The 121,896-nt window shown below is 39.0% G+C and overlaps 1 protein-coding gene and 2 pseudogenes across 7 annotated transcripts; 1 reads left to right on the top strand and 2 right to left on the bottom strand.

The window, feature by feature from the left end:
- Positions 1–1,315: 1,315 nt before the first annotated feature.
- On the bottom strand, positions 1,316–82,043 carry Slc4a7 (solute carrier family 4 member 7). 7 transcript variants are annotated; one of them, XM_051206804.1, is made up of 26 exons: positions 81,780–81,958; positions 59,430–59,511; positions 55,457–55,603; positions 50,723–50,861; positions 49,836–49,996; positions 47,508–47,696; positions 41,270–41,385; positions 40,003–40,062; positions 39,224–39,381; positions 37,074–37,161; positions 35,037–35,183; positions 32,127–32,233; positions 29,964–30,138; positions 26,903–27,036; positions 25,528–25,773; positions 22,371–22,476; positions 20,813–20,974; positions 20,215–20,328; positions 18,807–18,968; positions 18,418–18,669; positions 16,341–16,409; positions 15,045–15,218; positions 11,457–11,588; positions 8,534–8,631; positions 6,547–6,654; positions 1,316–5,220 (listed from the first exon to the last, which is right to left on the bottom strand). In XM_051206804.1, the coding sequence occupies exons 1-26, from the start codon at positions 81,825–81,827 to the stop codon at positions 5,139–5,141; spliced, it is 3,456 nt and encodes a 1,151-aa protein (XP_051062761.1). In that variant the 5' UTR covers positions 81,828–81,958; the 3' UTR covers positions 1,316–5,138. The 7 variants fall into 7 exon arrangements, with proteins under 7 accessions (XP_051062761.1, XP_051062767.1, XP_051062763.1 ...); XM_051206810.1 differs by lacking the exon at positions 59,430–59,511 and having other exon boundaries at positions 81,780–82,043; XM_051206806.1 differs by lacking the exon at positions 6,547–6,654.
- A 29,248-nt stretch (positions 82,044–111,291) lies between these two features.
- LOC127238331 (uncharacterized) lies at positions 111,292–111,395 on the top strand (annotated as a pseudogene).
- Positions 111,396–113,377: 1,982 nt separating this feature from the next.
- Positions 113,378–113,481, bottom strand: LOC127238332 (uncharacterized; annotated as a pseudogene).
- Positions 113,482–121,896: the final 8,415 nt, after the last annotated feature.

Genomic DNA, 121,896 nt, shown 5'->3' with positions numbered 1-121,896 from the left:
CAGGCAACAAGCACTTCAGGACTGACATCAATGCAACCCAATAAAACATTGTAAACTTACATTATGAAAAGAAGATTGTGTGGGTTTTGGTGAAGTGGGGGACGTATAGTCCCCAAGTACGTACTTAGTAGATAATAGTGTTCCAATATCAAATGGTTATGGCCTATTAAAGGCTCTCTCTCTCTCTCTCTCTCTCTCTCTCTCTCTCTCTCTCTCTCTCTCTCTCTCACACACACACACACACACACACACACACACACACGAGAGGGTAAGGAATGAGTCTGATCCTGAAGTCCATGCAGACCTTTAGATGGGTTTTGAAAGAAAAGCAAAAGCATAAAACATTTAGCAAACACAGAAAACACCTCTATGGCAAGCACAGGTATAGCAGGCCCATCACAAGGAAAACAGCTCAAATTCAAACAAAGCAGGCAACAAGCCACACCATAATAAACAGCCCTGAGTGAGGAATCCCTTCCTGGTATACATGGGTTAACAGTCTGCAAGGTTAAGTGTAAATTATCTGTCAACCGTAACACAATTCCAAAGCTGTAAACATTTGGCTCAACTAATTTACAATGATACACAAGAAGGCTCTCTATGGGAAACAGGAGCAAAGTGTTACATGCAAAGGGAAAACAATTCAAATCAAAATAAAATCACCCAAGAGAAAGAGGCCTTGAGCCACAGAGGTCAGTGTTTATAAGATAATAACAGAACACACAGTACAAGTGTCCATGTTGAAAACAGAAGGGAAATCTGGATCAGCTTTAGAAAGGAACTTTGCCTAACGATATAAAAATGCCATTATAAAATTATTGTATTTTTCTTTCTCATCTTGTCTTCCCTTCCTCCTTGTCCCAGTTTAAGGAGAAAGACTTGTAGCTCTCACATTCCCATCCCCTATCCCCTCTCTCCTAACGCCCCCCTCCCCCAATTACCCAGGAGATCCTAAATATTTTCCTTTCCTAGGGCCCTCCATGCATCCCTCTTATGGTCCTCTTTTTTACCTAGCTTCTCTGGGGTTGTGGATTACAGCTGGGTGCATGAACTGGCTTTGTGAAGCCCACTCCCTATGGAGGGATACCTTGCTCAAACTGGGTGCAGGGGGAAGGGGCTTGGTCCTGCTTCAACTTGACATAGAATACTTTGTTGACTCCTCAAGGGAGATCTTAGCCCCTCTGAGGACTAGATGTCTAGTGATGGGGGGAGGTGAAGAGGATAAAGGGGAGGGAGGGGGAACTGGTGCTAGTATGTAAAATGAAAATAAGAGAGACTTGTATCTCTCCCAGTAACAGTAAAAACAACAGCCAACAACCTGCTATGTAGATTTTTATTGCTCTTTCAACTTTCAATAACATCTACAAAAAATAGTTTTTTCTAATAATTAGGAAACAACTGTAAAAGGCAGGAAGGTTCACATTATAGACTCAGGTAGAGACTTGTATTTCATGTAAATGAAAACTAACAAGTCTACAATTTGTTTAATTGACTTTGGGTTTTATTATAAAAGAAAATACCATTGCAATTATAAACACCATAAAAATTGTAACTGTATTGGGAAATCACACCAAGGTATCAAATATTATATAAATGGACAATAAATCTTAACTTTAATTTAAGCCTAACATAGTAAACGCTGGAAGACACCTTACCCCTACAAAGCCAAAAATTTTGAGTAAGCAAAGGATCAAAAGAAAAGCTACACAGAAGCCATCAATGTGCAAAAATATGATTAAAAACCACAGAACTGGGGCTTAAACTCTAAGTACAGGTTAAAATCTTAAAATAACCTTTTCATGATTTTATTTGACAACTTATTTCCCAGAAAGTTAAAAGAGAGCTTATAATTAAAATGATCAGATTTTGTGATTGGAACACTATTTGAAAATCATAGTTTGTCTTTAAATGTACTTTCTAAAAATAAATAATTGTTGGACTAAACACAGTTCACATGTTTGCACTACAAATGAAATCAATGATGAAAACTACATGAATAAATCAGACATTAAACAAAGCGGAATTACAATGTCGTATTGGTGGCTCAGGTATGGTATCCAGAGACAGCCTTTCATGTGAATGCAGATTCTGAGTTGCTGAGCCGGCACACTCATGAAACCTGAACAGGAAGCCTTGGTGTCACACTGCACTGTCAGAGACCATTCTTACTGCAGAACTGTGAACCTGCCTTTGTGAAAGGGAAGCCAGAACACTTATACTCAAGCCACAACTTTCAGTGTATGGAAGAAACAAACACGTTGGGGAATGGAGAAACAAGAGTTAGTGATTCTCAGCAGTAAACAAATCATAAATACATGCATTAGCACACACAACATTTCATCCTACATGTCTTATAGAAAGCTTGGCAAATCTGAACATCGGTACATACGCCACAAGTTTAAAAAAAGTTGAGAATCAAGAGTGTTTTCATATATGCACACAAACTCACACAATGTTTAAAGACCTTGAACTTCACTTTTGCATATCTATTATTAAAAAATATATATATATATATAATCACCCCTTTAGGATCATGAAGCTAGTTGACTGTTTTCTCAAAAGCTCCTACTTTAGATTGAAACAGCAATAAAAAGGAAGTGAATTTCAGATAGTTAACACCAGGGTTTATTATAGTCTCTGTAAACACACATCTATAAATAAATAAAACATGGTGGAGGGAAGAGTACCCTGAGGTGGCTCCGCAGCCATGGTGCTCAGCAGCACTAAACTCTACTATGAAAATCAAGGCATCTAAGAAAGTGCAGGGCTTTTCTCTGAATTTATTTTGTAAATGGATATGTACAAGTTTAATTATTTTGCACCTTGAGGTAAATCAGTACATAGCAATTACTACTGCTCATATACACCTATTTAAGGCAGCATTTAAGAATCAATATATATAGTAAATTATCTCTCTTGCTGTCTTGCAATGAGTGTTATTCATTATTGTTATTTTCAAAAATAGCACAAGAAACGTAACCATCTGAAAGAAGCAGTTAATTCCCTCTGCTCTTCAAAGGAGTAGTCGAATCAGATCATGTTGTAAGTCAAGTAGTCAAAAGAAAGGAGAGCCATTAATAACCAAAACCACAGTGAAACATCTTGGATGCAAAAGATTTTGTATGTTTTTTTTTCCCCTTCCTGGCACTGGATAATACATACATACATACATATACATGTATATGTATACATGTAAAATTAAATAAACCACAGGAAGATTATTATACCAGGTAGTTTCAGTTTAAATTTTAAAACCACTTCCTTTGATGTCTATAGACACAAGGAAATGAACTGAGGAAATTGTCTTGTTTGTGCATATCAGGGGGTTCTAATTAGCAGCAAATGGAGATTCTGGAAATCCATACGCTGCAGAGTGAAGAGGAATCAGTACAGTGGAGGTCACCAATGACCAAAAGCACCATGGCAACACTCCCCATCACAGGTTAAGGGAGTCCACGAACTCAGATAGGACCAGATGATGCCAACTACTATTTTACCTAGAATACAACATGTGATCTCAGATGACGGAATTACACTAATTAGTACATAGTTTAGAATGAACTAAACACTACTTGCTAGAAATATCCGCTGTGGGCAATTCTATCCATTTCTTCATACTTTTGTACTTTAGTTTGAAATGACTATGGAACATTAGAATTTCCTTAAAACATTCATCCTAATTTTCATGCCCCCATCACCTTCAGTGTTCCTGGGTCTTCTCACTGTCTCTCTGTATTATTTACCCTCCTGTTCTATCAGTTTCATGGCTCCAATCATTTTGTTTCACAGGCTAAAATAGTATTTATTTATTCTGTGGGGAGCTAAGAGTATATAAAAGATGACACTTTGCTACATGTTTACAAGACAGGTCAGAAATACTGGAACCCCAATGCCATCATAGAACAGAACAATGCCATGGATCTGAACTGCCCAGAAAACATCCAACTTGCTTTTAAAATGTAAATATGGCAGTGCTTTATATCTAAGATGTAAGTTTGTCACTGACTTCAGGTAATAAACAGAATGCAAGTGAGCACCAAATATCTACAACAGGAACAACTGACTCTGTATTTGTTACTGTCTCAAATATTTATAGAATATTTAAGTATCACATCAATTAAAATAAATAAAATATTTTAAAAGGAAATTATGGATACTAACCTATTAAATATATTGCATACAATAGAAAGAATAACAACAGCAAATGAAAGGTAATTCTCATAAAGGGTCACTGATTACAAGCCCATTTAAAAAGATGCTGACTCTTTATTTTACTACTTACAACAGAAAGACAGAACCTGACGCCACTAGACCCTTTTAAGTAAAAGAGAGCAAAGACAAAGAACAGTGGGACTCTGCGATTCTAGAAAATTATGAATATTGGAAAAGCCTTGCTACAATATTTAACTATTACAAATGGGAAATTTATAGCTTTCTAAAACTCAAAATGTTATGAATGCTGTGGGTATTAAATTAGAAGTCACATATTTGTTTTTTTTTCCCTTGTCCATCAGAATGGAAGCCCAGATAAGTTTTAAAACTTAAAATTAACTCCTAAGACATAACCTAGAAAGTCTCCAGTAATTTATAATAATCTCTATGTTTATCACCCGTGAAGTATGACAGAAAGTTACATGAAGGAAGCTCAAAGAGAACAAGGGTAGACTCGTTATTCTATCTATCGAACACTATCCAAAGTGAAATAATAATCTTTCAAAATTCAGGTCAAAATTATAAATATATAGTCTAAGTAATGCATTACTTAAGGTTGATATGATTGCCACTGACAAAGAGATTTAAGAAAATCAGATTGAATACAGTTTTCCATATCCTTCTATTGCATAACAGAAAGGCTTTAACCCCAAAAATAAATATCTGAAGAGTAAAAACCATGTCCCTCACGTCTAAGAGACCATTCCATTAATACAGTTTCCATGGTGCTCACTGCAAACATCAGATGCTGCTCCAAAGAGCCCCACTGTCACGCATAAACGCTGACACGCAGTACTGTTATATACAATGGCATGGCACATGTACATTATATATATCATATACGTGTGTGTGTATATATATATATATACACACACACACGTACATACAGACAGGCATATATCTCTATATATCCTTTTGGTTTGACTTTACAATGAAGTCTCGGCATCCATGTATTTTTTTGATGGTTCATCTTCGAAATTTATTGTCACACTCACAGGCTTTTCAGGGCTGTTTAAAACAAACAATGAGAAAGAAAATTATTTTTAAAAGAATCAATCCTACATTCTCAAATGATCAACAAGAAATATCTACAATATACCTACGAGCTGCTTGCCAGCAGCAACCTACAACTTACTATTACAACCTGGCTATTTTTACTTCTTCTGCAATCTCATATATGAATATAATGTATTTTGATTACATTCACTCCTCTCACTCTTTGAACCCTTTCTGGTTCCCAACATGTCACTTTTTTTTTTTTTTTTTTTTAGCATAAGTAAAGCCAGGATGTTGTCTTTAATATGATTTTGAATAGATGACCAACCCACACTACAAGTTTAGTATAAAAGATATGCACTAATATTACTACATGGCCTTAATTTCTACCATAACACTATTAACAATCTATCAAAAGTGCTGGCAGAATGTGACTAAGAGCCGAGGATGAAATTCAAAGAATTATAAAATCCTAGAGGCTAAAGACAGAAACTGAAGGAAGGAACAGTGAAGCCTAGACTTAGAACTCAAGAAACGAAGATCAAATACATGATGAAGAGTTGGGCATGGGACACACACTTTTAATCACAGCATTTGGGAGGCAGAGGCAGGTAGATAACTGTTAGTTCCAGGATAGCCAGGGCTACACAGGGAGATCCTGTGTCAAATAACCAAAATGAAAATGAAAAGAAAGGAATAAGTAAATACTTATCACAAGGTATAACTTAGCCAAAAGAAAGCAAGCACAATTTTATTTATTTATTTGTTTATCTGCTCGCCTACCTACCTACACCAAAAGAAAAGCACAATTTATTAATTTAGGCCAGGATCTTGCCATGTAACCCAGGCTGGCCCAAAGCTTACATCAAGCCTCAAAATTGGGTCCCTTTTCCTGCCTTTACCTCCTGAGGACTGGCATTACAGGTGTGAGCCACAATACCTAGCAGCATTAATTCTTAGTAATTATCATTATATATATTTTTTCTTTTCATTTGAATGTAATTATACTCAATTGAACCTTTAATTATGAATATATTCAATTTGTGAATATGATTATATTCACAAAAATATATATGCAGTTTTGTAGAATTTATTTTTATTATAAAATGGTAAAATTCCTTTTCTGAAATATGCAATTGTAAATTTAAAAATAATAAAACACAATCACAAGGAAAACCAATTACAACACGCATCAGAACATAATTCAAGTAGAAGAGCAGATAGAAACTGGGAGAGGATTGGTTTCATCCAGCAAGGAGAGTATATTTAGATACATTAGGTAAATTAAAATGAGTGAAAACTGTCAACAGTTACAAAGGCATAAACAGTTATAGCTACCTCGTGTTAGGTCTGGTTACTTTGGCATTCTCAGTGTTCATGGAAAGTGCCTTCCACTGGGCAGTTTTGGCCATCTCATCTGATATGTTAACAACTGAAGGGTCAGTACTGAAGAACAAATACACTTTGTGGTTAGTATCCAATGCTTGCAAAAGCATTAATGTTGTCATTTTTATTAGCATCATGTAATTTCTCGTTTTCATCAATTTAAAATTGAGAAAACATTTGGCATGCACTTAAACTAAAATCTAAAAAAGTATTATGAACTCAGAAATCTGCTATCAAGTCTTCCCAGAGAAAAGTTCCTTTATAATCAAAACTAAGCAGGACTGATTATGTTAGCAAAACCCACTTCAGTTTGTAGTTAGATAGCTCTTCACCAGTATTCCAGCCATGACACCTTCTGATCACCTAGGCTATATCACTGAGATATCATAAAAGCCAATTATTGTATCCAAAACCCTAGAGTTAGAGATTTAAAACTTTTCCAACCTGTACTCTCATAAAGTAAAACTACAGTATATAACAATAGCAACAAAGCCCTTTTTCTTTTGCAAATTTTTTTTTTGCTAAACAAACAAACAAAACAAAACCAACTGAAAATGAAGCTCTGAATGTAGTGAAGAAGCACAAAAATGATTCCACCAATTTTAGCTGGATTTTCTCATAGTTTTAGTGTCAAAGTGTTATTTCATCAGATGTATCAAAATCAAAGAGTAATACTATCTATTTACTATAAAAGACAAATGTAATATTTCTACATTTCTATAAAATACTGCAAAATACTCCAGACCCCCAATCCAATAATGACTATATCCACAAATAATGTAGGCTCAATGCTATGGGTCACAAGTAGCATGAACATTTCATAGATAAAACTATAATACATTCATTAGCCCCCCCTCCTTCCTTTTTAAACCAAAACAATTCATGCAAACATGAAGGTCACACTGGATTACATGAGTAAGGTGGGCAATGCAAGCATCTAGTCACAACTTCGGAGAGGCAGGGACTGAAGCAGTAGACCACAGTAAGCCCAAAGGCATTTGGCAACTCAGTAAGATCCTATCTCACACTAAACAATAAAAAGTGGGTTGGTGTGCTGGTTAGTTTACCCAACTTGACAAAACTAGAGTCATTTGTGGAGGACACCTCAATTGAGACAACATCACCATAAAATCATCTGTAGGCAAGTCTGTAAGGCATTTTCTTAATTGGTGACTGATGGGGAAGGACCCATCCCTGGGTGCTCTAAGAAATCAGCACACTGAATAAGTTAGGAAGATACCAAGCTCTGTAACAGTGGCTGCCTTCAGTTTCCTGCCCAGACTGCCTTGAACAGTGATATGGAAAAGTAAGCAAAATAAACCATTCCCCCTCCACGTTGTTTTGTAATCATGTCTGATCATAGCAAAGTCACTCTGAGTAAAAAAGGTGGGGAAGTAGCTCAGTGGGGGATGGCTTGCCAAGTATGCAGAGTCCTAGGTTCAATACCAGAAACTACAAAAAGAACAACTTAAATCGCATTCATATAATAGTGTAATAACTATAAGTGACTAATACTAATTGCTTAAAAAAGTTTCACCTCTGTTTACACTTTAAATCATGTTTAAGTTAAGAGTGCAGCTCGGCATGGTGGCACACACCTTTACTCCCAGCACACTGGAGGTAGAGGCAGACAGATCTCTGTGACTGGAGGCCAAACTGGTCTACACAATGAGTTCCAGATCAACCAGGGATAGATAGTGAAATCCTGCTCAAACAACCAAATGCACACCATTAAGATGCAGACTAGTATGACAAAGTCAATGCAAAGTCAATGCAAAGACTTTCACCACCTAAGCCAAATGTCCAAGCCTTCCAACCTGCCATGGTGTTTATCCTAAGAAAACATTTACTCACCATTATTTCAAAGAAATATTAATGCTTTATCTGTAGTCTTGACACATGTAAGAAATGCACTGTACAAAATAAAGCTTTATCTTACCTGTACTTTAGGGTTTTAACTGGAATTTGTAAGAGGCTTCCTCTTTCAAATGGAAGGTGCACAGTATCCCCATCATCCTGAAGCATCCGCTCAGCTTCCTTTAGAATACAGACAAGAAAAGAATACTTTCTCCAGATTATTCCCAGGAGGGTCAGTTACCAAGAATAACTTAAAGACTTGAAAAGCCAAACCTGACAGCACTATTTAAACAAAGTATCTGCCCTAACTGAAAACTTCTTTTGGCAATATGAACACATAACAGCATGAAATTAAAAAACTACTAGTAGAAATTTATTTACCAAGGTATCTCTATTTCTGAAAATGAGTAATTAATGCTGTCTAAAATCAGTACAACCTAAGTCTGAGTACTAGTTATATATAGCAAAGGAGAGCAAATTGATATCTCATGTCTTGTCACAGGGCACAGTAAATGTTCACCTAAATAGGCTTAGTTTCTCAGCCTCCACAACACCAACAGAGCATACATCTTTGTTCTAGAGGAAGATCTGTGGACATAGGACATTTCTCAACTCCAAATGTAACTTGTGCTAGTAGCAGCCCCTCCAGGTGATAAAAAGGTCTCTGACATTGAAAATGTCCATTGGAAAGGACATCACCTTGCACTGAAAACCGTCTGAACAACAACAAAATGGATAAAAGTTATGACCCATTAATAGTGGAGGCACACACAAAGAAACATAAGAAAGAGTATTCAAGCTCACCTCATCTCCCTATTATCAAAAATCCCACCATTTACAACTGACAATGCACACACTTAAAATTGTTACATTAATTTCCCAGGATTTCTTTGCACCTCAATGGGGAGAACTTGCATAAGCAAATTACTGACAGTTTTAGAAAGAAGCCTGAAAACTGAGTAATATTCATTTTGCCGTCTGTGTTCTCTTCCCCCTGCTTCTGTTCTATCAGGATAGCTGGATTTATCAGCTATTCTTATCCAGAAGGTGATTCTGAAAATGGAGACTATATGCTTGGAACAGTAACATGGAATCCTGACGATTCTACAGAATCACAAAACAGATCACTTACTTCCAAGAGTTTTTCAATAGGAGAAAATAGATTCCTGGGCTTTTAAAATGCATTTTCACCTTTGGTCTTTAAATTTATATGGTTCTGGATCAACTGATACAAAAAGTAAACAATCTGCCTTGCTTATTTTGTGTGTTGCAGATAAATAATATCTTTCATGAAGAAAAAAAATCACCAAAAGCTTAGATGTATATGCAAGCAATATTAAGGAAAACAAAACTTTTTTATTTTAAAATTAGAACCTCGTTCAAATAATTACAATGACTACCCTAGTTATAATTCTAGTTGAGAAATACACCTTTCCTATCTATTTAAGTAAGACTATGACTTTTAAAAATGAATAGCCAGGTAGGGTGGTGCACAAATGCTTCCCAAGTACTTACAATAGAGAGGGCGGTATCAGAACAGGCACAAGTTGTAGGCTAGACTCAGCTATAGAGTGAGGCCTACCTCAAAAACAAAACTGAAGCTCTAATGCCTTATTTTCAAACAAAATTCTGAACAGGAATTGTGCCAGCTAGTTCTTAAGAGTCATCAGAGAGGAGGGGGCCTCCATTGAGAAAATACCTCTATAAAAACCCAGCTGTAGGCAAGTCTGTAGGGCATTTTCTTAATTAGTGATTGATGGAGGAGGACCCAGCCCACTGTGGGTGGTACCATTCATGGGCTGGTGGTCCTGGGTTCTATAAGGACCAGGGTGAATAAGCCATGGGAAACAAGGCAATTAAGCAGCACTCCTCCATGGCCTCTTCATCAGCTCCTACCCTTGCTTTTGATAATGAACTGTGAATGAAATAAACCCTTTCCTCATTAAGCTGCTTTTGGTCATGGTGTTTCATCACATTCACAGTAACTAAGGCAAAGTATTGAAGAAAGTACTACAACCAACAAGACCATATTCAGTTCCTACTTCCTATTCAGTAAAAGCACAAATGTAGTTAAAAACAGAACATCAAACCCATAAAAAAGTTCTTTGAATACTCTTCATCTATTACTTGCTTGCTTGCTTCCTTACTTTATTGATTGACTGATTGATTGTTTTTCAGGGTTTCTTCTGTAGCTTTTGAAACCTGTCCTGGAACTCGCTCTGTAGACGAGACTGGCTTCTGTGCCTGGATTAAAGGTGTGCACCACCACTGCTAAGCCATGAACTGCTTTTATACAGCTGTACTCTCTCACTGAATCTGGAGCTACGCTTCCTGTCTAGGCCACAGAGGGTGGTGATCACAGGTATAAACAGCTACACTCAGTTTTTTAAATGTATGCGAAGGGCTGTGAACTCAGGTCCTCATGTCTGTGAAGCAAATGCTTTTACTTAATGAACCATTTCTCAGGTCCCTAATAGAGTCTTAAACACATTTAAACTTCATTAGTGTATAGGTCAGACCACTAAAATATTGTTGTTGTGCTATACACTAACACACCCAGTGTATTTAAAGTTAAATCAGACATATTATTATTGTGTCATGTTTTACTACTGTTATAAACTTTAATTCTTATATATATATTTAGTTCATAGAATATGCATTCTTCTTTTCTTTTTTGTTTGTTTGCTTGTTTTTTTTTTTTTTTTTGAGTCAGGGTTTCTCTGTGTAACAGGTCTGGGACTTACTTTGTAGACCATACTGGAATGGAACTCTCAAAGGTCCACTTGCCTCTGCTTCTGAGTGCCAGGAATAAAGGTTTGTACTATTATCACCCAGCCAGAATATGCAATTTTTAAAGTTTTCTTGTGTCAGAGTTAAACAAGGGTGAGATGAGGAAATGGCAAGCAGTACTTGTGCTTCACAATGTTGCTTGAGGATTAAAGTACAGCAATGGTAACAGTATCTGAAATGGTGGAAATCAGTAAGCAAAGGAATGTCTTTTTTACCTCTTTCTCTTTTTTCTTTTTGTCATCTTCTTTCTTTTTCTTACTTTCCGGCATGAGATCATCAAGCCAACTGAGTTCTCTCTTTGTGAAACACAGATCCATAAGCTTACGCACAAAGACTAATGCAAGAACCTGAAGAAGATGGGAGAAACATAATACATCATAATACATACACTGAAAGAAGGAAGCAAATGTTTACTAAAGCTTATACATAATAGGAAATGCGTTCATTTTATTTAAGAATAAGTTTAACACTTACGGGAATGAAACACATTTATTTGTACCTTCCGATTGTATACTCAAAACAAAAACAATACATAAGAATACAATTAAAAAAACCATTCTGCCCCTCAATAAAGATTTTACATTATGTAAGTGTCTATCATGAAAACAGCTCTGCAACTCTTAGATAATGCATTAGAATAGCTGATCCCAGGTCTGAGCTTCAGTTTTTCAATGAACTGAGAGGAAAGGGTGTATGTGAACGTGTTATCCTATGACAGCTGACATGAACGTGCATGTTCGCAGAGGCTGACTGGTCTTCCATTACTGTTGCTTGCTTTTTTTTTTTTTTTCTTCTTTTACTTGATTTCCCCTCATTTTAAAAGTAACTTTTAACTTTTTAGTGTACTATTTAATTCCATCTACTTTGTGTCTCACATATATTTTCTCCTGGTTCACAACTCTACAACTTTATTTAAAATGCCTCCTATCATATAAAAACACCTCACATGTCTACATAAATGTATCCTTCTTTTACCAATAAGTTTTCCCATCTTCATTAAAAGGTCTCTCTAGGCCAGATGTTGGTGTTGCACGCCTTTAATCCCAGCACTCGGATGGCAGAGGCAGGCAGATCACTGTGAGTTCAGGGTCAGCCTGGTCTACATAGCAAATTCAAGCAATACAGAGAAACCCTGTCTCCAAAAACAAAATTTAAAAAAAAAAAAAAAAAGTCTCTCTAACCACTGGGATGGAAATATATGCCTAACTTTTCCACTACAACTTCATTTTACCTCTTAAATTTTGAGTTCACTTAGGATTTCTTCTTTATATAGTAGTTAATTCTTTCAACTCCATATATTAAGCTTTCTGAGGAATGAAATGACCACCTTTAATGAAATGAGCTGTCCATAATATTTCAGTTGCAATACAGTTATATAGAAAGACAATCTCTGGCCCCATTTAGTCTATTCCTCTAGTTTCCTTATCCATTGCTAGGCTAGTTCCCTATTGTAAGGACCTCACAGTAGTTTTCAAACTTGGCTGTCCAGGCAGCATAATGTAACCACAGAAAAGTTAAGTAGTCAGCAAAACTCCATTCCTAATTATACTTAACTGACTTCTCATTTTCTGTAACTTGCACGTCTTGATTTTTAACAAAAATATAATTTACATATAGTATAGCAGGAAACATGCACATAACAATTATACATATGTAACCCACAATCATAAGATACACAACCTTTTTGTGAACCACTTTTTAATGATTTATCAGGTTTACAATGATACCACCTCCATCCTGAAACACACATCTCCCAACACTTTGACTGCTGCCTTATAAAATAGTTGTGCCATGTGCAAACAAAGGCACAGGAAGAACATGCTGGGACAGAATTTAGATTATAACTATGCAGCTGGAGGGAAAGAAACAAGACAAGCAGCTGGGAAGAGGGACTGCCTGCAGATATCAGAAGACATTCCTGTGGCCACAATCTGATTTCACACTTTTAGTCTCCAGAATTGTAATAATTCTTGTAGTTTAAATCACACATATTGTAAAACTTTACAAAAGAGCTCCAAAGAACTGCAAGTACTATTACAAAATATCCTTTTTATTTCAGTTTACCCTTAAACATTATCTTGAGTTTGACCACTACTGTACAATTTTCATTTTCCATGATTAACATTACTTTTGAGCTAGATACTACCTAATACTTCTGATATATTCTTATCCAGATACTCTAATTCCTTTTGATGCTAAAGTATCATTATCTGCTTAATTATGAAATATGACGCTAAGAAATAATGCTAAGCATACATACTAGCATTTTAAGCTGATTATACTTAATCATAAGAAAACATCATAGGTCTTTCACAATTTCATTCAGTTTTGGTGCTGAGATTTGACCAGTGTTTCCTGAGAAAAACTTGCAGCTTTTTCCTGGCTTTGGAATCACCACCAGTGTCTTGATCTTTAAATGTTCTTTAACCTGAGCCTGACATTTTCAGCAACTTAACCCTTTTGCTTGGGCTACTTGTGAAAAGTCACACGAGGATGGCAATTCGTAGGTCCTACAACAAACCTGGGCCACCAGATACTTCTGTAGAGCTCATGAACTAAGAGATACTGAGAATGAAGGTTTGCTGGCTTTTTCCTTTTTTTTTTTCAGTGCTAAGAATCAAACTGAGAAGCTTCTGTAAGGCAAAGGACACAGTCAACAAGACAAAATGGAAGCTCACAGAATGGGAAAAGATATTCACCAACCCCACACCTGACAGAGGGCTGATTTCCACAATATACAAAGAATTGAAGAAGGTAGTTATCTAAACACTTGGCAATCTGATTAAAAAGTGGGATACAGAACTAAATATAGAATTCTCGATGGAGGAATCTAAAATGGCTGACAGACACTTAAGAAATTGCTCAACATCCTTAGCCATCAGAGAAATACAAATCAAAACAACTCTGAGATACCATCTTACTCTTGTCAGAGTGGCTAAAATCAGAAACACCAATGACAGCTTATGCTGGAGAGAATGTGAAGAAAGGGGAACACTCCTCCATTGCTGGTGGGAGTGCAAACTTGTATAGCCATTTTGGAAATCAGTATGTCGGTTCCTCAGGAAAATGGGAATCAGTCTACCTCAAGATTCAGTAATTCTACTTATAGGCATATACCCAACAGATGCACACTCATACAACAAGGAAATCTGTTCAACTATGTTTATAGCAGCATTATTTGTAATAGCAAGAAACTGGAAGCAACCTAGATGCCCCTCAACTGAAGAATGGATGGAGAAAATGTGGTACATTTACCCAATGGAGCATTGCTTAGCAGAAAACAAAACAAAACAAAATGGAATCTTGAAATTCTCAGGCAAATGGATGGAACTAAAAGAAACCATCCTGAGTGAGGTAACCCAGTCACAAAAAGACAAACATGGTGTGTACTCACTCATATGGATTTTAGACACAGAGCAAAGTTCTCAACTTCTTGATCTGTCAACGTCTAGAAAAGACTCACTGCAGCATCCCATGCCAAAGCCAAGATCTTTTGTGGTTGCTTCACTTTATACACCTGCCTATCACATTTGTTCTATGACTGTTCTGCAGTTACACGGAATTGTAAAACAGCCCTATAGCCTAAAGAATCAAATATTAAAAATAAACAACTTCAGAATAAGAGAATATCCCAGAATGCAAAGTACTAGTTTGTAACTAGAAACTATCTACATTTTAAAATACTTAAGGTAGTTTTAAAGGAGGTATTTTCTTCCCCTCCAGGTCAATTATAAGTTTTTTTACTGTTACCATGAAAATAACAATTACTTATGAAGAGTAACAAAATAAATCTGAAACTTTACCATCATGGGGAAAACTACTGCAGCAGCAGAGGCTTTGATTACCCACAGCAGGATGAGGCAGGTCAGCTGAACGACAGTGAACACATGCACCTTCCACAGAGGGACATAGCGGAGGTAGATCAGGTCTGGCTGGTGCTTGGCAGGCATTCCAAATAGTTTGATACGGTCAAAAAACTACAAATGTAATGTAGGAACAAAATAGAACTTATCAACAAAAACCATTTTTTGCTATTTAAGAAATTATAACTTTTAGGATTTTGTGTTAAATGAAATTATAAGTTCTTTGGTATGTTCTGATAACACAGAAGAATGTTTCAGGAAAGAGTATCTAAATCCAAAGAGAAAGGAGGGGCGATCATTATTGGTAATCCTACCACTTGGGAGACTAAGGCAGGGGACTACTGTTCAAGCCAGCCTAGGAGGCTAGCCCTGTCTCAAAAACACACAAAATATTTTACTTCGCATGGTCATATTCCAAACACTAAATCTCTTTGAACTGCTTCCAACATGCACAACTAAATACTATCAGTCTTCTGAGATTTCTCCAAGCTTAACAACACTAAGGCTAGGAGGTAAATCACCAATTCATTCATTGGATATTTATAAACTTAATTTCCTCAGTCATAAACTAGAAGTAAAATCAACCTATCAACCTACCCACCTCACAAGACTGCTTGCTGTATTTAAAAAAAAAAAAAAAGCTGGTTTCAGGAAGAGCTGACATCTCCATTAGTTACATCAGTGACTGTGGACTCATAGTTTTTGTGAGAAGAGGTGGCCCCTATGGGGCTCCCTGTGCTAATCTACACATTTTCTACCCAGGTCTGTCTGTATAATACTGAGTACATTTTAGCAGACTGTCTGCACAGAGCACAGCAAGCACAGGCTCTGGTTTCCTTAGCACAGAAGCCCCACTGTATCAGAGTACAGGTTAGAAGGCTGGAGAAGGCTCCTTCTCCCTCCATCAGTCAGCATTTTAAGACTTAAGAGAAAACAACTGATGCACTAGGCATCATTATGACAAACACCTTTGTACATTTGTACACCCTTTCTTTCTCAATGCTCAAAGTGGTCTCCATTAGAGATAAAGGTCTTTCCATTCTGAATCTCCTCTCACTATACAAATCTTTCCTGAGCAGGGATGTGACTTTCATTGGGTTTAGGTCAGAGTAGGTGAATTAAACATACAGTGAGCAATAATCACTCAGCAAATGTGGATTTGATGTAAGCAGACAAAAAAATAGGCACAAGTACAACTTCTGCAACTTTTAAATAGTCCCATTATTAAATACTTGCCTGAATTCCTTTCAGTGACGAAACTCCCATATAAAGGAAAACACCATACAGAACTGGCATTGGGATAAACTGTAGATAAAAATCACCAAAATTAGAACTCGTTGTACTGAAATAATTAAGTATACAGAGACACCGATGTATGGTAACAGAATTCAAAATTCTATTGTGGTAAGGATTGAACCAACATTCTACAGGAAGAAAGGAAACAGGTATACTGTTTGTACATTTGAATGTCAGTTGATCTACATACACATTGTTCATAGAGAGTGCACTCAGGTATGAGGAGCAAAGCTCCAGCTTAGTTTAAAACCTCGTTAACTTTTTTTTAAACAAAACAGCCTTTCGGTGCTTCAGCTTCAGCCATCAGCTTGATGTGTAATTAAATTTATTTAAATACATAGAACATTCAACAAAGCAGCTGAAGAACCACCAGTCACTAAGTGTCAAGTTACTGTTGGGAGCACCAATGCAGCAGAATAGCATTTACTAATGAAGCCCTTGAAATTTTGAAGGACAGAGATGACAAACCCCATCCTAGCAGACCTTTTATCAGAAATCCTGGCTTTGTGTGTAAAATTAAAATATACCTTAAATAGCTATTATCAGTTTTAAAGTGACAGCCATAATACTAATAACTACGATGAGCTGGCATAAAGAACACTATCTGTGCGGAGGTACACTTATTTATGTATATGTGGATGTCCCATTAGGCAAAAAGAGCTGGCCAACAAGCTCAGAGGCTGTCTTCACTTACAGGGTGATAGGATGACAGGCTTTTTAACCATGGCTGCTGGGGATCTGAACTCAGGGTTTACCAACTGAGCCATGCCCAAGAACACATTTCTATGACAGATTATTATTTCTAAAACAAAGTGAAATTCAAGACTAGCACTGCTTTACATTTCTGTAATTCTCACAGTGGTTGCTTAATAGGAGATAGGGCATCTTCAGTTTGCAATAAGCTACAATATCCTTTTCTGAATGAAATACATGAAAAAAAAAAAAAAAAAAAAACCCCTGCCTTTTGCAGTATGTAGCCTTTCCAAAGAAGGCCCTAGCAGAATCCTGACAGGATGCCAGGGACTCCCAAAAAGGTCTTGGAGTAAACTTTGAACATCTCTGTTCTAGGAAAAAAGAGTCAATATAAACATAAGTATAGAAATATAATTAAACCTATATTCAAAATTCTTTCCTTCCCTTCCTTTCCCTGTGTGTGCATGTACATGTGCCCGCAAACACACATGTAGAGGTCAAGACCATATGGGTTCTGGGGATGAAACTCCATTTTCAAACCTGGCATTAGCACGTGACCTTCCTAACTGATCCCATCTTGCCACCCCTTTAACTGTGACGCAGGGACTCAAAATGAGCCCACCCTGGCCTGGAGGCTCACTATGTAGTCCATGCTATCCTCTAACTTAAAACAATTCTATATTAGCCCAACTCCCACCACACCCCTGCCCAAATGCTAGGACTACAAACATGAACCACCATAACCAAATACTACCAGAGTAAGTTAAACAACAAAGCTAAGGTCAGCGAGTGACTCAGTAAGTCAAAGCACTTGCTATGCAAGTCAGACAACCTAAGTGTGGTTTGGTACCCATCATAGAAGGAGAGAAACTGACAAAAGTTGTTCTCTGACCTTTACCATCCCACAACTACACATGTGTATTTGTATGTGTGTACATACACACATTTTTTTTTTTTTTTTTAATTTAAATCACAGTTGAAAAGAACTGTCTCTGAGGAGTTGCTTTTGAAAAGTGAAAAAAAAAACAATGTTGAGATTATGTTTCATTTTAGGGTTATCTGCATGTTTGAGTTGAATTTTTCTATTTATGTGTGGTATTTAACTTATTAGAAATTTACAAAGTATAATAAGACTTAAGGGGTAATTTTCAAAGAGTTGCAATGGGCCTTAACCCCTCAGAAGACCGCATAAAATGCGTCTCTTATCTCCAAGCCTGTTTAAAATACACTCAGCACTATATTCTATACACATTTCATAGTTTTATTTCTATGCAACTAACTACAAATGTTAAGGAAGATTGTAGAATGTTACAAGGGATCTTACCTTTAGAACTGAAGTCATAAACACAGAGAGGCCCATCAGGATAAAAATCATCAGCCCTGTAACCCGCTGTTCACGAATCCCCAGAAACTTGGGCTGTTCCCCTGGAGCAGAACATTCAGACTCTACTTTTAAACTGTTCACATGACTTATAGACAATACTGTCGCAGCCACAAACCATGGCAGGCCCATGATAGAGCAGACTCCCAACATGACACCAACCATGAGCAAGTCAAGGTGATAGCCAGCTCCTTTCTAAAGAAGGAAATGAACACTGGTAAGTCTAGATTGTTCCTTTATATTAAAATTCCAAATTAATTATAAAGTAACTAATGTTCAAACATTCTTGTTATTAAAGACCCCAAGCCCTTAAAGAAATCCATGAGAATTACCTTGAGTTTGTGTTCTTTTCTGTTGATGATTACAGCTGTAATCTGTTGATCCATAAAGATGAGAATGGTACACAGGAGAGCTGGAACAGCTGCAATTAGTAATGTCCACCAAGGGTTATCTCCCAGAGGGCTTATGATCCAGCCCCTACTTGGATCAGTAGGCTATTAAAGTTTAAAAATAAAGAAAAACATTTCATTCCTCTACTATACTAAATTTCCATAGTACATAGTGGATGTATTCCATGAAATGCCAAGGTACAGAAGAGAAGCTAAATTAGAACAGGTGGCAAATTATTTGCAGACAGTCACAGAAACTTCATCCTCTGTCTAGAAGCATGCCCTTGTCGTGGGACCTGCCCATTCTCCTTCTGGAGCAGTACCTATCTATCCCCTCTTCTTCAACTCAAGACCACCTTGTAACTTATACACAAAGTAAGACCAAAGTGACATGACAGTCTGAACTTAAAGAAACCCTGAAGTTTCCTTGACTCCCTGAAGCCCTGAGATGACTATGTTGCTGAATAAGTTTTCTGGAGAGGAATACACAAAACAGAAGGAGGAAGAAGGAAGACCAACACTCCAACTGTTTCAGCCCCCTAAGCTGAGTCTCCAGGTCAGTAAATGAAGCAGCAAGACTGTTCCCACCAAGTCACTAGAAGACTTGACAAGTGAAAAGCATGAGACCTACTGAGCAGATCACACCTGACCTGGGCAAACTCAACTGCCAAAGAATTATAAACAGAGGGTTACTGTTTAGAGACTAGTAGTTTGGGGTTAGGGTTTTTTGTTTGTTTGAATCTGTTTACTATGGAGAGACAAGGCATTGCTAAGTAGCCTACATTGGAACTATGTAGTCTAGGCCAGCCTCAAACTCACAAGCCTCCTGCTTCAACATCCTCAGTTTGGGGTTATGGGTATGCACCACAGTGCCCATTTTAGAGTCTGTGTTTTGGTGAAGTTTGGCATACACACACAGGCCAAGTAAACTAGAATGACATTTTAACATGAACCTACATACACCATATATGATGAAATATACTCTCTTATATCAATTCCCAAAGTACCTTGGGTCAGATTCTTGTAACTAGTGGTCATAGCAAGGTTGGTACTGAGTCAGAATTGGCACAAAGCAACCACCGACAATAATATGGCACCTTACCAAATTCAAACACATTTCAGTGATGAACATGAAACTGATTTTTAGAGCAAACACTGAAAACATGAATTAGAAATTTAGTACTTTGGAGGGTAAGAGGTACTAAAATTTAAATTTATACTTGTCAATGCAAAAATTGAGGCCTGCAGTTCATGAGAGCTCTTGCCTAATAAGTACAAGGTCCTCCATTCAAGTCCTCACCTCACTAAGTGATGTTCCAAAAAACCATTAGCCACTTGTTTTAATACTTACCTCAAACTTTTCAGGAACATGAAGTTTAGGAGATGGAATTCCTACAAGGTAGTCAATTGCAACCATTATTACTATTGTGAGAAATACAGCAAAGTCACTGATTGTTGATCGTACCTACAGTAGAGAGATTATATTAACACAAACACAGAATTACTTCTTGTACTTTCTAAGTAATTCATGTCTTTCTCATAAAATATGTCCCCAAAAATGGATGAAACTTTTAGCAATAGTAATACATATGTCTACATTCACTTAATCCCCAAAACATAAGAAAATGTCACAACTAACCTCTACTTTCTCACAGTACTATCTTCCTCCTGTGTGCTCAGATATGCAATATATGCATAGTTTGGTTTTGGAGGCAGGGTTTCTCTGTGTTAACAGTCCTGACTGTCCTAGAACTCATTCTATAGACCAGGCTGGCCTTGAACTCACAGAAGTCATCTGTGTCTACCCGTGTCTACCTCTGATATATTTTGCTGAAAAGAATTTCTTTTATAGCATAAAACATTAACTTTAAATTAAAAAAAAAAAAGTTGCTTTGAAATAAACCAAAAGAAATGAAAACAAAAATATTAACAAAATTCAACTCAGTTACCTTGGTAGGAAAGTAACGCTTGGTCTTAAACTGCTTGAGAAATGAAGACAGAAAGAACGTCGTGAAAAACAGAACAACACACCAGAAGAGCACATCGGGAACATAAGGCCCATGAGGACCGCAGGCTGATCCCACAAACATACCGTGGAAGGCCTTACACTCCTGGATGGGAAGGAGATGGAGATTGTCAAGTATCCAAGAGAGTATTCATGACATGGTTCAATTCAAGATGTCAATTTTATGCTCTATGCTCTACCCAGAAAGCTACTGATAAGCTAACCACACCACATCATCAATTATAAATTATGACGTTCTTATCAAAATCATCATAGAGTATTTCACCAAGGGTCTCCTTCCTTTCAACTGAGTGCTAACTGTGAAATGTTTCCTCTGAGTCCCAATAGGCCACAACTGCACAATCCTACAGATGGTTGAAATAAAAGTAGCAGACAGAAAAGCACTTGTGCAGTCTTGATAGATGCTGAATGGAGCATGGGCGGAACACTGCCTTAAAAGACAACTGGAGCTGTGCATGGTGGCATACATCTTTAACCCTTATCTCTCTCAAAGGGAAGCTGAAGGTCGGGGAACTCAAGGCCAGCCTCTGGTATCTATAATTAAATGGCAAACTGGGATGAGACTTTACCACTCACCCCCCCCCCAAAACCCCAAAAAGCATGAAAAATTAAAGACAACCAATTTAGCTCTAACTGGATACCTGGGATTAAATCATCATCTTTTGTGAGCAGCAAAGTGGTCATTAAGAGTCTAGTGAAAACAACACATTCTGGTCTGGTGCTGTGGCTCAGCAGGGAAGCACTAGCCTAAAATGTGTGAGGCCCTGGGTCAAGGGCAATGATGCTGTGGGTCCATACCTCCACAGGGTACATATCATACCTGCATATCAGATGTTTACATTATTACTCTTAACAGAAGCAAAACTACAATTATGAAGTGATGGGAGATGTCATGCTGTAAATATGTTTCTCATAATGGTTAATGAATAAAGCACTGTTGGCCAATAGACCAGCTGCGGGCGGAAAAACCTTACTCCTTACAATGAAGAAGCAATGGAATAATTTTGTGATTGGGGTCACCACAACATGAGGAACTGTGTTACAGTGTCGAACTCAGAGGTTAAGAGCACATTTACTGCTCTTACAGAAGAACTGAGTTCAGTTTCTAGTACCTATGTTGGGTACCCACAACTGCCTGAAACTCCAGCTCCAAGGGATCTGACATCTCCTTATGGCCTTGTGGGTATCTGCACTCATGCATACACCCACACAGATGCACATAAATTAAAAATAACAAAACAACATATTCTGAAAACAATCTATATATTCATTCTCAAGAAGAAAAGTTAAGAATGATTACAAAATACTAAAAGAAGCTGAACATGGGAGCTCACATCTTGAGTCCTAGCACAGGGGGGGCTGAGATAGGATGACTGATACAAATCCTAGGCTGTAGTGTGAAACTACCTTTACAATAAAACAAGAGATAAAAGCCAGGTTCCCAGGGGTCTAAAATAGTCCTCAATCCCTATTATACTTACAGATACAGTGAGGTTTCCCCAGACAATACTGTGTGCTGTCACATTCTTTCTCTCCCACAGTTCTATGGTTTCATTGCTAGGGTTAGATGGCTCAGCACATATACATCTGAGAAATCAGAGCAAGATAAATTGTTAAGAATCCTACATTTGATATTTTTTAAAATCAATTGCACAAATTTGTAGCTTTTAATATCTCAGCATTTCTTCCATGTAGCAAGTATGGAGAGTAGGAAGTAAACAGGAAGCAGAAGCAGAGTATCCCAAGTCTGAAGCCATGGTGGTGTTTTACAAGGTGTTCCTTATCTAAAAACAAAACAAAACAAACAAACAAAAAACAATGTGTTTGTGTTGGGTGGAGGGAACAGCTATAGGAGCAGTAGAGATGGGAAGGAAAAAAAGGTGAAAAAAGAGGGGGAGGGGAGAAAGTGAAAATGTATCACAACCAACCAAATGGAGTAATGTTTGGGTGACATTATAACTAATGTAACTATCCATGATTCATCTACTTAATACCACTAGTTGGATATGTTTGGGAAGGGTGTTTACAGTAAGACTGTTTCCCACTAAATCTTATCCCCTTGGCCTCCACAGAACTTATCTGCTGTCTCTGGAAGCCCCAGCAAAACCCACAGCATTCACTCTATTATTCATGCTCAATTGTTATGATCTTAAGACTCACTCTAGCATGGATGGTAGCACAGACTACAATTCCAACATCCTGCAGTCAGAGGTAGGTTATCAATGCTAATTAGGCATCCTGAACAAAAGGAAAGGAACCTTTCCCCGCTTGTGTGCTAGGACTAGAACCCAGAGCCTTGTTGTCATAGGCTACCAATAACTACATTCTCAGGTGTAAGACTCACTCTTAAACAAATAAAATAGTTTTTATCAGGATGAGATATGAGATGCTTAAGATTAGAGAGTTAAATCCATATCTAGAACTATTTCAACTACCCACTTGTAAATGTCAAAACATTATACATTTAAAAGCAAAAAAAAAAAAAAAAAAAAAAAAAAGCTACACAGGATATTGGGCATCAAGGTCTATAGCCATACCACCATGAATGTGTCCCAGAAAGTAGCTTTAAAAGTTCTGGCTTTAGAGTCAAGGATAGAAGAAAGGGGTTGTGGAATCTTCCTCTACAACTAAAGAAAGCAGTGGAGTCATGCATGTCAGAGTGTCCCTGAATAGGGGCCTAGAGACCAGTGTGTGAAGCTGTGAAGGAGGTGTCTGCATTGTCTTGGAGAACCCAAAATGTTAAAAATGCTAAAGCTGTGAAATATCTGCCAAGGAGAGCTGCTAACAGGTAGTGGAACCAGTCCAAGAGAGAGGTGTACATTGAAATCAACAAAACTGAATGGAATTGGAAATTTGAATTTAAGATTTTGATAGACTATGAGGACTGTTGAAGTTGGACTAAATGCATTTTGCATTATGATACTGCTACAAGCTTATGGGAACCAGAGAGTGAAATGTGGGGGTTTGAATATAATTGTACCCTGTTAGTTCTGAGGGAGTAGTACTGTTAGGAGGTATGGCGTTATTGGAGTAGGTCTTGTTGGAGGAAATATGTCACTGTGGAAGTGGGCCTTGAGGTTTCCTATGCTCAAGCTACACCCAGTAATATAGTTCACTTCCTATTGCCTGTGGATCAAGATGTAAACTCTCAGCTCCCTTTCCAGCACCATGTCTATCTACATGCTTGCCTTGCTTCTTGCCATGATGATAATGTACTAAATCTCACAAAATGTAAGATAGCCAATTAAATGTTTTCCTTTATAAGAGTTACTGTGGTCGTGATGCCTCTTCACAGTAATAGAAACAAACCTTAAACCACCTACCATGCACAAATCCCGGAGTTCTACCTCCAGTGCCATAAAAAAGTACTAGTGAAATACCTTTCTTGACAATAGTATAGCATCTGTAAGAATGACAGAGACATTCTAAACATTAAAAATGCAATTATATAGAATGTGAGGAATACATCAATACAAAAATATATTCTATATACTTCTATATACCTGAATGGTTAAAGAATACAGGAATATATGTAGAACATAGATTGCCAATTGTGATGGCTAATCATGATTGTCAACTTGACTCTATCTGGAATCAACTAAAATACAAGGTGCTAGGCATTCCAGTGAGGGGTTCTCTTGATCAGATTATTTCAGGCAAGAATAACCATACTAAATATGGGTAGTACCTTCTGGTAGTAGTGGAGATAAAAGGACAAGAAAAAAAAAAAAAAAAAAACTTTGCTATCTACCTGCTTGCCCTCTCTTCACTGGCATACTGGCATCTGTCCTGTCTCTGAGGTGGTCCTTCACTGATATCGGAACCAACTACGTAGCCCAGGTGGACATTTAACTTGTGGCACTTTCTCCTGCTTCAGCCTCCTGAGTAATGGAATTAAAATTGTAAAATAAGTGTGGTATAATATTATTTTAAGGTATGTGATTTTGTTCATGCTGCATTTGTTTAACTCTGTGAGGCTGTGATTTTTTTTTTTTTTTTTTCCTATCTAAAAACACCTGATGGTCCTAATAAAGAGCTGAGTGGCCAACAGAGAGTCAGGAACAAGTATAGGAGGGGTTGGCAGGCAGAGAGGATAAACAGAAGGAGAAATAAGGAAGGAGGAGGAAAAACTAGAGAACAAGGAGAGAAGGACAGACAGGAGGGGCCAGCCCCCCCCCCCCCAGCCAGCTATGGAGTAAGGAGGAAAGTAAGACTACAGAAGAAGCTAGGCTGTGGTGGCGAATGCCTTTAACCCCAGCACTTGGGAGGCAGAGGCAGGCAGATCTCTGTGAGTTCAAGGCCAGCCTGGTCTATAGAGTGAGTTCCAGGGCAGGCTCCAAAGCTACAGAGAAACCCTGTCTCAAAAAAACAAACAAACAACAAACAAACAAACAAAAACCAAAAAACAAGATTGCAGAAGTAAGAAAAATAAAAGCCCAAAGGGAACAGATAGAAGGGTTAATTTAAGATAAGAAAAGCTGGCTAGAAATAAGCCAATCTAAGGCCAGGCATTCATAATTATAAGACCCCATGTGTGATTTATTTTGGAGCTGGGTGGAAGACTCCCTAAAAGAGTCAAAAAAGCCAAAAGAGTAAAATACATCACACAACTCATAAGGAAGAAATAGAAGCACTTACGTGTAACTGGTCAGTTGATCCAAGTTGTTGTGCATATTAAATGCATATATTTCTCCTAAATGAAAGAGTTTCTCCAAAGCTTCATAGATGAATATGATACAAATGAGAGCCGCAAAAGCTTCTTCTGTAAACCGAGTAATGTAACACACAAGGCTGCTTGCATCTGTTGCAACCAATACAATGCACAAAAAAGAAGTCCACAGACCAATACTGGTTCTTAATGATAGATAGGAAAGATGATAATCTCTGTTTAGAAATATAGGGGGACATGATCACCATGGGTATATAGAACAGCATTTGTACCTAAAGTTTTCATAACAAGCAGTAAGAAAACAAGCAACACAGGACTTTTTTTTTTTTTAAAAAAAATAACAATTACCAAATGGCTAAAATAATGATTAGATTAAGCTCTTTGTTTTTCTGCTTCAACTGGAGACTTGGTTATTATATTAAAGATTTACAATGAAAATATGCCTGGCAGTAAAGGCATAAAGCCATTACACTGTACATTAGCAATCAGCTATATCAAACAAATTATAGGTTAAACACAACTATGCCTGACTTTCACTGGAGATGAAGAATCCATGTGTGTCAGAGTAAGGTAAAAACACCCATCACCCCATTATCTTGCCACCACTATTCCTCCTTTACCCACCACTATCTTTACAAAAAAAGTAGTTTCTCATTTTTAATTTCAAGTAAGAGATGCTTTAAGTTGTTTCATTCCCTACTAGTCAGTGGAGTATGCCATATTAAAATTAGAACCAGTTTAGTCCGCAAGCAGAGAATCAGAGCAAGAGAATTACAACAATCAAATACTCAAATGACAACACTGTTTCAGGTTAAAATACTCAACTGCGTAACATTTGTCATATAGGGAATGGCATTACTGATATTGAATTCAAAGTCTACTAGCTACAGTATGCCCATGCAGAGAAAAGCCTTGCCATAGTTACTAATGCTTCACTCTGATAGCTTTGAGCTCTTATTTCTTTACACAAGACTGCCTAGAAAAGTCAGCCTGGGCTTTCAAGATCTACTTTCAAGACTCTATCCTGTATAACATTTTCCCCAACAAACAGTTCAGACAAAGATTTTACTGGTTTTATTTTGCCAGCACTAATTATTTTCATTACTCCTCAAATAATTTGCTTTTCAATACTCAAATCCATCAAATGAGCATTGATAAACAATCTTATTTTTCCTCATTTCTACATTACTGAGGAGTAGTAGGAGCTTTGGTAGGACAACCATATAAAGCACCCAAAAGATACTGAAAAATACATATACTGTTAACACAGCTAAGTGTAGTTCATAAACCGTACAATATAACATATAATCGACAGGTATAGAAAACAGAATAATTGTTACTTACCTACAGAATTTAAATAAAATCTTTTCAAACACTAGGACTGGACCTGTGCTCCCCAGTATTGTTAGAGGTTGCCCAGCAAACAATGAATAGGCAATCCCAGTTAATGATGCTCCAAAAAGAGACTCTATTGCACTCTGTTCAAGGGAAAATGAATAGAGGCAACGGGTCAAAAAATGATCTCTAACCTACTACAGCACCTGGAAAACATAGACACTAGCCAAGTAGTTACAAATGTATCAAGTACATCAAGAAAACTCTTTTTTTGCATATTTAATTAAACTTTTGGCAATCACCCTTAATTCAACATTCAACATCGTAAGACACAAGGTGCAAAGGGAAACACACAGGGCTTCCATTTCATCTGTGGTGTTTTACTTCTAAGCCTAGATGAGCAGAAAAGCATGTGTGCTATTTTTACTATCTTATATGACTGAATTAGGTATTTTTCATTCTAAAAATAAAAAGCACAATAAATACTCAATATGGTGATTAAAAAAGAATCTTCAAATAGGTAAACTCAGTTTTCTAAACAAAAGGAACTTTCCATCTATTTTTTGAAAATTAATCTAAAATGACAGTCTTAATTTACTTTAAAATGATATAGGTAACATAAACAAGGTAGTAGGGGGGCACTCTGTAAAAAGTTCACAGAAACAATAAATGAGTATTCTATCATTAAAGTTTAGCAGAATAAGAACAATGGGAAAACAAAAGCCTCAAGGGAGTTCTTAGTAAGAGGCAGTAAGTTGTATTTCACTATCAGCATTATAGCCTCGCTAATGAGGTTAGATGCCACTAAACAAAGGGTAGGGTAAGATCAGAAAGAAAGGAAAAGAATTTACCATTGTTAAGCATCAAGGCCAACTGGGGTGTGCTATCCAGAAAGGAGAAAGCCCAGGATTGGTAAAGGAAGACAAGAAGTTGTAAGAAACAAAGCCCCTGAAACAAGAGACAGCACAACAGCAGGCAAGGGCAGGGCTGCCCTGGAAGCCTGGCCAGTACCTGGGATGCAAGCCTGGGAAACTTGGCTGACTAAGAGCTCTCATTTTTAAAAGGGGGTGATGATAATTAGGAGAACCCCACTGGTATTTATGAAGGCACCCACTAACCCTGTCCGTCACTTAGGGCATACCACACAAAGGCAACATTTCTCACCATCAACTCTAATGGCATCTTCCAAAAACAGAATCGTAAAGTAACAGCATAAAATATAACTGAACTAATTAATGGCAGGCAACATGAAAAAGCAAGCACCCACATCAATAATGCATATTAGTCACAAAGAATAAATTTGTTTTCTCTCTGAAAAATAGGGCTTCACCACAAAACACTGGTATGCTATCACCAGCTCCTTAATTATACTAAACTATGTATACATTTTAAGACTGAATTTAGGATGAGCTTGAGTTAAAGGTGAAAACTCCTAAGTGAAATTCGGGGGTGGGGCACAAAAACTGAAAAGAGAGACATCACAAAACTCAAATGGGGCAAGTGAACACACACTGGAGACCTCTCCCCAAGTTGTGGTTTAAAAATGTGGACACTGCCACCAGGAACTTTGCCTTTTAAAACTCTTACATCTACAACCATGAGCCGCCCCCCCCCCCCAAACTACCTTTCCCAACTGCAGAAGGCTTTATTTACATCACACTCTTCATTCTAAGACTGACTGTCTTAACTTGCTGGGGCCACTTTACTCCTTCCATTCTATGAATCAGCCGAGTTTCCACCTTTCCTAACCTCCCTATAACTAAATGGCAATTTCACCCTCACTGGCATATGAATGTTCTCCTGCTGCTCTATAGCTTCTCAAAGTAAGCTCCTAAGAAGTCCATTTCTAGAGAGCCAATGGGAACACAAACCTCTATAAAATGCTTGTTTCCTCTATTTTTGTCCCTTCAATTCCCCAACAGTCTAGGGAACACAAGCTATCATTTATTTCCTATTTAGCCCTCTGGTTAGGCTTCCTCTGCTACATTTGTCTCTTTCTACTCCAGTGCCAAACACGCTATCTCAGGTACATGCTGTCAAAGGGCAGAAGCAGACAGGCAGTGACAGTCCATAAGCCAAGCAGCAGTATTTCCAAGAGGTAATAGCTAAATCACATTTCCACAGTGCCCAGCAGAGTTTCATGTACTATTTTTGACAGCATAGCAACTGAAAACATGTATAAACGATGACTAAAGTAAAAGGTAAAAAGGGATCTAAGTAGTAAATAACAAATTAAGAATTAGAAATTTTCAGGTGTTCAGAAAAAGATGTGACTTTATAACTGAAATGTCACCAACTAGATTTAGCTATTGTTTTAACTTTTTATCTATAAAATAGAAAATTTCTTTCAAGAGTAAATATTATTAAAGCAAACTTCAGAAATCAAGAATTATAAATCATGTCACTTAAATGTCATTAAAATATATTTATACTCCCATAAAATGCCATTCAGGATTTTATGAAGCACCAGTTCCTAGCACATTATTAAATTCACATGGGAAAAGGGAGTAATCACCCAATTACAAATAAAAGCTTTGGTGACTTTCCATAGATTAAATAGCAAAATGAAAATAAACATAACTTCAAAATTCTACCCTCTCTACAACAACGTTTGCTGTTTCAAATGGTCTCAGCTCAGTCACCAGCTGGGGCTGAGGCTTTAAATATAGCCATAACCCTAACCCTATGGTAACTAACAGGACAGGGATCCCCATGGGTAAATTTCCCACCCTGACCCACCCAGAGCAGTTCATCTCCCCACAACCCACCCATTCCCCCAGAAGACAATGGAAGTCTTACTCAATTTATAACCATTTCATCAAGCAAGGAAGGATAAACTGTTTCTTTGTTTGTTTGTTTGTTTGTTTTTACCTCAACTGTGCATCTTCTCCTGTTCAATGGCTTCCCTCATGTTTTCCACAGCAATTACCTTTGGGGGAAGTCTGCTTTGGGACAGGTTAATGCTGTGGGGAGACTCTTTAAATACAAGCACGAATAGCGAGACAAATGCATACAGACACTTGCCTCAGAGAAGCTGGGAGCCTGGCCACTACCAATCTTTTGTACTCACTATTCTGCCTTCTGTAGCTTCTCCAAGCAGCCCTCCAAAAGTGATTACAGGAGACATACAGGCACAGTATAGGAAAAGAATCGAGGCCAGGCACTGCAGACTTAATGCATCCTTGAAGTCACTCAAGAAAAAAGGTGCTTTCCTTTTGATGTCAAGTATCAAACCACCAAAAAGCCTAAATAGGTGAGATGAAACTCGTCAAGCTGTAGACTAGAGGATTCTAACTAGTTCAAACTAAATCTATGGGCTAAATAAAACTGTAGGTGCTTACTATTTTGCCAATAAAAATTTAAATCATGGTATAACTTATAGAAGATAAACTCATTGACTCTAATGAAATGTCAGAGGAAAGATAGATCTCATTAAGTTAACGGAAACACAGTATTATATTATGGATTATACGCTTAAAGGGTGCAGGCAAATGACTTTATAGGAGTAATTGTAACTTTGAAGGCATATATACAAGTAAACATACATAAACAAAACCTAATCAGCTATTCACTTAAAAATGCAACTGCAAGTCGATTATCTATAATGCAGGCAATGAACAGAAATACAGAGAAGATATTTATATCTTACACAGTCCTTAGAGAATGTAGTATGCTAAGCTTTAATACAGAAGTCAACTAACAACTATTTTTAAAGATTCGTAACTCTTTGATTTATTTATATGAGTATTTCTGTCCAGAAAAAACCCTTAAAAGCTATTTCAGTGTGTGTATATATATACATATATATATATACACACACATACATACATATATATTATAGTAATGAAACTAAAAGGGTTTTTAGTGAGAATAAAATTCTATATTTACATTAAAACATCAAAATGATACCATTGCAATTTTTAAAAGTTAGGCTTTTAGATGTATTTAATTTGAAAATATTCCAATAAAATATAAGCACACCATGCTTCTAGTTAGCAGAATCGTACGTGTTATACAGAAAGTGCCAAATAAATAAGGCTGAACTGAAAATCTTATGACTCAGGAAATGGGTGATTATGTATATACCATATGCAAGAAAATAGATAAATATTAAATATAAGCTTTTAGATGTCTGAATGCTTTAAGCTTCACCATTCTAATGTTAAATACTAAAATATATCCTAAAGCTATGTTGACAAGTAGGAGTGATTCTATAATCTGCCACAAAAGTAATCAGCCTTTGATTACAAAGATACCAATGACAATGTAGGAAATGAATCTCCATCATCAACTGAACAACTGATTTTTAATTAGGTGGCAAAGGAGGTTCTCTGGTGCTTGAGATGGATGGGCATCTACCTAGGTACTTATATGTCTAACTCTAAAGTACAAAGAAATGGTTATAGCCAATAGGAGACCAGCACTATTGGCAGAGAAATAAAACCTTATTCCGTTACATTCACAAAGACTCCTACATTTCACTAGTCACTGGTTGTCAATTTAAGTTTCTCTGGAGTCTGTGTACATATATTACTTGCTGGTTCTCAACAGTGTGTCTTGTCTGTACACGATATGCTAGTTTCATTAGCAAAGACCTGACTCCAGGTCATACAGTCCACATGACTACCAGTTCCCCATGCAATACCACCAGCTAGACTTCCCTACAGTACGGAAATGCTGACACACTCATCTATTACAAAGGACTTTAAACATTGTATTACATTTTACCAGGTAGCATTTCTATCCTTTACTCTAAAATTAGCTTTCTAATTTCTCTAAGAAAGTTTCCAGATGCCAATAGGCTTGTCCATCTTATTTTACATTATTTCAAAAGATAATGTTCACGTAAGTTTTAAATCCATGCACAATGTATAAAAATCATCCACTGTAACTCCTCTTTCAACTTATAATTCTTTAAGAAGGAAAAGAATCTTTTTTCTGTCAGAACCTTCTGTAAAAGTCACCTAAAACCCATATACTATAACTTCAATTTGAGTATATGTCCCATTATTTTCATTTTAAATTTAAGATTGGTATATGTCATTAAACTATCTTTAAAGCACATGAAAATTAATGTTAGATATCATATAGAAAATACATTTTTATAAAACTACAGAAGAAATAATGTACAAGATTCAGTTCCAAATATTTGAGGAGTTAAAAGAGAAGACTGTTTGTTGGTGCCTTTCCATCAAATCAGTACCTAATACCCCAAAGTAATGTCTGTACCCACCGTCCAGTCCTCTGAAGCTCAGGCCCAGCATGATGAGCAGCCTCATTAGGAGGCTCAGTAGATACTGGAGCAGATCCATTGGGAAACACAGGAATCTTCCTCTTTTCCTGAACACCACAAAAATATACTTTCAGAATTCAATTTTCAGAAAATTGACAAGGTATCTGAGATATTTAGAGGGAGTATTACAGCTCATAAGTACTTTACACAAGCATGCTAGGGAAAATTGCTTTCTTGTATAAACTTTTAAAACAGTAACATTTCAAAAAAGATATAATTTAGAATTTATCATCAATTTCTGTTTAAAATTTAAATTTACAATTAGCTTTCTGCACCTTCTAACATCAGTGTACTATAAGATATACTCATATATACCATTTCAAATTTCTGTTCTGCAATAACTATTGTTTCAGTTAAAGTTTCCACTGCTGCAGTAAAACACCATGACTAAAAATAAGTTGGGGAAGAAAGGTACAGCTCATGTCCTGATCATAATCCTTCATGAAGGGAAGTCAGAACCAGGAACCTAGGGGCAGGAACAGGAGCAGAGACAATAAAGGAACACTTGCATATCTCTCTCTCTCTCTCTCTCTCTCTCTCTCTCTCTCTCTCTCTCTCTCTCTCTCTCTCTCTCCCCCCCCCCTCTCATTTGGTTTTTTGAGACAGGGTTTCTCTGTGTACAGCCTGCTCCAAGACCATCAGCCAAGGAGTGGCACCAACCACAATGAGCTAGGCCCTCACACATCAAGTATCAAACAAGAACATGCCCTACAGACTAGCCTATGGAAGCACTTTTTCACGTAAGATTCCCTCTTTTCTGCAAAACTCAAGCTTGTGGTAAGCTGATACCAGTAAGCCCAGCTAGGAAAATATTCTCCCAAAGTAGCATATTTTTCACCAAAATAGTTATAAAAATACTCACAGTTAACTACCAAAGAACCAACTTTACATTAATTTTAAAGATAATACTTTCCCCACACACCTGTACTTCCAGCTCTCAAGAGGCTGAGGCAGAAAGCCCGAGTTCAAGATCAATCAGGATATGTAAAGACCCTATACCTCAAGAAATGGGGGGGGGGGGGAGCAACATTTTTTCTGAACTAACAATCCTTAGAAAAATAGCACAAGAATTCCTTCAGTATCCTTTTATATCTTATTAAAAAAAAATAAATAAATAAAATCACTTCTAAGATACAGTATCATCTCCCCCATGTAAATGAGAACTGACTAAAGAAATACCTATGTGTAGACAAGCACATAATGAGAAGAGGGAAGGAATAGAATCAGCAGGGAGCCAAAGACAGACACACTAGACGTGTGTGGTTCTAAGTACTCCCCTGGAGTCTAAATCTCCCATGGACCCAATACCCACACTTTATTAGAACACAGTAGCTAGACTTAGATAAAAAGTAAGATCACCACTCAAAAATGTCAAAGCTAAAACCAATGTGAAAGGGGAAGCCCAAGAAAATAAGAACAAAAGAATATGCTACATTATGTAAGCAAGTGGCTCTTGCTTACAATTCTAGTATTTGAGGCAGAGACATATACGGCAGGAGGATCACTACAAGTTTAAGTTAGTCTTATCTATATAGAAAGTTCCAGGCTACTCAAAGCTATACAGTAAAACATTGACCCAAAACAAAAAGCAAAAAAAAAAAAAAAAAAAAAAAAAAAAAAAAAGAGGAAACATTTAATATTTATTTTCTTTAAACAAAAAATTTAAAAGATGGGGCTAGAGAAATGGCTTAGCAATTGAGAGCACTGGCTGCTTTTCAGAGGATCTATGTTCATTCAGTTCCCAGCAATAACATAGTGACTCACAATTATGCATAACTCCACTTTTGGGTTACTTCAACCTGGGCATCAGTCATTCATGTGGTACACATTCATATGCAAGCAAAACACTCATATATATGTATGTGTATGTATGTATACATATATGTTTATGTATATAATATAAAAAAGGAAAACTTTAGGAAGAAAATAATTAAATATGTTAGGCAAAAAAGGACAAAATAAATCAGGATACTGGAAGTAATATAAATCAGCTAAATTAAAGTAGAAAAAATATTTAAAAAATAAATCTAAAATGTTATGAACTACTCTTCAAAAATAAGAAATTATTTACCTATTAACCAAACCCAAGATATGTCAGGATATAACTCTAAAAACCAAGGAAAGTTTAATAGATAAATTTTCCACGAAATTTTAAAATCTGGGCAAAATGGATAATATACTAGGCAAACTTAATCAGAACTGACCTGAGAAAGAAGAAAAGCTCACATAAGCCAATTTTCATAAAAGAACGAAGCAACTTGTTGAAGTCCACACTGGGCAAGAGATGTAGCTAAAAAATGTATATCAGAAATTTCCCAAACTTGCAAAAATAAATCATTCCATATTATTTAAAGCTAATCACCCCAAATTCATTTAGTGTGTGTGTGCATGTGCGAAACAAATGTATTAACAATTAGCACATGAAGATAGATTTTTTTTTTTAAAAAAATGTGTGTGTACATATTCATCCACACTAATCAACTTAAAATTTTGGAAATAATCAAAGAGCAGGCAGAGTATTAACATTCATGTGTCCAGGTAAAGATAATTATCAGACTGACCACACAAAGCCAACAGGAGACAAACATCTGTTTGGGATAAGAGTGAACAAGAGACATAGTAACACAGGGACATCCTTTCTGATCTACCTGTGATTTCTACTGCTTTTATGTCCAGTGCTAGGGTTCAAATTTGGGGCTTCAGGCACACTGACAAAGTGTACCCACCAAGTCACATCCAGTATAAATAGTTATGACTTTTGAATCATAAAAATATATAACTTACATTTTTTTTTTTAACTACAAGTTTTTAACTTAGAAAACAACCCCAGAAACACGTCTAGATTCTCACCTGAGAAGGAACACTTTTTGGTGGCTCTATGCGTATGGAAGGGTCCCACTCTCCTGGAGGGAGGACAGTCACTTGATCTAAAAATTCATCAATTCCAGATAAGAGGTCATTTCGGTCCTTTGCTTTATAAGCTACATCATGAAAAATCTAAGGAAAAGAAGATACTGGGCATAAGGATTTTACAGTGGAAAGGAAGATCTACCTGTATTAAAATGCAGTTTAGACTCAGAAATACTGGGCCAGAGCAAGGGCACCATGTTTTAACAGCAAGCGTGCAAACAGAGGATACCCTTTCAGTTCCCAGAAAGCACTGCTGGCTGGTTCAAAACTGTAACTTCAGTTCTGAGGGATATGACATAATCTTGTGGACACCATGGGACCTACACCCACATATGCATGTACCTGCCTCCCATGTGCATATGTGCATACAATGTAATATAAATAACAGTTACTAAAAGTAGCAGGCATTCACCTCACTAGCAAGAGTTAGCCCACCATAGTATTAACAGATCAACAAGAAACAACCAAAGAAAATGATACATTGATACAAAGATAAATAGTAATTTGTTACAAAGATAAAAATCAATTCACTACAAATTAATTCAATATACTAATGTCAGGTCATTCTATTTCTGTCATTAAAGTGTTATTTATCCTGAAAGAATAATTTTAGGCAAAGAAGCTATTTTGCTTAATATTTATTGGTTACCTATGATTTGCTAGACACAATGCTGTGTGGGGAAAAAAAAAAAAAAAACTTTCCAGAAAGAATAGAGATAAGTAATTGCACAGAATGACAAACTTCCAAGAGGGACAAATGTTCAAACAAGGAAAAAAATTAAGCAAAGTGCAGAGTAGAAAGCTGACAAGAGAAAGACAGGTAGCCAAGCAAAAATGTTGCTGAGAAGACTGATAACCCAGGAATGTAAGGCAGAAGGAGGAGAATTGGTGTGAGTTTGAGCGTAATCCAGATTACACATCAAGATTTTGTCCAAGAAAAGCTAACAAACCAAGCAAATAAAAAACAAAACAGAGTTGATATCTGAAAGAAAATGATGGCACAAGTAGGGTAGGTGGTAAAACAGTACTTAGGAAGATGGAATCATAGTTGTAAAGTACAGGTGTAAACAGCAAAAGTCATTGGAGAAACAGAAAGGAAGCTCCTAGGCCAAAACAAAGTGGAGGGTAGACAGTATTAGGATGCAAGCATGGAGGTGTGTGCAAGGTCCGCTGATAATACCAGGTAAGGGTTGGGATCTGAACTTAAAGCAAATGTGGTACTTCATGCCTCTATCCTAGCACTTGAGAGACTAAGCTAAGAGGACTGCCAAGAGCCAGGCTAACCTGAGCTACACAGCCAGTTTGAAGTATGCGTGGGTTATATAGAAACCACAATTCAAAAAAAAAGCTTTAAGTAATGATATATTTTGGATCAGGAGATTTTAGACCTACATGTACATGTTATTATTGTCAATATAGGTAGGAAACTCCAAAGATAAGAAACCCAGTAAATCAACACAGTAAAGGTCAGAGAAATGGCAGTGATTATAGAAATGTATGAGTAGCTGACACAGATCAGTTTCAGATTTACAGGGTTTCTGATGCCCTACATAGATGTGTTAGAATGTCCAGCAGGCACTGCTAGAAATCTCTCAGAGAAACATAAGTCCTGATCACTAAAGAGTTCACAGCCACACATAACATCATAAAACCAAGAGAGAGAAGTAATGAGAAAGAGCAGAATTTCCGAGGAAACCCAAAGAAGCAACATCCTGAAACCTAGGACCAAATAAATACATTTCAATGTAGTCAACGAGGTCAAATTAAAAGGATAGCAGCAAAATAGATGAAAAACTACCCACTATTCCTAAGAAATAGTTATTAAAACCCTCAACAAAAGCAGGTGTTGTAAGAGCAAATATGAAATAAAATAGCACAGACATCAAAGATAATTTTATAAGCTTTACTATGAGAGAAAGAAGGACTATAATTGCATTCACTGTCTAGCTCAAAGGGATTTGACTGTATTTTAATTACCTCATCAGTCATGAGAGTGGCTATGGATCTGCCAATTTCATGGTACTGTGGGGCCTTCCCTGCTGGGCCCAGTAACAGAAACAAAAACCTAAGAAAAGATTAAAATATTCAGATTTTAAAAGAAACAACATATATACACAAATCCTGGAAACTTTTAAAAATGATTCTATTATAAACACAGAAACAACACTCAAACCTTTGCTATCACCCACAAGAATCAAGAAAATAATGGCAATTCTATTCAAAACAGATCTTAAACGAGTGTGGTAGGCAAGCCCACTATTCCAACACTTGAAAGGCAGAGGCAAAGAGGATCTGAGTTCAAAGTCATCCTCTCAGCTCAAGCTACAGAAGATCTTATCTTCATAAACCAAATGAAAGCAAACAGAATTCAGATCATGAAACTATAAAAGGCACTCACAATTAACTCTACCAACTTACCCTTTTCCCAGCGTTAGTGCAAAACAGTGACTAAGGAAATGTTTTTCATTCAAATTTCCATCTTATACATTCTTCTGGATTAAACAACTAACTCTGGTCTAAATTACCAAAAACAGCAAAGTTGCAACAATCTTATTAGGGACTCCCTATGTCACCCAGGCTGACTTCAAACTCCTCGCTCAGTCTTCCCAGTGTTGGGTTATAGATTTGCAGCAAGACAGTTTCCACACAGGTTTCTTTTTTGAGGGTCATGTATCTCAGGCTGATCTGGAACTTACTGTAAGCTACAGGTAAACTTGAACTTTGGATCCTCCTGCCTCCACTGCACCCTCTGCCCCACCACACCTGGTAGTGCTGGGAGCTGACCAGGGCTTTGTGCATGCTAAGCAATCTCTCTGCCAACTGAGCCACATCCCTCATCCTACACTGATTTCTTGAAAATAAGGACTGTTGAATCAAATATTTCAGGATATACACACAAAAAATATGCAGTCCGAAACTACCTTGGATCAAAGTGTTAACACTATAAATATGGCATTTAGTCAAGTAACTTTTCTGAGAGAGGAAAAAGGATTTGCAACTTCAGTATCAGACCTGTTAATATTTCAGTGTTAAATAAAAGGTACTTAGTTGTATCCTGTTAACAGAGCATAGGTTAATATTTTAACAATCTTTGTAGGTTAGCATACAAAATAATGGGTTTCATCAATACCTCCTCAACCTTATGTAAAATATTAATATTCTTATCCAAACACTTATCCTCCGGCTTTATGAAAATTTATATAAGTAATCAAATACTTTTCCTCACTTATCAACACTGTATCACTAGTGAAAATGAAGTGTGTGTGTGTATATATATATATATATATATATATATATATATATGTACATCTCCATCAAATTCCTCTTAATTCTTATCTTAATTACCGCATCAGTCATGAGAATACATTATCAACCACACCTCTTCATGGTACTGTGGAGCCTCGCTGCTGAAAACTTCCCCTAGAATGGTGCACATGCCACATGCCTGAAGCTCAGCACTCAGGAGGCTGAGGCAGAAGAATTGCCAAAGATAGGAAGTCAACCTTTGCCTCACAAGATACTTTATCTAAAACAAAACAACAACAACAACAACAACAACAAACCCTTCAAACAAAAATACAGTTACTGTCAAACAAGTCACATTTGTAGTTAAGCTTCTGATAGTAATGACCAGGCCAGAACAAAGAATTCTGAATGCATACATAAAAAATGGGCATGTCCAAAATGACAAACTGGGGCTTAGAGTATAGCTCAGGATAGAATGAGAACTGAACATGAGCAAGCCCCCTTCTGAGTCCCCACCACAGAAAATGAATCTCAATGACTGGCTTTGTGAAACAAAAACTCATAAAATACCAAACTTCTTATAAAGACACAAATGAACAGCTGTTTTCACACAATATTATTACAGTGGGAGAAGGTGACTCATAGCTATGATGTAATCATTTGGGAGTGTGAAGGAGGTACCAGCCTGGGCTACATAGTAAGTTCCAGGTCAGCTGCAGAATGAAAGGAGGGGAAAGCTGTAGAGAAGGAAATTTACACTCTAATACTCAAAAACATTTTGGCACAATGATGGAGTGTCAGGAATTGGTAACTGAACAGTGCCTCTATTACATAAAGCAAGTATTCTTTCAGTGGATCCACGAAGGAGAACTGCTTTTTACCTGGTGGGCACAGGGACCTCTGTTAACCCTGACAGGAGAACTGCAGGGGCCAGTCTCACAAATGCAATGATGGGTCTCTCCAAAAAGTCCACTTCTCCTACCAAAACATTGGAAGCCTCAGCTCCTGTGGGAATTTTCCTCATGAAATTCATGTCAACCTATTGATAAATAAGTAATTTAGAAGTATGATTACTTAGAGATGAATGAAAGAATGACTTTAAAACTACCAAATGCCAAAATTCCCACAGACAGAAAAGAATGGAGTACACAAATACAAAAAGTACAGGCAAAATTCATCATCTATGTTTTAACTACTAAAATCTTTATTACTTTAGAGCTCTATATTATCAAACATAAATCTGAAAGATTTTCAATGAATAGACTATTCATTAAAAACTGGTGAGGACATACAGTACACAAACTAACAATGGCTCATGAAATTATACACAGCGCCACAACATATTCATTGCATGATTTTCCACAATTAAGTCTTATTGCTTCATGTCTTCATAAATTCTCCTTAAAAAAAAAAAAAAAAAACTACCATTTCCTAGTATTTTCCTTAAGTGGAAAAAAACGTTATTTTCAATGAAAATCTATAGCCTTGAATAGTTCAGACAACGTATAAGGGAAACAAACTCAGCCGCCTGTGTATAATTACAAAACAGTAACAAACATGACACCAGAGTAGGTGAAGCTCTCATTTATACACAGGTTCACACAAGTTTCTAAACGACCACTAACAAGACTATCTATTAAAAGATAAAACCAGCACTTACAGAGGGCCTCTTGAGTCCCACTCCCAGTGTGCCACAACTACAGTGCCAGGAGGCAGACTCCTGCCCAACAAGAGACAGGGAGGGTGCACAAGAACAGGCCAAGTAAAAAAGTTGAACTACCAGAGGAGCAAAGATAACTGAAACTACCATGCCCAGACAAGCCACAATGCAAATGATAGTAATGTACTTATTCGGCAACAAAGAGTAAATTCCAATTTAGCTAGGAAGACTTTCTGATGATCTGAAACAGAGCACTAATGAAAAGATAAGTTAGAAATGACAACTGTAACAGCCTTGAATTTTTTGTTTTGTTTTTAAAGACAAGACTTTGCTATTTGGTTGAGGGCAGTCTAGAGCTCACTGCGTAAACCAGGCTAGCCACAAACTTGAGATACTGTTGCCCTGGCCTCTGGTTAACTAGGATTACAGGCATATGCCATCATGCCCAAGTGAACACTTCTTCCAAATAGTTAAAATCCCTAATGGCTAGTCTTTCTATAATAGGAGAGTACAAACCTCCACAAAACTACAAATCACTTATTTTTTTTTTTTTCCCAGTGAAGTGTGCATGATTTGTGGACACACTGTGAAATAGAATAAAAAGTTTTAAAAAAATGTATCCTGTTTGATACTTAAAACAAAGCCTTAGAAATAAGATGTAGAAATGTTAATGTCCGGTGCATTAATAGTAAAGTGACAGGCAGCAAACTAAGGTACCTCTACACCATTAGGAAGTACTTTCAAAACTCAGCTGTCACTCGAGCTTGGTGCTGAAAAACAAGGGGTCTTTTATGTTGTTGTTATTTTCATCTTTATTTCAATGGATTACTCATTAAACAAAGTAAATTCATAGAAGTTTGTTGTCTTTGGTGTTTATACCATGACTCTCTCTGCCCATGTTTCCCAGCAGCCTTCCAGCAGGTCCTAATTCCATTAGTCAGTAACTCTGGGATGCAGTAAAACCCAGGAGAAGGCTCTGCCACTGCTGCAATGCCACTCCCACAAACACCTGTCCAACATCTGTCCAAAGAGAGCCAAGTTTCAGGGTACAAAGCAGTGTTTTCTTCTCAACTACTGAGAACTCAGCACAAAGTTATGAACTGGGAGCCTATCTGAGTTTCTGTCCTCAACACCTCACAGGCATCCTATGCAATGGTGTAATCACCAGTCTACTAAACAATTACTGTAGGCAATGGTAACAAAGCAACACATTACTAGTTACTTTCTCTATGAGAAATCTACTGAAAAGTTACACTTAATGAATTACCTTGCTAAAGTCAACAGTACTATTTTCTCGGCTTCCTCCACTTCCGTTACCTTTCATTTCACCACTTTTACTATTGTCCAAGTTCCCAGGAGCAGACTGTGGAGAAGCCAAAATCCCTGTATTTAAGAAAATACAGAACCCAAATTAGTAAGGAAAAAAATCCACTGTGTAGCCTGACTTATATCCTTAAAGCGATGGCTTATTATGAAAGCAAATGTGAGGTTAAAAAGTGCCAGATGTTAGCTTCATACCAGCAACATGAATTAGAACACATGAACAGGATGAAGTTGTGTATCTTAATATTTAAAGCATTATAGAATCTACACGGTAGCCATTTAAAAAGAAGTGAATCAGTGTGAAACTACACAAGATTTGAACTAAGACCAGTCTTATCACTACAAATACTTCTAGGTAACACACTTTGTATCTCTAGCTCTTGTGAATTGTATGGAACTTAGTAAGGTTTAACTTTTAGAACACTCAAATCAATACCAATATGAATTCTTGGTATATTATTATATAATATAATATAATAAGTATAATTCAGAAAACTTACAAGCTACTTTTCATCTCCCTTAATTATGTTTCCTTAAGAATTTTGATTTTTCTTCAAGAATATTAATGTCTAATTTCTACTGTCATTCTTCCTAAGAAACCTAAGGCCATAAATAAGCTTTCCTAGAACAAAGATTAAAAGTACATAATCAAAGAGATTTGGGCTAAATAATACTCATCACTTGTAGCCAAGTGATTGAACAATTCACTCAACCTCCATGGTTCTGACAAGTATATAAATTAGCATATGACTATCGTGGTTGTTGTTTGCAATATAAATGATGCATATTTATGTTAGTATATTCACTTCAGATGACATTCAACAGCAGCATTTCACAGTAAGACAGCTTAAAAGCATTGCCTAGACTAATCTACCTTAACCACTAAAAGTTCTATAAAAAGCTCACATCTCAAAAACTTTAAATCCAAGTTTTATCCTACAGATTTCTACCATTAAATATATCTCATTTTCTCTTAGAAGATAAAAAAAACTTCTAGTCCAAGAATATAAACTAATTAATGTTAAAAACACTGAATGTTTTAAGAGTAAGAGCCTATGATATAATGTACTGTTTTACAGAAATCCAGTTAGTATTTGTATCAGTCATTTGTTAATAATCATTTCTGCAATAATAAGCATATCAGATTATTTAATACATCCAAGCAAGTTTATTCTTCTAGAATAGAGCAATTAACTAATGAACACAAAATTAAGGCATTGGGCACGCTTCAACTCTGCATTTAGTCCTCTATGATATTAACTACTCTGGTCAACAAACTGGGGTATGGATATAAGAAAAAAACATTCATATAAAAAGTACTGCACTTGATTCAGCCATATAATTCTCAAATTAAACAATTCTGAAATAAAAATTATTCCCTAAAATAAATACTTTTTAAAATGTTGATTTAATATGGAAAAGTTAGGATTCCTCATCTTTAGCCTTTGTCCTTACTCTTTCTAGTCTAGTAGCTTTTACTTGCCCAAGGAGGCTAGGAGGAATTATGCTTACCAATGGCTTCAACACAATCACATATAAGAAAATCAATAAAAACATAAACCTTGGTGACAACTCTGAGTACTAGACACCACTAACTGTTCAAACATATTCTATGGATAATCAAAAGAAGAACATAAGGCAGTTTCTAGAATGATTCAGCCACTGGATTTGAGCGCTAAAAACAAAGAGGTTTATAGAGGTGGGAGGGCAAAGTCAGTAGAAATGAAAAGAAATAAAGTAAAAATCAATGTTGGCAAAGGTAGAAATTAGTTGGCTATGCTGGCCATCTTTGACCTGCCCCTTTTTCAAAGGGCCAGTACATGTCAAGAACATCTCACCTGCCAAGCACATTGCTGTTAACACCATCACTTGGAAGGTAGAGACAGAGGTTTCAAGCTCACTGCTACCTTCAAACCTTGTTCTTAGAAAAGAAACGAAAGCCATCTATCATGATTCTCTCTGAGTACTCTTTCCAAGCCTCAGCTAAGTTAAAACCATCTCCTGGCACCTGATACTAATTCTGCTGACTGAGAATCAAGTCAATCAGCAGAAAATGAAGCTCCCTACCACTGCACAACTATGTCAAGTTCAAGAGGTCCTCCTCTACTTATCATCAGCTTCCAGAGAGTTCTGCTAGAAATGGCTACATATTCTTAATGCAAATGACGTTTATGAAGGAAGTGATGACAACTGGTCCTATGACTTTTCAGAAATCCAACCATTTTAATTTCATCTATTCAGAAAAAATAGATACCTTTTCATAAAATTTCATGGTATTAAAAAATGTGTACCTTAATTCTCAACTAACAAAACCTTTTTTACTGCCTTAGAAGTTCTCTCTCTCAATTTTATATTTTAGAGAGAGAGAAGAGTGTGTGTGTGTGTGTGTGTGTGTGTGTGTGCGCGCGCGCGCGCGTGTGTTGTGTGCGAATGTACATGAGTGGTCTGAATAGGACAGCAGAGGGCATCAGATGCCCTGGAGTTGAAGTTACAGACAGCTAAGATCCACCAGACAAGGGTGCTAGAAATCAGTCAGGTCCTCTGCAAGACCAGTATGCAGTCTTACCCAGAGTGACCTCTGCAGCCCCATAAGCCAGTTTTGTAATCCATTTACAAAACTATATCCTCAGCCTGAGTGCAGAGCCTGCAGTTCTGACCCTCACCCTGTGTACAGAGCCTGCTGTTCTGATCCTCATCCAGAATCTAGAGCCTGCAATTATTCTGATCCTTATCCCGATTACATAGCCTGCAATTCTGAAAATCATTGGGGAAACTTGGACTAACACATAGTCATAAATAAAAGACAACTAAAGTCTGTTCCTAGTTCCTCTTGAAATAGTTGACTCCAAGCAATTATTAGAGAATTTCAGTTCTGTCAGAGAGAGAATGGGAAAAACAACGTGGCATGCTATCACATTAGGAAGGCTGAACTGCAGAGTACTCTTTGAAGAAAAGCATCAGATATATGAAGGGCACCTCATCCCACTACCATCATGTGTTCCTCACAAGCAAACTACACAAGAAAACTCATCCTTCAAAGAGTCACATCAAAAATATGTTTGCTAAGTCACCCACATATCATGATCTCTAAAAATATGTATACTTAGGACTTGACTTATATATAGCCTTCTTCATACTATTTTTATAACCTAAGTCTTAATAACTTTATTCTTTCCTGTGATACACTGTAAAGAACAAAAACATGCAGAAGTCAGATCATAAGCATTATCTACATATGCTGCTCAAGCTATGTGCTGACAGGCATTCTCGGTGCACGTGACCCTGAGGCAGAAAGCACCACGTGTGTAGGAATCTGCACAGTTGCCTGGAGTGGAGTCAGCATTTTCCTCAGTCTTCTGCTCTTGGCCTTTGAGTGCTTCTATGTCTTCCTCGGGCGGATGAATTACTACTCTGGGAATATCATCCCTGTTGGGTGACACCAGTAGTTCTGGGGCCTGAGGCTGACTCTGGTGGGAACTTCTGGAGGCCAGGCGACTTAAGCCAGGGCTGGAAGGAGGACTGCTCTGGGGAGTGGGCACTGGGGTGGTACACCTCGAGCCTGCAGGGGTTCCAGCTCTCGAAGAAGGAAGAAGATGACTGAGAAGAAGAGATAAAGGCGATTCTCCTCTCAAGGAAAGGTTTGAGGCAGACAGACCTGTTCGCAAAGAGTGGCGGGAGGCTGACAGGCCTTCGCCTGAGATAAAACAAGTAAGTAAAAATGATGTTCATTGCATTAAGTAAACAGAAAACACAAAACTCAACTCAAACCACAAATCACAAGCTTCAAATTCCTCAGTGAGGGTTAGCAAGTCAGTCAGATTCTTAGTTGTTAGAATGTCACTAAAAAGTTATTGAACTGAAATCAGTTCTGTGACTGAATGTGTATTTAAAAAGCATTTTTTCCTAAAAAGGAACATCTATAGATACTTATCTCTCACAAGATTCCATATTAGCATTATCTAATAATTAACTGACACTGAAATTAAATGTTTTTCAGGGGCTGTTTGGTGCTCTTAAGTAAAGTTTACAAGTATAAGACAAATTATAAGGATTATTTTTCAAGAGAATTATAGCCAGGTGTAGTGAATCGCTTAGATCAAGACTAGCCTGGTCTACAAACCAAGTTTCAAGCCAGTCAGTATTACACATATTACACAGTAAGGCCCTGTCTGGAGAGAGAAAAAAAACAAACAAACAAAAAAAAAAACAAAAAAACAAAAAACAAACACAAAGAAAAGAAAAATGAATGAGATAAACAAAGAGAATTATGAGAATTATAACATCATCAAGTTTTAAATCAATATTCCAAAGCAGTCTTACTTCCCATAATACTGTCAATCAACTGTATTCAATCACTGCATTAGGCAGTTAAAAACAAAACATTTTAGCATTTTATCAAGAGCAATAGGAAAGTAAGTCTAGAATATTTCAAAAGCACTAATACTTAAAATATATGGTACTGGTAAGTGTGGCTTAAAAGAGAAACCTGTAGCTTTTTAAAACAAAATGGTAGTTGTATAAGAAATGTAACTAACAATCTCTTATGGCCTAAGAAATGAAAGCTACATGATCAGGAGATCCAAATTTAATAAAAATATAGAATGTGATAAACCCACTATTTGTATGGCAACTAAAATAAATTAATAGAAACAACTATTAATACATAAACAGCTATCACTTAGCTTTTAGAGCTACATGCAGAAAAGTTTATTAATTGCAATAAAATTAATATGATAAAATTGCATTCAAAAGAAAAAAGCCATTGTCTTACATGAAAAAAAAATTAAACTACAAAGAGAATAAAGAGAAAATACTGACTGCATATGAGGAGCAAAAGTTTAATAGAGCCCTTGAGGTATATAAATTTACCACAATGGAGAATTTACAATAAATGAAAAATAAAAGCAGGAACATCTACAACTTGCTTCTAAGTTAAACTTAGGTGCCTTAAATGCACCACATCATAATTTTAAACAGATTAAAAGACTCCTTAATGATCAAATAAAATATCTTAGACTGAGCTACAAATAGTTGCTGCTGTCAACTTCTGCTATGTCAAGGCCTTGCACATAAAGCTGATGATTTAGACGACCACTTAAGAGCCATTCAGGGACAAAAAAAGAGCAGAAAGCTGCTGTGTCCCATAGTCCATCTGTCACAACTTGCAATCCTCCTAAGCTTCCTGTAATGACAGTTAGAGGCAGTAAGGACCCTCATCAGCCTCTGCATCTGGCTTTTCCAGGTTCTGCTACCACAGCTCTGCTTTAAGTCAAGTGAGAGCCACATAATAAGGAAAGGCAAATGTTCAATGTGCTTTAGTCCTAAGAAACTGACAGCTAACTGGCTATTTAAGGTTGAGGAGGAAGAAAGATGGTGAATAAGACCTGCTGCTCTTCCAGAGAAACTGGGTTTGCTTTTGGCACCCCATGGTGACTCACAACCATCTCTAACTCCAGTTTCAAGGGATCAAATGCCCTCTTCTGACCTCTTCAGGCACCAGGCACTCAAGTGGTGCACATGCATATATGTAGGCAAAACATATGCATACATAATATAAAAGTAAAATTTTAAAAACAAAAATACTGTTTCCCCCTAGCCCTATATAATATGCCACCATCCTCTGAAAGGAAGAGTAGAACTGGGTCTGGGTACCTGGGTTTGAGCCCTTTTCAATGGATTACAAGATACCAACTTGTCTGCCATTCGTGTAAGATAGACCTATCATGAAACCTTCCACAAAGTATATAAATATCCAAAACCAGCTCCCAAAACACTTGTTTATGATGAGTACTTCTAGCATATTTAAGAGGAAAAAAAATCTCAAAAAATCTGATATAGTCATAAGCTCAAACTCAGTATTCAGAACTAAAAACATTAAAATTAAAGATCATAATTTATACCTTTTAAATAATTTACACAATAAACCTCAAATCAAAACAAAAAAGCAGATGTGCTAGCGACCTTAGTTATAGATTGCTTAAGGTTATACAATGTTTTTCAGGTCAGCCTGTGTTAGACAGAGACTATCTCAAAGAAACAAAAACAAACAAACAAAAACCTTGAATAATACAAAAATGATAACTGGAAATACTACACCTTTCTTGAAGCATATATTAATTATAACATACCGAAATGCCATTAAAGAAATGCTAGCAAAAACTGGACACCACAACTTATCTCACCATTCCTTTCAAGCAAGTGAGGGTCAGAATGTTTCTTGCCTATATCTGCAAAAGATCGAACCAGGGGAATCCGACTGGTGAATCTTTTCTCATTTTGATGATGATGTCTCTTCAGGAGAGCTTCTCTGACATTCTCCCGTATAGAGTCATCTAACTGGCCAGAGGCTATCATGTTGTCTAACACCATATCTATTCAATGGAAAAAAAAAAAAGTTATTTTTACTATATAAAATTATTTAAGCATACACATAAAGACAAATATGAACATTATCCATCCAACAAGAAATATAGTTAGCAAGACCTTACTTTACTAAGTAGTATTTTTTAAAGAGGCTTCTTTCCCATTCAGACAGTAAATTCTAGTTAACAAATGAAAGTGTAGTTTGTTCTATTTAGCTAAATATTCAATGGCATGGGCTTCCAATGACTTCCTCTAATTCTTTGTGCTATGCTAGGAGCAGAGCAGTGAAGAAGCGGCAGCTCTTACTCTAATGAGGTACAGAATAATAAAGTTGAGAAAAATCCCAGATTAAGTAAATTCTGTTGAGAAATAAAAGGACTGATACCAGTGCCTGTAGAAATTAGAAGAGGACATCAGCTCTCTGGAACTGGAGTCTCAGACAGTTGTGAACTGCCAGGTGAGTACTAGAAATTAAGCCTAAGTCCTTTGCAAGAACAACAAATGCCTTTAACTCTGAGCCACCTCTCCAGCCCCTGAACAGATTTTTAAACAGTGACACTAAGGGTCTGGTGGGGTGGCTCTCTTTGTTGTTGCTTTTTTTTTTTTTTTTTTTTTTTTTTCCTGTTAGGGATAGAACCCTTGTATATGCTAAACAAATGTTCTACCACTGAATTAATTCCTCTACCCTGTTAGAGATCATTTTAAGTCAAATCTTCAAAACTATGATAAAATTACCCTAAAAGAAAAATGGAAAAGCCAACCTAATGCTAGCATAATCACAATTCATCACTCAAGTGAATGATTGATTATACTCTCTCAAAGCATCACATTTTATGTTCTGGAGGATGGCAGCACACCCATAACCATTAGACAGCACCAGGTAGACTCAGCGGGCCGTAACAAAATAAAGACAAGGAGGAAGTCAGAGGTGTGTTAGGGGGACTGAGAAGCCAGGAGTGGGCAGATATAGTGGTAGAAATTATCAATATACACTATAGGTATAAAACTGTCTAAGAATAAATAACAATATTCTTCTCAAAAAATAAAAGTTCTATTTTGTGACAACTACAAAATGAAAGGGGGACTCATTTGTCCATACACAATATTCCAAATTCTGTCTCAGTTATTCAGTCATTCATACAAGAATGGGACTTGGCAATTTAAAGACTTGGAGCACATAGTCAAATCTAACAATTAGGTAAACTCAAATTATTTATAGCCCAAGAATTATAGTTAAGTTTATGGCTTTCTTACCAAATCAAAATACTCAATGGGCTGTTTTCTGTGGGAGCAACCTTCAGAGATTACACAGTATTGTGTTTACTTAAAACAGACATGATTTTGCTGTTGAACATCTGTAGACCAAACCTGTCAAATAATCACAGCTTTTTCTGCACTTTTCCCCTCTCCCTCTGCATAACCCTTCAAGTCCGTCCTCTTTTGTTTCCACTGCTATATCTAACATTTGCCTCACTAACTTACACAACTCCAAGGAAATAGCTGGACTTCTTGTTTCAATCATCATCTCAGTTCAGTCACCCTGCATTTTATGACCAGGATAATAATCCGAAAGTACATGTCAGGATCACGCATTCCCAACTTAATCACCAAAACTGCCATAGTGCTCACCATACAAAATCAGTGCTTCAGCCCAGAGACTCAAGAGGGACCATAATCTATCCCTTTTTTGAGCAAGGGGAGACATGAGTCTAGGGCCTCGTACATCCTAGGTGAGACTGTGCACACAGAGCGATACTCTCAGCCCTCTATCTTTATTCAAAAAAATGTGCACCTACTTGCGGAGCTAGCTGACTTTCCCAAGTCCCACTGGAACTTTCTTCTTGCTCACACTCCTCCTCTTATATACCTGCTTCTTATGCCCAAGTGTCCTAATTTGAGAGGTGGATATTTAATATTCTCACTGGACTTTCACCTTGAAAGACTTTCCTCTGAACCCCCCAGAAGGCAGACCACATATGTGCTGATGGCAGTGATCATACTTCTAATTTAATCTGTTAGTCTCTACACAAACCTACATTGCCCCTGAAAAAAGAAATTCCATATATAGTTGTTAAATGAGTATCTTAAAATCACACCTTATTTTCTGTTTAATTATCTTAAACATAAGAGTCAGTTTACTATATAACCTGCTATTTCATCAAGAGTGCTTGCTCTCATATCCAGCATGACTGTTCCATTTAGGATACAACTCCTCAATTCAAAGAGACTGTGCAAGGAGAGAGTTGCCACATAGGGTTTACTCCATCGGTCACCACCGTCCTCAACATCCTCTTCAAATTTCAGCCACCTAAAGGAATAACATAAAAAAACTAAAAAACAATGAACACTCATTTGTTTATTTTAATGCCATAAATATAAACTTGATCTAAACAAACAAACAAACAAAAAAAAAAAAACCCAGAAATCATAACTGAAACAAAAGACTGCCTCATATACATTTTCAAAATTAGGCCAATGGTATATATATTGTCTGTAGTCATCAAAACCTGACACCTACATTATATGGTAAGCTTGTAGTTTAACAATATACAAATAGGACATCATAGTTTGTTCCATTGTGTGATAAATGAAATTTACATTTAAAGTAGTAAGACTACAAAATAATGAAATTTACATTTAAAGTAGTAAGACTACAAAATGAAAACTGCACCATTTCACAATGTAAGATTTTAGCTTCAAATATGTTCAAAGACATCTGAATACCAACCATACAAACCATTTTATAACATTAAATGAGCACATTCAAGGAATAAAAGAACATGTCTACGCCTTAACAAGTAAATCCTCTAATCTAAAACACCAGAAAGGTGGCTCATTCTCACAATCCCAGCACTAAGTACAGAGAAAGAGGAGAACTACTGAAAGCCTGTGGCCAGCCTGGGCTACACTCTAAATTCCAGACAGCCAGGGTTATAAACCAAGACCCTACCTCAATAAATAAGTACACAAAGAAACAAATCACCAACTGTATCTTGAAATTTCAACTCATAAAACTGAGAGTCAACAGTGTTACCTGGCAGTCTCCTTCCATTCATACTCTTCTCCATCTCTGTAGCAGAGCTCATCCATCTCTGTGAAGAGGTCGTGGGGAATATGCTCCTCATCATCATCTTCAGTCCCGAGGATGAACTGTACCCTCTGTGACGGTGTGTCTTAACAAAACAGCACATACTTTTAAGGGTAAGCTTTGAAACTGAAACACTTCTGTCATATAAAATAGATTGTGGTGTTGTGTGGTGGTTCCCAAGTACAATTCTAGGCCTCAGAAGATTGAGGCAAGAAGATCATTCCAAATTCTAGGCCAGCCTAGTCTACACAGTAAGTTCCAGTCAAGACAGGATTGTACAAATCTTACTTCCAAAATCCAAACTACACACAGTATATATTCAAGTCATATAGTACAGATGTAAGTATTAGATGAAATAGTTAAGAGAGCTAAGTTCATGAACTAAGAGAAGAGGAAGCCTTTACATTTTAGAAAAGGATGTGAAACTTAAGCTGTCAATATGCAGCCAGCTTTCCTGCTGATCTAGAGAAATACAACTGTCCACTGGGGTTTTGGCCAGAGGCACTGCAGGATACACACTAACAGAAGAGGCACTACCTCTTAAATGGTAGAAAACCACCCTGCTAGACATGAGAAGTGAGTTCACACTAAAACTAACACTTATGTAAACAATCCTCCAGGACCCTATGGATGCAACAAACAAAATCCTTGAGGAAGACAGTTAAAAAGAGAGATGTGAAAAGAAATGGCCGACTTAAGGAAATGACACAGATGAAAAAATGAAGAAAACAGAAAACACAGGAAATTAAATGATATGGAGAACAAAGGAGGAAGGTCCAATAGGAACCCTCCAGGAAAATGAGAAACAGGAGAGTTGATATAAAAAAACATGTGAAAATTCCCACAGGTGTTATGCTGAATGAATGCTAGAGGCCAAAGCAGTATTTCTGGGGTCAGTGGCTCCTGCATTCAGGACTTGCATGGTTTTTAATGGATTATTACTTAAGAACTGTTTTTAATGCTACTATAAGCAGTATTTTTAATTTCCACTTTAAGTATTCATTGCTACTAGTGAGAAAAGATTATTTTCTACTGTGACCAATTCACTTAGTTTCATAATTTTGCAGACTGTTTAAATTTACTACCTCATGGCCCTACATCTGCAGAGAGACTTTTCTTCCTCCACTGTAATGCATGTGTGCCATGTACACTCGACCCCCTTCCTCCTCCTCCCTTCCCCACTGGTTAGGTGTTCCAGGACAATGATGTATAAAGGTGATAAGACATGTGGCCAAAAACAGCTTTGAATGTGACCCCATAAACAAAAATTGTAAATTTACTTAAAACATTGAGATTCTTTTTAAGCACAATCAAGTAGTTCTAAGCATGAGGTGTATAGATAACATGGACACATGGGCTGGGGAAAGTTTAGCCACAAAACTGCTTGCACAGCAAGCATGAGGCCCTCAGATGAAACACCCAAGAGCCACATAAAAAGTCAGGCACAGCCATCATACCTGTAACCCCAGCACTGGAAAAGAGACAGAGCAATCCTGAGAGCTGACAGAATCTGCCTTGGAGCAATAAAGCAGAGAGAGAGAGAGAGAGAGATGAAGACACAAAGTCACAGAGATCCACATTTCTCTGTTGTCTCAGGGCTGGTAATAAAAGGTATGCAATACCATACCCAGCAATTTAATTTTTTAGCGTGTGTGTGTGTGTGTGTGTGTGTGTGTGTGTGTGCGTGTGTATGTGCGCGCGCACCTATCCACCCACATTTATATGGGCTATATGTGTGCATATAGTGCCTACAGAGACCAGAAAAAGGTGTGAATCCCTTGTAGCTGGATTTACAGGTAGTACAGGCAATTGTGAGCTGCCTCAGGTGAGTGGTGAGAACTAAATGCATGTCCTCTAAAAGAGCAGCAAGCTCTCTTCATTGAGCCATCTCTCCATTTTTGGTTTTTGTTCCTTTCCTTAAGCTTAATGTCCTTTACCTTTTCCCTTAGTCTCTTAAGTGAATGTGGTATGACTGACTCCCACTCCTTCTTTCTAACATACAAGATCAGATGGCCTAAGTCTCAAGCACTACATTAGTTGCACCTACCTGACACGTTTTGTGCAGTTTGGATCACACAGTTCTGTACTATATGAAACCTGTATTATTAGTCATACCTTGTGCTGTGCAAGACTCTACCTCTGTTGACTGTACTGTTCTCACTCTCAACAAGACTGAAACACTTCACTGCTTTTGGATTCTTCTTTAACCCAGATTCCTGAGTTGGCCAGGCTCCGGCTTGTATTACCACACCTGAAAACAGTTCCTGAGCAGTCAGTTCAGGCAAGCACTAGACTTAATCCTTCTTGCCTCTTCTCACAATTCAGAGCCTGTGCTACATGATATCCAGAGACCAAACTATCATTTGGCAAGTTCTGGCCAACTGGAGAACAGTTTCAAAATGCAGATATAAGGGGAGTGAAAGGTAATGCAACTTGCTCAGACCCTAAACCTTCACACAAACACCTTAATTAACATACATATACACACACATACATATATATGCTTCAACAGAGGTTGCCTACAAGAATGGATAATGCATACCTTATCTGCATCCAAGTTATAAGCCAGGAAGCCTCAGGAGTACCCAAACAACACAGGCTACAACTACTCTTGGCTACCCACCATAACTACAGCATAATATTTCATCACTGAAGACACCACAATCTTTGGTTGTGGGACATAGAGAAATCAGTCTTGAACTGACCAGAAATCTCTTTCTGCTGGCTCGCTTACCCATATTGGACGTTGAATGCTGTAATACGGATCTACCAGGAAAGATAGACTCACTAGGCAACAGTGGCATGATTAATATTGGGTTGTATAGGGGGTGAGTGAATGTGTGTTACTGACATTAGGGTGACCACATCAAGGACCCTAATGTCTCAGCCCCATGAGAATGGCAAAGCCTTCGGTGGATCTGAGTGCAAATGTTAACAGTATGCATTGTAGCTTTCTGCCATCTCCAGAAGTTCACCTTCAAAGCCCGTTCCCCTACAAGAGACTGCTCCTGCCCTGCTTAGCCAAATGTGCCTTCTTGTTCAGCTGTATGCAATAACCTTGCTTCCTTATTCAGCTCTAAACAACAATCCTGTCTCCCTGCCCACCTGTGTATAATAAGCACACTGGGCTTACTGGATGCTGCAGCTTCTCCATCAGAGTGCCAAGTCCACCTGACTTCAGCTTTTTTGTGTTCATGCATTTGTCTTGATCTTCATTCCCTTACCGCCCCAATCAGATATCTTTTCTAAAGCCAGCATTCATTTGCCCTTTCTATTTTCATACAACAGATTCCATTTTATAGAATTTATTTTATAGAATAATTTTACTTATCTTCTGAGTGAATGTGTACAAATGGTAGATATGGCATGAAGGTACAAACATGAAGTTGTCAAGAGGACAACTTGCAAGTGTCTGTAGCAGTACTTTCTGGTGGGGACTGCCCAAGTCATTAAAAAAAAAGAGAGATTTAATAATTATGAAAACTTGGCCTTAGCTTAGCCTTGTTCTCAATTAGCATCTATAAATTAAATTAACCCGTTTATATTAACCTACATTCTTCTGCCACATGGCATTACCTCATCTCTGTACTGCCCATCCTGCTTCCTCTGAATCTGGCTGGCAATTCAGCCTTTCTTCTTGCCAGAGTACTCTCTCTGGTGGAGGCCCCACCCACACCTCCTGCCTAGTTATTGGCCATTCAGCTTTTAATTACACCAATAGCAGCAATACATTTTCACACAGTGTACAAATGTTCCACAACAGGTGTCAGTTCTCTCCTTCTGTCATGTGGGTTCTGGCAATCAAACTCAAGTCATCAGACTTGGTGGCAACCATCTTTACCCACCTGAGCTAATCTTGCCAACCTGTCATTTAATCATTGCTAGCTACAAGACCTCTGTCCAGTATATAACCATTTAGTTTGATATTATTAAATCACTATTTTCTCTTAGTTAAAGCTCAAGAAATTCCAATCAATTAGCCTCTCTGAGTCAAAGCTTAGACAACTTTCCTATGAAATGAAAATAACAATATCTATCTTTTAAAACTATTGAAAGAGTTGGGAATGTAGCTCAGTGACAGAATCCTTGCCTAGCATGTGTCAAGCATTAGTGGGTTCAATTTCTAGAAACAACAGAAAAAGGAGGGGGGGAGCTGAGATTAAAGAGAACATATCAAGGGCTGGGTGATGCCACACAATATTCAGCATGCCATCAGTATTGGCTTCATGATCATATACACAGCAGGTTTCCATCCATACTTCTTCATACTTTTAGTATAGCACACAAGAACCTAAAGTTCAAGACAGATGTAGCTGGGACACAGCTGTAATCCCAGACCCCAGGAGGACTGACACAAGCTCAAGACAGCCTGACATGTAGTGAGCTTGAGGCCAGCCTAGGCTTAAGACACAACCCTATAGCTCATGCAGCCCTCTCAGAAAGCACTAGACACCAGCAATATCTCACATATTATCTAAGCCTTCCTTGGGATACACTGAATCTCAAGACCACCAAACTCTATTTTATCTGAGGCCAGCTGGGCTGCTCAGAGATGCATTATTGGCCTCTTCCCAATGTGCCCCAATTACTACAGACATATAGTTAAGAAAAGAATGAAGGGAAAAACATATTTCTTAGAAAAAAAGCTTAAGCCATCAGTGAAGAGTAATTTTTTCCTACCATAAGAAGGAGACTCCCGTCCATCTTCTTTATCTGAGTCTTTGTCTTTTCTTCTCCGGTGGTGATGCTTGTGTCCTCGATGCTTGTGACGCCGACGACTCTCTTTACTAAATGGTACATGAACACCAACATATACAGCTCGGTGGCCTGTTAAAAATTTGGAAAGTATGTTACTAGTTTTACCAAAGTTAACTATGACATTCAAGAAAGCACATTACACTTTAGAAACAAAGAATAATATGTAAACTCATGACATCAACAATGGCGGTATTCAATGATTTAAAGTGCTACATGTTATAGCAGAGCTTTGCACTACTAACTGATAATTAATCTAGCCACATAGATTACTGCTGTATCAGTTTGTCATCTCAGGTCAACCAAGAAAAGCTACATTTTAAATTTGTTATACTTATAATCCCAGGAACTCAGAAAGTTAAGGTGGTAAGATTTAGATTTCATGGTAAACCTGGGCTTTAAAGAGATAAGCAGGAAAACAAAACAAACCATATACTTACAAAAAATATAAACAAGAAAACTTACGTATTTACATACATCCATACACATACACACACACACACACACACACACACATCTATTCTACATACATTCATGGCCAATCCAAGTTAGTAGACAATCTTAATATATATCTTAAGGGTTGTTAAGTAACTAATATATAATAATATACTAACATTTAAATAAATGTTTATTCACTATTTTTTCATTGTTTCTAAGATTTTTTTAAAATTAGAGTCAGAACAAGATTCAAACAAATAATTTTAAAACATCAATTAGGGTTGGAAAGATGATTCAGTGATCAGGAGCACTTTTTTCTCTTCCAGGGTTTCTAGGTTTATTCCCAGTACCTACGTGGCAGCTCAAAACCAGCTGTAACTCCAATTCTAGAGGATTCAAAACCTCTTCTCATTTCTGTAGGCACAGTATACATATGATACATATACATACATAAAGGCAAAACACATAAAGAGCTAAATACATCTTTAAAACATATATACAGAATATCAGATAAGACTTTATAAGACTATTACTATGTGTTTTTAGAATAAGTAAAGCTACTACTGGGAAAATAATCTTTGTATTCTAATTCCCCAAAGCAACACAAAAGAAAATTTCTACTCTTCCATTAAATTAAATGAACTAGTTACACAGAGCTAACAACACTGTGTCCTCTACTAAGGCAACAACTGATTTCTTCAAATAATTTAAACAGTTCACTACTGAAGTTGTATTGTTAAATACAAAGAGATGTAACTACAAATTTAAAAAAAAGGCAATTATGTGGGGGGGGGGAACTCTTGGCAAATAATATGCTAAAACATTAGGCTCTTTTCACAAAAATTTCCTAAGACAGTCAGGAAATAAATACTTCAAGATACTCTTTATCCTTAGATGAGATTTCCTGTCCGCATTTTAGCTTTTGAGACAGGGTCTTGATAAACTAGCACTAAACCCAGAATCCTCCTGCCTCTGCCTACAAATGGGGATGACAGTAATCTACCACTCTGCCTGGCCTCTTAGATGAAATTTAAAAGTGCACTTGGTCCTTATCAACTACATTTTGATCCTAAGCATGTCTATTCTCTACTTGCAAATCTGCTGACTCTGTAAAATTTGTTTTAATTTCCAAACCAATACTGTTGTCATGTGTCAGCTGTCAAAATACTTGTGTCAATCAAGTAAATGTAGCTGGGCCTAGTGGCACAGCCCATCATTCTAGCACTTGGGAGGCTGAAGCTGGCTGTAAGTTTAAGGCCAGCCTCGTGTATTAACCATTTTTCTCATGTTACCTTTTCGGAGCTGAGATCAAATACATGACCAGAAACTTTACAAAAGGATAATTGATTTCAGCTTAGTTTGAGGGGATATGTAAGTCCATCAGATCCAGTAAGGCATGACAGCAGACACATCAGGCTCTTACTCAGATCTTGACCGATCAGCAAGCAAAGACAGAATTCAAAAACTCTGCCAGCATTCTCCGTTTTCCTTGCCACCCTGCTATCTTTCTTTAATTTTCCCTTTCTTTCAGTCGGGATCCCAAGCCATGGGACAGTATCACTCACATTAGAGGTAGGTTTTCCCTCTTCACTTAGAACTCTCTAGAAATACCCTCGCAAACATGCAGACATGACAATGAAGACTAACCATCAGACCTGGGCTATACAGAGGGTTCCTGGGCAGAATGAGCTGTACAGCAAGACTTTGTCTTTAAAAAGACAGACACATTAAGTGACTGGGCAACTTTTAAAGTAAAAGTGACCAGACTTATGAAAACACACCAAACTTACCTGTGAAAATATCTCCTAGTACCTAAGTACTCTACCTAGCATATTAAGAACTTCATATATCTCTACAGAAATTAAAACTCAATTATTAGAAAAACTATACTGGAAAGTACAGATTTAAAACTGAATTATTCATGGTTTCTTCAGGGATGACAGGTATGTTTTGGAACTAAAACGTTGATAGTTACATGGCAATAGCATGTAAACACTGAACTGAATACGTTTGAATTGTTTACTGTACTGTGAATTTTATCTTACTAAAGTAAAAACTCTAAGTGAACTCACTGACTGTACAATTGTATTTTAGTAAAACTGTAACTAAAGAGTCAACTCCCATCACTGTGTCCTAAGACTACAATCCCATGGGTCCAACTAGCACCAACATACCAAGATAAAAATAAATTCTAGGAGTTCACAGCATAAAGTCTGGAAAAAGTAACAATATATTAAAACTCAAAGATCTGAAGACGGTCTTACTGTTTCTTCTGCTTTTGTCTTTAGTATCCTGTTATAATACATTACATATGGTATTTTTAATAGGCTTTTACGTCATTTTTAGTCAGGCATGTTAGCTCACGCAGACATAAGTCTAGCACTCTGGAGGCAGAGGCAGAAAACTGAGGATAAAATGCAGATGACTCTATCTCTTAACAACAACAGATTAAGAGCCTGATATAGGAATGGCAAATTTTAACATAAAGTCCCTAAAGTGTCTATGAAAATGTTGCCATGAACACCAGTTTAGCCAAATGTTCCACAGTAACTCACCAATAACACATGGTATCATACCCACAGACAATTTGCACAGAGATGGGTACTCACTGCAAACTAAGGACCACAGTAGAAAGTACAAACCTACTCAGTTCTCCTCTACTTCACTGTCAAGAAAACTAGATTAGAATGAGAAACCCACATAGATTATAGAGACTAGGGAGACATAACTAAAGGTGCTACAGATTTTATACTCTGTCAACTGGGTCCTTGGAACAGAAAAGGCCATTAGTAGAAAAAACCAGTGGATTCCAAATATAAACTGTAGCTTAGGAAACTATAAGTAAACCATTTTCTAGTTATTCATTGTTAACTTCTGTATTTTTACAAATGGTATGATTTCATGATTTCACAATTAATATTCTTAACACAGAAATGTTCTGTACTATGTACACTGACATTCTATAACTCCAAAACTATTTCTAAAACAAAAGGGGGGGAACTAACAAGATTTCTTCCCATTTAGGGAGGACAAAGAGCTTATTTGTTCCACAATTCTAAGTGGTGGATACTGTAGCACTAATGACAACTAGTGACACTGTGGGACTTGAAATTTTGTACTCTAGCCAGTCTATCAAAAGTGTGGGAAAGGAATTTATTTTGTAATCATTACCTATCATTTTCCCAAGTTACAGCAGCTATCAATGAAGTGGGAAAGACTTCCTCAAATCTATCTATGCCAACAATCCAACAAATAAATAATCAGGAGACAGTTTGACCACAGATAAGAATATCTTCTACATTTTATTTATTGCAATACACTAGATATTCAGTAGTCTTATAAACAAACACTAACCAAACAACCATTTCCAGAAACAGTAAGTAAAACATAAAAAAACACTCAAAGGCATCAGCTGGTCATTTCCCTGCTAAGCATAAGAAATTATTTTAAATGAACTTACTTTCTAGTTCTTCTTTTTCAAACTTGGTGTTCACGGTTGAGCTAGTTTTGCCAAGATCTACAACGGCTTCTTCATCAGGACCCTAGAAACAAGGCATTCTCCTTTACTATCAACCAATGCACATGAAGACCTCTTTTATATTATTTCAGAGAACCAAAAAAGCAGATACCTTCTCACAAAGTAAAGGTTTGAGAGTGACTGCATCTTTTCAAAAGTGTTTGTAGGAACTTTGTACATCCCCAATTATAATTCTCATGGTAAGAATGAAATCAGCAAAGTGCTGTAAACCATTTAAAAAAAAAAAAAAAAAAAAAAAAAAAAAAAAAAACTAATTTATCCTTAAAATACACCCTGGACCAAAGAAAAGTCTTAAGTGTCAAGGTGGCATGCTTGTTTTGACATTTGCTCCAAAATATAAAGGAAAACAACTATTGCCATGTATTACAGATAAACACAAATCAGTCAAGAATAAGTGGTAACAGGGCTGGAGAGATGGCTCAGACGTTAAGAACACTGGCTCCTCTTCCAAAGGTCCTGAGTTCAATTCCCAACAACCACATGGTGGCTCACAACCATCAGTAATGAGATCTGGTGCCCTCCACTGGCGAGCAGGCATACATGCAAGAAGAACACTGTATACATAATAAATAAGTAAATAAATAAATCTTAAAAAAAAAAAAAAGTGGTGAGCTCAATGTAAGAAATGTAGTGAAATACAGTATAAGTTAGAATGTTTAATTTCCCTACAAAGGAAAAGCCAAAGTTGCAATATCTAAGAAAATCAAGTCTAAGTTTCACACTGCTTCTGTCCCCAGCTCTACAAAAATATATTCTGTAAGCATTTTTATTACAAAATAGTTTGTACCATTTTAAAAGAAGCTTGTAGTTTATGCTTCCTTTCTCAAGTCTTAGTAACTTCAAAAGAACACTGTAATCACCATCATCTAATGTATTTTCTTTTTATAACTCTGTCAACACATGCAAACTGGCAGCATACCCCCATCTCTCAAAGCCTAGTTCTGGGTTTCAGCAAAATCATATGCAGCTCTCTGAACCCTACATATGCTGTTGTGCTGGGAAAGGTTTGAACATCCAGTGCTGGTCTACAGTGTAAGGCTTTTTCATATACTCACAATAAATTAACAAGCTGTTTTTTAGATTTTCCTAAAGTCTCACTATTTAAACTCAGGAACAAGTTTGGTCTGCTTGAATTTTCAAATAAATTTCTTGCTAGTCCAACTCACTATCTAATCCACAAAATTTAGCACTGGGCATAGCATTCCAAGGAAATACAGATTTTCTGCTATCCAGACTTAACTTTCTAAAGCTAAACACCAAAAGAAAAACTCAACTCTGAATGGTGTTGTTCTAGTTAATTCAAGGAAGGTAAATGACTTGCTAGGGCTCTACACTTCAACAGGAACCAGTTTGTCAGATTAGTATAAGTTCTCCAGACTTCCTTAGTAATAGGACCAAAGTGAGAAACAGAACCAGGCCCTAAAACAGCTCAAGAGTGAGAAACTACAAAACACACTAGAACATCTCTTGTCACTAAATGAAACTTCCAGTTCCAGGAAAGGGTAAAATCTAACTGAGTTTTTGGCCAAATGGGACCCAAAGACACCCTCATACAACCCAGCCCATTGCCAAGGTTTTTGGTTGCTCCCCACAAACTTATGCTAAGGCCCATTGTTGAAGACAGCCCTTGCACATTTATTGAATACGGAGAAGTTGAGCTGGTGCTGAACTAAAGAGTCTTCATCCCTACTACTAGTGTTCACGATACTGGAAGGTACTCTGCTTACTACCAGAGGAGAATGGAAAGCACCAAGTCAGCTACAAACCCTTCCACTGACAGGGTGAACTGCCTGCATGATAGATAGGTGTAATTGTGGCACAAAGCTCGAAGGAGTGACCAACTAGTATTTGATAGGGCTTAAGATCCTACATAAGATGGAATCCATTTGTGACACGGCTTGGGTAGCCAAGAACCTGGCAGGACAAAGATCAGGGGGAATCCAAATACTACTGTTCTGCTAAAGGAATGTAGCCAATAAAATGGCTTCTAATGATATTCCACTATACTCAAAGATCAGTGCCTTGTTCAGCCACCGTTGTTCTTGCAGCAGATGGGAACAAATACAGAGACCCACAGCCAGACTGTGTGCAGAGTGAGAGACATCAGAACACTCAGTCCTAAAAGGGAAGTCTCCATCAAATCCCTCCTCTCAGGGTTCAGGGAGCACTGCAGAAATGAGGCAGAAATTGTTTAAGAGCTAGAAGGGATGGAGGACACCAAGGAAACAAAGCCTTCTAAACACAGCAGGATTGAGCACTAAGACAAAGATCTTCCAAAAATGCCACTGAGTTAGTTTTGTGTTAGTCATCAACTGTGGGCAGGGGTCTGTCCTTAACAGCGGATTGTATAGCCAGTAAGACTCCACTGGAGAAAACTTATGCTCCCTTGTGAGCAGTTATCAAGTGCAGACACTGGGCTAGGTATAGGGCTTGTGCCAACTCCCCCTCTCAGTGCTGGGACTCCGTCAGGCTTAGACCCATGAAGGCCCTGTGCATGCTGTCAGGCTTTGTGAGTTCATATATGCACCAATCCTGCCACTGACAAGCTCTCTACTAAACCAACAGGCCAAGGTTGTGTCCTAAGAGGCAGCATACTGTCCACACTAAAGGGATTAACTGCTCCCATCCAAGCTTTCATTTAGCCTGTACAACTGCCAGGATAAGAAACAATACAACTAACTCTTGGCTTCAAACAAACAACACAGCTCTACTTACACATTCACATGTACTAATCAGCTTGCATTAAAAATACCCTTAGCCCAGTATCTACCATTTACATTTATACAACACTTAACTTTACTACTACACTGAGTTAAAATATACATACTCTACCATTTTAAATATTTGTCAAAAAAAAATATTTCTACCTGTGCAAAACACAGACTCCTCAGATGATGAGGGTGGACACCCCTTACTGATCTACTCAGCCTATTCCTGGGAGACTACACTCTACAATTCCCATCCATTCTTAATGTAGTAGGTTCTTTGTCTTAGACAAGGCCTCACTGTGTAACCTGGATTGGCCTAGAACTCTCTATACAGACTAGGCTGATCTTGACTTCTCAAAGACCTGCCTGCCTCTGCCTCCTTTACCACACCAGGCCTAGAATTTCTACTTACAAAGAAAAAAGAAAACAAACAAAAACAGACCACTTATATTTCTTAAACTAAGAAATACAACAAACAGTTTGGGGGAAAGGACACATAGGCTGGGAATGTAGCTCGGAGAATGTAGCTCTGTAGGGGGATGCTTACCTACATGCACAGGCTCTGGGTTTGACAGACATGGGGGGTGGGGAAGTGTAAAACTTAAAAACTGGAAGTAGGTTTTGAGGTAGCAAAGACCTCTAATACCAACTAATACTTGGGAGGCAGAAACAGGAGACTCTTGGAAGGACTTTAGTGTACAAACTGAGTTCAAGACTACCACAGGCTACAAAACAAACCTGAAAGTAGATCTAAATACATAGAGAAGATCAAGGGTATATTATTTAGTGAAAGAGCAATTTACAGTTATAAATAAAATCATGTACATATTAAAATCAATTAAACTAGTTTTGTTGCCAAATGTTTGTTTCCATGTGTGTTTATTTCTATTTAGTAATAAGAGAAGGGAGATGTTTGATGTAATCTGCACCAAACTATTAACTGCTAAGAAAAATGTGTCTGAAGGAAAACTAAGTTCAAATATCATCTATTGCTATTAAAGTTCTCAAATGTAACTAGTGTAACAAAATAAAATTAACTTTCTTAATAAGTTTTTGATAGTTCTGAGGACTGAACATAGGATCTTATATACGTTAGGCAAATGCTCCAGTCCTAGAGTTTGGGGGAGGGGGGAGGGACTTAACCCAAACTAGCCTTGAACTAATGACAATCCTCAAATTCCCAAGTGCTAGAATTAAAGGTATGAACCACCAAAACTGGCTTAAATTAAAACCTTTTAAATATAAAAATAGTACAGACATAGGGATAGGTATGTGGCTCAGGTAGCAGTGTGATTAGCTAGCATGAACACAGTACTGGGTTCAGTTCCTAGTACTGTACACACTGCATTGTACACACAGCATTTGGAAGGTAGAGGCAGAAGAATCAGAAGTTCAAGGGCCATCTAAAACTGCACAGGGAGTTCAAGGCCAGCCTGAGCTATATGGGACCCTGTCTTAAAACAAACAAACAAAAACAGCACTAACTGACCAAAGGAGGACAGCAAACAATTGTATTTCTCTTTCCTAGTTTTTCATATGTGAAACATTAGTAGTAAAGACAGCATCTGCTGTAACTGCCAGGGTTGTGTAGGCTGTATCAACTGGCCATCTGGCTGTATGGGAGAAAATACAGCGAAAGTACACAAGGCACATGTGGCCAAAGACTGAAACCCCCAGAACAAAGGCACTAGGTATTTGAAGGGAGTAAAACATTCTCCTAAATGCATGGCTTTTAGATGTGATGCAGAGGAAATTAAAACTCCATGCAAAATGTATGTTGTTTTTAAACGTTGACATGAAAATCCATGTACATATTAAATGTTTGCAATATGCAACTACTCACTGAAGACACACTAATGAGCAGAGCCCAGCAGTCTTAGTAGCATTTCATCTCTTGTATAACATTTTTGAATACTAATATTTCAATATCAATTATTTTAATTTTCACATAGAAAATACCCTTTCAACATTTTTACCTCTAAGAATATAGTACTGAACTAAAGACAACAGTAACTAAGAATAACACCAACATATTACTTGCAACATCCCCTAAATAAATAAAGCCATGTCACAAGAAAAATCAAAATCACAAAATAAAAAAGCATCCAAATTATTCAAGTCAGACTTAATCTCATCTTAATCATAAGTCAGCTCTGATGTCAATTTTTTGAATTCATAAATATCACTGTAGTAAATATATAATATTAATTATCCATAAGGCACATGGATATCTTATTCCAGAAAGAGATTAAATGCTCTGTACAAGAAGTAACAGGTATCCAAGGTCATGTATTACAACAGTGCTTGTAATAGGAAAAGGCTGAAAACAACTTAAGATTCCTTGATAAAGAAATGTCCCAATAAAGTATGTTACACAACATAGAAATAGGGTGTAATGATGTCTTCAGGAGTAGAAGGAATTAAACCTGAATACTGATATAATTTGGGTTCCTTTTTCTTCTCCCATGTTTTGCTTGTTTGTTTTGAGACAAGACCTCAATCTATACCCCATGCTGAACTGGAATTCATATGCAGCCCAGGAAATCTTTCTGCCTTAGCCTCCTGGGTGCTGGGAAGCAGGTACAAGCCACAACACCTGACTTATTCGTCTATATACCTGACTTTTCTTATGCCATGACATTATGCTGGAATAAAATTAAAATTAGAATTTTAACTAAAGACAATCCAAATATGAACAAAAAGTCTCTAAGAAAAATAAAAGAAATAGAAATTATGAGGACAAGTAAACTAGAGTAAGCATGAAACAAACACTGGCAAGGAAAAACCCTCAGCAACAATGAGAGTTTAAGTATGGGACATGGGATTACTGTCACAAGCCAGTTCAAAAAACTCATGGGATTCTGTCTGAAATTTTAAACTCTAAATATTTCACTATTTTTACAAGGAGATATATTGGCTCCAAGATTTAACCAATACAGACTTGCCAAGACACAGGAATACATTAGGAGTCAAGTATATACAAATTAACATAGATAAAATGTTTTAAATATTAAAAAAAAAATCTACTGATGTTAGCCTAGCATAATGGCTCATGTCTAATTCAACAGCCAAGACCAACCATTATCATAAATTCTACCCTGGGTTATACAGTATATTCCAAGACAGTCTGGGATACAGAGAGACTTACAGTAGTACACACCTGTAAGTCCATCATTCAGAAGGCAGAGAAAAGAACTGTCACAAAATTTGAGGTCAGGCTTAATGAGATCTTGTATCACACAACACACACACACACACACACACACACACACACAAAACAACAAAAACCTATATAGCTACCTCTTTATTTTTGAAAACCAGAGTAGGATGTAAGGAAGTCTACAAAGATTGAATGAATAGTTTTCAAGGTCCACACACCAGGTGTGGTGGCTCTAAACTGCAATCCCTAAAACTGGGAGGCTGAGATAACTGGACTGCTGGAGTCCCAACCCAGATTTGGCTATAGTATGAGGTCATGTCTCAAAAACATAGCAGGGAGGGGAGGAAGGGGAGGAAGGGAGGAAGGGGAGGGGGAGAATAATCCTCATTTCCTTAAGGATTTAGAACTAAAATTCACTCACTTAGCAAATACCCAGGGCATGATTTAATTTAAGTATTACACCAAAAACAGGGGCAAGTGTCAGTGAGTGAAAACTAATAACTCAATTCTCCAGTTTCTTGGTTTAGTTAACATGACTCTCCAGGAAAGAAAATCTGGATGCAAAGGAATTATCTTTTGAAACCCTGACGATGAGACCATAATGTCATCTACATGGAATATGCTTTATTTTTCCAATTCTATTTTCTTTTTCTGTTGTTACTGTTTTTTAATGAGGACTTCATGTGTGTTATAAATAATCATCAAATCTTATTTTAAGATGGTAAATGAAGTGTGTTCATATATGTTTGGCACAAAGATGTATAAGAATAAAGGATATATATATTATTACTATTGACTAATAATCACATGATGAGAAGAATGAGTCATCTTCATTGTTTTTGAAAGAAACCTCTGAATACAAATAAGTGCATTTATGGTAGATTTTGAAACCTTATTTGATATAAGCTAAAATAGTATATTCTGTAAACTTTAATTCAATTTTCATTCTTTCTTTTCATCTAAAAGATGAAAGAAATTCACAAAGTTTAAGTAGTTTGTTCAATCATACTGCAGTAAAAAAAACTACACTGAAAAGCCAAGGCTCCCAAATGACATTTATGTGAATTCTTAATTCACTAAACTACAGATTAAGGTCACTTGTCATACATACAGCATTTTCTACTTAGTAACAGATGCATGTAATCACTTACCTTGCAGGCAGAAGAATAAATTACAAAAGGCAGTAACAACATTAAGTTTGTTCTTCACGAGTTCCCAGCATCAAACAATATCTGGACCCTGGGAAGTCCTTTCGTTAATGTGCCAAATGTTCAATATGTCTCAGGGTTTAAGTCACTATTTATAAAAATTTTAAAAAACTTAAAGATTCCTTGCATGGAGCGGGTAGAGATATAGCTCAGGGGTTAAGATAACTGGCTGTTCTTCCAGAGGACCTGGATTCAATTCCCAGAACCCATATGACAGTTCAAAACTGTGTATAACTTAAGTTCCAGGCAATCACACAGATATACATGCAGGCATAATACCAAAGAACATAATTTTTTTTTTTTAAATCCCTTCTGGGGACTAGAGAGGCAGTTTATCAGTTAAGAGTATTTGCTGTTCTTCCAGAGGACCATATGAAGGGGCTAACAACCATTTCGAAACTCTAGCTCCAGGAAATTTGATGTAGGTACCTGCACTCACATGCACACAACCTTATGTAGACACATACCTACAATAAATAATAATAAATCTTTTAAAAGATCCCTTCTAAACATGACACTTTAAAATGTAGTAGGTCAGTTTATATTTTTAAGAACCCAGAATTAGCACAAAGTCAAAATTCAATTTACAGATAAGAACACTAGCAAAAAAAAAAAAAAAAAATTCAAATAAATCTTTTTACTAAAATTGCATGCTACAACTAGTCTTAGTCATTTACCTTGCCTGAAAATGCAGCATTTGCAACATACACCTTTCCTGGTCAAATTATCAAAATATGGGACATATTACAAGGCACAGTATTAAGAATCACATGTCAAATTCTTTAAAATGTACCATAAACCTTGTATAAGAGCTTTTGACAAAGTTTGCAAAATCCAGTATTAAAAGAGACAGAAGAGAGCCCCATTAGAAATGTACTTTCTATCATAACCCAAAAGACCTCTCATAGATTCTAATTGTTGAACATGTAATTTTAGTTACCAAACATTTTTATCTTTCAAACATGTTTAATATGATGTTGTAGTGCACTATGCCGAACTTAAACCCTACTCCTTACATGATGTGATTTCTTTCCAACTATCTTACCCACATAAATGTTTTTAATTATTTTTTTTCATTTTTGAGATTATAGTAAAATTACATCATCCCCCTTCCCTTTCCTCTCTCCAAGCTTCCCGTGTGCCCTTCCTTGAAAAGAACTTTGTAGAGTGGGAAGATGCTGCCAAGGTTCCTAATTTTACACAGGCATTACTCTTCAGCAGACAAGTTCACAGCCAAGGACAGAGGGGATGACAATATTCTAAGCCAGTATTGACTGAGTCCCACATTTCTCCAAGATAAGGCTTAGAAAGATTAAAGTTTATCTGTAAATAAAACACAAATCTAACTAATACCTAACATGCAATACCTACATGTAATTTCCTCGCCAGCCGAAATCTTTCCATAATACTGACAGGATAGGCCGTGTTTTTGACAGTGCAATAAATCCCCAGAAGAGTCCAGGGACAGTGAGGGCACATCTGATTTAGGTCACTGTGCTTTATACAGATGAACTCCCCTAAGTTGCTTTTATGGCACAGCCAATCACTGTCTTGTATGTTACCTAATCTTCCAAGCTGATAACTACAACTTAGAAAGGGTCAGGGCACTAACCAGATCTGGACTGCAACAAACACATTTAAAAATACTAAAAGAAACCAGGTGTTTCTGCAATCCCTGCACTTGGGAGAGAGTGGCAAGAAGATCAAGAATTCAAGGCCAGCGTCCACTACAGAGTGAGTTCATGGTACCTGAGGAGGGTACCATGAAACTTTATCTTTAAAACAAAGTGTAGGGAAAAGAAAGGGAAGGAAGCAAGAAAAGGAAAGATGAACTGAAAAAATGAAGCAACCAATTTAAAGGAAGTCTCTCTACAACATTAGAACAAAGAGCATATTTTAAGTATCCTGTGTGTGTGTATATTTAAGTATATATGTGTACCTTACTGTACTTGTGTATGTATTCTTGTCTTTTTGTTTGGGTGTATATATCTGTAAGCTGTGACCAGTAAGCTAGTCACTTAATTTCAGCAAAACTCAAATGCTTTTATTCAGAGAACTTGTTTTTGTGGACAACTAAATTTATGCCAAATTACCTTCCACTATATTACTAATAGAACTGAAAGTCATTTTATAATCTCTAACAACTTGAAGACAAAAGTAAGCAGCACAGCCCAAGCATCTGGACCTTCCATACTCTTGTTACTGGAGACTTAAAGGGGCTTTTGTAACTAAGAGTTACATCTACTTTTACCACCGTACAATTAAAACTCAAAAAACTAAAGGGTTTATTTAAAAAACAATAAAAAAATATATATATACATGGCCACTTATACAACACCTTAATGAAAATATAAAAAACAATCCAAACTTCAGTTAGGATAACTGGTTTTGATTGAAACTAGTTCTCCATCTCCAGGATGGCCTCAAACTTGTAATCCTCCTGCCCCAGTCTCTTAAACGCTGGGAATGATTATGGTATGCCATGACAAAGAGCAAATACTTTTCATTTAACAGTGGAAACTCTCCTTTATTACTAATTCAACTCAAGACATTTCTGAAAAGTTAATTGTATTGTAAAGTCTGAAACAATTTCATATGAATATTCTATATACAGTTATCAAAACCCACTGTGTATGTATGTATTACTGTCTTGTTTTTTGTTTTGGCATATATGTTTGTAAGCAGTGGGGAAACAAAGTCCCTCATGAAAAGGGGTTTGCCATCTTGTTTGGACTGGATGGACAGTGACCACCAAAGATCCGCCCATCTCTGGACACTAGCACAGGAGTCACAGGTACACACCAGCTTTGTTCTTATGTGGGTGCTGGAGACCCAAACTCAAGTCTTCATGTTTGCACAGAATATATATTACCCACTGAACAGTCTCCAACAAATTTTCAGTTTTTGAGAGAAGGTATTTTATAGAATGTTAAAAGCAGAGAAATCTTCCTTAACTTCCCAATTCCTCCTGTCTGGTTTTTGTAATTTCAATAGTTATCACATTGAATATTAGTGTCTTTCTAAATGTCATGTTTCGTGTCATGGTAAGAAAATAAAAACTCAGGTTTGTCAATAAAGCCATCAACATGTGTGGTTAACACCAAGTATTGAGAAATACCAGTGTCAGGCTGGTAGACCCAAGTTTAAAATCCCTTTTGCCTGAAAGCCCAGATTATTATTACTGGTTAAAAAACAATACAAAACAAAAAAATACTGTCAATTGTCTTACTGAAAGTAACAAATTCTGTTCATTGATACTTGAGGAAACATCAATCATACGCCACACTGTCCGCTATTCAAGTGAAAATAAGTATTGCATGAGGAAACAATAAAAGAGGTAATCCTCATGCATAAAGGCCGGATGTTCAGTTCTCAGCCTCAAGTAAACAAATTCACTCATTGAACCATACATCCATCTACTTAAGAAACCATGTCCTACCAGAAACTATTCATTCTTTGCTGAACTACTCAAACATTCTTCTTTCACAAGAGTTCTTAAGAATACATGTACTTGGTCACTAGTTAAATCAAGGACTAGCCAATGTCAAAGCTACAGTGTTTCAACACATCACCTATCCTCAAAGTTAAACTACATGTAACTATCTATTCTACACAATGATATTTACTCATACATCTCTTGGGAGAATTTTAAGAAAACAAATTATTCAACCACAAAAATTCTCAATTATTTTCCAATACTTTAAATATACTAGTAATTCAGTAACAGCTAATAATATTAAAAGTATTACCATGAAAAGCAAAAATCATAACATGTTAGTAGGTCAACATAAATATAATAAACATGGATTTTGGTCTTAATTTGATTTCTACAGATAAATTAGAAGGAAATGGTTAGAGAAAAAAAAAATCCATGTAAACCACATGAAGACTTGCTTCATTTACAACACACTTAAATGAGCACAAGGCCAGACCACATCCTTCACACTGTTTCCTTCCCATGGCTTAATTTAGGTAATCATTTCAATTTCCACCACTACCAAAATTCAGGCCTCACCATAAGACCATCACCTAACGGCTTTGATTAGAAATAGGAAATTTTCTTCTTATGTTGTATAAAGACAAATCCCCAAGGCCATTTTTAAAGTTGTATCAAATGCCCATAGCATTTCAAGAATTTTGTGTGTAACTATATTTTGACATATATACAAGTGAGTATACCACCTTACACCATATCTGGTTCTGTTTTTCTTAAAAGTAATAATTCGGGGGACTGACTAACATTCAGGAGGCCTTGGGTTCAAACTTCAGCACTTCAAAAAACAACAATATTATTAAGTCATAATTAAATGTCAAAGACAAGAATAATATAAATTCAACTTGCATTTGCATTGAGAAATGTCAATTTTGTTATAGTGTTTATAGTATGTCTAATTGTTGTTTTCTCAAAATTGAAAAGAAAACTTGTGAAGTAAACAAAACCTACAGGTCTCATCAAGCAGTTTAAAGTAACAAGAATCACCAGGCCCATCCTCAAGGTTAATCCAGATTGCTGGGTTAGCTAAACTGCATACAAGTTAAAGAGGGAGCTTCTGAGGTATAAATTTTGTCCTTTCTCAGCGATTCAGCTGCTGTGAGTGATCAGCCCTGAAAGTAACCCCAATAAATTCACTGGTTCATTAAGCTAGACTTGGTAGAATAAATAATGTCTTTGGTCTGTCATCTATGTCCACTATGAAGTGGACAGTTGTTCATATCACCCTAAGAAAAATCATACAGCAATATTTAATCATAAAGATGCAGTTATTATATTGGACTACACTTAGCTAGACAATTTTCCATAAGAAATTAAAAGCTAACCTGGTAAAGACAAACTCCAACTCATTTAAATATAATTTTAAAAACTTAAAACTACAGGATATAGATGGCTCAGGAGTTAAGAGCACTTCTCTGCCTTTACCTCACTAAATAAGACACTCTCATTAGGGTGCTTGGTAGAAACATGACTATTGTCCAATACTTTTTTATTATTTCAGCCAAGTGCCAAATCCAATGGATTCAGCTGCCTAAGGAAGGACCTTTAGGCAACCTGCTTCTCCTCTTATTTTTTCTGATCCACATAGCTCAAGCCTCTCTCCTCACTGGCCTGGAAAATGTGGTAACCTCATTGGATTCCAGCTTCCACATATTTCTCTCTAGAACTGTCTGTGCAAACAGTATTGACTGTTTCCCTATTTAACATTCACAGCTCTCAGAAAGAACCCAAGCCAAAATGTTTACCTTATTTCCCTTCTCCAACACTGCCTGTGGTCTACTTTGCTACTAATGTATATGCATATTCTGCCTACATGTTATGTCTGTGCACCACATGCAAGCCTGGATTCCATGTAAGCCAGAAGAGGCATCAGATCCTTGAGAACAGAGTTATAGGGGGCTGACTACTGCCATGGATATGCTTAGAGGAGCAGTGAGTGCCTGAGCCCCCTCTTTTCAGACCCTGTTGTGTGCTTTTCCTTACTGTTCAATACCTCAACCACTCTCAACTTATTTTATAGACTTAAACATCTTAAACTTGAACAACCAACAACTGGGTCTTGGAATATTGTATGTCTGCTCCTTGATAAATGTTGTTAGATATTGAGTGAAAGGGGGAATAAAGTTGTTGAATAAAATGAATTCTATTCATTACTTCTTAGAAATAGGCACCTGATTTACAGTTCCTTCTGTTTTCCTAAATGAGTAACCTACCTATAATCACATCTCCCAAAGATTTTATAAAATTCCTCTTTTATTATACTATTCTCCCATTTTATTCTTTATGTATTCTTTTGAGACAGAGACTAACTATGTAGCCCAGACTGGCCTTAAACTGATAATCTTCCTGGCTCAACCTGTTTCCTTTCCTATTCTTTAATTTTGTTTACTCTCATAAAATCTGCCATTGTGAACACATATAAGGAGGGGCAAAAAATCCAGACCCAAATCCCTTGTCCAATGACCTCCAAGTTGGTTTCTTGTTTTGCTTTGTTTTAACTTCATTTCCTCTTAAGTATTAATTTGCTAATATTAAGGCCCCACACATGCTAGAAAAGACTAGTCCTGAGCTATAGTCCTGACTCCTTTTTACTTTTTGTTATGAGAAGGGGTTATCACTAAGTTGCCCAGAGTAGCCTTGAACTCACTCTGGATTCCAGATGGGGATTCAACTTGTGATGTTTAGCCTCCCAATAGGTGGGATTACAGGTCTGTGCTACCAGACCCAGCCAGTGCCTCAGCCTCCCAATATTTGGGATTATGTCACCAGACTCAGCCAGCAGGCACTTATTTTTATCTACAAAAAAAATATGTATTGTTAGAGAATATGGAAAACACAAGAAATATGTTTGGGATCTCTGCACTTTGGAGAATAGTAAATAATATACCTAACCAAGTATTTGCTGAAATTAATAAATGCACTTGAAAGTTTAGTTTATATTCTGTTCAGTGTGAAGACTGTTGCATTATGAAGTAATTTTCATTTGAATATGAATTGTTGAAATAAATATCCAAAAGAAACTTCAAAGAGTAGCTTTGGATGCACACAAAAAACACTTGCTATAATTGGTAAAGACCAGCCAGTTGACCTGCATAGCAATTTGGTGATGCTTTACTCTGAATTCTTATATTATTACTATTTCATAATTGGTATTTCTTATCCCAGTAAGAGTACAGAAATTCTGTGAGACTATGAAGCAGGCTTCTCTTGTTTCTGTATTCAAACCTTGTTTAAACTTCCCAGATTTCTGAAAACACAGAGTTCTTTGTGGGATCCAAGAAATGATGACCAAACCTTACAGGACAACTGGGAAAGGGTCTCAGGGAAGAGCTACCTCTAACTTTCTCTTGTCTGACATGTAGTTCTTTCTCTGGTTCATCTGAAACCACTGTCTGCACTGGCTCTAGTTTCCTGTTTTCTCAGCAGAGTCTCTACTCTGGATCCTTCTGCATACGGTTAACACTATAGATTTTAATTAAACAGAGAAGTCAAAAAACTGCATTGTCAAAGAATGCAGACAACCAGCAGGGCAATCATGCCTGTGATCCAACACTTTAAGTTGCAGCATGCAGGAGGATACAAGGGTGTGTTGGCTGCCGGGAGCCATCTGCTGGTGGGAAGACTGAAACTGTGAATGTGTTGCCTGGATAGTGCTGCCTCTGAATTTTGTCTTATTTTGTAAAAGTTTTTAAGAATTTGAAATCATGGTCATTTTTAAAATTCCCTATTTCTGAATAAAACTGCTAGACAAAATAAAAAGTTGAATGAGCACTAAATGTATTCTGAAAGAATCCCAAATTCTTAGCAAAAGGGAGACCAAGTCTCTCAAGTGCAAAAATAACCCCAAGGAAAACTACACTGCAGGTAGGACAGGTGCAAAAATACCTGAGGCAGGTAGCCCTCCTGACAACTGGGAGTAGATAGGAGCACTCATTTTTCCTACAAGGCCCCACTGATGAGTACAATATGAGGCTAGGAGGCAACTGCAGTCACAAAGAGTGTTCACAAACCCCCAATCACAAAAGTAAAAGCAGAGGAACAGCAAAGCTTCCTACTGTATAGTAACCATAAAGATAGAATAGAAATAGCATAGTTTCAGCACTTCCAGAACGTTAACAGCCATCATCTAATCTAAGTTTGTAAATCCTTCTTGTCATTAGTTATTTTATAATCATGTATATGAAAAGCCTATGCTTTCCATAAGACAAAAACCACACAAGGAGTAGCAAACAAGTAAAATACATAGTTTCCAAAAATTTATAAACATCTAAAACTGGTGAAAATTAATTTCTATTTTCCTTGTGTTGAATACGTATAACCTACTTAAAGCCTTACCTCTCAAGTGGCCATACTGTGATCCCAACATTAAGAAGGCAGAAAGAATTCCTGGATAGTCTGGGCACTTGCTATTATCCCAACACTCAGGGAGGTTATGTACAAGTTCAAGGCCAGCCTGGGTTACAAAACAAGTCACTATCTCAAAACAACAAAGAAGAACCTTTAGTGGCTTTGTTATTTTATCTAAAGAGTTGTATAATCTCTGAACAATTAAGGCTTACATTCAAATACAAACATAAAAATACTGTAATGCAAAGAAAAATAACTTCAAGAGATGGAAAAAATTATCTTCTTTTTCCTAAATGTTAAGTTTTGAAACTTAGTTAAATGAAAACCATTTCCATAGGCTGAGTTCTAATTCCCTTTTTAGGAAGTAATAGAGGCTACAAGACATGATCTGTGTAAAACATAAGGGACACATGATTCAGATCCCTGGGCAGTTCAAGGTAAAAGGTGCTCTCTGTAGCAAGAACACAATGTGACCAATGTCCCCCACAATTGTGTCATTGTAACTTCAGCAAACCTGGATTAATTATTTGTTGAGTTTATTTCTCAGGATGTTGGAGATCTAAATGAAGGCCCTTAAGCACTTGGTGTTTTTTTCACTGAGCTATATACATCCCTAGCCCTTGGACTTAAAAATATTATGAATATTTTATTTATAATTTAAATAACAAAATATTTAATAACTTAAACATTATGAACAACATTTAAAAACATTTATGAATTTCAAAAAAAAAGTTAAGTATTTCACAAGAGGAAAATCTAGATTTAAGGAAGTGTATACACTAGGTCAGCATGGTAGTATACCTGTAATTACAGCACTCAGAAGTCAGAAAAGACCATCTCAAAAGAGAAAGGAAGAGTGTTTTAGTTATACATCACTGTCCTAGCTTGCTTTCTCTTGTGATAAAGACCATGACCAAAAACACAGCCTAGGGAAAACAGAGTTTATTTTAGCTTACAGTCATCAAGAGAAACACAGGCAGCAGTCAAGAGCTGAAGCAGAGGCCATGAAGGAAGCCACCTGGCTCGCTTTCCATGATTTGTTCAACTTTTTATACAACCCAGGACCACCTGCCTAGGACTGGCACTGCCTAGAGTCAGCTGAACCCTACCACAGAAATCATTAGTGAAGAAAATGCCTCACAAGTCTACAGTTCAAAGAACCACCCGCATTCTTCAGCAACTGTAAGAAGGCATATGGTGGATATCCCAGAATTTACCTGTGCCACACAAGGAGGTGGCTTCATACAGGTTTACATAGCTGGTGTAACAGGATCTGTTATTTTAAAAGTCTACATCATACATGGTGCTCATGTTTTCTAAGAACCACTGAATGTGGCTGCATTCTCTCAAAGTTTAATATACTTATTTCCTACAGGAGATCTCAAGAGCTTTTAATATACTGTTACATATTATGAATTTCTAAAAAGCATGTGTGACATTTCTCAAACTTATTTGGCTTCAAATAGTTTTTGACAGAATCTCAAATAGACCTCACAACCTGAAAAATAAATTGCAAGTGAATGTTATGGAGTGAATGCAAAAATTTCTAACAACTATCTAAGCAAACTATAAGCCTATGAACTTTTAAAGACATGTACTCAAACTGAGTTAATGTTTAGGACATATTTTTTAGAGGTCTTCTAGATGTCAATGTAAGCTATTTCTATCTTTCCCAGAAAAAAAAAATAGAAACAAGTTTTGTGGGGGTCATTCATGAACCCCCTGATGTCATACCAGTCACCCCTATTTTAAACACCATTAATCATACAGGTTTTTTTTCTCATATTTTACATTCTCACAAAGTAAAAATTTGATCTTTACAATTTATTTCATAGAATATAAAAAAAAATCTTGTTTTTGGTTTTTTTTGTTTGTTTGTTTTGTTTTTTAATGGGCTTTACTACCTTTGATAACCTTGGATTCTTGAATTAAAGCAAACCCTCAGCCTCCCAGGTAGCTGCTAGCTAAGTGCAATACAAGCTTGAATAAGAGCCCAACTTCTAGGAGTTTTTAGAAGGCAATAAATTTCACATTTGATAGAAGTCACTGCTAGGAAACAGTTCTACTTCCAATCTAAATGGGGAAATGTGAACACCAAGGAGAAAAGAAATGCAGTTTTAATGTACAGACTCTGGAGGCAGGGGTAGGATCAATGGAAGTTCAAGGCCAGCCTGTTCCCTGGATGGGCGATTGCATAGCAAGATCCTGGGGGGTAGGGAGTGTTCAAGCATGAAGGCTGGTGAGGGTTGCAGAAACCCAGTCCCACTGGGCTCCATTCCTGATTTACCGCATCTGCCTAAAAGTGTTCACAGGAATTTATACCCTCTGGTCTACTGACACTTGTCTTCCCCCTCACTTCTCTGTTCTCCTCTCTGCCTAAACTCCAGCCAACCAAACCAATACTTAAAACTGCTAGTTTTGAAAGATATTTTCCAAATCAAAATAACATCTTCATGGCAAAGTGTAAAATTATTCCATTAAAAAAATATATATCTCTATTGGGCACGGTGGCACGTGCCTTTAATCAGGAGGCAGAGGACCCCTGTGAATTGAAGGACAGCCTGGTCCATTCAGGCCAAACAGGGTTACAGAGTAAGGCCCTTTAAATACTATGCTTCCTAGAAAAAAAGCATCTGCAGTTCTACCAGAAAGACCCAAGAGAAAGAGGCTCTACAAGATTTGATTCACTTTCTTGTTGAATACAATGTTTTTTAAAGCAAAAGAGATTTTTCATACCTTTAGTATTTTCCCAAAATTAAGAATACCAATAAGTTAATGTACTGACACACACTTGTAACCTCAGCACTTCTGAAAGCAGAGGCAGGAAGGGGGCAAAATTCAAAGGCCAGCCTGAGCTAAAGAGTGAGTACCAAGCAATCCTGGGCTACATAGCAAGACTCGCCTCAAAGGGAATTTTTTTAAAATAAATATTATTAGGTAGGGAAAATCATATTTATAATAATATACACAGCACAAGCACACCAAGTTATTAATTATGTAATAGAAGGCTGAAAAGAAAAAATTTCTAGCACCCTCTCCTTTACTCATTCTTTCTCTACTCATTCTTTCTCTAGAAACCATTTGGCACTCCTTCCTAATCAAATATGCAGCTTATGAATGTGACTCTACTTTCAAAGATACATCCTTAAGTTCTTCATCAGCAGTGATACACAATCAACAGCTTCTCAAACTGGGCAATCTAGTAGAAAAAGAGTAATCTTGGAATCCCGAGGCAGAGGAAGATCTCCAGAGATATGAACAGAATGGGAAACAAATGGCATTAGTCCACATGACACTGCACAAGAAAGAACAGAGCATTTAAAATATTAATGCATTTTGTCAAAATGGGCTGTAACTCTTCACTTCTATACTGTGAGGGTTAAAAAAGGTACTTCATTAAATGCATTAAGATTCGAACAGAATCAGCTCCAGATAAAATGCAAATCTATATCATAACCACAAAATTTCCTAATGTGATCTTGCTATAGCAGTCATAGATCAACCTAGCACTTCTCTAGTCATCCAGCTCTCAGCACTGCTAAACCCTGTAACACAATGCCAATCACAGATCCCCTTGGTGGTTTAACATCATCAAAAACACAACAACGCTGACCTTTTCCAAATCCTTAAATCTCAACAAAATATGTGATACTGTCTGGTAAATAAAGAAGGTACATATTTTACTGTTAATAAAAATTATAGTAATTTTCTTATTGATACATGCTACTTCAGAACTCAAAATTAATGAATGCACAAAAAAGTGGTAATTGCAGAAGGGTAGACTGCAGGAGGGTAAAATATTATTACCCCAGCTGTATGGAGGCTGAGGCAAAGTAAGATGAGTTGGGACTTCCACACCAGAAACTGACCTCCAAGTGTTCTTGATCTTTTGTTCTTGTTCTTATTCTCTCTGTCTCTGTCTGTCTCTCATACACACGCTTGTGTGTAGCAAAAAGAATGTTTTAAGTATGTAGATTTATAACTAATCCATAGTATTAACCCTTATAAACAACCTATAAGCTCCATTACATCAACAGACCTTTATGTAGCTGCAAATCCTATCTACTTTAAGATCTTATTTGTGGTAAGACAGAGTAAGAAAGTAGAGAGAAAGAGGAAGAAAAACAACCCATTACAGGATGTTGACAAGTAGCTACCAAAGTTTAAATATATATTGGCTGACACACCACACGCCACTAAAATGTTATACTAGGTTCCTCCAATGCCAGGGTACTTTGGCTTTCAATTTAAACCTACTCAACTAGTAAGAGTTTAGTATAAGACCATGCTAATTTTCATATCCTCTACTCAATCAAAAGAAAACCTCTCTTAAAGCAGCCATTGCCTGGTCTCAGTATCAAGACACAATGATCTTCCAATTCAAGTCTAGTTTCACTTGGACAGATGTATACTGCCTCTCCCTTTATGGTTACAAACCCATGAACTATAGCCTCAAATTACCAAAAATAAACCAAAAAGGTTAATAGAGTTCTAGTAATATGCCTGGGATGTCATACACCTAAAATTGTTGATCGCAACCCAGTTCCCCAAAATGAGGCTATTTACACTCACAAATGCTAGGTTATTAGAGTCTATTCCATTTGGCCTAATATCTATGTTTCAAGAAATATTTCTAACAGAATCATTAAATGTTTTAAGTGGTGTTCACAAATAGAATGTAAAAGCTACCTCTGTGTTCTCCCAACATGCCAAAATAAACTCACTGAAGGCAGGACCCCATCTACCTTGTATGTCTATTTTCCCAGTACCTAGTATCCATGAGACACTTAATATCTATGAAATGAAGCTGGGTGAGGCGAAATAAACCCATAATCCCAGCATCTGCGGCTGAGACAGGAGGTTGCTGCACTTTGAGGGCAGTCCTGGCTATATGGTGAATTCAATAACAGCCTCAAATACACACAAAAAAACTCCACATTTAAAAAAAAAAAAAAAAAAAAAGCCAGGTGGGTATGGTGCACTCCTTTGATTCCAGAACTAGGGAGGCAGAGGCAGGTCTACAAAGTGAGTTCCAGAACAGACAGGGCTATTATGCAGAGCTGTAACAGCTGTGTCAAACAAACAAACAAAACAAGAAACCTAAAAATGAGAGAAATCCTAGGAGTAACATTTTCATGGGACATTCTTAAAGTGCTCATAAGAAAGCTTATTTACTAAAACTAGAGAAACAGTACCATTTGCTACAGCCTACACTAGAAAAGAAAACATGACTAACAAATAATTACTTACCCTACACTAAAAAGTGAGACTTTGATAAATTCTAAGTGATAACTACAATTGTGACATTTGCATTAAATCGAAACAAAAGTTGCAGAGCCAGACATGGTGGCACAAGCCTAGTAGTTCTGAGCCTTCTGCCACTGAGTTCAAATCCTCAAGACAAGAGATAAGAGATAAGAGTTTTCCTCCCAATGCTATTATCAGTGAAAATCACAATTCTAGAAGAAACCTTACAATACTAGTTTATGAAAGGAATGGATCCCATTTTCAGAGTAATACAAATGGCCACCAACTTCACAGCCACTCAGTTGTTTGCATGATTATAAACTTAAGGTGGTACATAAACATCAACTGTATTATACTCTTTTGCCTAGTCAAACAAGTCTGTTGTGAGCTAAAAGTTATAACTGAGAGTTGGGCATGGTGGCTCATGCCTGTGGCTGAGACAGAAGCACTGTAGCAAATTTGAGGCCTGAGGGAAGGACAACGTGAGACCCTGTCTCAAATAAAAAAAAGTTGTAACTGGCAAACATCAGAATATTTCACTTTTATGACTTTCACTTATCAAAGTGAGCATAGGCAGCTCTAACTTTGTCAGTGTCCCAGTTTTCAAAAATCAGAGCGCCCACCACTCTGCTTCTTTTGCACTGGAAGCTTGCTGAATTTTATTCCTATTATTAATTTCTGTAAGTTTACTATTCCCATTTTATTCTCCCAAACACTTAGGGAGTATGATTTTCCTAAATACTCTCCTTTCCTGCCACTAATACCAGAACCGAGAGTTCTGGTATTGCCATCTGTTCTGTCCTTCATTGCAGACACACCCACACTCCTTGGAATTAAGCTTCTATTAGGAAAAAGTTGGCTCTACTCTGGACACTACAGAATAGATTTTAGTTAATTACTGCACAGAATGAATGGAAGGAGGGAGGAAAAGAGGGAGGGAAGGAGGGAGGGAAGGAGGGAGGGTGGCAGGCAGGTAGGCAGGCAATGGCCTTTAGATGGTGTTTGAGAACACATCACAGTAGCCCAGCTTAAAGAAAACTGATAGTTTACTGTTCCACCGAAAAATGTGCAAATAAGGGTAAGAAAAAGCAACAGTGTATTTGACAGACACTCACGGAGAACGGGCTGTCTACAGTTCATTCAAAGACCATAAAAAGAATCCTTAAGTTTCTTTCCAGTTCGCCATCACTGTGGCCCATCATACCCATCCATAACCACCGCGGAGGGAACTCACCGTCTTCAGATTCAAGTTCCTCTTTATATTTAAAGAACTTATATGTGAATATGGTTAAGTAATGAAGGACCACGGCTCGTGGCCTCCACAATTATCTTTAAATCAGCATAGGAAGGGGACCGTAGTAGGAAAAAATTCTGCTTAAAAAAAAAAAAAAAAAAAAAAAAGGTGAAGTTGTTTTCCTTGCTGTGAAAAGACTGGAAAAAATGTATCCGTGCAACCTTCCCTCCCCTTTCGCCGGTCAAAGTAAAAACTGCAAGTAGGAAAATTAATACCACCCCATCCTTTGAGTCATAGCCTATGAAAGAACAGTCTCCACTGTGGGGCACATAAGCACCCCTGTTTCTTGAGAAAGAGCCACTTGTCCCCCGCCTACAAGAAAACCCCACGTTTGCAAGCCCACCCCTACCCAAGTTGCTTGCTAGTGTCACTGGGAAAGCGGGGTCTGCTGGGCTGGTGACGCGGTCCTTTCTCTTTCTATGGAGCCCGGAGGAAGACACGCGTGTCACACGGTCCTTCCCCTGGGCCTGAGACCCAACACTCCAAGAGCGCTGGCACCGACGGGCCGGCCAGAGGTTGCCGGGCGGCGGGCGTCAGAAAGAAGAGCAGCCTGGACTGAAGGACCGCGGCGTCCACGCGGCGGGAGCACACGGCGACCGCGCCGCGAGGCTGAGAGCGGGGCGCCGCGGCCGGCGGACACGCGCGTCCTCGGCAGAGGCGTGCGCGTGGGACGGCTGCAGGCCGGCCGCCGGCTGCCGCCCCCCGCGACCCCCGCCACACAAAGGCGAGGGCGGCGCGCGGCCGCCGACAGAGGCCGCCGGCAGCCCCGCCGTGCGCCGCCTTTGTCTGCGGGCCTCGGCCTCCCCGCTCCTTACCCGCGTGAGTAGCGGTCTCATCTGCTCGCCGGCCCCGTCTGCCTCCATGGCCCGCCCGGGGACACGGTGAGGCCGCGGCCGAGACGGGCACGCGGCGGCCGACCCTGTGCAGAGCGCTGGCCGCCGAGAGCGGCGCCGGCGCCGGGAACGGGCTATGGGCGCGGGGCGTCCAAAGGCAGAGAGGCAACGGCGTGCCGCGAGGACTGAGGGAGCCAGAGGACGCGGCGCGGAGGAGGCAGCCGCGCCGGCCGGGGGCGGGGCGGGGGCGGGGCTGAAGGCCGGGGCGGGGCGCTTCCCGACACGCCCCCAGGGGCACGCCCCCTGCCCGTTTGGCACTCTGGCCGGCGGCGTCTACCGACCGCCTCCAGTGGCTAAACTGCTCGGAGATGGGGCGGAGGGAGAAGTGGACAGACATTCGTGTGAGCCAATCAGACTCTCGGAAGGTTCTGTTCGCCCCCGCCCCCACGGTCAGTTTCCCAGAGGCCCCGCCCCTCTTTGTAAAGGCTTAATTGAGCGAGGCTGGGAGTGGAACTCAGTTTTTCAGATCGGAAGTTCTACAGACTTTTGAAGTGGAGTGCAGTCGCCACCCCTGCGGGCTCCTCACCACGTGTTTTACAAGCAGAAGGGAAACAGGACGACGCCCGATTCATTTTCCTCTGAAAGTTTCGCCCCTAGACGTAACTTTATCATGGCCCCTGTAAAATAAAAGAGGGGATATATTTGGCCACTTGCCTCAGGTACTCCTTGCACTGGCCTAGTACCACAGCCCTTCCCCTATGGGGTCCATCCTATAGGACAGCTGACAAGTGTCCAGATGATGAAGGTCTCCACCACGAAGGGTCGTTGAAGGATTAAGTACATTTGTCCGTCTGTAAAGATGCTTGGCATGTGGTGTGCTTCTTATCATTATTGTTAACAAGGTTGTCAGGATATTAATAAAGACAATAAAAGGTTGAGTTGAGAAATGCTGAATCCAGCTATGGAAGGAACTATTTGTCAGCAGGTCAGTAGGTCCTGCCCATCCTTAATAGGATATTAGTAAAGCCCATTGTCAACAATAAATAGCAAAGTGTACTGGATGGCTGTTCCTGCTTGACTCCTAGACCCCCTTTTCTAAATTTCCCAGAGGTGCGGGTAGGCAAGCACATGATGATGACTAATGTGTCCAAGAGCAGATGTGCTTCCATTAATAACTACCATTTGAAGAGACCTACAATTACAGACGGTGACATTTTGCAAATATGTTTCATCTCTAAATCTCACATTATTTCAAAGTATGTTTGCTGTGTTTTGACTGTGTCCCTTAAAAAAGCTGTACTGGAAACTTAATCCCCAATGCAATGGTGTTGAGAGATGGGGTATTTAGGACATAAGGTTTCAGAACTTCATGAGCAGATGTTTATAGCCCATGGGTCTGAAGCTGCAAATGCAGCTTTTGCTCTCTCATAAACACCGTTAGCCCTTCTGCTTTCAGATTCGGGTTGAGGAGGAAGTCTCTCTCACCAAATGCAGTCCTCCTGCCTTAAACTCCACCACTCCAGAACTGTGAGAAATATTGCTTTTCTTTATAGATGACTCAGATTGCCTTATTCTGTATAACCACAGCAAACAGAACAGGTTAGTTGTGAGTCCCCATTTTACAGATGAGTGAGGGAAGATTTGTAGATATAACTAGGGATTCTAGTAAGTAGAAGAGCTCTTTTGTACTAATGCCTCACTAAGTACAATTCAGAGGTGTTTCAATAAATGAATAAAGAGAAATCAAAACAAAGAAAAGGAATAATTGATTAACTGATTGATTAATGACTTTTTGTTTATTTGTTTTATGTATTGAGAGTTTAAACTAGGGTCTCACTCCTTCCAGACAAGTATTCTACCCTGTGCAACAGCCAGCAGCCTCTGAATGCACTTTATATTGAAGAAAGGTAGATAGCTTGCTGGAGAAAGCACATGCCCAGCAAACATGAGAACCAAGTTGAGATCTCTACAACTTGCATGATATTCTCGCAACTGCTGTAGTGACCTGTCATTTCAGTACTTGGGAGTCAGGGACCAGTGATTTCCCAAACAAGCTAGCTAGCTAGACTAGCCCATTGTATGATCTAGGTCCAAGTGGCAAACCAAGCCTCAACAAATAAAAGTGGAGTCATTAAGGAAAACACCAACTCATCCACTTGTAACCATATATGCACATGTATCTCCACATACAAGTCCCCACAAACATACAAACATGCAAATACACATCAAAAATAAGCATTTATTCTCAACTCACATATAGCAAAATATATAACATCAAATTTGGATGGGACAAGCCAATAGAAAGAAAAGAACCCAAAAAAAAGTACAAGAACCATATACCCACTCCTTCATGCTCGAAGGAATCTCATAATGCTGTTTCAGTCCCATGAGTCCATATGAACTTTGAGCATTTAGAGGGCCTTGTTTTCTTGGTGTCCTACTTGATATCTGGTTCTTACACTCTTTCCCAGCTCTGACAGGAAGGATTTGACGGAGACATCCCATTTATGGCTGAGTGTTCCAAGGTTTATCATTCTCTGCATTATGTCTGGCTGTAGGTCTCTGTTCCCATCTGCTGCAGGAGGAAATTTCTATGGTGATTGAGAAGGGCATTGATCTGTGGGTATATCAGAATGTCACTAGGAGTCTTTTTATCACTACTGCCTCTCTTCCTCCTCCTCCACCTCCACCTCCTCCACTTCCTTCTCCTCCCCATCCACTTTCTCCTCCTTTCCCTTTCCTCCTCCTTCTTCTTCAGTAGTATTTGGTTTTACTATAGGTTCCTGGGCAGTTTAGTCTCTAGTTTTCTTAGTCACTCAAGCAGTGTCAAATATGTGTTCCATCTTGTAGAGTATGCCCAAATCAATTATTGATTGGTTACTCACACAAGCTTCGTGCCACCATTGTGCTAGCATATCTTGTAGGCAGGATACCATTGTAGATCAAAGGGATTGTGGCTGGCTTGGTGTTTAAGTTTCTCTTGTGGTAGTATGCAGAGTACCTTCCTGTACAAAAGACTCTGTAGCACGAGCTCAACTTCATGTTCAATCAGCTGTGTTGGTATTATCTTCAGTAATGGAGTCTGGCTGTCGTTTGTGGACAGCAACCTATTGCCTTAGCAACAGCCTGTGTTTAGAGATTCCGATGGGAGCTCTTTGGTCAACAACTCAGTTAGCTGTTCCCCAATCCTGGTACTGGAACCATCTTTGGTGACAAGAAATAGCCAGCTGGGACTCTGTCTCCCCTGTTATGGCAATTTCATGGTTGAGCAAATGTCTTTGTGGTAGGATGAAGTATCCTCTGGGTACATGCTCAAGAGTGTTATAGCTGGGTCCTGAGGTAGCTCCATTCCCATCTTCTCGAGGAGGTGCTACACTTCCATAGTGACTGTACACATTTGTCCTCCCACCAGCAATGGACGACTGTTCCTCTTACTCCATATCCTTGCCAGCATGAGCTGTCACTTCTTTTGTTGATCTTAGCCATTCTGAAAGGCAAAAGATAAAAATCTCAAAGTAGTAATTTGCATTTCTCTAATAGCAAAAAATGTTGAACATTTAAGAGTTTCTGCCATTTGAGTTTCCTCTATTGAGAATTCTCTGTTTAGATATTTACCCCATTTTTTTAAACCAGGTTGTTTTTTTCTTGATATTCAGGGTTTTTTTGGGGGTTTTTTTGTTTTGTTTTGTTTTGTTTTGTTTTTTTTATGGTTTTGTTTTGTTTTGTTTTAGTTCTTTATATATCTTGGATATTAGTCCTCAATTGGATGTAAAAATCTTTTCCCATTCTGTAGATTGCCACTTTGTCCAAATGACAGTGTCATTATCCATGCAGGAGATTTTCAGTTTCATGAGATCCCACTTATGAATTGTTGATCTTAGTGCCTGTGCTAAAGGTGTTCTGTTCAGAAAGTCTTCTCCTGTGCCAATGAGTTCAAGGTTGTCCCCTTCTTTCTCTTCTATCAGGCTCAGTGTATCTGGTTTTTGTTGAGGTCTTTGATCCATTTGGAGTTGAGTTTTTTTCATGGAGAAAACTATAGGTCTATTTTCATTCTTCTACACGAAGACATACAGTTTGAGCAATACCATTTGCTGAGATGCTGTATTTCTTCCAGTATATATTCCTGGCCTCATCAAAAATCAGGTGAACATATGTGTGTGGATTTATATCTGGGTCTTCCAATGTGTGTATTTTTGTGACAGTATCGTGTTGGTTTTGTTTCTGTAGCTTTGTAGTACAACTTGAAATTAGGGATGGAGATACCTCCAGTAGATCTTTTAATACTGAAAATTGTTTTAACTATCTTGGAGTTTTTGGGTTTCCATATGAAGCTGAAAATTGTTCTTTTAAGACCTATCAAGAATTGTGTTGGGATATTGATGGTGATTTCACTGAATTATTTTTTTTACTGCTTTTGGTAGAATGGCCATTTTACTAAGTTAATTCAACTGATTTATGATCATGGGATATCTTTCTATCTTCTAATATCAACAACTTGAAGATTTTATTATACAGTCCTTCACCTGGTTGGAGTAGTAAGTTGTAGTAGCAAGTATTTTATATAAGTTGACACTATTGTGAAAATTGTTGTTTCCCTGATTTCTTAGTCTGTCATTTGAATATAGCAGAGCTACTGACTTTTGTGACTTACTTTTGAACCTAGCTACTTTGCTAGGTTTATCAGCTGCAGGAATTTTTAGCATCATTTATGTTTATAGTCATATCGTCTGCAAATATACTTTCTACTCCTTCCCTTTTGACTTGTATCCCACTGATCTCTTTCAGTTGTCTTATGTTCTAGCCAAGATTTCAAGTACTATATATAAATAATAGGTATGGAGAGTGTGGACATCCTTGTCTCGTTCCTAATTTTAGTGGAATTGCTTTTCATTTCTCTCCATTTTAATCATTTTAATTGATATTGGCTATGGGATTGCTATAAGGTATGTCCTTTGTATCCCTAATCTCTCCAGGACTTTTATCATGGAAGATTATTGGGTTTTGTCAAAAGCATTAACTTTTCTTTGAAATTCTGGTAGAATTATTCTGCACTAAGACCTGTGCCTGGGCTATTTGGAGGTAGTTGGAAGGCTCCCCTCACCCCCCAACTACCCCACTGGTTTGGCTTTTGAGACAAGGTTTCTCTGTGTTGTCCTAGCTGTCCTGGAACTTGCTTTGTAGACCAGACTGGCCTTGAACTCACAGGGATCCACCTGCCTCTGCCTCCTAAGTGTTGTGATTAAAGGGGTGTACCACCATGCCCAGCATTGTTTGGGAGACATTTTTTTTTATAGTTGATTTTTTTTTTTTTTAATTTTACTCCCTGTCACAGTTTCCCCTCCCTCCTCTCTTCCTGTACTCTTCCCATTTCCCTGTGTCCTCCCTATCCACTCTTCCTCTGTTTCTGTTCAGAAAGGGGCAAGCCTTCCATGGATGTCAACAAAGCATTGCATAGCAAGGTGAGGTAGGACTAAATTCCTCCCTTTGTATTGAGACTGGGTGAGACTTCCAACCCTATATTTAGAATAGGTTCCCAAAAGCCAACCCAAGTGTTAGGGACAGGTCCTGATCCTACTGCTAGGAGTCCCACAAATAGACCAAGCTATACAACTGTCACACATATGTAGAGGGCCTAGGTCAGTCCCATGCAGGCTCCTTAGCTGTCAGTCCAGAGTCTTTGAGCTCCTATGAGTTAAGATTCATTGTTTAGGTGGGGTCCCTTGTGATAATCTTGACCTCTGCCCCTCTTGGTTTGGACAATCCTTCCTCCTTCTCTGCAAGAGGACTCCTAGAGCTTGGCCCAATGCTTGGCTGTGGATCTCTGCAACTGTTTCCATCAGTTACTGGGTGAATGCTCTCTGATGACAACTAGGGTAGTCACCAATCTGATTACAGGAGAAGGCCAGTTCAGGCTACCTGTCTGCTATTGCTAGAAGTCTTAACTGGGGTCATCCTTGTGGATTCCTGGGAGTTTCCCTAGTACCAGATTTGTCCCTAACTTCAAGATATCTCTTTCATTATTCTCCCCCTTTGTCCTACCTCCAAAATACCCAACCCAATCCCTCATGTACCCATCTCCACTCCCACCCACCCCCCAAGTTTACCCAGGAGATCTCTTCTATTTTTCCTGCCCAGAGAAATCCATGGGTCCCTCTTTAGGGCCTCTCTAGGGCTGTAGATTGTAGCATGGTTATGATTGAGAGGCTTTTAATGACTGCTTCTATTTCACTAGGGGGTTATAAGCCTTTTTAAAATGCTTATCTGATCGTGATTTAGCTTAGTATGTGGTATGTATCTAGAAAATTATGCATTTCCTTTAGATTTTTCAATTGGTTTTTACAGTATGTCCTTATGATTATCTGGATTCCCTCTGTACCCATTGACTCTCAATGAACCAACTTTTTGTTTTATTGATGCTTTGGGATTTTTGTTGTCATCGTTGTTTGTTTCTATTTTATTGGATTTAGTCCTGAATTTGATTATTTCTTGCTTTCTACTCCTTTGGGGTATGCTTTCTTCTTTTTGTTCTAGAGTTTTTAGGTGTACTGTTAAGCTGCTAGTGCTGAGAAGCCTGAGAGATGAAAGTTTGGGAACTAATAGAGATGCAAGATGCTCTGTATGATGACAAGCCATCCTGCTGGAGACCTAACTAAAGAAGCCACTCTGGTTATGCACCAGAGAGTCAGGCTGCAGGGTCAGCATTACACTATAGAGGTGAGTCCAGCTGCAGAAGGACAGAATTGGACCTAGACAAACAGTCAGGAGGGCAGCAAGTCCTATGAGAAAAACTACTAGGCCGAATCAATCAACAGGGAGAACCAAGCCAAGATGAAACCTCCAGTAAAGCCAGCAGTTCTATGTCTGTTGGTCCTTAATCTATGCTGGATGGTCTGATGACAGATTGGGGGTGGGCTTCACCATTGCTGTAGTAGGTACTCAACTCTTTAGAGGATTCGGGTGAAGGAATTGTACCCTTTCCTTGGTCTGGTGGGCCCAGTAAATTCTCAGTCCTGTTTCTTTGATCATATTTTAATACACCTGTGTGCCCCTACAGTCCCAATTCACCTCAATAAATATGCAGGTGATACCGTTTCTGCTCCTAGCAATAAGTTGTTTATTAGTCTGTACCAGATAAATACTGGCATTGGTGTGATGCCAGATAGCTGGTGCTGCTCACACATTCACCTAAATGTGGGATCATCCTCATTCTGAAAATGGAGCCCAAAGCTACGTATTAATAGAGTGTCCGAGAGCTAGGCACAGTCTGGAAAAACAGTTTTGACCAAAATAAAGTAACTTAGGGCAGAGCACAGCCTGATCCCAACAGTAGATGAGTAGCAGCAAGATCAGTGATAAAGCTTGCCAAATTTGGGTGGGACAGTTCAGAGCTGATTCTCTCTGGGCTCATAATTGAGACTTTAAGTGACTTACCTCCCTTAACAACTTTTTGGAAGCTCTTTTAGAAATAAATGTAGTATCCGCCTTATGGACTTGCAGCAATGGTTGGTTAAGTACAACCATTAACTGCAGTGGCTACAGTAAGAACAGGTAATGCACCTGTCCTTATTAGATTAGAAGTCACATGGTGGGAGCAGGGCACATAAAAAAAGGAACCTTGTGAAGAAGTAACTTGGGCTTTTCCTTCCCTGTGCTGTTTTGTTAACCAATCCTTGAAGGGATGCTGAGTTCCCCTCCCTTTTGCATGACATTACAAACTCCAAAGAGAAGCCCCACCTAAGCAATTAAAATGTTAAGTGTGAAATAATCCTTCAGAGGCACAGAGCCTAGAACCTCTGGTGACCTTTGTAATGCCCTTCCGTAGTAATCTAATTCCGTACAAGCAAATATGTTTGTTTTCAGGAAAAGAGCCTAGTGTGCTGCCTATAGTTCCAACTCTCAGGACAGAGGCATGAGAATAGCCACGAGTTCAAGGCAGCTTGACCAGGGCAATAAGTGAATTAGAAAAAAAAAAAAAGGGGGGGGACAGAGAATGTAATAGCATAACCCATGACCTAGCATGCATAGGATCGCAACAGAATACACTAAATACATATTTAAAACACTAATGGGATGAACTACAGGAGGTGGAGTATGTTGGAGAAACACGTTTACAAATTGATGTTAATAAAGAAACATGGACTCTGCACCGGTGCCACAAGAAAGCTAAAAGTAATCTGGAGTCTCCGCCTTTGTTTTGTTGCAGGGTATCGAACAGAGAAGACCACTTGGAGGTTTAAACCAATAGGAAGTCTTTGTAGCCTGCCAGCAACTACACTGAGTGTCTGGGATCCCAGTATAGCCCAAGCCTTTCTCAGGTTGAGCTTTTAGGTACAAAAACCATATCCTGGGTTGATACACTTTCATTAACAAGAACAGTTGGCCAGAAGCTGAACTGCAGAAGTCAAAAACAAAGGTTATTTATTTGGAGACTCTCCTAGAACTATGGATTCTGACGGATTAGGGTTTTGTTTTTCGCTCTCGCAGGTGGTGGCCTCTACAAGCTGTTCTACAGCATGAGTAGTGCTTGCATCTGGAGTCAGTGTGCTAAGGTCTAGGGGTGTGTTACAGTTCAGCCTGTGTCTTTTACTTCAGTCAGACTCCTGCTTGACTCTGCCACTTAACCTATTTCTAACCCTTTGCTGCAAACAACAGAAAGATAAAAGTTATTGTCCTACACCTGTGATCATCTTGAACTCAAAAAACAAAAATCTCATTGGACAGACCAACTCCCCCAATACACACACACACATGTGATCTGCACCCTGTGTCAAATGTAGGAACCTGATTGGTCACCTAAGACAATGATAGTGATTAACAAACTCCTAACTGTCCTACCAACTCACTCAACCCAAAGTGAAAAAAATGATGGGCAGACCAGAACTGCTTAATGCTTTTCTGGTTTGTTTGGTTGGTTTGATTTTTGTTGTGTTTGGTTTGGTTTGGTTTGGTTTGGTTTGGTTTGGTTTGGTTTGGTTTGGTTTGGTTTGGTTTGGTTTGGTTTGGTTTGGGGGTTTTTGAAACAGGCTTTCTCCGTAGCTTTGGAGCCTGTGCTGAAACTTACCCTGTAGACCAGGCTGGCCTCACACTCACAGAGATCCACTTGCCTCTGCCACCCCAGTGCTAGGATTAAAGGTGTGCATGGCCACCACCTTGCTTGTTTTTGTTTTTTTTTGAGACAGGGTTTCTATGTAGCCCTGGCTGTCCTGGAATTGGCTCTGTAGACCAGGCTGGTCTCGAATTCAGATCTCTCTTGTCTCTTGCCTTCTGAGTGCTGGGATTAAAGGTGTGCACTACCATGCCCAGCTGTTGATCTTGTCCTCTATTTAAATCTGAACCTCATGTCAAAATCTAAGGTTGGATGTAGTGTAAGGATTCAGGCATTATACTGACCTGCCCCTGTCATCTGGCAGAATGCACTCAGGCAGTACCCTGGTCAGCTCAGGATTCCATGACTACTAGTCTGCATGCAGGTGCAAAGGACCCCTTTAAAAGAAAGACCCCTGCCACTTACACTCTCTCTTCTCCTCTCTCTTTCCTGCTGTTCCCCTGGCCCAACAGGACTTTTCCTGCCTCCATATTCTCTTCTATCCTCTCTCTGTGTCTCTTTACCTCTTTTCTCTTTCCTTCTTCCTCCCTCCCCTTTCTAATAAAACTACTCACTTACGCTCTGTCTGCCTGACATGTGTGAACCCTGCCTCAGTCATCCTTGCCTGCTATGGAATCTGCTAAGGTTCCCCTCTTGATTTATCCTAAAGTGTAGGTAATAAGAGCCCTTTATCTGTTCCTTGTCCCAGTGTGAACACGTGAATAAATATCTTCTTTTCACCATCACTTGGCTCTTTGACTGGCATATTAAAACCAGTGGCCTCACCTGTTGGGAAGGCCCAAACAAGAACATGGTTTTGTTTTCCTTTTTCTTTTCTATTTTTTTTTTTTTTTTTTTTTTTTTTTTTTGAAACAGAGTTTCTCTATGTAGCCCTGGCTGTCCTGGAATGTACTCTGTAGACCAGGCTGGGCTCAAACTCATAGGAATCAACCTCCCTCTGCTTCCTGCATGCTGGGATTAAAACCTCAGTTTCACTGTGATGTCCCAAACACTTGAGGCTGGGGGTCAGGGAAAAGGTGTTATGTCCCAGATGACTTGATGAAAGATACTACCCTCTTCAGCAATTAGCCTTCCTGGTCTGCCTTTCCCTGTGTAGCACAGCCTTTGTGCTCCTGAGCCCTGGAAGATGGCACTTCCAATTTTGAGCCTGTCTTCCAGATTACCAGCCATTGAATAAATTTGATTTCATAATGCCAACTTTGGTCTCCAAAACATTGGTCTTTCAGAGGCAAACCATCTGGACCTTAACAAGTGACACAAAAGAAACTTTTTCTCCTCCCTCTCTCATGGATAAACTTGGAGGTGGTGGCCTATGCCTATAATATCAACATTCAAGAAGAAGAGAATCATCAGTTCACAACCACCAGAAACCTAGTAAACAAAAATCTAAGCAACCACGAGTATGTCCATCATGGATAGAAATTGTCTACATATATTTCAGAACCTCAAATGATGAAATGCAATTTTCTTGCTGCCAAGCCTGGTTACTTAAACTCAATTCCCAGAACCTATAAGGTGGAAAGACAGAACTGATTCCATCAAGTTGTCTTCTTGCATGCTCCCTGGCCTCCAATAAATAAAACTTTTGGGGAGGTTGCAGAACCTTTAGGAGGTAAGACAGAGAGTAAAAGTAGGTCACAGGTAGCTGGTCTTTACAGGTTGTAGCCTCACCCCTGGTTCCAGCCCTATGCTCTTCCCGCCATGATACTCTGCTAAATTGCAGGAGTCCAAATAACCATGAACTGAGCTCTCTGAAACTGGGAACTGAAAGAAATCATTAGTCACTCTGTTTGCAGCAGCTATCACAGTAACATTAAAGTAACTAATGCCATGGCCTGATAACAGCCGTTTTTACTTCAGACTACCTTCAGGGTGAAATCAAGTTCAGATTCCCAAACCCTAGGGGAGCTGAGAACTTTCCAATGGCTGATCAACCTCCTCCTTAAACCACAGAAATAGTCATTATTCATGTTTAGCTTTCTAGAAACATTATGGCTGTTCCCAAGAACAGTAAGAACAAATGAATCTGATTGGTTGGACTGAAAGGCTTACATTGTATGCCATTGACAATGATGGAACACACAAGGAAAGTCCCTAACATTTGGTTCCTGATTGGTGAAAATTGGAACTGTAACTTGGCAACAGATGTTTGTGATTTTTGTGCTTGTAAGCCCTATTTCTACCCCTCTTCGGGGCTGCCCGAGTCCTTGTCCTGCAGTTCTGATGGATCAGTGACCCCGTTTATGTGGTGATTTTATTAAAATCCTTGGAACCCATAAGCGTTGTCTCTCTCATTCCTCATGATACATAACGGCCTGGGTATAACAGTACAATATTGTATATTAGTGGATGAAGTTTATGGAAATGACTCAACTAATCTAATTGATAAGCAAAAGAAGCATATGCATGGGACTGGAGAAATGGCTGAGCAGTTAAGAGCACTCCCAGAGGAGCCTGGTTCAATTCCCAGCACCCACATGGCAGCTCAGCTGTCTGTAACTCCAGTTCCAGGGATCTGGCACTCTCACACAGACACACATGTAGGCAAAACACCAATGCACAAAAGGTAAACAGATCTTCATAAAAAAGAAGCCCATGCACAATATATCCATTCTACCATCTGGGATTGGTGGATTGCTCTTCCAGTCACATGATTTTTACCTATCTGGAGTTCTACAACAGTTCTATTATGCTCTGCTCTGAAAGAGTATATCACAGCATAATAAAATATAAAATTATATCAATTATATGACAATTGTAATTTCAGTTGTCACCTCTCAGTTACTTTAGGGATTGTTGTTTTTTTGTTTGTTTGAGGCCAAATATCAAGAGGGTGGCCTTGAACTCCTGATCCTATTGCCTCCACTTCCCAAGTGCTTAGATTATAGGTGTGTTCTGCCTCATTCAGCAAGTTTTCGTCAACTATTTTTCGGTTTCTAATTTCTGTTTACACAAATATTATCAGAAAGAACTGTATTTATTCAAACTGAAGGCTAGAAGTACTTGTATAGTTAAATAACATAGTGAGTTAGAAAGGGTCCCTGTTTAGGCTGATTACCCACTGTTTCTTTTGCAATTCTGATTTATTTAAAGTCAGTTCAAAGCCACTGATCCCCTAGATGTCCCAGCAGTCAGCAGTCAGGCTAGCATGTTGTACTGTACCTTTGAGTAACGGGTGGGGAGTGCAGAAATGTGTGTGTTGATCCACTCCCAAGATGAACATCCACAATGTTCCAGCAGACTTCTCTTTAAAGGTGTCACATGTTTTGATTTAGGCAATATTCTTTTTAAAAGGGTCCATTTCAGTCACACCTAAGTATACTTAGGTGTGGTTTATAAGCTGAATACTTTCAGGAGATGGTTTCTCTATGGTGATGAAATCATTAGATAGATCCCTGTTGTCCAATTTACATAAGGAATACTACTCTTTCCATATAGCAAAACTATCAGTAACCATCAGAAAGTGTGTCTATCACTGGAGCCTATGGATTGGAACACAACAAGCTCAGGGAAAAACACCTCCACTAAAGGGAAATCTAAATTCCTAAAGCCCCTTTTGGGAAACAGAAAGATGTATAATAAACATTTAGGGAACCAGAAATCAAAAAGTAGTCTTACTGTGGAGTTAAAATTCTCAAAACATAGGTATAGATAATTGCTTGAAGCTGGACATGGTGGTGTGTGCCTATAGTACCAAAATCAGGATATGGAGGTGGGAAATCATGAATTGGAAGCTGTGGTTTGAAAGAAAATGGCCCCCAAAAGTGAGTGGCACTATTAGGAGGTGTGGCCTTGTTGGAGGAAGTGTGTCACTGTGGGGACGGGCTTTGAGGTAGCTTTTCTCAAGCTTCACTCTGTGTGACTGTAATTTTCTGCTGCTTTCTGGTCAAGGTGTAGCCAGCCATGACTGCCGGCACATCACCTTGCTCCCCATCATGAAGATAATGGACTGAACCTCTGAACAGTAAGCCACCTCCTCAATTAAATGCTTTCTTTATAAGAGTTGCCCTGGTCATTGTGTCTCTTCACTGCAATATAACCCTAACTAAGACAGATGCTGGTCACCATGGACTAATAGGGAGACACTATGTTGAAAAAAAGAAAAAAGCCAGGCATGGTGGTACAGGCCTGTAAGGCCAACTATTCAGTAGGTTTGGTCAGGAAAGTCATAAGGCCAGTCTGGACTACAGAGTGAGTTAAAAAAAAAAAAAAAAAAAAAAAAAAAAAAGATAGTTTTTAAAAAAAAAAAAGGCTAAAATGGCTAGGGAAATGGCTCAATGGTAGAACACTTGCCTGCCATATTGTAGGTCCTAGATTCAACCACTACAATCTAAAACTGTCAGAGTCAGGAGTGTGGTACATGCCTTTAGTCTTAGCACTCAAGGCAGAGGCAGGCAGATGTCTGTGAGTTTAAAGCCAGCCTGATCTACATAGTGAGTTCTGAGCCAGCCAGAGCTACATACTGAGAGCCTGTGTCAAAAAGGCAAACAAGAACCACTAAGAAGAAAGGAGATGTGTATTACATGTCACTTGAGGAAGGGGAATACTGCAGCAGCCCACAATCCTTTCTCAGCTGCAAAGTCCACACAACTTTGAAAGCTACCACCTCGCTTATCCCATGCTGGTGCTGGCTCCCAGGGCCTTCACAGGCCAGGCAAGCTGACTGGACCCAGCCTCACACAATATTTCCATGTAAGCCAAGATGGGAAATCTTGGCCTACCATAATTTCAGACAAAGAAGGAAACCCTAGCTTGTAACCAGCTGGCAATCTTAGGAGACTTCAATCTAAAGGCTTGTTTGGGAAGTCTTTGAAGACTGCTTGCAAGAGTTGGAGGGAATCTCTTCCCACTCAAGTGTGGATTTCCATGTTTGTGGAACTCTCCATAGCCAGGCAGTGGCTGCTACCAACTGGGTTTTGTTTCCTAGACATAACACTTTCTGAAAGTCCTCTATTTCTCTTTGTTCCAGTGTTCTTTTCACTTCCCTTATCCAGAAAAGATGGCATGGGACGCATCTGCCCTCTGCCCTAAGAACTTCACATTCTTCTTTAAGATTCACAGCATACACCATAGATCTTGAGAAAGCTTGTGTTTAACCCACCCAGCTTTGCCTTAGCCTCAAGTAGAAGAGGCCTAATCGACAAGTCACGTGTAGCCATCTTTGTACTGCAATTGCACTTTTAAAAATGGAATTTATTCTTTGAAATTTCCACATGTGCATATAATATACTTTGATCATATCTATCCCTCATTTCTCCCTTTCAACTCCCCCCAGAACCCTCATCACATCTCCCTCCCAACTTCATGTCCTTCTTTTATAATTCATTCATTTATTCTTTAAGCCACTGTGTCCAGCTGGTGTTGCCTATATGCACACGGGCATGGACTCCTTCACTGGGGAATGAACAAGCTTACATTGGCCACACGTCAAAAGAAAAGTAATAACTCCTCCTCCAGAAGGTATCAACTGCCAATAGCTCCTGAGGTAGGGGTGGGACCTTGAGAGTCCCATCCTTCTCCAGGCTGGAATTAACTGGTTCGATCTTGAACACATCTTGTATAAGTAACCATTGCTGCTGTGAGTTCAGGCATGTAACAACCATGTCATATCTTGAGGACAGTATTTCTCAGCATCCATCCCTTCTTCTGGTTCTTATATTCTTTCTATCCCCTTTTCTATGATTCAATTATACTTTTTGTGAAATATATACTTTATTATTATTTTTTTATGCTATGAATCTGGAACTTGCATTGATCCTCCTGCCTCTGCCTCTCAAGCCCTGAGACGATTGACCTGCACTACCATGTCAATCCTAGCTTAATTTTAATTTTATTTTGAAACAGAGTCTTACTTAGTTGCTCAAATTGGTCTTGAACTTTCTATCCTACTGTTCTGTGTAGCTGAGACTACAAACTTGTGCTACCAGGACTGATTTATAATGAAATGACTTTTTTTTTTTTTTTTGCTTTAGTTATTAGTAATGTGCTTAGTATTGTAACTTTTTAAAAAACTTATGTGGAAAGTTTACTGGGGAGGGAAGGGAAGGAAAAGGAGAAGGAGGAGAGAGAGAAACAGAAGTTTTATAACATCTTAAAACTGGGTATTCCATTATGTAGCACATCTGGTTCCCGTGTCTCTTTATGTAACACATCTGGGCCCACTGTCTTGTTATGTAGCACATCTGGAGCCCATATCTCCTTATGTAGCACATCTGGAGCCTGTGTCTCATTATGTAGCACATCTGGAGACAGTGTCTCATTATGTAGCACATCTGGCTTACATCTGCAGCCATCCTCCTCAATGTTACAAGCACTGGAATCAGAAGCATGAGAGCGTGTACCTGCTTCTGGGTATAATCACTTTGTTTCTGGGTATAATCAACAGTGACTATCAATGATCAATTAAAAGTCATACATGAAAAACTTAATAAAAAACAGAAAGAAAGTACACTAACATGCTTAATACTGTTTTTGGATTGATTTGGATTGTTTTTAGATCAATCAATCAATCATTCTTTTGTCCAATGTAGTAAAAGCCACTTTATATCTGGATCACTCTGAAGATGGGAGGGAAAGCTCTGTTTCTGGATACCATGTGGGTCCTGTGCTGCCTGAGAGGAGGGCTATACAACCCTGGGAGAGTATGGCAAAACAATACATGACACATGGAGGCATTGAGTTCAGAGAGAAAGCAAACATCTTGTCCATATTTATCTGCCCATCTACTACTCAGGCAAGCACATTTTGTGGAGATCTGATAGGAGACAAAAGAGGTAAGGTTTCAGTTCCTTGCTCCTTTGAGGCCAGGCCTTTGGGAGGTGACTGCAGATCTATTTAGGGTCCAGATGAAATGAACAGAGTAACAGCACCCACTAATATCCAGCTCACCACAAATTATAAAGGCAAAGAATGTTATAGAAATCTGGCCCCATCAACCCTCTAAAACCTTCCTCTAGTTTTAAAAGATGAAATGAGAGATAATGACTATTCGATGTCTAAAAATACCAAATGTATAGATAGACCTATAGCATGTGCAATAGCCCTGCTATGGACATGTAGTAACTTTCATAGACACAGTTCTGAATAAGTATTCATAGGATTGTCAATTAATCAATATCTGCCTATTTAAGTATGATTTGTATATTTCTCTTTCTTGAGACACTATCTCAACATATTGATTCCATTACTTTCACATGTAAATTATATATTCTGTATAACAGGGCACCAGACCTTAGCACAGCTGACTCAATGATGGAAGTAACATTCATGCTATAAAACTCATTACATAGGCAGCATCACCTGCCAAAACAAAACACAGACCTAATCCATAAAATTCCATAGTTCCAGGAAAGTTTCTAAATATATTAAATATATGCATTTTGGCTTCTATAGTTCTGCTTCTAGAAAACTTTTCTTGTTAATTGAAGTATGTCAACATAGAATATGGTTTTTGTGCTTAAAAGCTCACCCTGAGAAAACCTCAGGGCTACTCTGGGATCTGGAACACCTAGTGTAGTTGCCAGCTGGCTAATAAAGACTTTCTATTGGCTTAAACAGTCTTCTCTGGTGGATACCCCAAATTATTATCCACTTATTAGATTCTATTTGAGATATTTAAAATATATGTACTTGGAAATTATCTTCAAATTCAGTTCACCATGAGAAATAAAATTTAGCTGGGCATGGTATTTGTTCTAGTTTGTTTCTTTTGATACAACATTGACTAAAAACAACTTTGGGAGGAAAAGGCTTACTTGACTTACATGCACCTATCACAGTCCATCACTTAGGACTTGAGCTGGGATCTCAATGCAGAAGCCAATAGAGAAACATTGCTTACTGGCTTGCTCCCTATTGTTTGCTCGGTTGCTTTTGTTATACAGCCCAGGTTTACCTGTCTAGGGACGGCACCACCCACAGTGGACAGGGACCTCCTACATTAATTAGCAGTAATTTTTTTAAAGCTCCACAATGCCTGGCTGGTAAATCTTTCTAACTTCCAGGGAGAATAAATAGGTAAAAAAAATTAGGTATGGCAGTACACTACTGTTTTCTCAATGCTCAGGGATTTGAGGCAGAAAGATGGGAAGGTAGAGAGCAGCCTGGGCAGCTTAGTGAGCTCCTGCCTCAAAATGAAACACAAAGAGTTGAAGGTGCAATTCAATGGCAGCTTGCCTAGCATGAAGGTCTTGGGTTCGTCCCCAGTATTAGGAAGAGGAAGGAAGTTAAGGCAGAAATCACATACATGGAGACATCTAGAAAGACAAGTATACAGAGAAACGAAACCAGAGACAATCTGCAGATGGAAGAAACAACATTGGGAGAAATGGGTAGAGAGCGCAGGGCATTTCAGAAACAAACAGAAAGGCTAGCTACAGTAGAGCAACATATCAAGGACAGTTACTGGATTCAAGTCTCTGCATTTTGTTAGTGAATTCCAACATCTGAGGCAACAAGGAGCCCCTTGGGGGCAGCTGACAGTCACTCAGAGCAGACATGGATACAGAGAAATCATTCAAGTTGCCACTAAGAAAAGAAAGCATGGAGTTGGAGAACAAAGGTGGCCAGGTCAAGACAGGAGAAGCAGAGTTCAGTCTGGAGATGTGCAAGAGGCACCAGACAGACACCTGAAGCAGTTCATGTTGTGAAAAGACAATATCAACCCAATACATGTAACTCTACATGTAATATGTGATCACTAGATGGGGTTCAATATACCCAGAGTGATTGTACCTCTTTGAGAGAATACGTCCAGTCTAACAGCAGGCTTGTACCACTCACTGTTCTAGGTCATCACAGCAAGAAGGATCAATAGTTACTGAGTATGTGGCTTTTGCTATATAGCTCTAGCTGACCTGTAAATCACAGAAATACTCCTGCTCCTGCTTTGTAAATGCAGTAAGTAGGAACCACCATGCCTAACTCAGTTCTCTGTCTCTCTATCTCTGTCTCTGTCTCTCTCTGTGATGTGATGTGATGTGTGTGTGTGTGTATATGGTTTGATGCTTGGAGAAACTAAAAGAATTTTGGATGTCTGTCCTGCTCTACCTGTTATATCACTTTCTACCTCATTCTTTTTGTTTGTTTTTTTCTCAAGACAGGGTTTCTCTGTGGCTTTGGAGCCTATCCTGGAACTGGATTTGTAGACCAGACTGGCCTCTGCCTCCCAAGTGCTTGGATTAAAGGTGTGTGCCACCACTGCCAGGCTCTACTTCATTCTTTTGAGACAGAGTCTCTCCTAAACCTGGAATTAGGATGTCAGTCAGCAGATTCCATCGCTCCACTTGTCTCTGTCCCACATAGCATGGGCTTACAGGCATGTGCAAGGCCATGCTTGGCTTATAAAGAAAACATTTATGTTTATGTGCGTGGATGTCTGTGTACCAGGTACATGCAATGACTGTGGAGGCCAGAAGAAGGCATCAGAACTAGAGTTACAGAGGCTGTGAACCACCATGTGGGTGCTGGGAATGGAACTCAGAACTTTGGAAGAGTAGTCACAGCTCTTACATTAATCTGAGTCATCTCTTCACCCGTGATTTACATTTTTTTTATTAAAATTTTATTTGTGTGTTTAGGTAGGGGTGTGTGTGTGTGTGTGTGTGTGTGTGTGTGTGTGTGTGTATGTGCGCACGCGCCACAGCATACCTGTGTAGGTCAGAGGACAGCTTACAAGAGTTGGTTCTCAAGTTGTCAAGCGTGGCAAAAGACATCTTCACCTGCCGAGGCATCTCCCCAGCCCTATCTATTTATGCCTGGCTTTTTATGTGGGTGAATCTGAGTTTCAGTGATCATGTTTGTGTAATGAGCAGTCTTACCCACTGAACCATCTTTTCTAGATGGTTTGTTGTTGTTGTTTTATTTTAAAATTTTTTATACAATAAATTTAGTCATGCTTTTCTCTTCTCGCAATTCCTCCCACATCATCCCCACATCCTTACCTACCCAACTTCATGTTCTCTGTCTTTCAAAAAAAGAAGCAGAAGCGAAGAAGGAGGAGGAGGAAAAGAAGCAAAAACTTCCACAAAACCATAAAAATGAAGATCAAAACAACCAGGCAAAAGACCAATTAAGACAAAATAATCCAAAACAAATAAAAATGAAACAAAAGTATACTCACACAGCATTGAGTTCATTTTGTCTTGGCTAACTTCTCCTGGGCATTACCCTGGAGTGTAGTTGATATACCTAGTGGTACTCCCCTGGAAAAACTGGTATTTCCTTTGCTGGAGTATACCAGCTTCAAGTAACTTCTTGGTTAGGAGTGGGCACCATGTTTACTTTCCCCTGGTAGTGGGGGAATCCTATTTGACTTGAACCTGTGCAGGTCTTGTGTGTTTTGCCATATTCAAGACATTTCAGTCAGCATAAACAAATTGTACAAAATATTGGGTTTGTTTACATATCTGTACATATATGCCAAGCACTTTGGTCATCTTCACTTGTCTGTTACCCTCTCCCATTATCCCTTCCTTTTCCACTACCTTCTTCTCTCTTCTACTTTCATGTTCCTTTTCAAAAAGCACTTTACATACCAGAGAAATTATGCAGAAAGAAGTTTGTCTTTCTGGCCTGGGATATTATGCTAGACACGATCTCCAGTTCCATCAGTTCCCAGCAACTGACCTTTTCCTTGTTCCTTGTGGTAGAATAAAACTCCTCTGTGTATATGTATCACGTTTTCTCCTCCCACCTGTGGATGAGCATGCGGGCTGGTTCCATAACCTGACTGTCGTGAACAGTGCCACAACAAATATGAGTCACACCCCTCTCTATAAAAGAACTTACTCTGCTAAGCAAATATAATAACCCCAAGGAAGTATTAACTGAATAAATCCTCGGACAGTTTAGCAGTCAAAATTACATTCCCCTTAAAAATCAGGGGGTTTGTGCCCGTGTTTCCTCTTCAGCGCTGTGGGCTGGAGAAGCAGTGAATGCTTGGGAGATAGTATTGTGACATTCAGTTTTCTGGGCAGCATGAAGGATCCACTGAATTTTAACAAGTCCTTAGTAGACTTTTAAATGTGATGAGAGTGACTGATAGTTTCAAAATTCATTGTGCAATAATGACTTTTCTGCTAATAGTTGAACAGTTGGCCCAAGAGTAATCTAGGGCTCCTAATGAAATAAAGATGGGGAAAAGAAATGTCTTGATCCTCCATAAAAGGAATCTTAAAATAAAAAACAAACAACAATAATAATAAATAAAAATTCGGCCAGAACCACATACCAGAGAGGAAAGCACCTTTATTCATTTCCTCAGCTAGCGTTCTGGAGGGCAGGGGAGGCACTTATTTGCTCAACCAGCCTTCTGGGGGCAGGAAGGAGGGACAGTTGTGCCCCGACCGCACTGCTGTCATCTGAGTCAGTAGTGTGAAACAAACCCTTCAGGAAGTGAGCTGATTAAATTGTCATTTCCTTAGTCCTTAGATACTGAAGTTCGTAAACAAAATTTGGCAAAAGACTTAAAACACTTTAGATTCCTCCATTCTCTAAAGCAGTAGAAGTGATTGAGGCCCAGGTGATAAAAACGAACAAAGACCAGGGAAATTTCTCCCATTTACTCCGGGTGCTGTTGTTTACTCTTGCATACCTTGTTAACAATGCAGCCTGAAAGGCAGCAGAGGTCCTTGTTCTGTCCCCTTTTGTTGAGGGATAAAATGCCAGCTGGAGCTTGGTGAGTGCTGAGTAACTCACTTGGCACAAAGCCAGGTGGCTGCCACCTGGAAACTTTCCACTCTGCCATTACCTCCTCTTCGATGTCTTGTGGTCCAAACGACTGTCAAGAGGAAATTGCCTCTGTGTGCTCTCATGCACAGCTCTGGGTGCCTAGTGAAGCTTTCCGCTTTCCCCTGTCCTTACTCCAGACCGATGGCATGCTTAATCACAGAATGGGTTCTTCTTGTTCCTCAGCGTTCACGTGGCATTGTCAGAGGATACAAGCCAATCTCAGCGCCAAAACAAGCAAGACACACTTATCTTTGTCAAGATGCGAGAGGAAATAGTGGCAGGTCTTCGCCTGCAGCTCCTAGCTCCCACATGCAAGCTTCAGACTGTTGGTATGTACATCTGTCAGAGACCACTTCCCTAAAGTCCACAGACTTCTCTTCCTGTGCTCAAAGCAGGCTTGAAGTTTAGGAAATGCACCCAACGTTGGCCGCTATCACTACAGAAAATTCTTACAATGGCTTCAATGCCAAGTCCACTAAGATCCCAAGACCCTGAGGGTGATGCTAAACTGCGAAAGCTTGGCTAGGGATGTTCCGGTGGAAGAGGGGCACAGAGTTTAACCTCAGTCTCTCCCTCATCTGTGCCCCATTCTCTCCCCCTAACCTACCCCTTCTCCTCTCCTCTCCTCCTCTCCCCTCTCCTCTCCTTCCCTCCTCTCCTCTCCTCCCCTCCCCTCCCCTCTGCTCTCCTCTCCTGCCCTCTCCTCCCCTCTCTTCTCCCTCCTCTCCTCTCCTTCCCTCCTCTCCTCTCATCCCCCTCTCCTCCTCTCCTCTCCTTTTTTCTCTTCTTCTCTCCTTTCTCCTCTCCCCTCCCCTTCTCTCTTCTCCCCTCCCCTCTCCTCCCTCCTCCTCTCCTCTTCCTTTCCTCTCCTCTCCTCTCCTCTTCCTCTCTCCTCCCCTCTCCCCATCCTCCTCTCTCTCTGTCAGGCATACACACATGCATGGGCACACATACAGAGAGAGGTTAAGAATTCACTAATAAGCCAAGACTCAGATTTCCTAAATGCAGTGTTTTCTCAGCATCAGTATTTTATTTGCGTCCCCATGCTCTGGACTTGTTCATCGAGCAGATGACCTCTGCTGGTAAACAGTTTTAATGAATGAGTCTCCAATCATTTTAACACACTTTGAAGATTACATCCTAAGATTCTGAGTTCACAGGTTTCCTGTAACTAACCATGGTGTAGCAGGTGTGACCTTGGCGACTTTAATCCCCTTTTTCAGTTAGGATGTGCAATGTGAAACTGGCCCAGGATTAAGAAACAAAAATGATTTTTTTTGGACACAGGTCTCACTTCAAAGCTTACCTCAGCAGATTCATAACAATATTTCTATCTTGGCCCCAGAATGGTTATGATTATATCACCATACCATTGTGTTTTAGTTAACTTTCATTATTTAATCTATATTTTCTCCTTGCTTACAATGTTTTTCTTTCTCCTTTCTGAAATTCTTCTGATGATTTCTCCCTTTTTGTGACACAATGTCCTGCCTAAAACACATAAAATGAATGTTATGCCCTTTCTTAGTCCCAAGTAGACCAAGGGACTTCCTTTGTTTGATGGCTCATAACCCAGTTCCTTTCCAGAAACTGTCTGGAGCTGGAGGAAACCACCTTGCCAAAGATCACAGAATTCTCAGGGACAGCAGTAACTACAGAGGCCTGGGCCTCCCTCACTGTGCTTTTCTGAAGGGCTGCCCCTGCTCCCAGGCGGCAGTGTCCTAGCTTGTCATCCGGCATCTGAAAGCTCTCCCGATGGAGGGAGCATCTGCAGAAAGAACTGACTCAGTTCCCAGGAACTTTCCCAGAACTTCTAAATGGAATTGGATGACCAAGAAAGGCAAAGTGTGTTGAGACTGTGGCTTAGGGCTCCAGCTTCTCCTTAGCATTTTCAAGGTCTTGGGGTTCCATCCCTGGCACCACGCAGAGGGGGAAAAAAAAAGAGTAAATGAAAACAAAAATGTATCCATCTCTGCCTGGAGATATAACTCGGTGGTAGAGCAGAGAATATGCTGTATTTACTTAGTGTATCTGAAGTTCTGGGCTTGATTCCCAGCATCCCCAGCATCACAAAAGCAGCATGTGCTTTAATGTCGTGTCAACTATGTCACTTTTCTAGTGCAATGCAGAAATGGTGTTATGAAAACTGTATACATTTGTCTACTAACAAAAACTTATGGGAGAATAAAATATCTATATTTGCTTGACACACAAAATAAATATAACAGTGCCTAAGTATTAAAGGAAATTCATGGGTGTTTCCTGAATTTCTGTCTAACTTTTTTATAACAAAGTACAATTTGCACTCATTTCATAATGAAATGATTATTGTTCCTTTTTTTGAAAGTTATTTTGTTGTTGTTGTTGGAGACAGGGTTTCTTTGTGTAACAGATTATGATACCTTTTATTTATTAATAATTGTGAAGCTTTTGGATTACAAATTTTCATATCTGTGTGTGTGTGTGTGCGTGTGCGTGCGTGCGTGCGTGTGTGTGTGTGTGTGTGTGTGTGTGTGTGTGTGTGTACATACATCTGTACACATGGAGGCCAGAGGTCAATATGCTTTTTTTTTTTTTTTATTTTCAGAGGCAGGGTTTCTCCGTAGCTTTGGAGCCTCTCCTGGAACTCACTCAGTAGACCAGGCTGGCCTCAAACCTACAGAGATCTGCCTGGGATTAAAAGCATACACCACCACCTGTCACAATGTCACTTTTTCAATAACTTACTATTCACCTTTTTTTTTTTTTTCCTGGATATGTTTTCTTGCTGAACCTGAAAGTCACTGATTCAGGTAGACTGTCTGACCAGAATTCTCCAGGGATCCTCCTATTTCCACCCTCCCCCAACCCCGGAACTGAGATTGTAGACTCATACCAAAATGCCCAGATCCTCATATGAGCACAGCAAACACTCTACCAGCTGAGCCATATCTGCGGCCCCCATATATGCAGCTCCCATCTCTAGCCCCCACATACACAGCCTGCATCTCTGCAACCCCCAACTCTGAAGCCCCCGTATTATAATCCTGTCCTGGAACTAACTCTGTTCCTTGAACTCACAGAGATCTTCCTGACTCTGCCTTCTGAGTGCTGAGGTTAAATACAGGCATGTACCACCACTGCCCAACCCCATATTGTAATCTTACCTAGGCTTTTACAAAAAATCAAAAAGAAACTTTTTTTTTTTTGTATTGCTATTGTATTCTGAGACAAGGTCTTAATTTGTAGCCCTGGATGGCCTAGGGGTCACTTTGTAGACCAAACTAGCCTTGAACTTGTGATAATCCTCTTGTCTCTGTCTTTTTAATGCTGAGATTACAGGTGCGAAGCACTATGCCTGCCTTGTCTGACAGTTTCAAACAATCTCTTATTACCCCATAGCACAACCATTCTTCCCTCACCTCGGTGATAAAAAAGAAGCCAAGTTCCCTGAACATGCTTGCTAGGTCTTTATAAATACTTCAAGTCCTATTTCTTGCCCACTCTCATCCTTGGAAATTTTATGCCACTAATTCTCAATAACTTTCTGAAAATTCAAAGTAATGAATACAGAATGAGGAGATGAGGCTTTTTGTTGTTTATTTTGAGACAAATTCTTGTTATATGGCCTAGGCTAGCCTCAAATTTATAAGCCTCTTGCCTCCAATTCCTACGTACTGGTATGTGCCACTACACCTGACAAGCAGGGGAAAGGGGAAAGTTTTGGGGAAGAGACAAAATTATTAATGAGAACTTTTAAACATGAAATATGTAGAAAGTTGAGAGTAAAGTAAGTCTGAAAACAAGGAAGAGAATGGCAAACATGTAGTGTACACCTCCAATCCCAGCACTCAGAAGGTTGAGACAGGGGAGCCAACTATCTACTCCATCCCAAACCACAAAGGCATGACAAAAGGGCCGTGCTTCTGAGGTGACTTTACTAGGCTCTTGGGGAGGGGACATCTATGGTCCTTTAGTTGCTATCTGCTCCTATCTTGTTATATAGTATGCTGGCCTGAATGTTTTGTGTCTTCCTCTACCACCAACTTCACATGTTGAAATTCTAGATTTCAAGGTGATGGTGTGGGAAGTGAGCCTTTGGCAGGTGATTGATTGGTCTATAAGACTGCTGGCCTTGTGAGATTCCTGATTGAGTCCTCTTGCCCTTTGCACCATGTGCATTTTCTGTGGGATGACTGAATCCCATGAACCTGATACATGAGAAATTTCACTGGCTGAAGATCAGGATTCAGGAGCTGAGATCTGGCCAGAGGCATCAGGTTTGGTGAAGGGCTAGCCATCTAGAAACAATAAAGAGGGTCAACCTCAAAACTCTATGTCATGGAGCTCAGGGGCATAAAGGGGTTTTCTAGGACAGTAAGGCAGATCAGGGCAGAATGTCTGCATGCTGAGCAGCAGCTTCATGCGGTGCCTCGCTCTTTTATGGTTTGGCCGGAATATCACAATGAACCTAATCTCCTGAGGCTACTGCTAAAAAAAAAAAAAAAAAAAAAAAAATTTAAAGCAAAATGTTAGGTTCACATATAACCTAAGTAATGCACTTCATTATGACATGTTAATAGATGTGGGTCATTGTGCTTTGTCCACCACTCCTGGCATTGAGAGTGGCCAATAGTATTTTTCTGCAAGTTAACCCTTATAGCAACTAAACTAAGGAGGAGGATTAGCAAAGTCACCAGATATTCTTGGTTTTGTGCATCTAAAAAGAGGTCATTTTGTGTCTCATATGTTAGGCAGGCTTCTCCTTTGAGTTTAGAATACCCAAGGAAAGAAATCAGTCTTATAGTGAGTATTAGTGAAGGACAATGGACCAGGAGGGAGAGCCTGAAAGTTCACCTCTGTATGAAGCTGCTTTGAATTTGGACTCTCAGTTTCTAGACCTGGATTTCCATTGTTTATAAGACTTAACATGTAATTTGCTGTAGCAGCCTGAGCACACTAGGACATAAGGTCAGTCAGTCATACCAGCCATAGTAAGTAGACTTTAAAGTACCTAATAGTCAACATAAGAGAAGCTTACGTCCTACTGTGTAAGCCATGGTTTCTGGCTGGCAGGTGCTTCCTCTTTTCACTAGTCCTCTTCGTGTTACCCAAAGCCCTCCAGGCAGGATTCCCTTTTCAAAGGTCTAACTGGAAATGGCTAGTGACAGGGCAAACTGGGAGACAGCCTTGTGGTTTGAAGTAAAAAGGGGAAATTTACTTTTGGTAAAACTGCTAGTCACGCTAGAAGGATCTTGGAAACTGGCTTAGGTGCCACTACAACCCAGCAGGAGCAGATATGTATCTCCTGTGCATTACCTCAGAGTGACTGATAGCCAAAGGAGGTTCTAATCCTTTCTGTCACACTATGTTCATGCACCACAGATAGCCCCAGAGTAAGCCCTGTGTCTTCTCGCTAAGACAGGACAGACAGCGTCTTAGGAAGGAAGGGACCCACAATCACACTGATCTTCTCACCTTTCTAATGAAACAGGCACATTGTTCAGGACAGCCCTGAGATTGCCATCTGGGTCCCTCAACTCTTGGACACCACTATCCTTGGGTGCTAGAGTTTCAATTGCGAAGGCCAATGAATCTTAATCGACTCATTTTCTTAACTATTTTTTTTTTCCAGGAACTGAAATAAATTCTTTTTACATAATGACAAGAAAAAATTGCTTCTCTTAACCTTTACACACACACCACCACCACCACCACTGACACTACAACAACAACAAAACAAACAAAACACCCCCAGCAAATCAACACTAACGTCAGAGATTAGAATTTTATTTTGAAGACAGCATGTCTGAAGTTAATAGCATTCCTTTTGTATTTACTCTCTTAGGTCACAGAAAACAAACAAATACTTTGCCATTCTGAAGACGAATGACCTCTGCTTAGTTTTCTTTAAGGACATTCCTACAGGAAAATCACTCAGGTTTTTGAATCAAACAAAACTGTCTACGCAGGAGGTTTTTGTTCCATAGCCTTAACGGTGAACTTGGGCCCGTCTACACTAGAACAGGCAAACAACAAAGAACACCATTTCACTAGACATTACCAGTGTTCACCAAATCACTCCATGATGATTGTATCTTGTTTCAATTATTTACTTCTAACTAGTCACACAGTGTGGGTGGATGATCTTTTTTAAATACATCCCCTAGAGGAAAACTCACCGTGTAATTAATTTGCAGTTGCTTTTCCTTAAAGACACATTAACCATTAAGATAACTTACTTTTTACATAAACAAAGAAAGTAAAATAGCATATAATTCTTACAAAAATGTATGGAAGGTATATTCATTGCCATGGTGCACCAAGCCAGGAGAGACAGGAACAAATAGGAAAGATGAAGGCCAGGTGGGAGGAGAAGGCAGAGAGTAGAAACAGGGATAACAGATGGGTATATATAGAAAAGAAAAAAAGATGGGATGGAGTGCCATGGGAAAACCAAAGCTAACAGGGCAGCACATGAGAGACAGGATGACTTGAAAGAGGAAGCATGAACTTAATTTGTTTTAACTGAGATGAAGTGGGATATTTGTTCAAGTGAAGAACAGAGCCTATTGACTAGGGAGGGGTAGTAACTGAAAGGGGAAGGTTATTTGTCACTGCAGCTAGTTCAACGGTATCCACAACCTGCATTTTCTGAGGTGAGGCAGAACTTTGTGTTAAGGAGAATGGAGAAGGCTGCAAGTGGTACCTATCATAAGACATGGGGGCCTTGCCCACGAGATTCTACCTACCTTCCTGAAGATTCTGGAAACCCAAGAAATTGTTATGATTGCAGCCTGATATATTCCACACAACCTTGTGCATTGTTTCCCAGCTGGTAGCACTGTGTTGGGAGGCTGCCAGGTCTTTAGGGGGCGTGGCCTCTGCAGAAGTAGGTAACTAAGGCAAGGTCTTTGAAACCCTTGCTTCTGGTCCCTGATCTACCATGATGTAAACAACCTGCATCCCATGTGCCCACTACCACAAACTGAACTTATTTTCTATGCCTTGCCCATCAGGGTGAACTGAACCCTGGGAGACCATGAGCCAGGATAAATCTTTCTTCCCTGGAGTTGTTTCTGAAGGGCATTATACTGAGCATGGTTTAAAAGAAGTATACAGGAAGGTTTGTAATACAGCTCCACTGGCAGAGTGCTTGAATGGCATGAATGAAGTCCTGAGTTCAATCCCCAGTGTGGGCACACAGGGTACTCCTGTAACTCCAGCAATAGGGGGATAAATATAGGAGGACCAGAAGTACGAGATAATCCTCAGCCACAAAGAGAATTCAAGGCCAGCCTGGGATACATGAGAACCTGCTTGAAAGAAGGTAATTAATATAGGATTGAAATAATCTCTGGCATCCCAGAGGCATAAACAAATGTGGCTGACTAAGTTCCCTGAAGGAGAAGTATCTTCTGGCAAGGGTGCTGCAATGCCCTGCTGGGTGACACAGAGCTGGGTCGGTACTTGGAAAGTGACCAGATCAGGTAAAGAAAGAAACCCAATCTCTCCCCTTTGGCAAATAGCCCGAGGATAGAAAAAGATGGGAGAAGACTGACTGGAAAAATATACAGTGAAGGGAGTCAAGGCTTAAGAGCATTTCTACCCGACTGAGGTTCAAATACCATGATAAGACTCAACTATAGGCAAGCATGGGTGGATCTGTCAAGCACACTGGAGAATGTGTCATTTATAAATTGACAGTTTGAAAAAAAATAAAAATAAAACAACTTTTTGGAGGCCTTAATCATACAATAAAGGATAGAGATGAATAAACATTTTCAGTAAAGGACAGATAGCATTTTCAAAAAACAAATTTTTTTACTATAGTTACTGAGATAGAGTTTCACTGCATAGCCTAAGTTGACTTAGAACTTACCATATAGACCAGGCTGGCCTCAAACTCACAAAGGTCCACCTCCCCATGAGCCCTGACTGCTGGGATCAAAGGAAATGCCACCACTCAAAGCTAAAGATTTGTTTTTATTATTTAAGTGTATGAATCTGTGCAACTGTATGCCATGTATACAGTTATCCTTAGAGACTAGGAGGAAGTTTGAGGTCCTTGGGAGCCAGAGTTCCAGGTGGTGATGGGACACAGGACATGCAAGGGGGAAATTGTTCTAAGGTTTACTGGAATAGCATGCACTCTTAATCACTGAATTAACCATCTCTCCAGCCCCACAATGGCAAATTTGTTACACTTTTCAAGCTATGTAATTCTGTTCCCATCACTCAAATCTACCATTTACATTGAAAACAATCCTGACAAATGTATGAGTGAATGGACATGTCTATGTTCTAAAAAACTTTATTTCTGTGAACAGTCAATAAGCTGTATTTGGCCTGTAGGTCTTAGCTCACTGATTATGAGTACACAGTGTGCATTCAGGGTAGGCTTTAAATGATTCCACTCCTACTATCAGGCTGTCTATCAAACTTAAGGGGAAACTGGATTTTGAAAGTGATTACTCAAAAATTGAAATGTTCCAAGGTTTGGAAATAGCATCTCAAAAACACAGGCATCACTAACTAGGCAGGGGGCTAGGCATTCCTTCTAGTGAGGTCAGAGCTCACTCCTCCAGCTGAGGACAACACCCACATTGACTTTGTAAAACCTTCCTTCTTCAATCTTTACTATTTGGGTTAGACTGTCCACCACCAGTTTCAAAAGAGAGCACCTGAAAAAGGCCTGAAAGGCAGGTGTAAAAACGAATCCTCTTTTGCAATCCAGAGCTCAGTGTTCACCATTAGTTTTGATACATATAAGAAGGAACATGAGGTGGGAATGGTGGCCCACACATTTAATCTCAGCAATAAGGAGGCAGAGGTAGGGGAATCTTCATTGGTTTGAGGCCAGCCTGGTCTACATGTTGAGTTCCAGGTCAGCCATGGCTACATAGTTAGAATCTGTACCAGATTTAAAAATTAAAAAAAAAAAAAAAGGAAGAACGTGATAGACAAGTAATGATAATATTGCCAATGAAATTGGTTCTAAAGAGACTTTACAATTTCAAAACCTTGGTAATAAAACAATGTATCAGACAAACATTCTAATTTTTGTACAATGCATGAGTATTCCCTTTTTTTTCAAGACAGGGTTTCTCTGTATTGCTTTGGAGCCTGTCCTGGAACTCGCTCTTAGACCAGGCTGGCTTCAAACTCACAGAGATCCGCCTGCCTCTACCTCCCGAGTACTGGGATTAAATGCATGTGCCACAAACATCTGATGAATATTCCCTTCTTAAAATGCTTGTCTTTTACATGAGGCCAAGGATTCTTACTATGAATGGGTGCTTGTTTCAATGTAGTAAATGGTATATTGTTAATTTAAACCTGTTTAACAATGGGTTTTTAGAGAGAGAGAGAGACTCCTTTGATCTGAGATATAGAAAGTCACTATATGTCACTCTTCACTAGTTACTGATTAAAAGATGAATACATGTCAATAGCTAAGCTCATACTCCATTAGATGAAGGACAATAAGTTCTTTGTTCTACTGGGACTAGTGAGTGTATGGATGGCGTGAGCTTGAGTGTGGCAGGAATGATGTACAATTCAGATGAGGATAGAGGGAGACCCCACATGACCACTTGAGTGCTTACATCCAGCTATACTTGGAGCCCATATTAATCTCTGAACATCTCAGTTACAGGATCACTAATTAAAAACCTCTCTCTCCCTCCCTAGCTCTCTCCCAGACATTTCTCACACAGTCACATGTACACACATAACTTTCTTTCATACACAGATAAACACTCTCTAACACCCTCCACCCGACACACACCTGTCCAATGTCACTTGAGTCCTGTATCCCTGTTCTGAGAAAACATTGCTAACAACCCAAGTAATAAAATAATTGAGAAGATGTCCTGTGCCCCATCTGCTCTACTCTTCCTTAGGGGGAAAAAGCACATATGCTATCATTTTTTGGTTGCTAAGCCTGCACTCAGACTCAAATTAAGCAGTCTTCATTTATCACCGCCCTTGATAGTGAGAGCATGATAGGCACCAGCTTCCACCTTTCTGGAGAGTACAAAGGCTCAAGCACAGCTCTGGGGTACCATGGCACTCCCAGGCTAGGCCTGGGCTCCTTCAAAGCCCCAAACAAGGAGAGCACCCACCATGCTCTAATGTATTAATGAGATGTTTAAACTCAACATGTTTGTTGTTCTAGCACCAATGACCTTTCTTAGTTTTTGGTCACTCTTCAACTTGTTTTCTTGCTGTCATCAATTAAAAAAAAATTCTAGGGGTTGATCAGATGGCTCAGCAAATAAAGGTACTTGTCACATAAGCTTGACAATCTAATTGCAATCCTTGGAATCAATATAAGGTAAAAGAAGAAAACTAATTCCACAAAGTTGTCCACTGACCTCAAATCATGCACTGTGGTGCAATTTAATTGAGGTACAGGATTTATAATAAAAGAATTGCCCATAGAGGATACTTGCTTGGTTGTCTTTTATTGTACCACAATATGACCCTTTGTGATAACCTTCAACCAACCTTCTGTTGGGGAAGTATCACTGTCAACCCAGAGCATTCTTCAGCATGGGTGCTGTCAGGCCGAGCTTGCTCCCCATCATTGTCTGAGAAAGATATCGTGTCCCAACACTTCCACACTTTGTGCCTGGTATGCCCTATAGAAAACAAACTTCTTAGTGTCATGATCACAGTCTGGTATCTCAGATGCCCTTTCTAAATTCAAAGTGAGCATTACCAGATAAGACTAATGTGCTTAGGGAATGAGGGGGCTGATCATGTTCCTTCTTATATGTATCAAAACTAATGATGAACACTGAGCTCTGGGTTACAAAAGAGGATTCGTTTTCACACCTGCCTTTCAGGCCTTTTGTCAGGCATTCTCTTTTGAAACTGGTGGTGGACAGTCTAACCCAAATAGTAAGGGTTGAAGAAGAAGGAAGGTTTTACAAAGTCAATGTGGTGTTGTCCTCAGCTGGAGGAGTGAGTTCTGACCATGAAAGGTTGATGGAGAGGGCTCAAAGTCAGAAGGCCTGGCAGGAGTGCCAACCTTTACCCTGACATGCTTTCTTTGTTCCACTGTAGTATGCGAGGTGCTATAGAGAAGAGCAAGGACCCCTGAGGACATGTTTTTCTGCAAGGTGGCATGAACCTCACCACAGCCTTCAGAATCCCCACACTATAGAGCTCTGGCCATCTCTCACCTTCCAGCATCTACACATTCACCACAGGTGATTTTCTGGAATTGTAGAATGTTGATTCTCCCTCACTGTGTCTGGCTGAAGGAAGTTCTGACACTGTCAGCAGCGTCACACACAACAGCACTTAGCAACATCTGTCTTCTTGCCCCAGGCCACAGTCATCCTGAGACATATTTCTACTATTTTCCAGAGTTACCCTGGGAGCTTAGGCTCCAATAGCCCACAGAGAATACCTTCTTGTGTGCATTCCCTTACTGCCTCACCTGCGTTCCATCTCCCTGCTGGTGCCTCTGGATCAGTTCCCAAATAAACCACCTGCTTCTGAACCCTTGCTTCTGGGTGACAGTCAGGAGATGGGTGTGCCTTCTCACATGATCTCTTCACTCAGTCATCAGCAGCCAACAAGCATCTGCTTCGTGGGAGGGTAGACGACAGCAGAGAATCCGAAGTCCCAAAATGTGTCTGAGTTCAAGGACACATGGTGTTAGAAATGATAAAGGGGTGACTGGAGAGAAGACACAAAACATAAGGACTGCATGTCAAGTGGCCATTCTAGAGTACTTGGGTACTTCAGTATTTGCTTGATTTCCGCAAATAAAAACCAGTTTTGACGTAAAGTATGCCAAGAAATCACATTTGGCCCTTTTCACCAAAGGAGCCACCTACCTGTGCATGCCTGCCTTGTTCTCTGAAAGCACTGCACTGGTGAGGTGGACCTTCAGGACATGCTTCCTGGGGCTGGAGCAGGTCAGATGGGGAGCCCTTACATAGTCAGACTAGCATCACAACTCCTAGGCTTTGAAACACGATGCCAGAAACGTCTCTGAATTAATTTCTCCAAAGAGTCCAGTCCTCCCAGTCTCTGTCCACCCCTCAAAGCTCATTTTAAACTCCATCTTCTTTGTGTTCCCTTCCAGCTCCTGTTCCCTAGACTACCACCCCTCCTCTCCTGCTCCCCTCTGCCACAGTCATGGGAGCAGCCCTTGTCTTGTTTCAAGTTACCACCAACTCTAAGTGGTGGAACTAGGTCCTCTTTATGGGCACAGCAGTAACAACTCTTTATTGGCTACAAAGTTTTACTGTAACAACAACAACAGTAAAAGACTTTGCACATGTCTGCCAGGAAGGAAACCATAAGGGCACTTGTGCAATTACACTGTGGTGAAAATTAAAGAGAAAAGCAGAGACATTTACATTAGGGCATAGAAAAACATTCATGTTGATGAATAAGGAACTAGATCCATGAAAATACAGAAGATTTTTAAATGTAAATTGTGGCCAGTGGGAGCAGTAAGTCTCAAAAGGCTACATATACCATAATTGCAACTATATGGCATTCCAGAAAGGAGGAAGCAAAAGGGTTGCCAGGTGGAAAGGTTTGGGGACATGAACTTTAGGGCAATGAGGCTATTGTGATTACAGACGTAGTATTGAATTTGGCAGAACACACAGAACATACAACATGAGAATGAACCAGTATTGGCTCATCATTTGAACATGTGTACCACACCCAAGCAAGATTTCAGTAGTACAGGGAAAATGAGAGTTCTGACTGGGAGGGACCCTGTAGTGTATGTACGCTCAGTTTTTCTTAACGTCAAAACTGCACTAAGATATAAAGCCCGCGTATATTCCGAAAATAATGAGCGGTAGTTTGCTGGGCACAATGGCTAATCAGCGAGCTGATGCAGAAGACTGCAGTTAAATGCCAGCCTGGCCAACTCTGTGTGGTGACTCACAAATGATGCCCTAGGTTCAAACCCCTGAGGTGGCAAACACATTAAATTTTCGATCTCTTTAAATATCCAATCTTGCGAAAAATCCAAAATATCTCTTAAAAGTTCAGCCTTTCAGCTGTGGGAGCCTGTAAAAATCAAATTTAAATAAATACGGGCTTCGAGAGGGAAGAACCTGGACATGGTCACAATCTGAATGAAGCAAAGCAGACCCCAACAATATAAACAACTCAGTGTCAAATTATGTGGCAACCCCTCGCAAGCTTCTGGCCTCCAAGGAGCTTTCGTTGCTTCTCCAGCTCTGCCCTCTTCAGCGCACACAGCTGTCTTCCAAGTTCCAGCTGACTGCACTCCACTGCTCTTGCCATCCTTGGCAGCCATCTCATGGCCCTGGCATCTACAAAATGCAAGGGTATTCTTCTGCAACTGTACTTAAGTTGACAATAGACTAGCCAGCACAGGATCTTGTGCCCTTTTCTGCCCTCTATGGGCAAGAGACACACATACTACAAAGACATACATGCAGTCAAGACACTTACACATATAAAAATAGACTACCACATGACCCAGCTGTACCACTCCTGGGCGTAGGCCCCAAGAGCTCCATACCTGCCACAGAGATACATTCACTTTGTATATTCACGTTGATTGCTTTTCTACTGATGGTGATAAAGAGAAGGAAATGGCCTAAACAGATGAATGCATAACAAAAGTGTAGTATGTGTACAAAATAGGATTTTTCTCAGTTGCAAAGAAAAATGAAATCATGAAATTTGTAAGGAAATTGACGGACAGAAAATTATAATATTAAACAAAGTGACCAATACAAAGACAAAAACTTCATGTTCTTTCTGATATGTGTACCCTAATCTGATGCGTGTGCATGTGCGTGTGTGTGTGTGTGTGTGTGTGTGTGTGTGTGTATGTGTAAGCAAAGCCTAAAAAACTAGACAGAGAAAACTAGGTCACGAGGAAAGATGAAGGCTCAGCAAAGGACACATGGGATATGGGAAATGAAGAGACAGGAAGGGGAGGTTGGAGGAGGGAGAATCAAAGATAACAAAGGGGTTCAAAAATGCTACAATTGTATCTAAATCCTGTGTGCTAGTTTAAAAGACACAAAATGTTTGTTTAGAAAGAGAACAACACAGTGAACACCACTGACTTCCAAATGGCAACAGGGCTTGGCACTTGCTGTTTTTTGTTTTTTGTTCTTTTGCCTACTTCAGATTACTTTTTAAAAAGTATGTTTTTACTAGTGTAATTTCTTTTTTATAAATTGAGCTAGAAAAGTGATAAATGGAATATGCCAAGGTGAACAAAGGTGAGAGCTGTAAATTTCCAAGGCAGGTGGAGAGCAACACACCCCTGTCTTAGGGTTTCTATTGCTGTGACAATAACACTGTGGCCAAAAAGCACATTGGAGAGGACAGGGTTACACTTAAACATTATTGTTCATTACTGAAAGAACTCAAGACAGGAACTCAAACAGGGCAGGATCCCCTGAAGTAGGAGTTGATGCAGACAGAAGCCATGGAGGAATGCTGCTTACTGGCTTGTTTCTCCTGGCTTATTCAACCCACCTTATAGAACCCAGGACCAGCAGCCCTGGGACAACACCACCCACAATAGATTGGGCCTTTCCATATTGATTATTAATTGAGAAAATGCCTTACAGCTAAACTCATTGTGGCATTTCCTCAACTGAGGCAGGCTCCTTCCTCTCTGATGACTCTAGCTTGTGTCAATTTGATACACAAAACAAATCACCATGAACACTGTGCTGCTATTACAATAGACATCCGGGAAAGGCAGAAAATCTATAGAGATTTCACTAAAAGCACAACTAGAGGGAGAGAGAGGGAGGAAGTTACAAAAGGACAAGTAGTTCTGGGGAATGGTGCTGAAAAAATACAGGCCAGAGAAGGGAACAATGTTCTAAGAGTTGACATGAGTCTAGTGTGGTTTGACTGTGGGAGTGTTTGTTCTTTGGGTTATCAGCATAACACACCCAGAAACAGCCTGAGATGGATCAACACCTGCCTTAGTTAGGATTTTATTGCTGTGAAGAGACACCATGACCACAGAAACTCTTATAAAGGAAAACATTTAATTGGGGCTGGCTTACAGTTCTGAGGTTTAGTTCACTGTCATGGTAAGATAACATGGCAGCCAGCACAGTGCTGGAGAAGGAACTGAGAGTTCTACATCTAGATCGACTTGTAGCAGCAGGAGACTTGTACCCTGCTGGAAGTAGTTTGGGTATATATAAGACCTCAAAGCCCGCCCCCACAGTGATATACTTCCTCCATCAAGACCACACCTACTCCAGCAAGGCCACACCTACTCCGACAAGGTCACATCTCCTAATAGTGCCACTCCTTACAAGCCAAGCACTCATACACAAACAGACTCATAGTCTATGGGGGCCATTCCTATTCAAACCACCACAGCACCCACTTAGATTTGTGTTGACAGGGGCAGTGGCAGAGAGCAAGGACTGGATAGTAACCTGAGGTATATAGTTAGCAGGTACACACCTGTGTTCCCAAGATTCTGTGACATTAAAGAGGCAGGAAGCTGGGTGTGATGGTAAATGCCTTTGATCTCAGTCTTCCAAGGCTGAGGCAGAAGGACTGATGTTCAAGGCAAACTTGAGATGCATAGTGAGGAATAAACTAGAAGGAGAATGTGGCATGAACTCTTATTTTTCCTTTTTGTTGTTTTTGTTCATTGTATTGAAAAAGTAGAAGTCAACGTCTTCTGAAATGTCAAAATGACACAGGAAGATGCTTAAATCTGTGACTTTCCCCCATGTAACCCCTCCATGCCTGGTCTTCCCAGAAGTTAAAACCTTGATTGGTTTTGGCTGTCAAAGCACAGAAAACACCATAGCTCCTAGCACTCCTTTGAAAGAAACATAAACCACTTTTAAACCCCTAAAAAAAGTGTATTACCTAAACATAGAACTGAATTCCCAAGGTCCCAGGGCAGCATCCCTCTCATTAGAACTACCCGGTGTATTTTCTTTCCTCGTTAGTGGCATGCCATTGTTTTTGTGATTTGGGAGGTGATGGCCTCTTGGTCCTATGAAGATTCATTATTCTGGTTTCAGTATTACAAAGCTATGCCAGCATAACTTTATAAAGAAAAGGTGTTTATCTATGTAGCATCAAGGGCCTGCATTTGGTGATGGTCTTCCAGCCTCAAGAGTCCTCACATGGCATTTCTTGGCCTTTTGGCTTAGACCTATTGAAGTGTCCTGAGGTGACACAGAGTACTGAAGGGTGAGTCAGGCAGGCTTCTCTGCAGAAGAATCAGCAGAATATATTCAGATATCATATAAGGGGATTTGTAAGCATTGGAGAACATGACAGGGTTGGGTAATGACTGTCTTCACACTGAAAAGGCAGAGAACTGTGGTCTAAACCTAAGTGGGACATGTCCCACTTCCAATCTGGCATTGTGGAGAGCCAGTGTTCCTGGGTCACACTGAAGGACTGAAGAAGCTGGATAGCAGAGGATGGCAGCAGGACATGTGCACAGAGAAAGAAATGGCCTCAGGTGCTGACACTGCCTTTCTCCAACTTCTTTGCACCCAGGTTGCCAGCCTGTTGGTAAGTGGTCCCATGCTCAAGACAGCCCTCCTCCACCACTGTCCCTCATGGTCTTCCCAGAAATGCCCTCAAAGATACACAGACACCGCTATAATCTAGGCATACTAATAACCAAGGCCAAGATCAACAACCACATGATGCAAAAGAAAGGAACATGAACAAATATATAAGTGCATGTGTGTAAATGTTTGTGCGTGTGTGTGTGTGCATGTGTTTATCTAAGTGTACGCACATGTTGTGTGCATGTGTGTGGATTTTCTGGTCTGTCTTGTTCAATCTCAGGGCCTTTGCCATGATGACATTATGTATTTCAAATCCCCTATCAGATCCTTTGTTTCTAACACAGCCAGTCTCTTACATTTCACTGCAGGGATTTGTTTCAGCCTATGAGCCTTGGCTAACACACTCACATTGTATCCAGTCAGTAGCAGAGGCAGTTGTCAGTCTGTTCAGGCCTGTTATGGCAAAGAGGAACCAACAAGTCTCAATGCTAGAAGAGGTGCCCCTTGATGTGGAGGTTGACCCAGTCTGGTTCCTTAGGAAGCACACTCAGAGATGGGCGAGTGTATCAGAGGCTTCCAGAGCCACCCTGTGCAGGGGAAGGAAACAGCTCAGATGGACACATGAAGAAGTGAAACCATCAGGAAGGCCCAGTTGGGCTGAGGCCGCCTCACTGGGAGATCTGAAAATGGTAGGGGAAAGGGAGAGCTTTTCAGGGCTGGCATGAACTTGGCAAGAGGCAGAGCCTATATACCACATCAGTCAATCCTGCACTCGAGTTGCTCTGCCTGTGACATTAGGTGAGCTCATTCTCCTCAGAGAAGGAGATACCTGACAGAGACTTACAGTTATGGGAGAAGCATTGCTGAATGGTCTTAACTAGCTTCAGAAAGTCTATCTAAGAGGTTTAGGATTGTTGTCAAGATTAAAATAATCAGTTTATGATAAATGCTCAATGTCAAGGTACAAATAATACATTCCTTTTTTTCCGTTTGTTTTTCTTAATTTAATTTATTTATTTTTGTATCCTAGCTGCAGTTTTCCCTCCCTCCTTTCCTCCCATTCCTCTCTACCACCTCTCCCCTGCCCCCTATCCACTCCTCCTTTGTTTCTCTTTAGCAAGGGGCAGACTTTCCCATGGGCATCAACAAAGCATGACATATCAAGTTGCTATAAGCACCTCTCCTTGTATTAAGGCTGGGCAAAACAATTCAGGATGTGGACCAGCCAAAGCATTAGGGACAGCCCCTGTTCCTATTGTTAGGAGTCCCACAAGTTGACCAGGCTACACAACTATCACATGTATGTAGATGGCCTAGGTTGGTCCTGGGAAGGCTCCCTCATTGTTGGTTCAGACTCTGTGACTTCCTGTGAGCCAGGTTAGTTGTTTCTGTGCATTGTCTTCTGATGTTCCTGACCTCTGTGGCTCTTACAATCATTCCTCTCTTCACCAGGATTCCCTGAGTTTGGCCTAATGTTTGTCTGTGAATCTCTGCATCTGTTTCCATCAGTTACTGCATGAAGTCTCTCTGATGACAACTGCCAATCTGATCATCAGACATGGCCAGTTCTATCTATGTATCCACTATTGCTAGGGGTCTTGGCTAGGGTCATCCTTGTGGATCCATTGGAGTTTCCCTTGCATAAGTTTTCTACCTGACCTCAAAATGCACCCCTGTTTCCAGTTGTCTCTTTTAGTACTCTCCCCCTCCACCCACCCCATATCTGATTCTTCCATTACTCATGCCTACCCACTCAGGAGATCTCTTTTATTTCCACTTCTCAGGGAGATCCATGTGTTCTCCCTTGGGCCCTCTTTGTTATCTAGCCTCTCTGGGTATGGTTACCTTACCATTTACTTTACAGCTAATATCCACTTATGAGTGAATAAAATATATGAAGAACTCAAGAAACTAGATATCAAAAGACCCCCCCCAAAATAATCCAATTTTAAAAATGGGCTACAAATGTAAACTAAGAATTCTCAACAGAAGACTCTTAAGTGGCAGAGAAGCACTTAAAAAATGTTCAACATCTTTAGCCATCAGGGAAATAAAAACCAAAACTTTAACCTGTTAGAATGGCTAAGGTCAATGACACAAGTGACAACTCATGCTGGAGAGGATGTGGAGCAAGGGGAACACTCCTGCTGCTTGTGGGAGTGCAAACTTGTACAGCCACTTTGGGAATCGATATGATAGTTTCTCAGTAAATTGGGAATCGCTCTACCTCAGGACCCACCTATACCACTCTTGGGCATACACCCAAAGGATGCTCAATCATACCAAAAGGGCATGTGCTCAACTATGTTCATAGCAATGTTGTTCGTAATAGCCAGAAACTGAAAACAAACTAGATGCCCCTCAACTGAAGGATGGATAAAGAAAATGTGGTATATTTATACAATGGAGTATTACTCAATTGTTAAAAACAATGACATCAGAAATTTGAAGGTAAATAGATGGAACTAGAAAAAGGAAAAATCACTCGGAGGTAACCCAGGCCCAAATAGTACATTGTTAACAGATCCTGTTTTTGTTCTTTTTTATCTATAACACTTTCATCACCTTATCCATCCTGCCTTGAAAACTTTCAGCTTTCTGATGTTCTTATGAGAACAGAGTAGAGTGATTTTACAACCAATGAGATATGAGCACTATGAGAAGGCAGCCATCTGCAAGCCAGGAAGGGCTCCTACCAGAACCTTAGCAGCTTACCATTCTCTGGATGTCATTCTCCATG

This window comes from Phodopus roborovskii, unplaced genomic scaffold (assembly GCF_943737965.1).
Source record: "Phodopus roborovskii unplaced genomic scaffold, PHOROB, whole genome shotgun sequence".
NCBI classification, from domain to species: domain Eukaryota; kingdom Metazoa; phylum Chordata; class Mammalia; order Rodentia; family Cricetidae; genus Phodopus; species Phodopus roborovskii.
This window is presented reverse-complemented; position numbering and strand designations above follow the sequence as displayed.

Coding starts and splice junctions, on each gene's coding strand:
- Slc4a7 (XM_051206804.1), bottom strand. CDS start 81,827: ATGGAGGCAGACGGGGCCGGCGAGCAGATGAGACCGCTACTCACGCGG. Junction 50,862..55,456: donor ACGGGAGTCTCCTTCTTATG/GTAGGAAAAAAT, acceptor TGTTTTGTTAAG/ACACACCGTCACAGAGGGTA. Junction 27,037..29,963: donor AAGCTACAGAAGGCAGAATA/GTGAGTACAAAA, acceptor TCCCTTGAACAG/AGTGCAATAGAGTCTCTTTT.